The 105,053-nt window shown below is 38.0% G+C and overlaps 2 protein-coding genes and 1 pseudogene across 5 annotated transcripts; all 3 read right to left on the bottom strand.

Annotated features, from left to right (window-relative positions):
• Positions 1-11,240: 11,240 nt before the first annotated feature.
• On the bottom strand, positions 11,241-74,231 carry LOC148862454 (calmodulin-binding transcription activator 4-like). 2 transcript variants are annotated; one of them, XM_088976127.1, is made up of 12 exons: positions 73,890-74,231; positions 72,920-73,045; positions 59,282-59,397; positions 58,208-58,296; positions 38,711-38,756; positions 25,793-26,306; positions 22,116-22,246; positions 21,391-21,810; positions 14,876-15,555; positions 12,663-13,236; positions 11,961-12,251; positions 11,241-11,597 (listed from the first exon to the last, which is right to left on the bottom strand). In XM_088976127.1, exons 1-12 carry the CDS (start codon positions 73,897-73,899, stop codon positions 11,490-11,492), a joined length of 3,105 nt encoding a protein of 1,034 aa, XP_088832253.1. In that variant the 5' UTR covers positions 73,900-74,231; the 3' UTR covers positions 11,241-11,489. The 2 variants fall into 2 exon arrangements, with proteins under 2 accessions (XP_088832253.1, XP_088832254.1); XM_088976128.1 differs by lacking the exons at positions 58,208-58,296; positions 59,282-59,397; positions 72,920-73,045; positions 73,890-74,231 and adding an exon at positions 45,997-46,258.
• Positions 74,232-80,908: 6,677 nt separating this feature from the next.
• Positions 80,909-95,118, bottom strand: LOC148862453 (CBS domain-containing protein CBSCBSPB5-like). Of its 3 annotated transcripts, XM_088977915.1 has the most exons (15): positions 94,911-95,118; positions 94,137-94,346; positions 93,071-93,239; positions 92,806-92,938; positions 92,531-92,701; positions 92,308-92,386; positions 92,092-92,205; positions 91,884-91,950; positions 91,586-91,691; positions 91,440-91,498; positions 88,198-88,307; positions 87,990-88,120; positions 82,530-82,615; positions 82,354-82,443; positions 80,909-81,392 (listed from the first exon to the last, which is right to left on the bottom strand). In XM_088977915.1, the coding sequence occupies exons 2-15, from the start codon at positions 94,271-94,273 to the stop codon at positions 81,222-81,224; spliced, it is 1,623 nt and encodes a 540-aa protein (XP_088834041.1). In that variant the 5' UTR covers positions 94,274-94,346; positions 94,911-95,118; the 3' UTR covers positions 80,909-81,221. The 3 variants fall into 3 exon arrangements, 2 of the variants coding, with proteins under 2 accessions (XP_088834041.1, XP_088834042.1); XM_088977916.1 differs by having other exon boundaries at positions 82,362-82,443; positions 94,137-95,118; XR_016109862.1 differs by lacking the exons at positions 80,909-81,392; positions 82,354-82,443 and adding an exon at positions 82,700-82,848 and having other exon boundaries at positions 94,137-95,118.
• A 3,764-nt stretch (positions 95,119-98,882) lies between these two features.
• On the bottom strand, positions 98,883-100,265 carry LOC148862452 (cytidine deaminase 1 pseudogene; annotated as a pseudogene).
• Positions 100,266-105,053: the final 4,788 nt, after the last annotated feature.

Here is a 105,053-nt window from a genome sequence, read left to right as displayed (position 1 = left end):
GGCTACCCGGCCCATGAACAGGTCTAATCAGGTCCAATTCAGCCCGATGAATACTTTGGACCAATTTGAACTGGTTTGATTCACTGTTTGGACCGCCCTCAAATTGGTTTTAATTTAAATAGAGTCCAACCCAAACCTGGTCCATTGACACCCATGCTCTTTATCTTCTTTTAATGGACCTGATCCATTTGTCCAATCGAATTAATACTTTGAACCATTTAACTCTGGACTGGTTCAATTCAATGTCCTATTGATCCATCCAACCTATTCAAATTGGTTTTGATTCAGAAGGATACAACCCAAACCCGATCCATTGATGCCCCTACTCTAAATAGTGATTGATAGATTACTCCGTGCCTGATACACACAATTACGAACGACATTCAAAATTTTGCTTTAAAGCTTACAGAAAGACTGGTTAGGTAATGGGGCGATTCATAGAAAGGGTGTTTGATTTATAGTAATAATTTTTATTTTACTTATTTTTACTTTTATTCATTTTAGAATTTCATCTGAAAAATAATGAAAATTGAATCAAATATGACCTAAATTAACCAGGATTCTTGGGACTAAGTTTCTAATTAATTGAATTTCTTCAAGTAACAAACTTACTTTTGGCTGAAAAATGAAACGTGTACAGGATTAAGAATTTGAAGGTTTTTGTTTGGTTTTACTGTGAAAAATCTATCTCTGCTTCAACTTTTAGGTCTTATTCTTAGGCTTCCCATATTCCAAAAGATAATCGATTGATGTTCAAGAGCCAGACTGGTTCAACAGTTGGGCAGACGGGCAGACGCACCTGGTAGATGGCCCACCAATTTCGATCCCAAATTCCCAATGAGAACTAGTTTTGGAGTTGAAAAAATGACGAAATACATAGCATCTTTATCTTATCTGTTCTAACTCCTACGCGATAATCAGCTTGATTTTAATTGTCGACTGCCTTTATATAATGAACCATTCACCTTTATCTGCGAACGGCAGAGAGAGTTACTTCCATATTTCAGCTATAAATCGGAAGCGCAAGAATGGTATATATTGGCTCAAGGACTCTCATGGTGAGTGGTGCCCTGACCCAGAGGTAATTGAAGCCTTATTAATTTATTTTAAATCCATCTTTACTTCTGTTAATCCGGCTTCTGATGATCTCAACAAACATGTTTTATTTTGGACCTAAATTGGTTCATTACTTAGACTTGAGAAGAGGGAGAATGGAGGACGAGGGAAGGTTCAGACTAGTAGGAAGGTGGAGGTCTGAGGTGTTGGTCGAAGCCAAGACTTTCAAGTTCGAAGAGGAAAGGATCAAAGGTGAGGACGTATTGAAAATCAGAGAGAATAACAAGGCGACTGTGTTGGTGTCAAAGGAGGTCATGGTCTGGTTGAAAGGTTTCATATATGGGGCTATCAACTCTGGCAAGGTGACTAGATGGACAAATTCAATGGCTGTCCCAGGTAAGAAATATGTAACAGAGTTGAAAAGAAGCAGAAAGGGATGGTTTATCTCTGTGGTGGAGTTTTTTGGAACAAATGGAAAGCAATTGCTGTGTGTGCCAGAAGGGAGGCTACGGAAAGGGTGGATGGACTTTGTGAAGGTGCTAAAGTCTTTTCTTGTAGCCTTGGAAGTGAAGAGAGAAGAGGGGGTGAAGAGAAATAGTCAAAAATCCAAAGACCAGGGTAAAAAAGCTCAGGAGGGGACAGTTTCGATTAGTTACTCTGGGAGCGTAGAAGTGCAGGGCATTTCGACTGAAGTGGTGGTTGCTTGCACTTCGAGTCTTCGAAGATTATCGGTAGGAGCAGGGAAGGATGAGTGGAAGAAAAGAAGAGTGTTAGTGGCCGATAGAAGAGTGACAGACTGGTGAAGGGTTCTGTGTACAGTGGCAGGGGAGTTAGGATCTGGGAGTGAAGCTATGCTGTTCCCTTTTGCAGAGACGAAAGCCGTGCTTGATGTAGGCGACCAGGAGCTAAGTTTTAAAGCAGTAGTGGTGGATGAAGCTCTGATACAGGTTCAGAAATGGAGTCCATTATGCAATGAAGTCGAAGTCCAAGATGGTTGTGTCCGACTGAAGCTTGTAGGCCTTCCATTTCACCTCTGGCGGAACTCTGTTCTTGAACACATCGTGCATTGTCTGGGAGGCATCTTGATGAAAGCTGATAAAGTTACAGGTTGCAGGTGTTAGGCACGAGAACCTGCCGAGGGTCATTGAAATATGCTCGGATGAAGCCTGGTACAAGGTGTGGGTGGCCTCTGAAGTTGAATGGTCGTGGTGGGGAGGTGTTCCTAAGGTAGAAGATGATGAGCTGGCGGGGTGGTGGACACGTGGAGGGCTTAGGTTGGGAGTTGAAAAGGTGAAACAGATGAAATGTTTTTTTGGGGTTACTGAGCCAGTTGGGGAAAACCAAACGACAATAAATCTTTTTAATGAAAACATTTCAAACAGGTTTGAATTAAACAACTTAATGGCGGGATTCTCTTCCTTTGCTGACGTGGCAAAAAGGCAGAATGGGTTGGGGAGCCGAAAGGTCTGGTCTGAGCCGTTGAAGATGGCGGGTGGGTCTGGTGGGGTGAAGGTTGAGCTGGGACAGTTTTGGAAGGGCCCACATGACAACTTAAAAGGTCACGCGGGCGGGTCAAGTGGGCATAACTCCGAAAGGGGGATCCATTTGAAGGACCCACGTGATAACTTAAACTGTCACGTGGGTTGGGGCAAAGGGCTTTCCCTTGGGGCGCTGATAAACAATGGTAATGGTCTATCATCGTCCCAAGTCAATTAGAAAGGGGGAGGCTTATGCGCAACAGCGGAAGTTGGAGAAGAAACCGGTGTTGCAGTGGGTTTCCCGGCGAAGTTTGAAGGAGCATAGCCAACTGTGATGCTCCTCAGAAAGGCTGAATCCTAGATTGGCTAGGGAACGAATTGAAGAGAGGGAAGAGAAGGACGAAGGTTGGGCGTAGTGCAGTGAAGGAGATGAAGAAGCGGGGGTCCGTTCTACTGATGGTACTAGCGTGGGCAGTGTAAACGACGAAGGGAGTTGTGTTGGTGGTGACTTGGATGGGTGGAATATTGCAAGCTTATTTCGAAGGGAGTTGTGTTGGTGGTGACTTGGATGGGTGGAATATTGCAAGCTTATTTCAGGGTGTAGATTGCATTCGAGTCAACTCATTTCCAAGATTACAGAGTGTGCAAGGATTATCAGAAGGGGTAAACCGGGAGAACAAGAAGCTGAGTAGGAACACGCCATCTAGGGGTGAACCAGGGGTAGAGGGAAAAGATCACCAGGTTGACCATAGGACAGAAGTACTTCTCAACCAACTAAGAGAGACAGATGTTTACCAACCTCTGGAACAAGAGAGGGAGGCCGGGAGCAGTCATTTTCTAGTTTGTCCATCAATCCCAAGTAACCAAGTGAATTCGGTTTGTGCTACTAATATGTCTCCTGTGTCTTTGGTTCTAGATTTCGTTTCTGTTCCATGTCCTGTAACCCATGAATATGCATCTGTGCTAGAAGGCAGATCTCCGAAGATGGGTGAGAGGGGGATGAAGGAAAGTGGGAAGGTGAGGGAAGGAAGTTTTAGGAGTGAAAAAAGTGTGGAAAATCATTGAAAAAGTGTTTAAGGAAGTGGAAGGAAAGTTGATTTGGAGGAGGGAAGGGGAGGAAGGAAGAGGGGAGGGGTTAGTGGAGAGGAGGGAAAGGATTGAGGGTAGAGATGGAAGGAAAGGAATAGGGAAGGAGGGAGGTAATAGGAGAGGGAGGTTGGATGGAGAGGAAAGAATAGAGGTGGGACCATGGGAGAGGAAGAACGGGCAGATGGGCAGAGTTGGAGGGGTTTCTGTAGGAAGGGTGGGATGGAGGACTCGGTGAGAGAAGACATGTTAGCAGAATTTGTAGAGAAGTTGGGTTGTAGGTTGGAAGATTTGAATGTGTTGAAAGAAAGATTACAGAAGAGGAAGAAGGAGATTGGAATAAAGAAGAGGAGATTGAGTGAAGTAGAGAGATTGAAGAGAGATGTAGGAGACAAGATTCTCGGGGTAAAAGGAGATAGGAGGAAAGGGGGAAAGTAGTGGAAGTTGGCAAGGGGTTTAAATAAGAAGTAGAATGAAGATTCTTAGTTGGAATGTGAGGGGAATTGGGAGTGCAAGGAAGAGAGCGACAATAAAAGAGGTAATAAAATGGTTTGACCCAAACATTGTGCTGTTGCAAGAGTGTTTGGAAAGCCAGGGGGATTAGTTGGGTGGCTGCCCCCTCTTGGGGTGCATCCGGGGGGATTGTGACAATGTGGAAGAGGGATGTGGTTCAAGGCCTGGAGGAGTTGATCGGAAAGTACTTGGTTTCTGTGAAGTTTAAGCAGCATGAGGGTGATTTTACGTGGACTCTCACAAATGTTTACGACCGAATGACTACAGAAAGAGAAAGGAGTTGTGGGAGGAATTGGCGGATGTTATAGGGTTGTGGGATGGGCCTTGGTGCATGGGTGGGGACTTCAATGTGATTAGATTCTCAGAGGAATCCAATAAGATTAACCAGAGGGTGACAAAAAGCATGAGGAAGTTTAATAGCTTTGTGGATGACTTTGAGCTTAAAGAGATCCCCCTAGCCCATAAGACATTTACTTGGTCAAATCTCCAATCTAGATTCATTTTCTCTAAACTGGATAGATTTCCGTTCTTTCTGGATTGGGAAGAGCATTGGGGAACCTTGGCTTTTAGAGCTCTTCCAAGGGTGACCTCCGAACATTGGCCCATAGTGTTATGTAAGGAGGAAAGAAGGCGTAGAGGTCCTACCCCCTTTAGATTTGAAAATATGTGGTTGTTCCACCCAGGATTTACTAACAAAGTGAGGGAGTGGTGGTATGAGTGTAACCCATTAGTGGAATGGGAGGGGATGAAATTCCATAAGAAACTTCAATTTTTGAAAGCAAAAATCAAGGAGTGGAATTTGATGAAGTTTGAGAGGATAGAAAAAAAAAGGGAGATCTGTTGGATAAGATTGAAAGCCTTGACTCTAAAGAAGAAAGGGGAGAACTTGGAGAGGAAGACAATGAGCTCAGGAGAGGTTTAAGAAGACAGTTAGAGGACTGCCTGCACAAGGAGGAAATTAGTTGGAGGCAAAAATCTCAGTGTAAATGGGTGCAAAAGGGGGACAGAAACACTAGGTTTTTCCACTCTCTAGCAGATGGCAGGAGAAGGAAGAACCTGATCTCCAAACTGGTAGTAGATGGAGTTGAGCTAGTACATCAAGAGGAGATTGCTGGGACTTGTGTGGAGCACTTCAAATCTATTCTAAGAAGGCTTGTGTATAGAAGGGTGTGGGTAGAAGGATTGGATTGGCCAGATGTAGGGGTGGAGAACAGGAGAATGTTGGAGAGAAGCTTTAGTTTAGAAGAGATCAATGATGTTGTATTCTCTATGGGTAGAACAAAAGCCCTAGGGCTAGATGGGTTCACAATGGCCTTTTATCAGGACTGTTGGGATATTTTGAAAGATGATCTTTTGCAGGTGTTTGAGGAGTTTTTTAGGAGAGAAATTGTTAATCCGGGTGTGAACTCTACATTTATAGCCTTAATTCCAAAAAAGAAAGATGCTTCCCACCCAAAGGATTTTAGGCTAATTAGCTTGGTTAATAGCTTGTATAAGATCATTGCAAAAGTGTTGTCTTTGAGGCTGAAGAAGGTTTTGCTAGATATCATTGCACACTACCAAGGAGCTTTTGTGAATGAAAGACAAATTACTGATCAGATTTTAATTGCTAATGAGAGTGTGGAGAACTTTAAGAGGGACAAGAAGGGAGTGGTCTGTAAGTTGGACTTGGAAAAGGCTTATGACTTGGTGAACTGAGAATTTTTGAGGAAAGTGTTGACTAAATTTGGGTTTGGGGATAGGTGGTGTAAGTGGATTATGGGTTGTGTCCAGAATTGTCATTACTCAGTGCTAGTGAATGAGATAATGATAGATTTCTTTCCAGCCAATAGGGGTATAAGACAAGGAGACCCCCTTTCTCCTTTCTTGTTCATTCTAATTGCGGAGGTTTTAGGGAAATTGATTCACAGAGCAGATTCTAGGGGGCTTATTAGAGGTTGGAGAGTTGGGAGGGTGGAAACCCCCCTAAATCACTTGCAGTTTGCTGACAACACAATTCTGTTTTGTGAAGGCGGTAATGTGAGCTTTATCAGGAATTTGAAGTCGGTGATACAACTGTTTGAGCAAATATCAAACTTGAAGGTTAACCTTGGGAAGAGCTGTGTTGTGGGGGTGAACTTGGAGGAGGGAGAGATCAGAGAGAGTGCTGAAGTGCTGGGGTGTAAAGTCTTAGGGTGGCCTTTAAATTACTTAGGGTTGCCTTTAGGTGATAATCCTATGAGAGAGAGCTTTTGGAACCCGGTGGTAGAAAGGTTTGAAAAAAGACTAGTGTCATGGAAAAAGAACTACCTCTCTCTTGGTGGGAGAATTACTCTTATTAAGGCCATGCTTACTAATTTACCCATCTTTTTCCTGTCGGTGTTTAAAATCCCAGTGAATGTTGTTAATAGATTGGAGAAGTTAATGAGAGATTTCCTGTGGGAACAGAGAGAGGAAAAGATGGATCATAGAGTTAGCTAGGAAATAGTTTGTAGGAGTAAGACATGTGGTGGTTTGGGGCTTGGGAATATTAGGAGAAGGAATATGACTCTATTGGGAAAGTGGTTGTGGAGATTCCCCTTGGAGAAGGATAAGCTATGGGCTAGAATAGTGGCAAGTATTCATGGGTTGGAGCATAATGGATGGGACAGTGGAATCAGAGTTAGGACCACAATCAATTCTCCTTGGAAAGCCATTCATGACCTGCTACCAGTTTTCTCTCATAATATCATGTATGATTTGAATTCCGGTAACTCCATAAAATTCTAGGAACAAACCTAGGTGGGGAGTGCCCCTCTAAAGGATCAGTTTCCGTATTTGTTTGCTCTTTCTGATCTAAAAAATGAGCCAATCTCATCTTTTATCACCCCGTCCTCTTCCACTTCTGGGATTGGGTGGAACTTGGGCCTAAGAAGGGACTTGAGGGACTCAGACTTTGACAATATTTTGAGCCTTATTGCAATTCTTGATAACGTTATCTTAGACCCCACTAGGGCGGATTCTAGAATTTGGACACCTTCTCCCAACGACATTTTTTCTTGTGCTTCTTTCTTCAAAGTCTTAAGTCAGTCCACCAGTCCTACCTTCCCTCATTTTCCTATTGATGAGGTTTGGTGCAGAGCAATACCTCCTAGGGTTGGTAGTTTTTGTTGGAAAGTCTATCTGAAAAGAATCAACACTGGTGATCTACTCCAAAAGAAGAGACCCAATACTTGTTTGTCACCTCAGTGGTGTGTTCTTTGTAAAGCGGATGGGGAGATTGGTTTTCACTTACTGGTGTCTTGCCATTTTGCGAGGTCAATTTGGGAATGGGCTTTGTCCCTATTTAGATGTAGTTGGAATACCCCATCAGACTTGCAAGGCCTTTTTTCCCCTTCTCTTTTCAGGTGGCGGATAAAAAGGGGAAGGACAATGTGGAGAGGATTAAGGGTTGCAGTATGTTGGACACTTTGGGAAGAAAGAAACTCTAGGATATTCTTAGAAGCTCAGAGAGGAGCAACAGATCTGAGGGCTATCATTCATATTAGGGCGGTACAGTGGCTGAAATCTTTGGAGCTCTTCACAGATTACACCGTGGATGACATGTTGAGGATGTGGGGTGAAATTGCAAATTGCACACAGACTAAGTCAGTAATGAGTGTGGTTTAGACCCCTCCACCTAGTGGATTCGTGAAACTAAACTTTGATGGGTGTAGCAGGGGAAATCCAAGACAATCGGGGATTGGGGGTGTTTTTAGGGATGAAAATGGGGTCATTTCTACTATGTTCTCTGGCCCAATTGGAGTGGGTGATTCCCTTAGAGCTGAGACCTTTGTAGTTATGGAAGGAGTACAGAAAGCTAAGGAGTTGAACATCAAGAAACTCTTAATTGAAGGGGATTCAGAGGTGGTGATAGAGTGACTGATTAAAGATCACAATGGCTTATGTAAGTACAATAATGAGAGGAGGAAATTTAAGTGGCTGGTGCAAGAGATGGAAGTTAAGATACTTTGGGTTAAAAGATCGGCTAATTTTCTAGCTGACGGTTTAGCTAAACAAGGGGCAGAAAAGGATTCACTTTTTTGGGCTAAGTTGTAACTATATTGTGTTTTCTTTCTTTTTTTTTCTTTTCTTGAGGTTCTTTGTTGCTCTTGGAAGATAAGCGTGTTTGCCTTCCTATTGTAAATCTTCTTTTGATGAGTTAATGAAAGTGTTATTGATAAAAAAAAAATGATCTCAACAAACATTTGATAATGCCTTGCATCACTGATCATGAGAACTCGGTGTTGTGCACTCCACCTCTTAACCTGGAAATCCAGAAAACCCTCTTCAGTATGAACCCATTAAAGGCTCCTGGCCCTGATGGCCTACATGCTCTTTTCTTTCAGAATGGTTGGAATGTTGTGGGGGAGGACTTTTGTCATTTCATTCGCACCCTATTTGTTGAACCTTCCCGCATTGGAATAAGCCTCTTGCGAAGTTATGGAAAACTTGATTGCAAACTGCCTTAAGCCTCTTTTGTAGAAAATTATCTCTCCATTTCAAAATGCTTTCTTACCTGGGAGACAGATAATTGATAATGTTTTGGTGGCTCGTGAACTTATTCACTCGATGAATAGAAGCAATTGTCGAGAATGATTCTTTCTATTGAAGGTGGATTTGTCAAAGGCCTACGATCGGGTGGAGTGGCCGTTCCTCATTCAGTGTTTGAATCTATTGGGTTTTTTGGAATCTATTTGCAAATTAATTAAGGCTTGCATTGCCTCTAACTCTATGAAAATCTTGATTAATGGAAAGCCAAGCTATGGTTTCTCTCCTGAAAGGGGCTTAAGACAGGGTTGTCCACTTTCACCCTATCTTTCCATCATACATTTGGAAGCTTTTTCTCGGATGTTATTTAATGCCTTGGACACTGGCATGTTAAAAGGCTTCAGATCCGGCAGGTCAAATGTGAAAATCAACCACTTGCTGATGATTTATTATTAGTGGGAAGGGCTGAAATTGAAGAAGTTCAACACTTGAATGTCATTTTAAAAAAATTATGTGATTAGACAAGTCAAGTGATTAACCTTGAGAAATCATCTATTTTTTTTTTTCAGCAAAAATACCCCTTTATGTACACAAAACTCAATTAAGAATTTGTTGGGTGTTGCTGATATGAAAAAGGAAGATACCTACTAGGTCCACTCATCGGAATTAGTAGAAAATTTTCTTATTGACAGTTTTTGTTGGACAAAGTTAAAGCTAAACTCAAAGGCTGGAAGATGGGGTTTCTCTCTCATGTAGGAAGATCTATTCTCATTAAATCTATCCTTACCTCAATGCCTATTTACCACATGCTATCTTACTCTCTGCCCTCAACCATTTGTAAGGGTTTAACTGCCATTTGCAGAGACTTTTGGTGGGGTGTCTCATGGTTAAAAACCTCTTTACCTCAAGGCTTGGAATTCTTTTTTACTTCCCAGTGAGAAAGGTGGTCTAGACTTCAGACATTTTGGCTTGGTCAACAAAGCACTCATAATGAAGATTGCTTGGCGTTTCTTAAAGGAAAATAATTCTGTGGGCCCAAGTTCTCCATGCAAAATATCTTCTAAATGGTTCTTTCCGGCGTTAGAAGAAAAAATGAGGTGATTCACCTCTTTGGACTGCTATTCTTGATTGCAGAAATGACTTAATTAAAGGGTGTAAGTGGATTATCTATAACGGGTGGAATGTTAACATTTTTTATGATCCTTGGTTGCTAAATGGTCTTATTGACATACTTGCAACTTGGAACCAACCCATAAACATGGTGGCTACTCTTATAGATCAGCACTCTCATAATTGGAGTAATGTTGTGCGCACACAAGGTTTCAATGAGGAGACTGTTAATATGATTTTGAGAACTGATATCCCTTCTACTTCTCATTCCCATGGGATACCCTGGTTTGGACTTTTAACTCCCCATAGTAACTACACCTGTAATTCGGGATACAAACTTATTTCCAATTCTCCAGAATCTTCACACTCTATGTGGGTTTGTCCAATACAGCTGAAAATCTTTTTGGAAGATAAAATTCATCCTACTCAGAATAAAAACCTTTGTTTGGCGCTGTTGCAAAGGAGTCCTTCCTATGTCTGCTGACCTTGCCAAGGGATCGAATCACATTGATCCCACCTGCAGACCTTGCAATGAAGATCCAGAAACTTTGGACCACTTATTTTTCCACTGCCCAACGGTTCAACCAATTTGGTTTACCTCATCCATGGGTTTGCAAGCCAACATTTGCAACGATCAAGGTTTTCTTTTTCTGGTTAGAGGAATGGAGGAAAATGGATAACATTATTAAAGAGGAGTCTGATCTCTCCCTATTTACTAGAGGCACTATTCTTATATGGTATATTTGGAAGGCTAGATGTCAAACTCATTTTAATGGGAAGCCGTTCACTCGTTCAACCATTCTCATTCCCTATAATGCCCACCTTGGAGACTTGGTGAAAATGCATGAAAGACCTTTGTTGACCCAGCTAGAAAACTTAGGATTTGATTCTCTTTCTTCTCTTCAAAGAACCTCATCAGTTTGGATCAAACCTCATCATTTGCACATTAAAATCAATACTGATGGAGCATGGTCTCCATCAAAAGCTGTAGTCGGTGTCATTGCTCGAGATGGATTTGGATCTCTCCTGGTTGCCAAAGCCTTGTTGGTGAAGAGTTCTTCTCCCATTGGATCCGAATTTAAAGCAATTCTAGAGGGTCTTCGACTAACAAAACCTTTAATCTTGGATCCGATTATCATAGAAAGTGATGCTAAAATTACTTTTCGAGTTCTCTCTTCGGATCTGGAACCCCCTTGGAGTTTGCTGCTAGTTGCCTTGGATTGTAAAACCATCTCAAAATCTTTTTCATCCTGTGCTTGGTATCACACCCCTCGGTCCTGTAATAGAGCAGCCCATGGGCTTGCCCAATTTGCTCTAAGACAAAACCGATCGTTTACTTGGTCCTCTATTCCAGATTGTATCCAATTTATTATTTTGGATGAAATGTAACCTCCAAGTTGAAAGTTAAATAAAGCTCTTGCCCTATGGCTTCAAAAAAAGAAAAAAAGAAAAGAACGGCTGAGAGAAAAGGAAAAAGGTAGAAGACACTAATCTCGAACTCGAACCCAGTAATGTGAATTAGCCTTATATTATTCCAAACCTTTAAAATAAATGAAAAGCAACACTTGCAGCAACTACGAAACAACATTTACATCATAGTTTGAACCTTGAGAGGCACATATGACATACATGACCAATCACAATCATTTGCATCTATTCCTAAACCAAAACAAAATATGTACAACTGCTGAATACGATTACCATATACAAGGCAAAGCTAAAATACAGATTATCAAAGAATCCATAAGTTATTTTGATTCACAGATGCTCAAATGGGAACTGAGACATCATGCCATCATTTTCCATATGGTCAATATTTCCTTGTGAAGTGGATGCAATATTGTTTGCCATGGCGCCCAATTCTGCCTGCAGACAATATTAACAATAATCGATTTAATCAACAAGAGAGCCTAAAGCGACACTAATAAATTACTATAAAGATAGATCCGAGTAAGAAACTATAAGACAGCCAGAAATAAATCATGACTATAATAAGAAGTTAAAAAGTTTGGAAGATGATTCAGAAAATGGACCCTGGGCCATCCTTGTTATGCAAGTATATATGTTCAAGTTAAATACCATAAGAGAGAAAATTTATCATCCCATTATCCTCGTGCAAATATAATATAAACCCTTATTAGAATTTAGATATATTTGTGTCTTAAATATGGTTCATATAGGTTACTTGAAATCATGTCCTTTTCGATTCAAAATCTTTGGCATACTAACCTTGGCTTGACGGTAGCTTTCAAGCATGCGACGATATTGCTGACGGGCATCTGGAGACTCAACCATAGACAGCACAGTCGACACAGCTTCTTCAATAGCCACGTCCACTTTCTGTTTTCGAAACACCTTGAGGATGTCTTCATCTTCACCTTCACCAATGGACTCAGATTCATTCCGAAATCCTCGTAAACCAACTCCTCTCCGGCGCCATCGTAACACAACCTTGTCTAAAACACCAACAGCCCATAGCACTTTATACTTCTTCCTTACCTGATGACCTCTCACATGAGCCTGCCAAAAAAGATAGCCAGCAATCAATACCTTGCACACTTTTAGTGAAAGCTTCAAGTGCTACTCATAATTTGTATCCTTTTTTGCTTTTGATAAAGTATTTCCAGTTCATTCTAGTGAAAGCTAATGAACTTGATATGGGTTATGTTTTCCCTCATCCGTAGCTGCATCTTGTGAGTTGATTCATATTTAAGTATTAACGAATATCCATGTCCTTAAATATGAGTCAAACAAGAGTTTTCATGATATTTAAATCTTTCCTATATCTGAACGTAATAATGAAATTAGTGTAAAGGTAAAGTTGATAAAGAATATGTATAAAAATTTTAAAATAGTATTTGCTTATTAAATTATAAGCATATTAAGAAGTTTATGAAATTATTGGAAACATTCTGCAAGATCATAAGGTACCTGAATCTTGACAACTTTCTGCCGCAGTGCTAAAAAGTCCTTGCGCCCTTTCCATCCACGATATTTCTTCTGAATAGACAAAGCTGCTTTGTCCAACCTGTGATCATGGAGATTGCGGAAGGCCAACTTTGAAAGCCCATGAATGTCATCTGGAGCAAAGCCATACTCATCGACACTATCAGCAGCTGCAACTTTCTGTTGCCTCTTCCTAAAAGAATGTGCACGAAAAGCAGATTGGATACGTGCAGCAGCCTGAGCTGCATTTCGGACTGCAGCCAATGAATCTTTAAGAGAAAGTTGATCATCAATGGCACCAAGGCTTCTCTTTGAGATGGTCTCAACCGTTATTTCTGCCTCCACAGCAGCAGAACCTCTAGAAAGTTCACTTTCTTCCAATGTGAGGGATGAAAGATGGCTTGTTAGTGCCATCTCTGAAAGATACCCTGCAAGTCCCTTGTGGCCACTGGCAGCAGCAATGGAAGCTGGACTTTTACCAGTTGGATCTTTTGAAGTGGGATCTGTCACCGCCCCAGCTGATGCACCAGATGCTAGAAGTGCAGCAACCATCTTTTCCCTGTGAACAAGGAAAATATTCCATTATCAGACCTTTCATGGCTTTCGTTTTCCAAATACTAATGACTTTGATTAAAGTACACATTTTGTAGCCAACTTGAAGAAGTTCAACAGTAATGAGCCCAGACATTGAGCCAAGCACTTTAAAATTTTAACAAATGCTTAACCTGGCATGCCCATTTTGCTAAGAGTGCAGCACCTATATCTTTGAGTTTCATTATGGCATATTCTTCATATTTTTTAGAACATAGTGCTGGGGAATCAAGAAAACATGTTCCAAAAATGCTTGTAGCCGAAATGAGGACACTGAGATGGATGAATGTAACTACAAAGGACAAAGTTAGAAATTAAGTACACAAGGACCTAAAAGTTGGCCTAATTGATAACATGACAAGGGAAACTCAACAGATATGGATTGATCATTTGCATAAGCAACCAGTGCCTGCACCAGTGATGAGTGACTTGGCTCAAGTACAAGGCTCTAAAAGATCAACAAGAAGAGCAAAGAAAATGTGGGCTAAAACAGAAACAAATTATCCAAGGGCATACAGTTTGACCCTAAAAAAGAAGCTCCTGATAGAGAAGAATGGTGGGACCCAATTCCTGAATCTGACTCCAAATATTTGGGGATAAGGCTGAGTTGAGTCAAGTTTATGATATTTATATCTGACCTTTTTAGTCCACATTACTGGTTAGGACAATCTAAAAATAACTTGGCAACAGAAACCAGTCTGATTTGATGGAAACGGTACATACCCCGTAAATTTTTCCTAGAGTTTTGGCATTTTATATATATATATATATATATATATATATATATATATATATATATATATATATATGTTACAAAAGAACGCAATACAGGAGACAATTAAACCACTCATTCGGGGCCAAATCTTTTGGGTTATAAATATCCAGTTTTCCAATCATGTAGGTACAAGCACACATGTAAACAGCATGCACACCTGATGCTGGACCAGCCCAAAATCCCAAAACCATTTTTACTGGGCAGACCTTACCATCTCTTTTGGGCCCGGTCCAATAATTTAAGGTGAATGAACATTTCCCATGAGGTAATAAATAATAAGTTGTCCAAATGCTTCCTGCCTGGATTAGAATATGCCAAGAATAGGATATTCCATAAGATACTTGGAAGATATTTTGCTTTTATATTTTATTTGTTTTTTCTTTGTCTAACAAGGTTTCTTGAGAAGCAATATAGTTATTCTCCAAAACTCCCCCCCCCCCCATCCCTCTCTCTCTCTCTCTCACACACACACACGCATACACAAAATTTTTTCTTCATTTCTCCCTTTCCCTCTGCATTTCCTTTTCTCTCTTTTTCCAATTTCCTACCCGATTTCAGCAAAACTCCTTCAAAGGTGGCACAATCCCCTTCCTCAATTGTGTTGCACTCAACCAAGGCAATATAAAAAAAATTATTGGTTGACTACTCAGTCTTCTTGGCTCATGCATTAGGCTTCCTCTTTTGAGACTTGGTCCAAAAATGCAAACTGTCAGAACCAAACATTTTAGTACTGACCATAATATGAGAAAGAAAACCATGGATATGGGTGAATTTTCATAAAAAGGAAATGTACTAGGCAGGCCAGGAAGAACATACTAGAGCTTCAATGTACCTTCCATAAAGCGCAGCCCAATGCAAGGCAGTCCATCCATTAACATCACGGAAATCTATACTGACACCAGAATTAAGAATTGGGTTTAAAGCCCACTCAAAGCCCAATCCAGAAATCACATGTATTATCCCTTGCTCTTTCTTGGACAAGTGACATCCAGGTGTATCTCCTTCATTCTGATATTTGGACAAAAGCCACCACTGCAACTTGTCTTTTAAAAGTTCTTGCAGAAGCCAATTCATGGTGGTGGATGGGGTCTCACTGCCAAGTAAGAGTGTCTCTATAATACGTCCCCATGGATCTTCATCAACTTTCAGTGTCCTCAATTGGTTGACTCCTGATTCAATGATATCTTCCTTTTCAGTATATGTAACAGATAGAAGCATCTGTGCAAATCTGACAAGCAACAGCAGTTCTGTACTCATATTAGCTTCTGCCTGGGGTAAATTACAGTGCTCACAGTTCATTGGCTTTATGCGGTACTCAAATTCTTTGATTTCACTGCAGGCTTCCCTATTTCCTGATGTGATGCATAGAGTGACTTTTCCAGGAACGTGTGAAGGAGCCTGGCAACGAAGAACACCGTCTTGGATGATTTCTACAGGAACTTCAATATCACCAAACATACACATCCAGGCACATTTGGATGGACTACAAAGAAAGGATCCAGTGATAATTACCTGCAATGAGTACATACTCTTTAAATTTTCAGAATAATGACCCGCAATTGTAAATTTCAAACATAAAATTTAAATAACTTAAAGACACAATGAAGATGCCAAGACTGAGATAACGTATATTATAGTACTTTGGTAATTGGTATAGATAAAAAGCAGTTACCTATTGCTATTCATTAGGTAGTCCCCATTGCCAAAAATAACTGCATTGGCACATGAAACTAGGTGTTCACATGGCATTCAAACTACAGCCTAGGTTGACCTTTCTGTTGGGTGGTTGCCTAGTTTGTTATTATTTTAAAACTGATACCCTTTTTATCATATGCTTACAATATATAACTTCACATTCAGATTATCAACACAACGTATTTGGTGTTTGAAACAAGTGTTCTTTTGGGTATATAATCAAGCCTTATCATCATTGTCATCCTCCAAGCCTTGTCCCAATTACTGGGTATATAAATAAAAAACTGTTTCAAGATCAAAAGTATTACTGGTAAAGAAATCAGAACAAGAATCATCCCTGAATATTTTACATACCAGTCATGATATACAATTGCTTTTTCTCAGCACTACTTCAGGGAGAACAGATTCTATTATAAAAAAAAAATGCAGGCACTTCTTTCTTGCCACACAACTCATATTACTTATGATCCCCCCCCCCATCCCCACAAAGTCCTTTGAGCTTATTTTATATATCATGAGCTTATTTGGCATCGTGGCATGGGCATCATTTATATATCTTGAGCTTATATTATCATTTAGGACATATCTTAATTATAGACAAGCAGCCTTAAGCACAAATATATGTGAATTTAAAATCAAATCAATAACAAAATCTAGTTAGTTTGAATTAATACATCAGAATGTGTCATATTAAAGTACGAGGAGGTGAGGGACGTTGAGTGGAAGGGAGCAAGGTTTCATAAGAAAATACAGCAAATTAAAGGAATGGAATAGAGAACATTTTGGAAGAATTGAGGAAAGAAAGCTGAGAGTCACTTCTAAAATAGAACAATTGGACATGAAGGAAAGTCAGAGGTTGATGACAGATGAGGATAGAAGAGTAAGGTGGACATCAAGAAAGGAACTAGAGGATATTTTGCTAAGAGAAGAGATTCGCTGGAGGCAAAAGTCGAGACATAAGTGGATCAAGGAGGGGTATGGTAATACAAAATTATTCCATGCAATAGCCAATGGTAGGAAAAGGAAAAATTTTATAGATAAATTGGAAGTAAATGGTGAAATCTCAAGGGACCAAGAGGAAATTGCAACATGTTTTGTTGATCACTTTAAGGAAGTCTATAAAAAGGTGGGTGAGGGAGGAGTCATGGTGGAAGGGTTGGATTGGCCTAGGCTGGATCCAAGAGTGGCAAATCAATTGGAAAGAGACTTTGACCTGGAAGAAATTAGGAGGGCCATTTTCTTGATGGATAGATCGAAAGCACCAGGGTCGGACAGGTTGACAATGGATTTTTATCAGGACTGTTGGGAGATAATCAAATATGGTTTGTTGGCAGTGTTTGAGGAGTTTGCAGAGGAACATTTTATTAGCCCCGGAATTAATTCAACTTTTTTGGCTATGATACCCAAGAAGCTAGATGCCCCAAGGCCGAAAGACTTCAGACCCATAAGCTTGGTGACTAGCATGTATAAAATCCTGGCTAAAGTCCTCTCACTAAGATTAAAAGTGGCCCTCCCAAATATGATCTCTCAATTTCAAGGAGATTTCATTCAAGGGAGACAAATTACAGACCAAATACTGATAGCAAATGAACGTGTGGAGGATTTTAAGAGAAGGGGGAAAGGAGGCTTTGTGAGTAAGTTAGATTTGGAGAAGGCTTATGATATGGTGGATTGGGTATTCCTTTTGGAAGTCTTGAAGCGTTATGGTTTTGGGGAAAGATGGTGTAGTTGGATTGTAGGGTGCCTGAAAACTTGCCATTATCCGGTGCTAGTGAATGATGTGGTAAGAAAGTTTTTTCCAACTACAAGGGGACCCCCTTTCCCCTTTTCCTTTTACTCTCATAGTGGATGTCTTTAGAAGAATTTTCCAAAGGGCAGACAGGTTGGGTTTTTTTATAGGTTGGAGAGTGGGTAGGAGTAAATTTGAAGGAGGTGATTAAGTTGTTTGAACATATCTCCAAGCTAAAGATCAATTTTGAGAAGAGTTGTGTTGTAGGGGTAAGAAGTGAATGCAGTAGTAGAGTCCCAAGGTTGTGCTATTGAAAGCTGGCCTTTGAAGTATCTTGGCTTGCCTTTAGGGGATAATCCAAGAGAATCTAGGTTTTGGAACCTAGTTGTGGAGAGGTGTACCAAGAGACTGGCAGCTTGGAAGAGAAATTATATTTCGTTGGGAGGCAGAATTACTTTGATAAAGTCCACCTGAGCGAATTTGCTAGTCTACTACTTGATAGTCTTTAGGATATGCCTAGAAGGGAAGTGCAAAAATTAGAAAAGTTGATCAGGGATTTCCTTTAGGAGCCTAGGGAAGGTAGAAAGGATCACTTGGTCAGGTGGGAGGTAGTCAAGGTTTAAAATGTCGATGTTGATGGAAATGTCGCTTACCAAAATATAGGACATATGTCAGAAATGTCGGAAATGTCGAGGGGAAATATTGTAAAAATTAGAGACATTGTGGAAATATTATGAAATATGTGGAAATATGAAAGATATTTTGTAAAATGATAAAAGAAGCATTAATACATATTTCTAGACTATTATCTTATTCCCAATCATTATATAAAGCTAAGAAACTAAGATCAATAACAAATTAGTAAATGATGATTTACTGATTTATTATGCATTTTGATGTTTTTACAAGATTATCTGATATTTTCTTTTCTTATTTTTAGTTCTGATTTATTATAAATTCTAATATATTTATTTCACACTAGTAAATAGAAATACATTTATTCTGATTTTTTAAATATTAAAGTTATAATACATTATGTTTCATTATAAATTTAATAACTGATTCTCCTTTTTGTAGTATTAAGATTATGATAAATTCTGATTTCTTATAAAACTTAATGAATTTATTATGATTTTTAATACTAAGTTTATAATAAATTATGATTTAGTATAAAATTTACTAAATTTATTCTGATTTTTTATATTAAATAGAATATGGTTTATTATAAAATTTAATAAACATTTTCTGATTTTAATAAATATTTTAAAAAATACTAACTAGTTAATATTTTATTACTTGAAAAATATTTTATGTTTTATATTATAAAGTAATTAATTTATTCTTTTGTTTTTATATTTTGTTAATTCTTTTTATAAATATTTTATTTGAAATATTAATGGAATAATCTATATTAATATACTGTATTATGTTAATATAATATACTAATATATTATATTTCTAATGTACATTAGTCGACATCCTATCGACATCTTGTCGATATAATAGGAAAAACTGTATTTTTTTTGGTTATTTGGACCGAGTTGGTCTACCGACACAATGTAATTTTTATATTACCATCCATTTTCATGTCGGTGAGCCTCGACATCGACATATGTCGGGCGACATTAGCGACATTTGGCGACATTTGAAACCATGGAGGTAGTGTGTCAGAGTAAAGAACGGGGAGGTCTAGGGTTATGAAATCTAGGTAAGAAAAATACTTCCTTGCTAGGTAAGTGGTTGTGGAGATGGCCATTGGAGAGGGGACAGTTGTGGCAAGAAGTGATAGGCAGTATTCACGGCAGCGCAGGCAATGGTTGGGATGCTAGGGACCTGGGGTTTCTTCGAGGGCTACTTTGGCTTCTCTATAATCCACTTGCGGAGTCCTCCCTCAGTTCCTTAGCCTTATCAAGTATGATGTTTGCTCTGGAGATAGGGTTTTATTTTGGGAGGATCTTCGGATTGGCGACTCAACCCTTAAAGACCTCTATCCTTCTCTTTATTCTCTTTTGTTGCTTTAAAAAAGACCTATACATCGTTTTGTGCCCTATTCTCAGTTGTCTGGGGTAAGTAGGGACCTGGGACCTGGGACTAAGAAGAAACTTGAGAGACGGTGAGCTTGAACTGGCAACTTTGCTCTTGCAAGTCATTGATTCTGTTTTTCTGGATCTTTCTAAACCTGATGGTCATATTTGGACTCCACACCCTAGGGGTTTGTTTTCTTGTGCTTCTTTCTTCTCTTGCTTGTGTTCAGCCCCGATTCACTCCCCTTGTCCATTTAAAGAGTTCTGGTCCAAACCTCTCCCTCCCAAGGTTGGGACTTTCTGTTGGGAAGTCTTTCTTGGAAAAATAAACACATTAGACACCTTGCAAAAAAGAAGACCTACCTTGTGCCTTTTCCTAAACTGGTGTATCCATTGCAAAGCTTGTGGTAAAAGTTGTTACCACATCCTAATTTCTTGCCCTTTTGTTGTAGGCCTCTGGGAAAAGGTTTTTGATCTTTTTGGTCATAGGTGGGTTGTGCCTCTGCAGATTGGAAATCTCTTTGACTTCACGACCTTCAGTTGGCCAGAAGAGAGGTAAAGTCATGTGGAGATGCCTTAGGGCTGCTGTGATATGGATGGTGTGGGAGGAGAGAAATGGTAGAGTCTTCAGTGACAGAGAAAGGAGTATGGAGGCAGTTTGGGAGTGTATTTTTAATAGAGCTATACATTGGGTTAAAGCCTCAAACTTGTTCTCAGATTTCTCTGTTGATGACTTATGGAGAAACTGGGGAGCTGTAGCTAGAAGTTCTACCACAAGGAACAGACTAGTGGTAGCTTGGGAACCTCCTGATGAAGGCTTTATTAAGTTGAACTTTGATGGCAGCAGCCTAGGGAACCCAGGTCCAGCTGGTGTAGGAGGGTCTTTAGGAATAATGAAGGACTCATTGTTGCTGTATTCTCAGGCCAGGTTGGAATAAGGGGCTCAGTTTTTGCAGAGTTCCAAGCAGTCTTGCAAGGAGTACAGATTGTGAGAGCTAAATTTTGATAGGCTGCTCATTGAAGGTGACTCTAAATTGATAATAGGGTGGCTAAAGAAACCAGAAACAGTGAGTTGAAAGTACAACGAATCTATGAAAAAAGTTCAAATGGCTAGTTAGAGACATGACAGTTCTTGTGAAATGGGAAAGGCGGTCTGCAAATGGAATGACTGATTATTTTGCAAAGATGGGGGTGTTTAAGTCTGAACTGTTTTTAGCTCAGTTGTAATTTGGGTCATTGTAGAATGGTGTCGCACCTCATGTCCCTATTGGGATAGTTTGTCTTCTAAATCTTGATGTAATCCCTCTTTACTAATAAAATGCTATCATTTATCAAAAAAAATGTATCATATCAAAGTAGTGCACCCATGAATAATAAGATCAATTAAACATTGGATTCTATATGTAGCAGTAGCACAGGTAGATTTTTGTTGAGGATAATTGATGCAGTGGCAAAGAAGACTTGATGGTGCACACTAGCAGTCCCTTGTGGACCCACTGTGCATGTTAGCAAAGGTTTTCATCGCCCTGTTTTAGTTCTTATTTTGTTATGTCTCTGGTCTTTATCAGTAACAGATAATCAAAAGACAGTTCCAAAGCAAGATGGCCCGCAAATAGGGGTGAAAGAACCAACTCCTAATTTGAGATTGATATATGGTGTTTTTGAACTGTAAACACATCTTAACAAAGTTCGTAGTCAGTTATTACTATCTCCTCTTGCTTTTTCTTCATAAGTTAGTGTCTTTATTGCTGCCCTGAGCCAGTATTGGACCTTTGGCTTATTTTACAGTTTCTTTGTAGGTATACAATCAAAGATGCAACAACAATTAACAATTAATAAAGCTGAACTATTATTAGCATAGGAGCATGGAGTGAAAATGTAGAATCTCATTGAATATACCTTTGTAGTTTCACTGGAGTAACCCCAGTCTCGGGAGATTTCAGAAATGGTGAACCTCTGTTTTTGTGCAATAGTCAAACTTGAATCTGCTCCAAGAGGAACTCCAAGCCAAATTCCTTGGTCAAACCACATCTTATAATAGTTGGCATTGGCTTCATACATGTTTATTCCAGAAGAACATACAGAAACTTTGGAATTTTCAGCTTCTTGAAGTAGTGGTGTTGAAGATGGTGATTCAACAAAACTATCAGAGCCTAATAGAAATTGCCGGGCTGCTGATAGTTGCATTTCTTCATTTGTGTTGTAAGTATTCCTATGTTCTCTATTACATCCATCAGAATCTAGCCACTGAGAAGGCCAATTTTCCTGATGTTCATAAAGGTTTGAAGAGATTTCTCCCATTCCTGGAGACGAATTTTCCTGTACACATCCATATCAAATGTGAACATGAATGCCTATGAAAGGAAAAATTGGATTTAAGATTCAGCCATGGCAGTCATCTTGCTGAGAAGGAAGATAACAATTTGTTATAAATACAAACAAAAAGTTGGAGGTTTTACATGCATAATGCTGATTCATTCAACAAAAAGGTAATAGCAAATGTTCACTTGTGCCAGAAAGTGTAACAAACTAACAATTAACTATATTCTAGGGTGGATGTATAGATAGGAGGATAATCAAAAAGTGAGTAATGAATATACTAGAATATATTGTAGAAGTCTCACATTTCCATTTGGTGTGTAAAATTTCTCTTGGGAATCGATCACAGTTAGCACCTCTTTCCAAGATGGAGATTCTTTTGTTTCAATTGTATATTCTGGAACAGATGGTCGAAGAAGGTGCTCCCTGTTTTCACCTACATAAAATATCACTCAATTATCATTTGTAATTTTGATATTTTTATTTATTCAGGAATCAGAAGTGACAAGGGAAAAGAAACATCCAGAAATGCAGTTGCCACTTAAAGCACATGTTTGTACTTTCTTGTTTCATTTCTGGATGCTTCTTTTTAAGTTCCATTAAAAGAAAAATGTACCCAACAGACAAAGATTATTGATTCATGCGCCATCAGATTTAAAATTTTTATGTAATTGAAAGGTTCTGCTTATAGAAAATAATGAAGAGGACTTCTTGATGCATCATCACCCTCCAAAATGAAAAATAAATCAAACTAAAAGACCAAGAAGGGAAATAAGGACAAATAACAATTAAGTGCCAGAATAGTCAATTAGACAATTCTAAGGGAGAAAACTGGTCCCTCCACCCCCTCCCCCCAAAGGCCATAAACGGAACAAGAAACATCCAGAAATGCAGCAATTTGACAAAAAAAAAGTTGAAGAATGATCAGAAAAAACAGAAATTAAAAAAGAGAAAAATGAACAGCATTAAAATTAATGAAGGGGCAATAGACAGACACTTTCAATTATTATTATTATTATTATTTTACGGCCAGAGACTTTCAATTATGAACTTATGCAACTTTGGATTGAAACCTTGATGCCCTTAGTCACCGGAATTGGATGAGATACTCTCTCCACCTTTTCCACATTGACCCAGGTATTAATTCCTAATAATTACAATAACAACAATGAAGGAAAACAATATTAACCTGCAAGAAACTACTGTAAACTTCAAATTAATGGAAAATGGAGGTGAGGGAGGTTTGATACCTCTAATAATTAAATAAAGGTTCAAAATATTAGAAGCACAAAGTGTATTAGAAAGTTAATTTTAAGAGGCATACCTGGATATGCATGGATACACTATGAGAACTCAAATAAATAATAAAAATACGTCAAAAACAATAAATATAAGTATTAAATGAGGTATATATACATAAGAATCACATAATTTGATGGTCTCTATGAAGAAACATACTATAGATTCATAATCAACATACAAGAATATATAAATATTATCTAATATTATTATAAAATGCTACAAGTCTCAAAATTGATAAATCTTAGAAATAAATCATATGAGAATTCAAAAGACTTCAAAATTGATTCACATAAATTATATGCTTAACCACTAATATTAATAGAGGTGAGTTACTAAGTTACATGTCTGGCAACTAATTGCATAATACAAAGTTTAAGTGATATACCTTATAAATTTATCACTTAATTTACATCCAGTTTAACCACTAATCAATATTTAAGTGGTACATGTTTCATCCATATGAAATAATGATGATCAATTAAACCATCCTAGACACAAGTTACATGCAAGTACAAAAGTAGTAATTTTTCTTCTTGAAATAATTGTTTTAAATTTATTTTTACTTCTTAAGTTACAAAAAATTTAAAAAAGAATTTGATATAAAATTTTAATGGATCTATGGATATGATAGATCATCCATAGATTCGCATTTTTCTTTTTATGAATATCATCCATAGATTCATATTATAGTCATTTTCTATCTTCACATATTGTGAAGCATATTGATTTTTCTCTTTTTTTTTGTAATTGTTTTGACTGTTACAATTTCTTCAAAAAAATCCATATACCTGTTTATAAGAGGTTAAGAGCAAAAGTCATAAATCTAGTTATCAAACCACCCAAGGGTATATCAATGTAGACCTAAGCATTTCTAACATTCAAACACACACAAGATAAGATGAAAAAATTGCAAACATTTTATCGTTTTTCATTTGTTATGCCAAAAATGAATTTAGCTTCAAAACCTCAATTCTTTATGGTTTTCTCTCCATCTTTTTTTGTAGATCTAGGGATTTTTAGTTGCCTAGAACACTCATGTAAAGTTTGAGCGTGAAAGAAGGCTTCTAGAGAGGGTTAGAAGCCTTCTTTCAATCATATATGAAATTCACATTCTACTGTAATGTATTTGCCGATATGTTACCAATACACACTGACATGCCACCGATATATGAAAAGAGATGCCACTTCTATGTGCTCCACGAATCGACAAGTCACTGGAACAATATATCATACAATATGCACTGATACGTTGTGAAGTTTTGGACCTTGCCTCTAATATGAGCTTGAATAGGAATTTAGAATGAGGATTGGAGAGTTTCAGTTGGGACTTCATGACTGGATAAAGTAAAACATAAATGGAGCTTGAGATTCCTTGATTCTCCTTTTCTTCCTCTCTTCTCCTTTCTTCTTGATTTTAACCAGTAAAACAAGGTAGTTTTTACTCTTCTCTCTACTACTTTGTTTTCTTGGGCAGGGATTGATGGGGATGGTTTAGTGGAAGTTAGGGATGAAAGGGGAAACCCTACCAAAAAAAGAGGGATGAGAAGGGATGTATTTTATATGAAAAATGGTAGCATTTTATGGATAAATGGGAATTTGAAGATAGGAGATCAATTGCCCTTGAAAGGAATGAAAGAAGTTGTTTATATAGAGTAGTAGTAGTAGTAATTAAAGTATTGGAAAAGATAGAGGGTTGAATTTTAAACAGGAGCGAATATTCCAATCTCATGGCTGTATGGAATTACTTGCTCAAGTGGATAAAAGGGTACTTACAAGTTTGTCACTGTTCTAGATTTTCCCAAGGGAGACATCTCTAAGAAATCATATTTACTCATCAGGCAAAATCTAAGATTTATGGTTGGATAGTTGAGCACACATTTGAGAGGTTGAGGTCCACTTATTTCCACCACCCTATATTTAATGGTGGGGTCCAACACCCACATTTCAAGTTATTAGCAAGTTAAACTTTGACATATTATCATCGATGATCTACCCACCTTTCTTTGGTTTGGTTTTGGTCTAGGGTTTCTTTGGTCGAATCATTTTTTATGCTTTTAGCTCTATTTGGTTCTGAAGTCAGAGATGTGGTGACATTCCAGGGTGGTTTAAGAATGGTATTATCTTACCATGTACCAAGAAGGATTGAATAACGCTGACATGTACATGACCGTCTATTTTTGGAGCATTTAGGAGTATATTTGACTCAGTCAAGATCAGAGTATAAACATTTGTTAAAATTCTTAGTTCTTAGATGAATTTCTCTAATTATGTTATTTCGATCAATTTCAGTATTAAAATACACTGGTTATTATAAGGTTTTCAGATCCACTATTCATTATAAAGCTAAGATTTAAAGCTGCAAGCAAGTGATGAGAATTGACGCTGATCAAGAAATGAAATAATCATGCAATTGGATTATGTTCAGTGCAAAATGATAGAAAATAAGTTCTGCACATGCTATAACATTTAAAAACTTATTATAAGATAATAGATTTAAACCAGTTAACTGCTACAGTTATTATCAGCAGCAAAGAGGGAAAAGGAGTCCATCAAATGAAACTAACTACAACAGAAATTGATTAAAGGGAATTTGCTGCATGAATTTATAAGATAGAACACTATACATGAAAGAACCAATCAAAGAATTCTGATTAGTGATGATTATGAAAACAAGGTAAACCTGCATTCTTTAGCAACCGGCTGTTGATTGAATCATCTCCCTTTATAACATTACCACTATAATGTTGACCATGTCCACTGCATTCTGATCTATGTAGTAGAACCACATCTTCATCCTCGTTGAAGCTCTCCTTTCCATAATCTAGAATTACTGAACCTTTGGACTTCTCATTTTGAAAGTAGTATGAAGAAAGCTCTTCTGCCAAGTCCTCATCATTTAAACTCAACTGCTCCTCAAGCCTACGTAGTGCTTGATTAATCTCAGGATCTGATGAACTTCTAAATTCTACCACTTTATCTATTCCCTCCAAATGATCCACCTCATTATTCCTAATCACTGAGTCAGAACTAACTTCCACAGATCCTGGACTAACTGAACTATGATATGATTCATAAAATTCATTCATTTCAGAAGAAGAGCTTAGATTTTGGTCAGCATAAAAGCTGGGACTCTGACTTTGGGTAGAAGAGAAGCCTGGAGACAGGTTAGATATTGATCCAGAATTGTGCCTTCCCTACAACATATTAAGCATATTGTTAGTGTCAAATTTTAGCCACACCATAATTCAAAATTTATTGTGTACGGTGAAACTAGCAGAATGAACATGAGGACAAGTGATAACCTTTTTTTTTTTTTTTTTGAGATGGTGACAAGTGAGAGCAAGTGGAACTAGCAGAATCAACATTTCGGGAAGGTACAAAAAGAGAGCCCCATATCCAAAGAAGAGGTGCATCCAGAAATGTTGATGAAGACCACTCAGCATTTTTATGGAATAGACTATATTAATAAATTCATGGAAGAGGGTGACAGGAAAAGTAGAAAATCATCATCTAAGCCTTCTCCCAACTATATAGTGTTGGCAGGAAAAGCAGAAAATAATTTAGTTTATTTGCCAATTACAGAAGATTCCGGAAATTAATTTAGAGTTCAAAAGTCATGTTTCTATGTTTTGCCGTCATCATCTAAAAGCTGCTTAGAACAAACCAAGCAAAATACAATGTTCCATTATTTGCCAATACTGGCATTTGCCATGAAAATGTCTCTAAGAAGTCCAAACCTGACTCTTAATAGGTGCACCAAAATCTGGTTACAAATCCCTAATACTGATAAAAAACCAACAATGCTATCGAAGAATATTGCATTAACTCCTTATATAAGCTTCAGGTCATGAGAGGTTCATTTCATTAATTGTTAGAGGTTTCCTTCTAATTCAAACAGTAACTATTTCAGAGGTCTCAGAACATACAAGACTTCAGCTATATCCAACCCAGGAAAGCCTATCATCTTTGTAATGGAATTTGAGCCTTTCTATATTCTTGGTTTATATTAGAGCAGTTTTTTATTTGCTCAGTTGCAGTATAGTTACTAGAGAATTATTTTAAGCAGTGTTCTAAAAGGCACGCCTGAACACATTTTTTAAGGCATGTGACTCGCTTGAACCTAAGCACAGCCCCTTTCAAAAGGCACACACCTGGTGCATTTCTTTTTAAATATGCCACCTCTGTAATGGGTTACTAGTAATTGTCTATTAACTTTCAAACTAACCAAAAACAAGACCTGTAAAGTACCTGAAACCTCAGTTCTTGCAAATAGGATCTCAAGTACCAAAATTTCCACTAAAGAAGCAATATTGGTGCAACTACCATTAGGTCCCAAATCCTAAAATAGAATGAACTATGAGTAAATCACAAAACCATAGTAGGGTTTTTTCCCTTTCATAGTAAATACATTTTTCAAAAAGAAGGATGAACACTTGATAACATTTAAAAGTGGATCAAATGTAAGTTACATAGATTTTTTCCTCACTAGGAGAACAGAACGAATAATGTACAAAGATTACAAAGTTATTCTAGGGAAAATCTTAACCACACAACATAGATTAGTGGTGGAACTAGAAAATGCGTGCATTAGGAAATGGAAGAGAAATAGATGTCCAAGAATTAGGTGGAAAAGCCTATAAGTTATTCCAAGGAAAAGCTTAACCCCAACATAGATTAGTGGTGGTAAATGTGCACATTAGGAAATGGAAAAGAAATAGATGTCTAAGAATTAGGTGGAAAAGCCTAAAAGGAGAAAAGCTAGCATATTTTTGAACAAATTGAGAGCAGAAGGAAAATAGAATTTAGATGAGAAGATTAATGGTATGTGGCTTAAAATGGATAATTTCATAAAAAAGTAGCAAAGGATGTTCTAGGAAAATGTAAAGGGGAATGACAAAGTTCTAAAGAAACGTGGTGATGGAATGAAGATGTTCCAAATATAATCAAATTAAAAAGAACATGTTATGAAGATCAGCAAAATTCTAAAAATAGGGAAAATTTAATATAATATATATATAAAACCACAAGAAAGGAAATTAAAAAGAAACTTAAGTTAAATTTAAGACATATGATGAGATCTATCATAAATTAGGCACTAAAGATGGAGAAAATGTAATTCCTAACCTAACAAAGATGAAAGAAAGGAAAGGTAGAAAAATTTAAACCATGTTAGGTGCATTAAAGAGGAATATTGAAGTCTTGGTAAAAAAAATAAGGAAATCAAGGAAAGATGGAAAAATTATTTTGAAAAAATATTAAATGAACATGTAAATGGTTTTAATGGGGGAGAGGTTAGTAACTCTAAAAGTGTTAAAAATAGTGTACCTTTGTATAATTAGAATTAATAAAGTGAAGAAGGCATTAAATAAAATGTAGAAGGGAAAGGTCTTAGGACCTAATGACAATGGGATTCTTTAAGTGTGAAAGAGGTAGGCTTATTGTGGATGAAATTGAAAAAAAAAATGCTTGATGAATGAAGAAACAACACTATGGTGCTTATATCTAAAAGCAAAGGTGATATACAAAGTAGTTATAATTATCGTAGGAAGACACTCATGAGCCATGCTATGGAATTTTGGTACAGAATAATTGAGCAAAGGTTACAACATGAAACCAAGGTTCAAAGTATCGATATGTATTGGGCTGTATCGGCCGATACGTATCATATCGGGGGCTTCCCGATACACCCCTACAGGGGATGTTTTGGGGTCTAGGCCGACCCCTTTGAACCAGTTTTGAAAAAAAAAATAAAACTAAAAAAAATAAAGAAACAGCTAATGATACACTTTCGTACGCCTCTACCAGCACATCGGGTGTACCGATACTTTGAACCTTGCATAAAACAAGCATATTAGAAAACCAACTAGGGTTTATGCCAAGGAGATGAACCATGAAGATTATCTTTCTTTTGAGACAATAGATAGGAAAGTTAAGAGAGAAGAAGAGAGATCTTAATATGGTGTTCATTAATCTAGAGAAAGCATATGATAGAGTCCCTAAAGAGATAATATGGCAGGTCCCGAAAAAGAAAAGAGTGCCAAATAGGTATATGGACCTAATTGAGGATATGTACAAGGGTGTAACAACCAATATCAAAACACCTATGGGAGGGGCATCAAATTTTACAATTACAATGGGTCTTCACCAAGGTCAGCACTTAGCCCTTCTTTATTTGCACTAATCATAAATGAATTAACTAAACATAATTAGGAGGAGGCCCGTGGCGCTTGTTTGCTGATGACACTATTTTAATTGATGGAACTAATGAAGGATATCTTAAAAAAAATTGGTTTTTTTGCAAAATCTAATGACAAGATATTTTAAAACAAGGAGTAAAATAGAATATATGCAATGTAAATTTAATAATAATAATAATAATAACAGGCAAGGTTTAAAATTTCGTAGCATACCAATCTGTATCAATCAGTACGTATTGTTTCTGTGGGAATCTGATATGGAATTGTTTCTTTTCGTCTCTATCATAGTTTTTAAGGCGCCAAGGTGATGGATTTAAGTAAAACCATATATCCTAGGGTAGTTCTCTAGGTTCCATAACCATCTTTCCTTAATAATTATCCATAATTTTCATAAGAGAAGTATAAATTTCATGTTTTAAGTTTAGAAAATCAACATTTTATGAGAAGAAAAGGAACAAAGGAAAGAAAATTCAAAAAATATAGGGGCTGAACCCCTACTTTTGTTATAGGAAAAGAAGAAAAGAAAAGGTGGAAGAAGAAGATTTGTAAGAAGAAAATGTGTTGATTACACAAAATTTTAAATTCTTCCCTTGCCTATTGGTTCAGGTTTTGAAATCTGAGGATTCAATAAAGGATCAAAACTTCAATACAATATGCCCCGTATCGGGTGTATTATATTGTATCTTTGGCGCCCCAATACACATGTTTACAAGTGTTTTTGGGAACCCATTTAAAATATATATATATTTAAAAATGAAATTGAAAACCAAAGAAATAAAAAAATAGGGGGAGTATCGTTATAAGTACTGATACACCACTGCCAATACACAGAGGTGTATCGATACTTTGAGCCATGAGTTCAATACAGCAGTTAGCAATGTTTGTGTTGAAATTAAAAGTATAAAAGTATTTTATAACATAGTGCACAAAACTACTTGGTGACTAGATGAGGCGAGCCTCCAAGGGCACCTTGTCGCCTAGGCGTCGCCTTGACAACTATGGTCTCTATTGATCCAAAACAATCCCGTATCAGGTTGTTTTGGATCCGTATCAGCGATACAAACCCAAAACATGTTGATACATTCCGATTTATTATTATGACAAGACTATTCCCTTTCTCTCTCAAATAACTCCTATAGTTACTCCCTATAACCCCTATAATTACTCCCTCTCTCATAATAACTCATTTATTTAATGCTAAATTAAGCAATATTCAAATTGAAATTTGAATTTATCATATGCATTAAATACGCCTTGAACTAGCTATAAAAACTATAAGTGGGAGGATTTGAACCCTTGTCATTAGTTTACAATGATTATAAGTCTACCATTATGCCATATTATAGTTGCTTGTCATAAACGTATGCACTTTAATTCTTAAGTAAATTTTCTTTTCTTAAGGAATGTTTGGTAATAAATGCTAAAATTCATTATTAAAGGTTATATACTAATAAAAAACAATACAAATTTTAATTTTTCCTTCATTTTCAACCGTAATCAATTCTATTCCAATGTATCACAATGTATATAAAATTATAAGCCATTAAACGTATGGCTTTTTATGTTTAAATAACTCATTTATAGTCATATAAAACTTCTATCTATTGTTATTAATATATTTTATGATTTATTTGAATTTCCTAGTGTATATATGCGTATCTTGATTTTTCGTCTGTATCCATGCATATCGAAACAGTATCCTGATACGTCTCTTAAAATTGCCTTACCATTACATCTTGCATTTCCGATACTTTGAGCCTTGATAATAGGAGTGCAAATCAAAGTATACCTTTTTTATCAATAGAAAATATGTTTATTTCAACTTGAAAGAAGAAGAATTGTTTACTATAATACAGGTTTGATGAGAAGGAGAGAGAGAGAGAGAAAGAGTGAAGAGAGGAGAAAAGAAAGAAGGGGTTCGGTGGTGAATGATCTACCGTCCCATACACTCCTTTATTTATAGCTTTTTGGATCCTTACAAGAATAGGAAATAAACGAAAAATTAGAAACAGTAAGGTCAGCCAGCCCAACTTAACAGAAATTAGAAGCTTCTAATAACATAAATTAGAAACTAAAGAAATTAGAAATTACTAATAGAAGAAATTAGAAACAACTAGGTGTGGGTATGAAACCACACACACTAGAGCCTGAGTGTGGGTATGGAACCCCACACTCATGGCTAACCAACTATTTCTTCACTCCCCCTCAAGTTGGGAGAAGATATTTGTCATGCCCAACTTGCGTAGATCTGTCTCCAATTTGCCTTTTGTGACTGTTTTAGTGAAGAGATCAGCTAACTGCATGTCTGAGGCAATGTAAGGAAGGCACACTTCTTGAGATGTGACACACTCTCGGATAAAATGTCTGTCAACTTCAACATGCTTAGTCTTGTCATGTTGTATTGGGTTGTAGGCAATATTAATTACAGCTTGATTACCACAATACAACATCAGAGGCTTCTCATTATCAACCTCCAACTCATTAAGCAAGGATCTCAGCCATAACACTTCTGCAACACCATTGGCCATGAATCTGTATTCCGCTTCTGCACTGGAGCGAGCAACAACATTTTGTTTCTTGCTTCCAAGAAACAAGATTTACCCCCACAAATGCACAATATCTAGAGGTGGACCTCCTATCATCGACATATCCAACCCAATCCGCATCTGTATACACTTCTATTTTCATATGACCATTATTCTTGAAGAGTATACCTCTCCCTGACATCTCTTTATGTAGGCAATAATCCTTTCTACTGCAAGGAGATGGGTGGTCCTAGGAGAATTCATGTATTGACTGACAACACTGACGGCATAAGAAATATCTGGTCGGGTTAGACAGAGATAAAGAAATTTCCCAACCAGCCTTTGGTACATAGCCTTGCACTCAAGGAGTTCTCCACTTTCTGCACTTATCTTATTGTTAGGCTCAATGGGAGTATTAGTAGGTTTCACTCCTATCTTGCCAGTTTCTTCCATTAAGTCCAGAACATACTTCCTTTGGGAGATGAAAATGCCAGTTTCTTCCAATAAGTCCAGAACATACTTCCTTGTGAAGGTGTTGTTTAAGGGTTTCAATTTCACTAGTGTCACATCTTGTTATCACAATGTCATCTACATAGACTACAGGTAGAGTTAGGGAATGACCTATCTTCTTAAAGAAGAGAATGTGATCTGACTGAGCCTATATGTATCTAAATTTGTCCAAAGCCAGTCTAAACCTATCAAACCAAGCTCTCGGGGATTGTTTCAGCCCGTACAAGGCCTTCTTCAAAAGGAAAACTTTCTTTCCTACTTCTGTACTATAAAAACTAGGGGGTAACTCCATGTATACTTCCTCTTGCAAGTCCCCGTTGAGGAAGGCATTCTTAACATCCAGCTGAAATAGTGGCCATGAGAAGTTTGCAGCAATGGATAGAACTCTGATAGTGTTCATTTTTGCAACAAGTGCAAAGGTTTCTGTATAGTCTATGCCATAAGTTTGTGTGAATTCCTTTGCAAACAATCTGGCCTTATACCTCTCTACAATACCATCAGCATTATATTTCACAATAAACATCCATCTGCATCCAACAGGTTTCTTCCCTTCGGGCCGGTTAACTAGTTCCCATGTGTTGTTCTTAATAAGAGCATACATCTCTACTTGCACTGCTTCCTTCCATTCAGGTATCAAAAGAGCTTCTTGCACTTTTCTGGGTATAGGAATAGCAGAAATAGATGCCAAGTAAGATCTGTAGGACTCTAAGAGAATTATAGGAAAGGAACTTGGAGATGCAATGGGCAGTGGATGAGGTGCAATTGCGCTTCCCTTTACGAATAGCAATTGGATGATCAAGGTCATCTATCGGTGAAGGCTGAACCTCTGTAACAGTGGGATCAATAGTAGGAGCAGTAGTAATGTTTGGATCTGGAGCTGTAGAAGATGATGGAACTGGCCTGGATTGCTGTTGAGTACAAGAAACAACCTACCTCCACCACTTTCTATGAAACACTCTCAACTCCCTACAATTTTGACAACCTTCTTCGCAACTCCCCCCCCCCCCCAAGTAACCGAGACAAGTAACGGAACTCTTGGAGCTGAAACTAAAATCCCTTTCTCATTATTCTCCCCTTGAGGAGAAGCCTTATGATAGTAGGGCATATCCTTAAAGAAGGTGGCATCCATGGACACAAAGAGCTTCCCTGAAACTAGCTCATAATAGCAATATCCCTTTTGATTTTGTGCATACCCAAGGAAAATACATTTAGTGGCTTTGGAATCAAATTTGGAGCGATGAGGTCCAAGGATTTGAACAAAACAAGTACACCCAAAAGTTTTTGGAGGAATAGTGAATAGGTCATTATCTGGATATAGAAGACTGAACGGGGTTTGCATGTTTAGGACCCGTGAAGGAACCCTGTTAATGAGGTATATGGCTATACAGGTTGCATTTCCCCAGAAGCATATGGGAACATTGGAGTTGAGCATGATGCTTCTGGCTACCTCTAAAATATGTTTGTTTTTTCTCTCAGTAACCCCATTTTGCTGAGGTGTGTGAGGACAAGTGCTCTGATGAATGATTCCATGATCATGGAGATAGGATGTCAAGGGTTTTGCAAAGTATTCCTTGGCATTATCAAATCTAAGAATCTTGATCTTGATTTCAATTTGAGTTAGGATCATCAGATGGAAAACTTGGGTCAGAGAGGAGACCTCATCTCGAGAGCGCATAAGATAGACCCATGAAAAACGGGTGTAGTCATCAACAAATAATAAGAAATATATGTATCCCCCCATGGTGGGAGTATGGTAGGGCCCCCCAAACATCGGTATGCACAATCTCAAAAGGAGGGTTGCTTCTTTTATTACTTAAAGGATAAGATGATCTACTATGCTTTGCAAGTTCACAACTTTCACATTGTAACCTAGACACTTCTACTGACTCAAAAAGTTTGGAATAAGACTCTTTAAAAACCCAAAAGATAAATGACCTAAGCGGTTGTGCCAAAGCATAATCTTACTACAAGAATGAGAAACAAACAATTTCCCTGCTTCACTCTACTCCCCTATGAATGTTCCAACAGGTAGACTCCATTCATCTCACGGCCAATCCCAATCACCTTCTTTGTTTCCAAATCCTAAAAATACACCGATCAGGGAAAAAAGTTACCGAACTGTTTAGATTTTTAGTAATACTATTAACTGAAAGTAAGTTAGCACTAAGCTTGGGAACATGCAAAGTTGAGGATAGGATGATGGTATCTGATAATCTAATGTCTCCCTTGCCAGAAATTGGTACAAGAGAGACATCAGCAGTAGAAACTTTGTCTCTTTCAGAGGATAAACAATAAGTGCTAAATAGAGTAGATATGTTGGTCATATGTTCTGAAGCACCTGAATCTATTACCCAGGAAGGGCTAGTATTACCTAGGATAGAAGCATGACAAGCAATAGCTCTTGTACCTGTATGAGCAAGGGTTAAAGTAGGTTGAGTTGATGTAGGCTGAGCTAAATTACTAAATTCATTTTCTAGCCGAGTCATAGCAACTCGCACTGCAGCTAGGGTATCTAGAGGAGTGCCTCTTGTGCCTGATGAAGTTGTACTATCAGTGTTGATAGCCATATTACCATTCCCTTTCTTATTTCTGAGCTTTGCTGGAACTAGATGAGGGTGCAACTTCCAACAAGTGTCCTTAGTATGTTTAGGTTTATTGCAGTGTTCACATACTAAGTCCTTCTTAGCTTCCTTCTTCTCCTTATCCCCCCCAGATTTAGGTCTAACTACTACTAAGGCTGATTCGAAGGGTTGTTCCTACAACGTAACCTTTCTCCTAATTTCTTCACTATGCACTAGGGAATAGGCTTGTGATAAAGTCACACTATCTCTTGTCAACAACTGTTGTCTCGCAATGTCATATTCAGAGTTCATACCAGCTTGGAACTCAAAAACTCTGTTAGTTTCAACCTGCTCTCTATATGTTTGTGCATCTTTCTGACTCTCCCACTCAATTGTTTCAAGATGGTCAATTTCATGCCATAGGGATTTTAAGGCTGAAAAGTAAATAGAGACATGCTTCTCTCCTTGCCTCAAATTTTTAACCTCACTATTTAGCTCATAAGCCCTAGCAACATTAAGAGGCTGAGAGTAGGTTTCCTTCATAACATCCCATATTTCCTTAGTTGTTTTGGCCCACGAGTAGTTTCGGCTGATGTGTGGCTGCATAGAGTTGCACAGCCATGTCATCACCAAAAAATTCTCTTGGACCCCCCTAGCATAAGTAGGGTCCTCCTTGGAGGGTTCCTTCACATCCCCTAGCAAGAAGTTCAATTTTCCTCTAACCCCAATAGCCATCATGGCTGATTGGGCCCATTCCAAGTAGTTTGATCCATCAAACTTAACAGTTGTAATCTGAAAGGTGTTTTCAATCATGTTACTTGGACCACCAGTCCCAAAAGCACTTTCCCCTTGGTTCTTGTACTCCATTCTAAGTTAAGAAGAGGCTTTAAACTATTGTGACAAGAAAAAGTTGTATTTCAAGGCTGATAACAGCCGACCTTTGGACAACGATTTTGCAGTTAGGTAACAGTCAACTACTGTCCTGGGATTGATACCAGTCCTGAGATTTTCTATCCGTACCTCTCTGAATGAATATCAAAGTCCTTTTGAGTATCAATCTCAAGAAAATGTACTTACTTTATGAAGAAAAAAGCCCAGAAAACTGATTGCTACCTTCAGTCTTCAAACTTGATCAATCAATTACTGTCAGCACCTTGAATCTTGATCAAAGAACCAAGAAAAACTGATCAGCACCTCCAATCTTGATCACTCAATTTCTGTCTGATTCTTCCTGATTACAAGAAGCTCTCTCCAATCTTAGGACAACTGCTAAAGTCTTCTTGCAACCTCCAAGAATCAACCGAAATAAGGATCTTTCTGAACTTTCAGTCCTAAACAATTATCATGTGGTCAGCTGAATTAAATCCACATGAGAAACCCTAGATCTAAGGCTCTGATACCAACTTGAAAGAAGAAGAACTGTTTACTGTATTACAGGTTTGAAGAGAAGAAAAGAGAGAGAGAGAGAGAGAGAGAGAGAGTGAGTGAAGAGAGGAGAAAAGAAAGAAGGGGTTCGGTGGTGAATGATCTGCCGCCCCATACACTCCTTTATTTATAGCTTTTTGGATCCATACAAGAATAGGAAATAAACAAAAAATTAGAAACAATAAGGCCAGCCAGCCCAAGTTAACAAAAATTAGAAACTTCTAATAACAGAAATTAGAAAATACTAATAAAAGAAATTAGAAACAATAAGGCCAGCCAGCCCAAGATAACATAAATTAGAAACTTCTAATAACAGAAATTAGAAAATACTAAAAAGAAATTAGAAACAACTAGGTGTGGGTATGAAACCACACACACTAGAGCCTGAGTGTGGGTATGGAACCCCACACTCGTGGCTAACCAACTATTTCTTCATTTCAATTAGAGGCTTAAATAGTGCAGCTTGATGCCAGGAAAGTCATCCCCAATTTTCAAACCCCCATTACATAAAAGCCCAAGACATTTGTTGCCTCATAACCCCTTGTTTGGCAAGAGAATCAGCTAACCCATTTGCACTTCTTCTAATCCATTTAAATTCTGCTTCTATGTCCCTAGCAATCTGTTCCACATCCCTTATTACATGTGTGAGAATCCAGGGAGTACGTCTTGTAGTTTGCTCATGAGATAACTACTTTTGAGTCCCCTTCCACCTCAACCCTTCTGAAACCCAGCTGCTTTGCTAACTGGAGATCTTATAGTAGTGCCAATAGTCCAGCCTTCAAGGAATTTCCTATACCGATTGGCCCTGAAAACAAGGCCAAAATCCTCCAACATTTCTGATTACCCCTCCTATTCCTGCCAACCCGGGGTTTCTGATTGAGCTCCCATCAAAATTCAATTTGATTCTATTGTTTTCCAGGGGTTTCAACTTTCAAGTTCATCCTTACCCTATCTCTTTCTCTCCAGAGGTTTCAACTTTCAAGTTCATCCTTACCCTATCTCTTTCTCTCCAGAGGTTTCAACTTTCAAGTTCATCCTTACCCTATCTCTTTCTCTCAATGGCCATGCTACTCTGGTCTTAAATCCTAAGTATAAAGTATACTTAAGATTTAAGACTAAGGTATAACTCAATGTGACATTTTTCTGATGCCTAGGTTGATAATTCATAAGAAGAGATTGAGGATGTTGCCCATAGAATTAACACAAGATGAGCAAAATAGGGGGTTGCATCTAGAATCTTAAGTAATAAGTAAATACCACATAGATCAAAAAGAAAATTCTATAAAACAGTTGTAAGGGCAGCACTGTTGTATGGAATAGAGTGTTGGCTGGTCAAGAAACAGCATGCCCAAAAAGTGAGTGTGACATAAATGTGTATGCTGAGATGGATGAGTGGAAAAACTAAAAAGGATAGAGCAAAAAAATGAAGTCATTCAAAGGAACCTAGGAGTAGCTCCATTAACTAACAAAATTACAGAAACTAGACTTAGATGGTTCAGTTACAAGTTGAAGACCACCTATAGCACACATAAGAAAAAGCGATCAATTACAAGTACAAGGGGATAGAAGGCCAAGAGGCAAATCAAAAAGGACATAAGTCAAAGTAGTAAGAAATGATTTAAGCACTCATAATTTAACAATGGATATGGCATTAAATAGAACAGAATGGCAAAACAGGATTCATGTATCTGACCCCATATAGTTGGGATAAGGCTTAGATGATGATGAACCCTTTAAAATGATGATTAACTATATTCCTGTGACACCAACAATGGATCTGCCACTAAATAGAATGGAATGGCAAAACAAGATTCATGTAGTCAACCCCATATACTTGGGATAAGGCTTAGATAATGATGAGGATGATGATAATGAACCCTTTAAAATGATTAACCACATTCCTGTGACACCAATAGATAATAGAATAACTCTAAAAACCTCAAGTTGTCTAAAAGTTTAACCACCCAAAAATTTAAAAAAAAAAAGCACTGGTGCAGGAATATGGTGGAGAATCTTGAATTCTTCCATGATTTCTTTCCTTGCTTCCATGTCTACATCTTTTTTTTTTCTCTTGTAAGAATCGGTGTTTATATAAATATAACCCCATATAGTTGGGATAAAGAACAATTTTTTTTTTAATTCCATTAAGCAATGTACGCAGTTTTTTTGTTCAATTTCCAATTATGTTTCACATAGCACTTTTATGATTTACATTCAAAAGACGCACAATAACATCTGAACAAATGAATATGTGCAAAATGACAGATTAAATGATGAGTTTACAATGATTATAATTGCAATACAAAATATAATTCCATAGTTTCAAGTAACATAACTATCATCAGACATGCATGTCTATTATCAGGTTTCAGTAACTCACTTCACTAATTTCTCTGTAGTGAACAAGGACAATGTGCTCATGTGCCCTGCAAAGCAAAAAAGAAAGAAAATGTAACTGAATATGATCATCTAGAACACATTAGAGTGAATTACCATATGATGGACAGTTTTCTTTTGATGAAAAAATGTGTGACAAAATATATTGAGTATAGAAATCAAGTTCCACTGGATTCCTCCACCAGTGGCAATTTAATTATTGGATTTGCCTCTTTTTAACCATTTGAATCTTTTAAGAGTTATTTTCTAGTTTTTAGGTGTTGTAAGAATATGTCCAGTTAGTTTAAAGTCTCAGTAGTATAAAGGGTGGTCATATTTGAGAGTTTTTGAAAGTTGCAGGTTCATAAATTTTGTTAGAGCCCAAGTTTGAGGAGTCAAAAATCAAAATTCATGCATTTGACATGATTATTGTGTGACTAGCCAATGAAAACAAGATCCTGCAAACACAATGTGTTAACTTAATGCTATTTTACCAAATAGGATGTCAGTGACATGAATTGGGTTTTTGTTTGTTAAGCAACAAGATAAAGCTAAGTCTATTATTCTGAAAAGGGATATCAAGATAAAATAGAAACAACATGCAGCTAACCCCCATTCTCTTGTAAATGGACCAATTACAATTAAGGATGATCATTTCGGCCCAGGTCCTAATAACCCCTCCCAGACCAGCCTTGAAATTGAGAGATTGTACAGTAGAGAGGTACAACAAAAAAGAAGCAAAACATAATATCAAACAAAAAGAGATCCAGCATCAAAAAAGAGCTGGACTGGATTCCCTGAAATGATTTATGAGTGCTTAGCCAAGATCATAATAGACCTTTCAAATTACTTCTTACTATATCCATGTCTGAGAACTTGTTTTCAAAAGGCACCTTCCCTCTACTAGACAAGCCCGAAATTCTCCATCCTTTAAATAGCTCCAGCACAGTTTCCAGAAGACAGCATTGCAACCCAAAGCATTGAAAGGCCAAGGACCACAAGTGATGAGAAAATTTACAATGAATAAAAAGTGATTCGAAAATTCTAAGCATTCATTGCATAAGGAATAGGTGTCACTGTCCATAATCATTCCTCTTCTTACCAGCTGGTCTTTTTGTTAAACACCTGCCAAGTGTAACCCTCCAGGCTAAGAAAGCCACCTTTAAAGGAACACCAGATTTCCAAATTTTAGCCCATGGAAAGTCATTAGGCTGCTGCGGGAGTAGACTGTTACAGAAAAACTGGATAAAAAAGTGAAAAGCCTTTCCCATTTCTACAGCCTTTCATCCTCTTCCAATGGGTTGGGTTTCATGTCTTGCAACTGATGAACAATTCGACCATTGGATTTATTTCCCAATCATTCAAATTCCTTCTGAATGTTGGATCCCAAAGCATCACCTCAAAGCAGTTCCTCACTTCAGCATTTCTGTTCTGGGAAATTTTTCTGCAAGGGTATAATCTCCACACCATTTATCATTCCAGAACTTGACTCTACTACCAAGCCTGATTTTATATCTGATTCCTTTTAGGAAGTCAGGTAGGGATTTCTTAATAACAACCCACATCCCAAAGGAGAAGGCCCTGCATCCCATCCATTATTACTGAAGCCGTATTTTCAAGTAATTTATCTCCTTCATAGGCTGCCACTCTCTTTATTGAATCGCCATAACCACTTACAAGGAGGGATTTGTTTACTACCATTATCTTTCTAACCCTCAGCCACCCAACTTTCTTGCCAAGAAGACCTTGTTCCAGTTCCCAAATGTAATTTATAACCATCTGTCCAACAAGCCCATAGAAAATATCCTATACTGAAATTTGCTAAGCAATTTGGATTCCACAATTTGGAGGTGGAAGGGGACTATCAGGTGGTAATTTCTTGGACAAGATGCAGTACCCAAATCCCATGGATCTAATAGGCACACAATTCGGGAAATTGGAAGTATAGCAAGGGAGTTGAATGTTGCCTTTAAATGAGTGAGAAGAACAGAAAATGGGATGGCGGATATTTTAACTAAACAAGGGGCTGTTATCAAATGTTTTGGGCAAAGCTATAAAGATGTCGTTTGGATTGGAGAAATTTCCCACCTTATTGTAATATTCAAGTTTGACTTTAATAAAATCTTCTCTTATTGATAAGAAAAAATGTGCATATGGTATAATATATAAATATATACACAATAGTTCTATATTTTTTTCATAGTTTTGATCATAAATATAAGGTAACATTTTACTTTTAAAAATATAATTTATTAAATTAAACAGACTCTGGTCCATCTCTAATTACAACTCCACCCTATACCTTGGTTTATTCCATAACCAAAAAAAAAAAAATGGTAATACCTATGGCTGTCTATAGAGTCCAAAAGTTCAATACCCAACCTGAAATCTGATCCCATTATTTTGGATTCAAATTATCTGTAATCAGATTGGACTTGGATTCTGAAACTTGTATCTGCTTAAAATTGGATGCAGATTTGACCTCATCTGATTATATATATATATCAAGGTTCAAAGTATCAGAAATGTCAAGTGTATCGGAAAGGCAATTTTAAGAGATGTATTGGGATACGCATGCGTATCGGAGAAAAACAAAGATACGCATAGATACACTTTGAAACACTATAAATACTTTAATAAATCATAAAAAATAAATCAATAACGCTAAATATAAGACCTCAATGAGGTGTATATACATTAAATTAACATATTTTAATGGTTTTATGAAGAAATATATTGTAATTAATTATAATTTCATTAAAAGTCCTATGCTTAATTATAATTCTTAAGTTTTAATGTTTTATGGGATGGAAAAAACCTAACTCTCCTATCCAACCATAAAACATGCATTGGCACAACTTCTAAGTAGAAATATAATCAATAAGTATTTATTATTTATTTTCAAAAATTATAAAAAATAAATAAACATTATATAATATATTCAATCATTGTGATCAAATGATAAAATATAATTAATTATTTATTTATTTTAAAATTCTAAAAATATAAAAATTAAAAAAATAATTATTAAAGTATAAATTTCAATTGGTCTATGGATATGATAGATCATCCATATAATTATAATATATTCAATCGTTGTGGTCAAATGATAAAATATAATTAATTATTATTTATTTTTATTTCTAAAAAAATACAAAAAAATAAAAAAAAATACTAAAGAAGAAATTTCAATTGATCTATGGATATGATAGATAAATCAATAGATCTAAAACATATTTAGTCTTTATAGGCAAAGAAAAATTACATTTTCAAATTTTTTATTAATTTATATTTCCCCAAATATCTTTATGAAATTTCCATAAATCTATTAATAACACAAAAAGAAATTGTGATTTCGAATGTAAGAAATGCAGATCAACATAAATTTAAACATTCAAAAGAAAAAAAAGAAATCACAAGATATTATAAAAATTTGAAAAAGCTTACCAAAATTTTCCATATTTTTTCAAAAATATTTGAAAACATTTCAAATAATTAATGATTCACACTTGTTTCTTGCAAATCTAGCACTCTAGGAATGAGGTTTGGAGTTTTAGAGTCATTTGGGGGTGAAAGAAAGCTTATTTCGGGGAAAAGAAGCTTGTTTTCCCCTTTATTTTTTTTTTTTAGTTTTTAGTTGTATCTTTTTCATTGATACGCTACCGATACACCCTGATACACCCCCGATACAGTCCCGATACGCATGAAAAAAAGATGAGGCATCTGATTTCCATGCGTATCCCATATCTGTTTTTCAAAGATACGATACAATACGCCCCCGTATCAGGCGTATCGTATCGAAAAATTTTAAACCTTGAGATATATATATATATATATATATATATATATATATATATATAACCATTTTTTTGATAATTGATATACCTCCATACATCCCCACTGTACTAAATTAAGTTTTTTTCTTAAATATCTATGAATCTTTTTTCCATTTGATCCACAACTGTTGCCAGAACCTTCAAAACGGACTAGTAATGAATAGGTGAAATTGCCAAAGACATTTCATTAGAGTAATTCTACCTTCCATTGAAAGATATCTCCCCTTCCAACCCACCAATATTTTCTCAAGCACATCAATAACCAATTGCTATGTAGACCTAGCTAATGTGTTTGCTTCAATTGGAATACCAAGGTAGGAAAAGGAAAGCTCCCCACATTCCCCACCCCTACATAAGACTTTTGTTCACATTTAGATAATAATTCAAATCCTTCTAACATTGCTCTTAAATTCAAAACTTGCTCAATCAAATACTTTAAAAATACAAGAACATTATCTACATACTTAAGATGTTTAATAACCAATCCTTCCCTGGACAGGTGTAAATCTATGCATTGGCAGAATAGTTCATGAGTCGTCTTTAGGAGAAGGGACAAGGACTGTGAGATAGCTCGGTGTGAACCGAATTGAGAGCAAGAAGAAAACAGAATTAAGGGTGTCAAGAATAGTCGACCCCCACCCCAAAGAGTCTCTTTTATATTAAAGAGATAAAAGATATGTACAATTACAAGAATGCCCTTACAGGGCTGAAAGATAAAAAGAACAAATAAAATAATAAGAATACTGTACAACAAGGACTACTCTAATAATGTACATCAAGGTATATCTTCACACTCCCCCTCAAACTGATGCGTAGACATCAGCATCAGTTTGCCCACAAGAATGAGGTGCCAACTTTTAGTCATAGCCTTGGTGAAGATGTCGGCAATCTACATGTGAGAGGCTACATGAGGAAGAGATATAAAGCCTGCAACAAGAAGGTCTCTAATAAAGCAACAATCCACCTCGATATGTTTAGTCCTCTCATGAAAGACAGGATTAGATGCGATCTTGATAGCATTGGTGTTATCAGCATACAGAGGGGTAGGAGTAGGAAGAAGAGTACCGAGATCCATGAAAAAAGACTTCAGCCAAACAATCTCACTACATGTAGAAGACATAGCTCTATACTCGGCTTCAATAGAAGACTTAGAGACACTTTGCTATTTCTTGCACTTGCAGGAGATGAGGGAGTCATCCATGAAGACGCACCACCCAGTAGTGGATCAGCGAGTGTCAGGACAACCAACCCAATCGGCATTAGTGTAAACCTTCAACTGTATGGATGATGAGGAAGAGAAAAACAGTCCCTAAGAGGTTGTGTCTCTAACATAACGAATGATGCGGCGAACAGCAACCATATGAGGTTGTTGTGGAGCAAAGACAAATTGACTGATGACCTAAACAGCATGGGAAATATCAGGCCCGGTCATAGTAAGATAGATCAAAGAGCCAACAAGCTAACGGTACAAGGTAGCATCAGGAAGGATGAGCCCTTCGGATTTAGATAGCTTGACATTCAGCTCCAGGGGGTATCAACATGTTTCTCATATGTAATTCCAACTAATTTGACAAGAGCAAAGGCATATTTTTGTTAACAAATGAAATACCCTCGACTACTACAATGAACCTCCAAACCCGAGAAGTAAGATGACCCAGGTCCTTCATGTGAAATAAGTTATGAAGTAAGGACTTCAGCTCACAAATGCCATCATGATCATCCCAGTTAGAAGCATGTCATCAACCTACAATAGGAGGACAGTGATACCCTGGGGTCTTCTCTTAACAAAGAGAGAGTAGTTAGAGGAACTCTAAATATACCCAGCCGCAACAACATCCCGGAAGCGCTCAAACCAAGCCCCGGGTGCTTGCTTCAGACCATATAGAGACTTTTTTAGGTGACAAACACGTGAAGGATCAATGCAATATCCAGGCGAAGGTTTCATGTAGACTGTCGCCTTCAGTTCACCATGAAGAAAAGCATTCTTGACATCTAATTGGTAAATAGTCCAGGAATGAACAACAGATATGGCCATAAGAGTCTGAATTGTGGTGATCTTAACAACCGGGGCAAATGTTTCTTCATAATCAATCCCATATTCCTGATTGTCTCCTTAGGCAATTAACCAGGCCTTATATCGATCAAGGGAACCATCTGACTTCAGTTTGATCGTATAGACCCAATGACTTCCAACAATAGAAGCATCTGGAGGAGTTGGCACAAGATCCCAAGTATCATTCTCATGAAGGGCTTGAATTTCGGCATCCATGGCTTCTTTCCACTAAGAACTTCTAATGGCTTACTAATAAGATCTAAGGATATCTGTGAAAGAAAGTACAGCAAAAAAGGAACTATGGTTTGAAGGAAAACCATAACGGTCAGGGGGTCGAGAAATACGGGTAGAACGACGAAGTGGAATAACCGAACTACTATCTCAAATAAGAGGATCTTGGGTCAAAGTATCACTTATAGGGGATATCGGAGATGGATGCTCTGGACCAAGTGGAAGGGGAGTTGTAGGCAGGGACTGGGACACATAGCCGCTTGCGGGTGAAGACGAGAAAATCTCTCTCAGTCGAGGAAATAGTAGTGTCATCTAAATCAAAGTCCTGCAAAACAGAGATGGAAGGAGTAGACAATCTAGCAACCCAGCAAAGAAGGAGATATATTCAAAAAACACAACATTCCGGAAAATCCGAATACGACAATAGCAGGATCATAGCACAAAAATCCTTTGTGGTCAGGACTATATTCCACAAAGGCACACATAGCAGACTGAGCAGTTAATTTAGATCGTTCACGAACAGGAAGATGTACAAAACAAAGACAACAAAAAACATGAAGACTAGAGAAATTTTGGGGGTGACCAAAATGTTTTTGGAAGGGAGGAATGTTGCCTAGAACAAAGGAAAGAAAATGGATCAAATACACGGCTATACTGGCAGCTTCTACCCAAAACGAAGTTGGAGTATGAGATTCCTGTGGTAATGTTTGCACAACATTGAGAACATGTCCATTCTTCCATCAGCCACACCATTTTGTTGTGGAGTGTCTAGGCAGCTGCGCTGAGACTGAATTCCATAACTCCTCAAGTAGGCCTGAAAGTCTCTGTCTCTATATTCTCCCCCTGAATCTGAGTGGATGGATAGTCACATTGCACTTGAATCAATTTTGCACCATAGTATGAAATAATTTAAGTGTGACAATTTGTGCCGTAGAAAATAAATCCAAGTATATCTGATACAATCATCTATAAACAATACAAAATATCAGTATCCCAATCGTGAAGTAATAGAAGCGGACCAAACATCACTATGTATTATCTCAAAAGGTTTAGTGGCATGTTCAGATGTATGAAGAAATGGTAAAACATGACTTTTACTCAAACAGCAAGCAGTGCAAGAAACATCAAAAGTATGAACAGGAGGAATTACCCAACAATGTTCAGTGTTACCTGGAGCTGAAGCATGGTAAGCTGAGGCCCGAGTACCTGAATGAGCAAAGGCTGATGTGGCAGGAGTTGATGACTAAGATGACTGAGCTGAATTCCCAACCTCCTTTTTCAACTGTAGTAGGGCAGCCCGAACAGCAGCTAAGGTGTCTAGGGGCGTGCCTTTTGTGCTCGATGAGGATGTAGAATCGGTATTAACAGCCATATGAGCATTACCCCTTTTGTTCCTCAATTTTGCTGGGACTAGATAAGGGTGCAGCTTCCAACATGTGTCTTTAGTATGCTTGGGCTTCTTGCAATGTTCACACATTAAATCCCGCTTATCTTCCTTCTTCATATCCCTTTCTGTATCACCCCCAGACTTAGGTTTAACTGCTACCAGGGCTAATGCTGCATCATAACCTTTATCCTAGCCTCTTCACTATGCACCAAGGAGTAGGCTTGAGATAAGGTCACACTGTCCCTTGTTAGTATCTGTTGTCTCACAATATCATAATCAGAATTCAGACCAGCTAGGAACTCAAACACCCTATTAGTCTCAACTTGCTTTCTATGAGTCTGTGCATCTTTCTGACTTTCCCATTCAAGTGTTTCTAGATGGTCAATTTCATGCCACAGAGATTTCAGAGTAGAGAAGTAAACGGAGACTGGTTTCTCTCCTTGCTTGAGGTTATTAACCTCACACTTCAATTCATAGGCTCTAGCAACATTAAGGGGTTAGGAGTAGGTCTCTTTCATGACATCCCGGATCTCCTTGTTTGTTTTTGCCCACAAATAGTTTCGGTTGATATGTGGCTACATAGAGTTGCACAGCCATGTCATAACCAAGTAGTTTTCCTGAACCCACTTGGTATACATTTGGTCCTCCTTAGATGGTTCTTTCACATCTCCCAATAGGTAGCTAAGTTTTCCTCTTCCCCCAATAGCCATCATGGCCGATTGGGCCCATTTTAAATAGTTGGATCCATCAAACCTCACAGTTGTAATCTGAAATGCAGTCTCAAACATATTACCAGAATCGCTAGTCCCAAAAACACCTTCCCCCTGATTCTTGAACTCCATTCTTGGTTAAGAATCAGTAATCAACAACTGTTAGAGCTACTGTAATAGAAAACAACACTTAAACAACTGATCACAGTCAGCCTAGGTCTTCCACAAACAAGGGAAACAGAATTCTGTATGAACTCAGTTCGGATCTGATCTGAAACCAATCGACAGTTCAGAATGTAAGCAGTCCAATTCTTGATAAAGGTTCTCACCCCCCAAAACAGGCTTTGCAGCCGAAACAAGTCTAGAACTCACTTAGAAAACAATCTGGAATGCTGAAACAGATTTAGGGTTTGATCATAGGGTTAAGGAAATCTTTGTGAGAACAGAAACAGTGCTCAGCCGCACCTTCCAAATAGGTTCACAGTCAAATCTGGTCGTAGGGTTAAGGACAAACCCTAAAAAAATCAGAGAACGCTGATCGCCTCTGAGGAAATAAAGGGGAGCTCAGCCGCTCCTCCTAGATAAGTCCAACCTATCTTCGACTAATGACGATCTCAAGGAAAGATAAAAACTTACCCAGAAAACTCTGATCGCCACCTTCAATCTTGGCCTGAACCCTAATATCGATCCTTTTAACTTTCTCTGATTCTTCCTGATTACCAAAATACTCTCCAAGCCTCTACAAGCCTTCGGACAGCTGCTAAACCCTTCTGGTAACCTCCAAGAATCAGCCATGAACAGTTCTTTCTAAGCTTCCAGCCCTAGGCAATTCTGATGTGGTCGGCTGGACTAGACACACGTGAGAAACCCTAGATTGGCTTTGATACCAAGTAGTCGATCAAGACTACAATCAGTTTTGAATCCAAAAGTAAAAAGGTTTTCAGATGAAGAAAAAGAAGAAGAAAGAAGGAAAAAAGAAACAGAAGTACACAAGGGTTTTAGAAAGGAGAGAGAGGGACAGAATAATGAATCTGCCGCCCTACTCTTAATATTTATATGTTTACTAATTGTAGAAAAAGGCAGAATTGCCCTTAATGCTTACATGGCAAATAAACTAATAATGAGCTGAAATAACAAGCTGTCTGAAATAACTACCAACTAACACTGACATAACTACCAAAGAGTACATGCGTGCTGTCATATGAACACAGTGGGGACCACAGCCGTGGGGCCCACATCAGTGTTCTCTACAGGAAGTATTGATGAAACTATCCAAGTTTGCTTGGAGGACAAAAAGGATATGCATATCAGTGCTCTGTTTGAGGGGGAGAAGGTTAGTGAGTCACAAGTTGAGGTGTGCTCTGATATTAAAGTAGATAAACAGCTTGGGTAGGGGGATAAAACTCGGTGAGTCTTCCTGCACTCAGGCCGACGATTCTTTAGTAGGGAAATTACAAAATGATGTGAGTCTGATGTATCTGATCCAAGATCAGTGGGGACCTTTCTGTAACCGAATAATAGTTAAAAGTGCTCCCTCAGTTGAGAAGCAAAACTTGGAGAGTCGGATGGTGATTGAGCAAGGGAACTATAAAACTTTAAAGGATACACCAGTAAAGGGCATTGAACCAAGGTTGGGATAGGATAATGCAACCAAGGAAAGCAACCAAACAGAGAAAATTGGCTTTGGTCCAATTGGCTTCTAGGATCCAATTCAAGGTAACCAGGAATCTGAGAAAGTCCAACCTTTCAAACAAGATCCTCCTTTGATCTCTAGTATTGCCTGTAACCTTAGTGATTTCAGTTTTGCTACTGACTTTTCCTCTAAAGCTATTGCAAACAGCCCAAATCCAGTCCTTGCTGTGCAAAGGTCCATGGATCCTTCTAATATTGCTATGAGTAAGTTTAGGGTAGGCTTAGAGGGAGGTCCAAAGACAGATTATGGAAAGGAGATAGAGGATTCAGGGGAAAGCATGAGAAGTGAAGAATATAGGAAGGAGGGAGAAAAATCAAAGGAAAAAACAGAAATAGAAAAAAAAAATGAGAATGCTGTGAGCAAAGAACAAGGAACTGAGATCAGATCTGAAGTAGGTATCTTGGGGGAGAGGATACAAGAGAAAGAAGACCCGATGAAGGACCTAGCTGGAAGAATGGGGCTTAATGTAGAGAAAACTAAGGAAGTGAGCCCTCAAATAAAAAAATAAAAAAGGAAAAGTGGGAGGAGGAAAAAGAAGGAGAAAACTGAATGAAGTAGAAAAGCTTATTAATGATGTTGAAGGGGACAAAGAGTTTAGTGCCAGAGGAGGAAGAAGAAAAGGAGGGTTATAGGAAGAGGTTCTCTAGGGTAATCTTAGCTAGATCAGAGAAGGTTATCAGTTGGAACGTGAGGGGCTTGGGAAGTGCTACAAAGAGAAAGCTGATTTGGGAGCTGTTGAAGAAAGAGAAACCAGACTTAGTGCTTATCCAGGAATCCAAAATTCAGGAGGTAGATAGGCAATGGATAAAAAGTGTTTGGGAGATAGAAATATTCAATGGAGTTAGGTTCTAGCTTGGGGTGCCTCTGGGGGAATAATAACAGCTTGGAAGGAGGAAATGTTCAAGTGTAGTGAAGAAATTAGTGGGAAGAATCTCAGTTTCAGTTAAGTTGAAAAATACTCAGGATGGATTTGAATGGTTCCTAACTAATGCTTATGGTCCAAACTCTTATAGAGAAAGAAATGTAATGTGGGAAGAGTTAGCAGATATTAGAGGCTTGTGGGGGGGGGGGGGGGACCATGGTGCCTAGGAGGAGACTTTAATGTAATCAGGTTTGTGGAGGAATCAAATGGAAGAAGACAAAGGGTTACCTCAAGCATGAGGAGATTTAACAGCTTTATTGAGGATCTTGAGTTAAGGGACATCCCTTTAGGTCATTCTTGTTTTACATTGTCTAATCTTCAAGCTAACCCTATCTGTTCTAGACTGGACAGATTTTTGGTGTCTCTTGACTGGGAAAAACACTGGCTGAATTTGATGGGAAAAACATTGCCTTGAGTTACTTAGATCACTGGCCAACTTGCTTGTTTCAAAGATCCAATGCTGGAGGTCCAATTCCCTTTAGATTTGAGGAACATGTGGCTTACCCATCCGGAATTCAAGGAAAAGGTTAAGGAGTGGTGGGTATGTGGGAAGGTCAGAATTTTCTAAAGAAATTGCAGATATTGAAGGGAGAAATTAAAAAATGGAACAGAATTAAGTTTGGGAGATTGGAAGAGAAAAAAACAGTATTATTTCACAAATAGAGGAGATTGATAGGAAGGAGATGCAATGTGGTCTCGACAATCATGATAGGGAGAGAAGATGGTCTCTAAAAAGGAGCCTGAGATTACCCTATTGAGAGAGGTGAATTAAGGAAGGGGATGGAAACACAAAATATTTCCATGCTTTAGCTAATGGTAGAAAAAGAAAGAGCTCAATATCGTCTGTATTGGTGGGTGGAGGGGTGGGGGGTTGAAGTAACAGATCAAGGTGAAATTGCCAAGGCCTTTACAAATCATTTCGGATCAATATATCGTAGGCCAATCAATGAGAGGTAGTCTTTGGATGGGCTTGAATGGGATTGTTTGGAAGAAAATCAAGAGGAGATTTTGGAGAAAAAGTTTGAGGAGGTTGAAATTAAGGAAGTAGTGTTCTCCATGGATAGATCTAAGGCTCCTGGGCTTGATGGATTCATAATGGCTTTTTATCAAGATTGTTGGGAAATAATTAAAGATGACCTCATTAAAATTTTTAGGGAGTTCCACAGTAGGGGAGTAATCAGCCCATGGATGAACTCAACCTTCTTAGCCTTGATTCAACGAAGAAAGATGCCACCCAACTAGGGGATTTCAGATCTATAAGCCTAGTTACTAGTATCTATAAGATAATTGCCAAGGTGCTTTCTCTAAGGCTTAAGAAGGTCCTCCCCCCACTCATTTCCCAATTCCAAGGGGTTTTTATCCAGGACATACAAATTGTTGATAAGATTCTAATTGCAAATGAATGTGTGGAGGCTCAAAAAAGGTTAAAGAAGAAAGGAATAACAATCAAATTGGATTTGGAGAAAGCTTAAGATTTAGTGGATTGGGATTTCTTGATCAACATTATGAGGAGATGTGGCTTTGGGGATTATGGTGTAAATGGATCAGAGGTTGCTTAGGAACAGGCCACTTTTCTGTTTTAGTCAATGGGTCAAAAGTTGATTTCATTGATGGGCTTAGAGGTCTTAGACAAGTGATCCACTTTCTCCCTTTCTGTTCACTCTGATAGCTGAGGTCTTAAGTAAGCTAATCTCTAAGGCTAACTCTATGGAGCTGGTTAAGGGTTGGGTAATAGGAAGAAATAGAGTTCTAGTATCCCACTTGCAATTTGCAGATGATATCTTGGTTTTTTGTGACAGGGAAGACAGAGAAGGGGTAGAAAATTTGAAGCTAGTAGTGAAGCTCTTTGAAAGGACCTCCAACTTGAAAATCAATTGGTCTAAAAGTGTTTTAGCTAGAATCAACTTGGGGGATGATGATCTAAGAGAAATGGCAGACTCGTTGGGTTGTGAGAAAGGGGATTGGCCTCTGTGTTACTTAGGATTACCCCTTGGTGGCAACCCTAGATCAGTTAGTTTTTGGACCCCAGTAGTGGAGAGATTTGAGAAAAGGCTAGCAAGCTAGAAAAGGAATTATATTTCATTGAGAGGGAGAATAATATTGATCAAATCCACTTTAGCAAATCTCCCAGTGTACTTCGTGTCAGTTTTTAGGATGCCCGAAAAGGATTGAAAAGATTATGAGAGATTTCCTTTGGGAGCCTAGGAGGGGAAGAAAGATCACTTGATTAGCTTGGATAAGGTGGTAAAGTTGAAGGAGGAAGAGGGATTGGGCATTGAAAATGTTAGGCTGAAATTTTGGCTTTATTGAGTAAATGGCTTTAGAGATTCCCTAAAGAAAATGAGAGGTTATGGAGTAAGGTTATCTCAAGTATCCATGGACTGTCAAACAATGGGTGAGATGTGGGCTGCTTTCATAGAGTTACTTTGGCTGCTCCTTAGAAGGCTATCCATGACATTCTTCTAGTGTTCCTCACTCATATAAGGTACGGTTTGGCTTTGGGTCAAAGAATAAGGTTCTGGGAGGATATCTGGGTAGGGGAATCCCCCTTGTCTGAGGTTTTCCTTCTCTTTTTGAGCATCTAGTTTTAAAGGAAAACCGGTGTGTCATTTTTTCAGTTCGTCCTCTTCCCAATCATGCTTGAATTGGAATCTGGGCTTTACTAGAAATCTTAGAGAGTCAGAAATTCCAAGCATTTCTGCTTTGCTTAACATGTTGAAATCAGTGGTGTTAGGGGATGGTGGTTCAGACAATTAATCACTCTAGTGTTTATTCTTGCAAATCCTTTTTAAATTATCTTGTTGCTACCTCCCCTTCTCATTCTTTCCCTGTTAAGTACGGTCTTAGCCTATTCCTCCAAAAGTCAATGCTCTTTGTTGGGAAGTGTACCATGGTTCCATTAATACCTATGATCTGCTCCAGAGAAAAAGAACAAAATGGTGTTTGTCCCCAAACTGGTGCTCCTTATGTAAGTTGCATGGTGAGACTGCTTTTCATCTTATTTCCTTTCCTTTTGCTATCTCTATTTGGGAGTTGATTCATCTCTTTTTGGCTGTAGGTGGTTCTCTCCTGATAACTTGGAAGGATTATTCAACTCTCATCTTTTTAGTTTTTATCTGCTCTAAAAGAAGAGGCAGGATTTTGGGGAGATGCACTAGAGCAACAGTGATATGGACAATTTGGGAAGAAAGAAACTTAAGAATCTTTGAAGACAAAGAAAGGAGTAAGGAAGTTGTGTTAGAGGTTATAACCTTAAGGGCTGGCACATTGGGTGAAAAGTTCAAAGCTTTTTGCAGTCTTTAAAGTTGAAGATTTTTTTAGCTCATGGGGATCAATAGCTCACTCATCCTCTATAAGACAAAAAATAATTGAGGTCTGGTCACCTCCATGTGCTGGATGAAAGAAATTAAATTTTAATGGCAGCTGCATGGGCAATCCTGGACCTTCAGGTATTGGTGGGGTAATCAGGGAGGAAAATGGAAATATTCTAGCCATGTTTTCAGGCCCTGTTCAGCATGGAGATGTGGTGAGATCAAACTGTTGGCAGCTATGTATGGGGTGGAGAAAGCTAAAGAATTGGGGATTGACAGATTGATTACTGAAGGTGATTCCAAAATTGTTGTGGACTGGCCGAAAAAGGGGGAATGAGTAATTTGGCAGTTAAAGAATGAATTCAGGCGCTTCAAGCAGGTTTCTAAAGATATGACAATCCAAATGAAGTGGATTAGGAGGTCTGCAAACAGAAAGGTAGATGGGTTAGCTAAACAAGGAATTCAGAGACATTCCATGTTTTGGGCTGTTTTGTAAATATTGAAAGTGATTTTGAGCTTGCTCTTTGCCCACAATTCCTTATTGTACTCCTTTTTATAATTAATAAATCTTCTTTGTGTTGCTGATCCCAAAAATAAAACAGTCCTTCCCTACCAGCTTTAAAACCTTCAACCAGACCCTCTTCCTCACCTTTTGCAATAAGCCTGCTTAAAACCTCTACCACCAATACAAATACACGGGGTGATATCACCCTGTCATAATCTCCTTGATATAATTTAAAATTAAATAATTTATTTGGACTCCCATTCAGTGATTTAAAAGGTGCGCCTCAGGCGAGGCGCATTTCAGGGTATGTGCCTCGCCTAGGTCCTAGGCGCAGCTCTTTCAAAAGGCGCACGCCTGGTGCGCCGGATGTGCCTTTGGCCTCAGCCCCTATTTGCTAATGTTATTCATTCATTATAGGCAATTGCTTTGGTATTATAAAATGTCGTTCATTCATTCATGATTCATCCTAATAAAATGTATTCTTAAAAAGCAATTAAAATTATAAAATCATTATTTTTTGTGTGAAAACTAAGAATTTAAGACCGAACATGTACTTGTTTGGGCTTGCCTCAAGGGGTGTGGCACAAAGGCGGCTCATAGAATTAGGAATGTAATATGCTTTACATTACATTAGCTACTTGAAGTAATGCAATCGAATGAAAAAAGACAATAGAGGTTTTACATGATTGAAAATGTTTTATTTGTTTGAGTTTATTTTTAAATTCTCAATTGAATATGCTTTACATCTTATGTTTATGTATTTTAATTTTAGATAATAGGTTTTTTAATAACATTATTTTAAAATTTAAGTTTATATTTTTTATTAATATTATGTTTAATATTTTTTTTTTGAATTTTTTGGCTTTTTTTTTATTTTATGGCATTTATTTATTTATTTTGATGAATAATAATAAATTTATTGATTCAGAAAAAAATTTAGAGTGAGTTCATACATCATCCCAACGAGAGGCGCAAGCTGCAGCCCCTCCTTGAAACGTACAAGTAAACTAGGAAAGAAAAACAAAAATCACAACTGAGCCCAAAATAATTCTTCCTTATTTACCCCTTGCTTAGCTAACATATCTAACAAAGTATTTGTTGATCTCCCCACCCACTGTACAGTAACCAACATATTCCTTGTCAACCAACTAAATTTCTTCATTTCATTCTTGTATCGCCACATAGCCTCTTCAGAATTTTTCAACCAACCCACCACCACTTTCGAGTCCCCCTCAATTATTAATTGTTGTACCCCCAGCTGGTTTGCAAATTGCACCCCTTGTACAATAGCTAAGAGTTCTGTCCTGATGGAGTTCCCAAATCCCAAGGGACCTGAGTAAAGCAACAAAATCTCTCCCTTCGCATTTCTCAAAGCACCCCCCATTCCAGATAAACCTGAATTACCCATGCTACTTCCATCAAAGTTCAACTTTAGTGAGCCTTTGGATGGAGGAGACCAGCTTGTAATTGATTTGCCCTTTAGAGATGAACACCTCGCTACTGCTAACCAATTTCTCCAGAGGTCATTAAAGGAGAATTGATGAAAGATTTCCAAGGTCTTCAGCCAATGTATTGCCCTATTTAACACACAGTCTTTCAAATCTTGGCTGCTCCTTTCCTTTTCTTGAAAGATTCTAAGATTTCTTTCTTCCTAAAGAGTCCAAATCAAAACAGCACGAGCACATCTCCACATAATTCTCCCTATTTTTGTAGGCCAATAAAAGGTAGAATGGTTGAAGAGCATGTGAACTTCTGCTGGTAGACTCCAACTACCCCCAAACAATGAAAGTAGCCAAGCCCAAAGGTCTGCAGAAAAGGGACAAGATATTAATAAATGGTAACAATCCTCACCGTGAGCTCTACAAAGGATACGCCAATTAGGAGAAATACAGAGGAAAGGTCTTCTCTTTTGTAGGTTATCTAAAGTGTTAACTTTCCCATGGAATACTTTCCAACAAAATGCCATAATTTTTGGGGGAACTGGCCTACACCAAATTTCTTTTGACGGAAAGGGTTGGTGAGTAGAAAGTTGAGAGATGGACTTGAAGAAAGATGAAGGTTCATTGGGTCTAGGAGGCATTTTTTTATTTTTTTAGCATTCTTTTCTGTATTTTTGTGCCTTGCGCCTCAAGCGCAAATTGACCCTTGCGCCTTTTTTGCGCCTTGCGCTTTTAAAACACTGCTCCCATTGAGATACATGAAAATAACCAATTCCTTCACACACATTGCCTCCAGAACCTCCTCCAATAACCCCCATTCAACATGATCAGTTTTGTACACCAGGCCTGAACTTCCTTCTATTATTCTTGAATCAATTCATTCACTTGACACTAAAACCCCATCTAAAACAGGTCAACCTTCCACAAAAACCATATGAGTATATTCTATAATATCCTCTTTAACCTTTTTGACAAAACTTTAGCCATGATCTTATATGGACTAGATATAAGACCAATTGGCCAAGACTATTTCATCAACACAGCCCTCTCTTGTTTGATTAGTGTTATAAAAGTGGAATTATATCTAACCTCCATGCTTATATATATATATATATATATATATATATATAAAACCTCCTGAAATACTTTCCATCGTGTCCTCTTTAATTGAGCTCCAGAAGGACTTAAAACATCATATTAAAAACATCTGGCCCAAAGATTTCTCCATTCATATTATTCACTGCCTTCCAAACTTCCTCTACTTCAACTTTTCCTTCCAACCATTCCATTTTTATGTTTCTAGTCCTTTTAAGAGATAAATAAACCAAGCAAGGTTCTAAATATCGATATAGGCTGATACGCTGGATGGAGCGTATCAGTTTGTATCATTGGGTGCTTTTATTTATTTATTTATTTTTAGTTTTTTTTTCAAACCTGTTCAAGTCGGTGTAAGGCCTGTCTACCCCCTGAAACAGGTCAACCCCTGAAACCAAGCTTAAAGTGGTGTATCGGTGGGTCACCGATACGATATGTATTGGCTGATACAGGCCGGTATGTCACAAAATTTCGATCCTTGCACCCAAGAAGCATATTCTTCTCAGTAAGAAGAATACAAACAAAAGCCTCAGAAGATTTGCAGAGTATTTGGTTGTTGTAGTCTTTTCTGATTTTAGGTGGTCAGGCTTTTGACTAAAATTAGAGTTTTATCATGGGTGCTTGAACCATAAAGCTCAAATACTTCTTGTATACTTTCCTTTCAGCTATTTTTCTTTTTCAGTGAATTTGTTTTCTTATTTACTATTCAAAAAAAAAATTGCAAACCTCCAAGATTGTCCGTGTTGGTTAAGAAACATGGATAAGCCATGGTGCCACATATAATGGCTCAAAGGTTCACAGCACTGTCTCCAGGCTTACTTGAATTTATATGAGGGAAGAACCAAACTGCCCTATATTCTTTCATGAAATTTTGGGATTAAACTTGAAAGGGATGATCTTTCATTTGATACACTCAAAGGAATTCCTAACCTATTTCTAGACTTTAGTAACTATGTATACTTCTAAAAACCTTTCAGTGAAATCTAATAAGGATTTTCTGATTGGTGCTTATTTCTATGAGCCAGTTCTCTCCCCAACATAGATTTTCCAAAGTACTAAGTTCAAACAAGGTAGTAAATGGATTCAAGTAAAGAGGTGGACTAGTAGTAATTAAGTAATATATGAAAATAAGAGGTCATGGGTTCAAGTCTTGTAAAACGAGTTTTATTATCAAAAAATAAAAGAGGTAGTAAATGGATGGATTATGCAGGAACAAGTTATACATGCCCGAGTAGGCGTATATGAATGAATATACAAATACAACCACAAAATTTTAGCATATAAATATAAATCTAATGAAACTAATATACTTAATTTACAATTAAGACTTCAATATAAAAATTATAAACATATAGTTGGTATGTCCATAGTCATTTTAGTACCTTCCATAAAGGAGGGTTAAACATTGGGTCTAAATATTATTTCTTTACTTCTTTAATGTCTTTCAAACATTAACATCATTCAGATTTCAGTATGGATCCCAATAATAAACATGATAAACTCCCTTCAAAAAATACAAAAAAAGTGGGACCAAGGCAACCTTTTTCGTTATTATAACATACAAAATGTGTTCTTCAATTCTTTTTGTGTTTCAAGTAGACAAGTGTCACAGTGTCAAATGTAGCATGATCTTATCAAAATCACAGTTTCAGTTCATTTGGCATAAGTCCCAGTTCCACTTTGAGACCAACTGGGAAAAAAAGGGCCTTACAAGCTGTTTGATAATGGCTAAAGTTGCTGAACTAATGACTTACAATTTTGTCTTTTAGTAGATAAAATAATTAAATAATAAAACATTCAATGGTACCAGCTTTGCCATTAAGGAGATCACGACCTCCTTAATAACTTATTCACTGAAAGGCAACCATAAGTCATTCAGTTCATCCACTTCAGCTGTTATCAAAAGACTCCTATACACTGTAGAAATCAGTTTATAAGCTTCTTCAATTCAATAACACCTATGAAAAGAAGCGTATCAATCATGAGTCCAGGAATCACAATTCTGTGTGATAATAATAAGAGCAAATATTGGCCACAATAATCCAACAACAGAAGTTGCCTAAACCATGAAAAAAAATTGGAAAGAATAAGAAAAATTTAAGTGTATAGGATGCCTATAATCTAATTTGAATTATCTAAAGTTTCATGATTTCAAGAAGCAAAATATACATGCAAGCTATATGCTATACCTTCTAAGGTTATAACCAGAAAGGTTACAAAATAACGGATATGTGTGTGTATAGATAGATAGATAGACAGATACATGCACACACACACACACACACACTACACAACCAAATAGAGGCAAGAGACATTTACGGATCAAGCATCCAATAGCTTCGTCTCTGAAAATTTGGATTCTGCTCTCCATGTGCATAATAACAATTTAAAGCTTCAACATTTCCAACCTAGCCACATAGAAACATGTGAGAAAAAAGAGCCATACACAATACAAAAGATGCCAAATAAAAAGAGATCTTCTGGACCTAGACAAAACCTTAAGTGCATTTGCTAAACCAGTTTTAGAAAAATACAATACAATATTTCTTTGAGAAAAGGTAAGGTATTATATTTCATTCCACTACCATCCAGCATTTACAAGTATCCTCATGTACAGATATTTTTCAACAACACAATTAAATACACTTAAATGTGCATGAAAATTGCTGGGAAAAAAAACAGATACATTCACAGACAGATATCTGTAAATTATATTCTTTTATTGTTTTCTTGCTTTTAGTAGTACTAGTTGCATTATACATGCATTTGCACATGAAAGAGAGAGAGAATGGTCATCTTGGCATGAGGCCAAGGCAAGTATCAGCATTGTATAGTAAAGACTGTTATCATTATTTTGGGGATAAGTTATTGGCCATTTTTTGTATTAAAACTATATATTGAGAATTCCATATACAAGGGAAAGTTACTGCACAGCTAATACGAATATGGTTATGCATCAAAATACATGTATCATACTGGATAAGCATGAGAAAATAGGATTTAGGGACTCGTTGGATATATATAAAGGGATAATTATTGAAAAATAAAACAAACTAAATGTGCAGGCATAAATGAATGCAAACAAAAACTAAACAACAAAGATAATTTAATAATAACATTATCAAGTCTTATGTTTTCATAATTGATGTCCAAGATTATCTTAAAAGCTTGTATTTCTTTAGTCAAAAACAATTGATGATTATCAAGTCATATTAAGAATTCATTTATGAGCAGTAATTTTTCAAGATTAAGAGCAATCTCCAACACCAAATAATTGCTGACTATCAAATCAGGCTATTGAGGTTTTTCTTACTACAACATGAAGAAAAAGGCTTTTCAAAGTAACAATGCAAATAAATATAACTATGTATTATGTAAATTTCTTTAACAAACCTTAAGCCTTTCATGTGCTTCTCCAACAGTTCTGCCATCCTTCTTTTTTCGCCAAACATGACCATCTCTACGAAAAAACCGAAGGACCCTCCTGTTGAAAAGGAACAAAGACCCACCTATTTGGAAAATCAGTTAGTTAGGATGTTGTAGCATTTTTGTATAGTAAAGATAAAATTTATTGAAAGAAAAAAAAACAAACCACAGTGAAAGCAAACATAAGCACCCCTCTATTGGCACTCCAAACAGATCACCCCAAAACCAGAATAAACTTCATACAACACGAGCAAGAAGTTTACTCCTAAACTTACTCGACCAACACAATCCCCCCTCCATCCCTGCTAAAATAATCCCAAACCAGCAGCACCACATCATTTGGAATTTATTCCTCTTCCAATGGCATCATCTCACTCCAGATATGGCCTATCATCAGCAACTTGGTCAACCTCTTGGAAGCACCCATTGAAGATTCTAAAATAATTACAACAGACACACTATCAAAGCTTTCAAGCAGGAAAATACTTTGGTTACATAAATTAGAAGTTAATCTTTTGATCTGTTTGATCTTTTTGGTAAAACAAGACTTGTCTCTTCTCCTAGGCTCTTTGATTTCAAAATGATTGTTATATATTTGCTTTTGTTCTTCAAAACTTTCACCTTGAAATCCTCTGCTGTCACACCCCTGAAGAGGTCATACAGTATTTGATATTATTAATATCTTCATCTGGTATTTAGACATTTTTCGAACTTTAGTACTTTACCCCTAATTCTTTTATCTTTTAATGTCCTTTTCTGTTCAAATGTTTTATCCTGCTTTGTCTTTTTCTTATAAAAGTGAGCCCCACATAATATGTCATCAATCAGCGCATGAGAATGCCTTGCCACTTCAGATTTTTCTTTTTCATTCAAATACCCTTCTTTTTTGATGAATATTCAAATACCCTTCTTTTGCTTACCTTTAATATTCAAGTAACTACCTTCTACCACATGTCCCACATTATTCTCGTCAGCCCAACTCCCACCTTTCCGTAAAATTACATTTCTACCCCTCTTTGAAGCCAACTCATCATCTTCCTCTTTGCACCGACTGTTCATGTTCCCTTTAGAGCCTGTAACTCCCTCTGATGCTACACAATCTAGGCACTCCTAGCTGGCTGAGAGTTGGCTCCTAGCTGTGATGGACAGCACCTGAGAATAAGAAGAAGGTGAAGGGTTCCCGGGGAGATCTCCCGGAGGGAACACTCTGATGGCTAAGTTAGAACTCTGAGGAAAACTCAAAGAAGATGCAGAGAGTTAAGAGTGTTGAAAGTGCTAACTTCAATCCCTTTGCTTCGTGAGGGTTGGGGTTCTTTTATATCGGAGCTCGGCCATATCTGGCATAACGGCCACTACCCTAGCCGTTACTGCCAGGGCAGGTGTGGCAGGTGCAGGTTGCTGCCACAAACTGCTATTGCAAAGTATGGAATCGACAGGCACGCCATGCTTTTTAGAGACGGCAAACAGAACGCCGCCCGGCAAGCAGAACGCCGCCTGGCAAGGGATCCGAGCCCTGCCACCGGATCCGATAGGCAAGGATGCCAAGCAGATCTCCCTGTAGCCTGCCGAGCTATTGTACACCGAACCACCAGGGGCAGGTTTACCTTGCACCGAGGTACGCCGAGGTGCCCGCACTGGAGGGGGGCCTTAAGCAAGTTCGAACAGGAGTCTCGACGGTGCTGCCCCGAGGTGTTTCTTCCTCGGGACACTTAGCCAAAAACTGGGGTGCTCCCTAAGAGAGAGCTCGGGGCCCCTTAAGAGGAGCTCGGGTCTCAAGAGGAGTTCGGGATCTCCCATACTTGGCGGGAGTCAAGGCTAGTCGGGCACTAGTCCCCGACGAGTCGCTTAACTCGTTGAGTGGCCAACGTTGGACCTGTTCGTCGAGCCAGGTCACGCACACGTGTTCCTGTGCTACGAAGTCGGGCCAAATCACCCTCCATCAATTGCCCCCCACTCCCCGTGCTGACTGGGGGTGCTGACCCAGCGCGAGGAGTTCACGGTGCGCTGGGTGTATTTGGCTCATCACTCATGCCACCCTGTCAGCCAACTCGTTGGCCAGACCGGTCTGGCACTCGGTTCACTCGGAAGAAAAAAACCCGGGCCACGTACAACTCATGTGCGGACGTCACGCAATCTAGACTTCGTGGACGCTAAAAAATGCGCTAAATTGATTTCACCTCGAGAGTCTCGCAGCCGGTTTTCTTGAGAACCGTCAGATTGCTTAGATCTTGACCGTTGGTGCCCGAGCCTAGCGGCTATAAATAGTGGGGGACCCTAGTTATTTTCTTTCGCCACTAAGTATCCTTCGTCTATCTTGAGCTCGCGTCTGGAGTCTTCAGCTCTAGTCTTCTAACTCGTCCAGTTCTAGTTCGGTTGCATTTTTCCTTGGTGAGTCCCCGAGCCTCCCTTTCTCCTTTTTCAGTTTATTTCATTCAATGTCTAGCGGGGATAGTCTCTTAGACGAGCCCGAGGTGGGTACCTCGGGTCAGGGTGACCCTGCTGTTGCCCAGCCTTCCCATGATGCACGGGTGACCTCGGGTAGGTTGACGTCCACCTCCCGCCGAGGTCGGGTGCCAGATCAGTTCGGTCCATCCACTATGACGCTGGAGAGGCTTCAACACCTCATCCAGCATTTCAACCTACCTCAGGAATACTCATATAGTCTTCCTACCGGCAACTTCCTTGGGAGCACGGTCCGGATGAGATCGTGATCTTTAGGGAGCAACTCGTCGACAGGCTTCGTTTCCCTCTTCACCCCTTATCCCCGAGGTGTTGGGACGTTTTAACATCACCCTGGACCAGCTCCACCCAAATGCTATTCGAAACGTGGTTGGGCCATCTCCCTTTGTTTCGAGTACAACCTTCCCTTAGATATAGATATCCTTTGTTCTATTTTGTTAATAAAGAAGAGCGCTTCAGGCATTCTCCCCGAGCACAGGCGGACTTACTATCTGTCCCCTCGCCCGGGCTTCAAATTTTTACATAAACTCCCAAGCAAGGTCCCGGCCTGGAAGCGGGACTACTTTGTAGTTCGGAACAGCACGGGGTGGCCCTTCCTTACTAGCTAGAGGGTGGCTACTCAAGACCCCGGCATTATTCTCGACCGGAAGACGAGGGAAACACTCCACTCATGGGCTCAGGTTGGGTTCGATCACAAAGATTACAATGCCGAAGAGAAGCTCATTCGGGCGGGTTTGACCCCGGGTATGTCTATTTTTACCTTAGCGTCTCGCTTAATTAGCTAAATGTTTTCAAGCTTACTGACGCCGAGCTCTAATTGCAGGTCCCATGGAGGAAGAGAGGATTACCGGTCAGAGGCTCCTTCGCCAAATGAAGAAGAGGAAGAAGCGAACCGCCAAGAAGGCGCACGTAGAGCCCCCAAGTACCCCCACCCCTGACCCCGACCTTCCACAGGTTCCTTCTTCGGGGCCCAAGCTCCCACAGGCTCCCATCTCGGAACCCGAGCTCCCTGATGCCCCTCCAGTGATAGATTTGGAGGGGGACTTACCATCTCAGGAGCCTAAGGTGGCGGTAGAGCCGGTCGCCGAGCCCACTGGGGCTGTTGCCGAAGTTCCTAATCCCGCCGAGGCTGCTACTGAGGCTTCTGAAGAATCGGCTTATCATGCTGCTGAGACAACGATGTCCAGCTCGGGGAGCCAGGAGGAGGAGGAAAGCATCATGATCCCCCAGTGTAGCATTGAAAAAAGTAAAGGGGCTGTCTACCCCGCAAAGGTTACAAACTGGGCCAACCTCACCCCTGGTCAGCTCGGGGCTCGTGCTGCAACCCACGCTATGGTGGTGAGTTCACACTCTAAGAATCATCATTTTCCCATTCTTTCATTCGTCTCTTTGGTACTGACCGACCTCCTTTTGTCAGGTGAACACCGCCGTGCACTCGTTGACCCTTCAGTCTGACGGACATCTGAGGCGGGCTTTGGTTGCTGAGGAGTCATCTCGCGCAGCTCATACTGATCTGAGGGCAGCTCGGTGTAAGATCCATCAATTGGAAGGTGACGCTGCAGCTCAGAAGAGCTTCACTGAAGTTCCGTTGTTAGAGAAAGAGGAGCTAGCCCGCGAGAGGGACAGGCTGAAGGCTGAGGTGAACGGGCTCATAGTAGGCCAGGAGGCCTTAAAGCTCAAGGTGGAGAGCCTCAAGGTGGGTCAGGAGGCTTCGCGGCTCGAGGTGCAGGAACTTAAGGAAGCCAAGGGGGCCCTGGAGCACGAGGTGGATTATCTCAAGGCTGATATCAAGGAGAAGACCGAGATCTTCGATCAAGCTCTCGTGGAGACGAAGGTCCAGGCCGTCATTGACTACGTCAAATCATCTAGGTTTGACGATGTGATGTCGCAGGTCTAACGTAGGGGGTTTAAGCTCAGCAGGTGGTTGATAAGGCATACATACCCCGACCTCGACACAAGTGCCATCACCACCTGGAGGATCACAGACGACATGGCCCGCCGGGCCATGGATGATCCAAACTTCGAGGAGGAAGGCGGCGATGAGGAGGCTGGTGCTACCAACCTAGCTGACATCCCCGAAGAGGCTCCGAGTGAAGTCAACAAGCCTTCAAAGTAGTTGTGTGCTCCTTGTACTTTGGGCCTGCGAGCTCAGTTTTACTTTCTCTTTTTCTTAATCCTTTGTACTGAGGTTCTTGTAATGGAAGCACATATTATGTAATGAAAGTACATATTTTGTTAAGTATTTGTGTAATTCTCTTTTGCCGAAGTGTCTGTCTTATCCCGAGCTATCGATCTAGCAAATTTAGTTCTTGAGGTGGGCATCCCTTTACCGCTGTCACCCCGAACTTTTTCCCTATACTTAGTAGGGGTGACCATAAGATTTTACAACATACGCCGAGGGGGACATAGTAAGGCGTGTGCCCGACCTGTCTACTTGGCTACTTAGGTTGGCGTTTACCCCTACCAGCGTATACTAAGGTAGGCTAAGCGTTAGGGAGTTCGTACCCGAGACGCCTTTTGTCCTTGGCATACTAAGCCTATGCTGGCGAGACGGTTGTCATGCATAGCGCCGAGGTCTTCGGTTAGCTCGGCACGTTAGCCCTTAGGCTAGAGGGAGCAACTCGTGGTCTACTCAATTCGGTGATTTATGGATAATATTGTCATAGTAAGGCACAGTAAGGCATAGTAAGGCATATGCCCGAACTGTCTTCTGGTTGTATGCCGAGGTGAGCTAAGCGTCGCGGAATCTACTGGTCTGCTTGCGCCCTCGATACGTCATGTACTATGGTGGCCCCTTAAAATTTGTTCACGTCATAGAGGTGGCTAGGTTATTATGCCGGAGTCTGTTAGTTCGGCATTTTGACCCTTGAGTCCTGAGAGACTTGTGGTCTACTCTCGGAGTTTTATTGCGTCGAGGTCTTTGTTAGCTCGGTATTTTGGCCCTTAAGCCCTGAGAGTGACTTGTGGTCTACTCAGTTATTTATAGGTAATATTGCCTTAGGTTGACAATATTCCATGCCCGAGGTACTTGTTCCCCTTCCAAGGTTTCGAGCTCGTACATTCCTTCCCTGAGTACTCGCTTTACTCAATAGGGTCCTTCCCAGTTCGGACCGAGCTTGCCAACACCGGGCTCAGGCACCATAACCTTACGAAGAACCAGGTCACCAACGCGGAGAGTCCGCTTTTTGACCCTAGCGTTATAGTATCGAGCTACCCTTTGCTAGTAGATCGCGGTCCTGATGTATACGAGGTCCTGTACTTCTTCAAGCAAGTCGAGGTTAGTGCATAACTCGTCTTTATCCGCCCTGTCATCATGCGCTTCTACTCTCAGCGAGGGAACTTCGATCTTGGCTGGAATGACTGCTTCGGTGATGTAGGTGAGGTTAAAGAGGGTTTCTCCTGTGGCGGTCTTTTCTGTGGTACGATAGGCCCATAATACACCGGGCAGCTCGTCTGCCCATAGTCCCTTAGCTCGGTCTAGTCGCGCCTTTAGTCCGTGGAGAATAGCTTTGTTCGTGATATCCGTTTGACCATTTGCCTGAGGGTGCGCCACTAAGGTGAAGTTCTGCTGAATTCCCATGTCTCGGCACCAGTTTTGGAATTTGATGTCTTCGAACTGCTTACCATTGTCTGAGATCAGTACCCGAGGTAATCCGAAACGACACACTATGTTCTTCCAAAAGAAGTTCTGCGCATTCCGAGTTGTGATTGTTGTGAGAGGTTCAGCTTCGACCCACTTTGTGAAATAGTCAACTGCCACCACCAAGAGCCTCCTTTGTCCTATAGCCGGTAGGAATGGTCCGAGTAAGTCAATCCCCTATTGTGCAAATGGCCAAGGGCTACTGAGGTACTTTAGGTCGACGGCAGGTTGGTGCTGGATATTGGCGTGCTTCTGACACTTGTCGCATTTTTTAACGAGCTCGGTCACATCTGCCTTCATCGTTGGCCAATAATACCCTTGTCGTAGTGCTTTCTAAGCGAGGGCTCTACCCCTCAGGTGCCCACCGCACTGGCCCTCATGAGTATCGCGAAGGACGAGCTCGACTTCAAAGGGTCGCGGACAGCGCAGGTAGGGGAGCGTGTAGGATCTTCGGTACAGCCGTCCGTCTATCATGACATATTTGGCTGCCTGGCGCTCTACCCTCCCGGTAGCATTACAATCTGCAGGGAGGGCCCCGTGTAGTAGAAAGCTCGTGAGCAGAACAATCCAGCTCAACTCTGCTTGAACGACGGGTGCGACCTCCTCTGCCCCCCTGAGAATGCTAGGCCAAGGCAAGTTTTCTATATACACAGTCCTCATGGTGTTATCTCCCGTGCTGGCTAACCGTGATAGGGCATCGGCCTCAGCATTTTCTGATCTCGGGATTTGTTGGATGAAGTGTGACCGGAAGTTGAGCAAAGCCCCTCTTACTTTGGCTAAGTATGCTACCATGGTTGGCTCGCGAGCTTCGTACTCACCCAGAACCTGATTGACCACGAGTTGGGAGTCACTGCAGACGACGATGTGCTTGGCTTTCATTTCCTTTGCCAGATCCAGCCTAGCTAGCAACGCCTAGTACTATGCTTCTTTGTTGGATGCCGCGAACTCAAAGCGTAGTGCGTACTCCAGTTTCACACCACTTGGCCCATATAGAATGATCCTAGCTCTGCTGCCCTACCGATTTATCGAGCCATCTACGTGAAGGATCCAGGGTTCTTCATCCCAGTTCGGGCTTGCCCTAACGAGTTCAACCAACCCGGGAACTCCGAGCTCTCCCGTACTAGGGGCCTCGTGTTCCATCGACCTGGGGGCTTCGGAGCTAAAGGTGCATTCTGCGACGAAATCTGCCAAGGCTTGGGCCTTGATAGCAGTTCGCAGTTTATACTGGAGTTCGTACTCACTGAGCTCGATGGCCCACTTTGTCAACCTTCCCGAGACCTCAGGCTTGAGCAAAACTTGCCTCAAAGGTTTGTTGGTAAGGACAACGATGGTGTGAGCTTGGAAGTATGGGAGGAGCTTTCGGGCTGCTATCACCAGTTCATAGGCTAACTTTTCTATCTTTGGGTACCTTGTCTCTGCTCCCTATAACACTTTACTAAAATAATAAACAGGTTGTTGGACCCGGTCTACTTCTCTTATTAGTACCAAGCTGACCACCTCGTCAATTGCCGAGAGATATAGATCTAAAACATCACCCACTTTGGGTCGGGTTAAAACCGGAATGCTGGCGAGGTGTCTTTTGAGCTCGTCAAACGCGAGCTGGCACTCTTTGGTCTATTCAAAGCCTTTGCCTTTTATGGCCTTAAAGAAAGGCAAGAAGCAATCTGTTGACTTGGACAAAAAGCGACTCAAGGCGGCTAACCGGCCATTCGGCTTCTAAACCTCCTTTAGCTTCCGAGGTGGTTTCATTTCTAGGATGGCCTTGATTTTGTCCGGGATGGCCTCAATGCCTCGCTGGTTAACGAGGTTCCTAGGAATTTACCCGAGGTGACACCGAAGACACACTTGTTTGGATTTAACTTCATATTAAATTTACGTAGAATTTCAAAAACTGAATGTAAATCTTGAACTAATTCATGTGAGAATTGGGTCTTTACGACCATGTCGTCTACGTAACACTCTACTTTTTTGCTAACTAGTGGCTCAAACAGCTTATTTACAAGTCTTTGAAAAGTGGCCCCAGCGTTTTTCAACCCGAAGGGCATGACCTTGTAACAGTACAAGCCGAACTCGATTATGAAGGTAGTTTTCTCTTCATCAGCTGGGTCCATCCTGATCTGATTGTAGCCCGAATAGGCGTCTAGGAAGCTCAGAAACTCATGCCCCGAGGTTGCATCCACTAGACGGTCGATCCTGGGAAGTGGGAAGCAGTCCTTTGGGCAAGCTCGGTTCAGGTCGGTGTAGTCGATGCACATGCGCCATTTACCGTTGGCCTTTTTCACCAGAACGGAGTTGGCCACCCAGCTCGGGTAATGAACCTCCCTGATAAAATCGGCTGCAAGGGGTTTCCCGACCTCCTCGTCGACTGTCCTCCACCGCTCTGGGGCTAAGTTGTGTTTCTTCTATCTAACGGGCCTAACTACAGGATCGGTGTTGAGCCTATGAGTTATAATGTTGGGGTCTATGCCGGACATTTCTACCGCTAACCATGCAAAAATATCTAAATTTTCGAGTAAGAAACTTACCAGTTGAGACCGTAGGGGCTCCTCAATAGAAGCGTCAATCTGAAGTACCCGAGTTGAATCATTTGCCGAAGCCAGGACGGGAATGGTTTCTTCGGTAGGTGTGGCTCGCTCCGCGGACTGCTCCACAGGTCGTTCTAGCTCGAGGTCGTCTGCTACCTTGGCCTTTCCATGGAGGGTGGCTATGTAGCACTTGCAGGACTCGAGTTGATCACCTCGCGTCACTCCGACTCCGAAGTTTGTAGGGAACTTCATCGCCAGATGGTAGGTGGAGACTACTGCTCGTAGGGCGTGGGTGATGGGCCGACCTACTATTGCGTTGTACGGGGAGGGGGTCGCGACCACTAGGAACTCGTGGTTGAGCCTTACCATGCTGGGCCAGGTGCCGACCTCCATAGGTACAGTGACTCTCCCTAAAGGCCTGACCTCCTCACCGTTGAATCCCATGAGTGGAGTGTTTGCAGGCTTCAAGTCGCTTTCTTGGAGCTGAAGCTGATCGAAGGCTGCCTTGAAGAGGATATCTACCGAGCTGCCCGAGTCGACTAGGACGCGCCTGACCTCGAAGTCGTTGATTTTGATCTTTATGACGAGCACGTCATCATGGGAATAATGGACCCCTCGCGCATCGTCCTCAATGAAGAAGATCGGTTCCTCCATCATTGGCCGCTTTGGGGGGTTAAGCTCTTCCCTGGCGGCCTCACAGGCTGATGACCGGACTGTTGCCGAAGTGCAGCCCGCGACAATTGATCCCCCAACAATGACATGGATGGTCCCCTGAACTAGTCTCTCGTCGGGAGGTTGCCTCTGCGGCTGTTCTGCTTGTCTACTGGACTCGGGAGCTTCTTTACCCTGCTCCCCGTGCCTACCTGCTTTATTATTATTATTATTATTATTATTATTATTATTATTATTATTATTATTATTATTATTATTATTATTATTATTATTATTATTATTATTCTTATTTCTTAGATACCTATGACGGATAAGTTCTTCTATCTCGTCGGGAAGGTTCTTACAGTTTTCGGTACTATGACCGTGATCTCTATGGAAACTACAATACAAGTTTTTGTTCCTAACATTGGGATCGGCCTTAAGCCGAGGTGGCCACTTCACATTGGGGCATCCTTGATTGTCATGAGGATCTTGGCTCGCTTAGTGTTGAGGGGCGCATAATCCCTTTCTGCTGCCGAAGTTCGGAAAGGCTGGATTGGCTTTGCCCCCCGAGCTAAGTCCTTCTTCTTGCTGTCACTTGGAGTTGGGGGCTCTGGTTCCCTTTTTCTTTTTTCAAGGGCATGTTCGCCCTTCTGGTTGATCTCCTCTTCTGTCCCTATGAACCGATCTACCAATTCGAGGAACTCGGTCATGGTCTTGGGTTGGTTGACCACCACGTGCCATCTGAACTCCTTGTGGGTAATGCCCCGCTTGGCCGCAATGAGCCGAACTGCAGGGTCTAGGTCGGGTATTTGCAGGCAAGCGTCATTAAACCGCTTGATGTAGTTCCAAACGGACTCTCCTTCCCTCTGGACTATGTTGAGGAGGCTTTCTTGGGTCCTCGGGCACCTCTTACTAGTGACAAAGTGGGAGGTGAAGACCTGCACGAACTACGCCCAGCTCCTTACTGAGCCCGGCGCGAGGTTTCGGTACCAGGTGCGGGTTACTCCCTTGAAAGTAGTGGAGAAGGCCACACACATGCAAGACTCGCTCGCCCTGGCCAGATGCATTTGGGACTAGAAGGCGTCGACGTGGTCGTTGGGGTCAAAGGACCCATCGTACTTGTCCAGCGAGGGGAGCTTGAAGTCCCTTGGCATGGGGACAGCGAGGAGGGGATTGAAAGAAGTGGTGTAGCTTTTACCTCTTCCGAACTTATTTCTACTTTGCTTTTGACCTCAGGCAGGCTGTGGGTGGTGACAGTTTGGCGAGCTCGGCGGCGCCTCCGCTGCTTCTTGGCCGGCTTGGCGTTGGTGCTACTGGCCTCGGTGTTACTGAGCTCAATGGGCCCAGGGAGAGGCAGGGACGGCTGTCGGTAGCTGCAAACAAAGGGACCTTGTTCCAGGTCGTCGGCTAGCACTTCGAACCGGTTCTCCGCAAGTAGAGGTTCGAACTGCGAATGCTGAGGTGACGCCAGCCTAACCGACTTGGAGGCCCCCAACCTGACTGCAGGCCGCGAGGCGGGGGTAGGGAGTCTTTCCTTCCTTCCATGAGACGATGCCGAGGTCTCTCCTCAGTGGGAAGGGAGTTCACTGCGGCGGTGAGGCTTAGTTGGCTGCGAAGCCGGGTGTCGGGGAGGGAGTGAAGGAAATTGTTGCTGATACTGATACTGGGACACTTAGTGCAACACTTGCTGCTGGTGGAACTGAAGTTGCTGGAACTGTTGCATTTGGGCCTGCATGGCTCGCATGCACTGCATCAAGTCTTCGAACTGACCTTGGCTGGCACCGGAGGGAGGATGGTGGGTTCAGCAAAGGTTGTTCCAATGGTAGAGGGTAATGGAACGGTCACGGGTGCCATCGCCAGGGGCACATTCAGACTAGGTACCCCGTCCATGGAGAGGGGGACGGTGAACTGCCCGATGCAGTGGGTAGCTGGAGTTGTTCCTCTAGGGTGTTCCGGCGTCCGGAGTTGCTAGAGGAAGCCATGGTGATGATGAGTTCTTTGAGGGAAGTTTCACAGAAGTTAGAGGAAGGCCTTTTGAAGCGTCTCCCATAGACGGCGCCAAATGATGTTGCACAATCTGGGCACTCCTAGCTGGCTGAGAGTTGGCTCCTAGCTGTGATGGACGGCACCTAAGAGGAAGAAGAAGGTGAAGGGTTCCCGGGGAGATCTCCTGGAGGGAACACTCCGATGGCTAAGTTAGAACTCTGAGGAAAACTCAAAGAAGATGCAGAGAGTTAAGAGTGTTGGAAGTGCTAGCTTCAATCCCTTTGCTTCGTGAGGGTTGGGGTTCTTTTATATCGGAGCTCGGCCATATCTGGCATAACCGCCACTGCCCTAGCCGTTACTGCCAGGGCAAGTGTGGCAGGTGCAGGTTGCTGCCGTAGACTGCTATTGCAAGGTACGGACTCGACAAGCGTGCCATGCTTTTTAGAGACGGTAAACAGAACGCCGCCCGGCAAGCAGAACGCCACCTGGCAAGGGATCCGAACCCTGCCACTGGATCCAATAGGTACGGAGGTCAGGCAGGCACGGATGTCAAGCAGATCTCCCTACAGCCTGCCGAGCTATTGTATGCCAAACCACTGGGGGCAGGTTTACCTTGCACCGAGGTGCCGAGGTACGCCGAGGTGCCCGCACTGGAGGCGGGCCTTAAGCAAGTTCGAACAGGAGTCTCGACGGTGCTGCCCCGAGGTGTTTCTTCCTCGGGACACTTAGCCAAAAACTGGGGTGCTCCCTAAGGGAGAGCTCGGGGCCCCTTAGGAGGAGCTCGGATCTAAAGAGGAGTTTGGGATCTCCCATACTTGGCAGGAGTCAAGGCTGGCCGAGCGCTAGTCCCCGGCGAGTCGCTTAACTCGCCAAGTGGCCAACGTTGGACTCGGCGGGTCCTTCCCGCCGAGTTACGGTTGAGTTGTTCGTCGAGCCAGGTCACGCACACGTGTCCTTGTGCTACGAGGTCGGGCCAAATCACCTTCCATCACTCCCCTTTCTTCATCTTCCACCCCTTTCACTTTCAGTTCAACTTTTCTTCCCAGCCCCATCTTCAATGTATACAACACTCTAAGGAACATCTGGTCCTCCCCCTCAACCACAACTCCCAGATCATATATCTCACCACAACAAAAAAGAAAAAAATAATAAAAAAATAAAAAAATAAAAAACATTTGATCATCATGGTTCTTTTGTTCAAATCATTCACATCGACCAGTTCAACTTTTCTTCCCAGCTTCATCTTCAATGAACATCTGGTCCTCCCCCTCAACCACAACTCCCAGATCACATATCTCACCACCAAAAAAAAAAAAGATTTTAGCATCATGGTTATTCTGTTCAAATCATTCACCTTGACCAAAATTTTTGCCAAATCTATCCTATCTCATATTCTGTTCCTGTCATCATACATCAAAAACTTCCCACTGCCTTGAAAATATGCAAGCACCAAGCATGTAAGGGGATCCCTGAAACTCCGGTCCAGACAAACTCCTTCCATGCAACCCGTTAACAGCCCCTTCTGCTGGAAATCCATCTACTTAGTTGCATTTCTGGATTTTGGTCCTGTTCACTTTTGAACTGTAACACAGTCAGCTGCATCTCTACTGTAAAAAATGAACAAAAACAGACCACCATTAAACTTTTGAACCCCTAAAACTTTTTCTCCTCCCCCCCCCCCCCATTGTTCTTCTGCTCACTCCTCCACCATACCAACTTCTGGATCAGCCCCTACTAACTTTCCAACTAGACACACTCCCAATACCTTCAATCTTCCAATCAAATGTTCAACTACGTTTGCCGCCACTCAAGCTACTTCCTTTCTTCCATAAATCAAGGGATCATGGTGAGGCTTGCCAACAAAAGAACCTTACTTGTGGCAATGTGTAGCAAATTCATATTTAGAATAGGAGGATGTACCACTTCACAACCCCATTGGAGTGGTGCCTAACAAGTGACAATCACACCAAGTTAAACTTTAATGGGTGTAGCATGGGTAACCCTGGCAACTTAGAATGGGAGGAATGTTCAAAAATAGCTATAGACTATTGTACCCATCTTCTCTTGACCAATTGGTATTGGGGACTCAAAACAAAGCTGAGCTACCTGCCATCCTATGGGGTCTGAGATTGAGTAGATCTCTGAAAACGTAATATTGCTTCAAACTATTTGGGGTCTTGGGAGGGGTGGACTAGATACATACCCAACCATTGGCATTTTTTTGCACAAGTGACCATAAGGGTTGTTATAGTATGACTTCTTACAAGTAATAGAAAAAAGTGAACAAGAAATAACAAACAAAAACATTTTGCATTAAATCATGGAAACTAGAAAGGTTACTTGATGGCCTTTGAGGGGGCTTTTCAGTGAGCTTCTGATTTTCATGATTCTGTAAAATGAAAAGCACTTCTGCAGGCTTCAGCCAACGATTTTGGGCTTCTTGAAACAGCTTGTGGATGTCATATCCTGAGATAAAAGAACAAAGAAACTCAAAATAACTCATCTAATAAAGATTTCACAACAGTTGGAATTAGTTAAAGTTTGGGAGGGTTATGATCAGAATCACAAGCTCAACTTTTACAATAATAATAATAATAATAATAATAATAATAATAATAATAATAATAATAATAATAATAATAGTAGTAGTAGTAGTAGTAGTAGTAGCTACTACTACTACTACTACTACTAATAATAATAATAACAGTAAGCATGGTCCAAGCTGTTTCACCTTTCTTTTTTTTCTTGGGGGTGGCTAGAATTCTAGAAACAGCAAAGCATACTTTTTTGAAAAGATAGTAATGAGAGATATCATTAATAAAAATAATATGCATTAGTTGGGGTTTTCTATATCAGCAGTGTATGAGAAATCATTTGTCTCTTGTGACATGCATTAGTTGATAATAAAATGAAATCCAATGAGATTGTTAGAAGAGAAAAAAACAAGAATATTCAAAAAGAATCGTTTTCAACCGATTCACACCCTTTGTCTGCTGAAAGTAACATTTAACAATTCAACCGACTACAAGTTCCAGAAAATCAGTACCTAATCCTTTGCATTCTCATGGAACTAAAAAAATCAAGACGAATTATCTTAACCATAGCAAAGATATGAAGATCTTCAGCCTTACAACAGCCCAAAGATGATGACATTTCCTAACTGCTCCTAGAAGACATAATAAAATAGAATGGACAAAAAGTATCAACTTGAACAAATTTGGACCTAAGAGAAGCACACAAACGCAGAACAAGCTTAAACTAAAACAGAAAAAGCAAAATGCAAATAGAAAGAAAGAAACTGGAAAGTTACCCGACTGCATCGTGTTCAATAGATAGAAATCACGGCTCAACGATTTGCATAGTAACTCCTTTCTTCACTCACCAGCGATAGACCACCAACACCTGAAATCAGGTGTTCCAGGTTCGGAAAACAGCACCACTAAGAGCTGAAAAGTTTGTTTGCGGAAGATGGAAGCGGAGGAGGAGACTGATCGAATTTGCAGAGATGGACGAAATGAGTTGAACACGAACACCGGAACGAAGGAATTGAAGGATCAGTGAAATTTGTCGGAAAACATGAAAAGATGCAGAAAAATATAGAAATCGAAGAGAAGAAAAGGTTGTTTAGCTGGAAAGAAACGACGTACGGTGCGAGATCGATTTGACTTTTAGTTATAGTTATAGAGTTGAGGAGTGTTGGAAGAAAACTGCGCCGCCCTTGAAATTCTCATTCTGCCCTTTATTTTAAATATCTATATTTATATATAAATTGAAATTTATTTTCAAGATTTCTTAAAAAATGACGTCAATTTTAGGTGATAGGTCAAAATATGCTTGTATTTTGTTGGTATTTTCTAATAAATACATTGCACTTCTACGGGTAGAGAACTCTTCATAATTTGTTTTTTATCGTTTCAAAACAAATTAAGATTGAACCAAAAGTAACTATTAATTTGTTTTTTATCGTTTCACTAGTTTCATTGAGACAGAACTCTTTATAATAAGATTTAGAGAAAAATCCTGATTAGTACTTTTACTTTTGGTCTAATGTTATTTTTATGTGTCATTCTTGTTATTAACCAGTCATTAAGTGGCATTTGAAAATATATAAATACTTTTTAAGTGTTATTTAATTATTTTTATCAATCATTCAAATATTGATAAAAAATGACCAGTTCCAAATCCTTATCTATCCTATTCAAGAAAGTTAAGGTCACTTTTAGTAGGTAATTTAGTCTAATGACCCCAACTTTCTTGAATAAAAGAGACAATGATTTGATACTATTTATTCTTTATCAACATTTAGATGATTGATAAAAAAATTAGAGGACACTCGAAGAATATTTGTATCTTTTCAAATGTCACTTAATGGCTAGTTAATAGGTTGGTTAGCGACAAGTATTAGATTGACATGTTTTAAAAGTTTGTATACTAAATTGTTGTTTTTAAAGTTGGGATTATAGTAGATAAGGCCATTAAGTGCAATTTTTGGGCCCTAATATCAATAAAAGTAATGTTTAAAAAAAATTCAAAAATAGGTTATCTTTTTTAAAAATAATATCAATTAAGGGTAAAAATACTATTCATCTTCTTCCTCTTGCAATCCATTTATCAACGCAGCCTGCCACCACCTTCAGCAACGCCTCTGCCTCCGGTAATGTTGTCGGAGGTGGGCGGAGGCGGCACTGGTGGTCATTCTTCTGCCCAATGCCGCCACCTCCGCCTTCACCTCTAGCAACGTTGTCGAAGGTGGGCAGAGGCAAAGGTGGCAACGACACTAGTGGGCGGAGATGGTGGCATTGGGCAGAGGAATGACCACTAGCACCGTCGTTGTCGCCTTTTCCTCCACCCACCTCCAACAACATTACCGGAGGTGGACGGATACATTACCAAAGGCGATTATGGAGAGGTTCCCAATGTACGGCTACAATTGTTATAAAGACAAAATGAGAATGCCAAACTTGTTTTATAATTAAATAAGTTTTGACCTATATAGAGTGATATTAAAGGATATCTTTTAATTTCTCGTATGGCAATAGATATTTAATAAAAAAGTCAAGAAAAGGACTTCTTGCAAAAAACAACAAAGTTTATTCAATTGACAAAAAGGTACTGTTTAAAAAAATAATAACCAGATCCGTGATAAAAAACAAATCAGACAAAATTATCCATTTATATCTAGCCATTTATTAATTTTTAACAATTATGTATTATTTTTTTCTTTCTCTCACTAGTTTCATCTCACAATCAAGTAATGTCATCGTTATTCCTACATCTTTCTTGCTTGTTTCAGAACTTCCCTAATGGTGTTTTTGGTTGCAGTGCAATTTTATTTGTACTAGTATAAATATATGAGAGCATAAATAAAAAATGCAAATTTTGGTTTATTTTATTTTGAATTTTATTTTATTCTGTTTTAAGCCTTATTTTATTTTATTTTTAACGCAATCAAACAAAATAAGATAAAATTTGAAACAAAAATAAATCAAAATTTGCAACTAAATCTTTTGAACTATCATAGTTTTGCATCAGTGCAAATGAATTTGCACTACAACCAAACACAGTAAATACTCTATAGATACAAAGCAATTCAATGATGACATACAGTAATTACATACTGGGAGGGTCATAGCTACTCTCAGAATGCATACAGATTCATATTTACAAGAAAGCAATATATTATTGATCACAAAGAAATAGTAGCTATATCTCTAATCATCAAAAACAAATAAATAAATAAATGAAAAGAAGAAAAAGAAATAGTGCATGAGGCCTCGCTTTGTGTAGCATTGAATTTTAAAAGGATTATAAATATTGATTTTTATTATTTGCCAAAATTTATGAAAATTTTATCATCTATTTGATTAATGTCAACACTAGTGGAGGGCCCTGCTTCGCAGGGACCGGAATGGAACCATCAACCTGTTGACTCGTTGATTCGGTCTTTGGGCAAAAACTGTTGAATCAATCAATGACCCAATGACCCGAGCGATCGAACCATCGACCCATTGACATGAGAGAGATGTCCATTCTTTGTTTTCGGTTAAGTATGGTTTTTTTTTTTTAATTTAATCAGGGCCAATCAAGTAGACTCAATTGTCTCAATTACCCATTGGTTTAGTATCAGTTTTGAAATAATAGAACCGATCAAGTCTAGTTCGATTTTGGCACTATCGATTTTAACAATTGGTTCACCAAACCTAGACCATTGACAGCCCTAACCATAACTACCAAGTATTTGGTGGGTGGGTTATAAGCTGATCCATAAAATCCCCACATTTATTGTAGGGGTTCTAATTCGTCAAAGAGAGAAGAAAATAAATGGACTAGATTTCTTTTTATAGATATGTAAACATGAAGCAAGGGCATTGGCACTATATAGTAAAAGATAATATATATATATATATATATATGAAATTTTTATTTTTTATTGTATCTCATTTTTTAAACAATCGATTAGATTTCCTTTCCCATAAAATATTACCTAAAATCTCTCTCTCTCTCTCTCTCTCTCTCTCTATCACACACACACACACACACACGTTCCCAATAACCTAAATGATATCCTCTCCTAAAATTTCTCATAAGCTACCTCCCCCACTATCACCCACTTTCTCCTAAATTATATCTAATTCCTATTTCTCTCCTAAATTATCTCTAATTTCTATTTATCCTCTCCTTCACTTTTTATCTATATCTATATAAAGAAAGTTGAATTAAAAATTTAAAAATTATTTAATGTTATAATGAAATTATATAATAACATTAAAATATTTATTAAAAACACACAAAATAATTACAATAGATTTAATAATATTCATATTATTAATAATTTCATATTTTTACAAAATTCATCATAAAATTATGTACTAACAATTTAAATTATGATTTTCTAGATTATTCAATTTAAATGTTATTCAAATAATAAAAAAATAATAATATTTAAACATTTCAATAACTAAATATCTTCAATCAAAATATTAAAAATATCTAAATAATTATTCAAAAAAATTTAATATTATGTAATAACTTTAAAAATTTTAATATTATGTAATATCTAAAAATTTAATATTATATAATAAATTTAAAAATTTTCTTAAAAATAGAAAATATTTATAAGATAATATTCAAATTAATAATAACTTAATATTTTACAAAACTAATAACGAAATTATGTAATAATAGTATAAATTATAATTTTAGGAATTCTTAAATTCAATAAATAATTAATATTTTAAATTTTAAATAACTAATTTCACTTATTTCAATTAATAACTATAGAAAATAACTTCAAAAACTTAATTTTTATTAATAATAATTTTAAAATCTTAATCTATACTCATTACATATTTATATACGCTAAAATAATATTTATTGTATTTTCAATAAGTATTTACTTTTTTGCGATAAATATATTTTCAATAATTATGTATAAATCTTCTTTTTTGTTATTTAATAGAAAACTTTCAAAAATTATTGGAGATTAAACTATTGTTATTTAACTTTTTAAATTTAATCTATTGTACTTATTGTATTTTTGTTATAATTTATTGATTAATGTTTCTTAGAGATTAAACTATTATTTGAGATTATACTAGCTATTGATTAATTTAATATATTTTTAGTATTTATTGTATTTTTATTAATTATTTATTGTATTTTCATTATCAATGTATTTTCAATAGTTGTACATTTTCACTATAAGTTTTCAATAATCATTAGAGATTCAATTATTGTTATTTATTAGAGATTAAACTATTAATTTAGCTAAAATTAAGAATGTTCACAAGTTGGTTCGGTTTGGTTGTAGGATGTTTGGCCAACCAAATCAACCTGGTCGGGTTGGGAAGTTGGTCATTTGAAATCAACTAGCCATTAGTGAAAACCGGCTAACTCAGGTTGTATCGTTTTGGGTTGATTTTTGGTTTGGTAGGTTGGTTCAAAAGATTTAAATTAAAAAAAATTAAATTAAAAATTTCAAAATTATAGTGACATTATTAAAAAACAAATTTAAAATTTAAATTTATGATATAAAATATTTTAGACTAAGAAATATGAGAAATTTCCCACTTTCCTGTATTAAAAAAAATATTAAATATATATATATATGATTGGGCCATTCAATTTTAGTCAATTTACAATTGGCCAAAGCGAAGTTAATCCAACTTGGTTAGATGAAGAATTGTTGAACTAAAGCCAACTAGAAATATTAGAAAATCAACCAATTTGGGTTGAGTTGGTCAGTTTCATCAGTTTGATGAATAACCCTAGTTAGAATTAATTATTGTTATTTTTGTATTATAAAAAAAATTATTAAAAGTAATATATAAAATATGACCGATCAAAATCCACTCATGAATTTTGATAAATAACACTTGATTGGCTACCTCGTTTATGATACCAATTGTTTGGTAAGAAAATTTTCAGATATCATATCTTTTGCATATCATAGTCGAACCTAAAATATAAATAATTATTAATTATTTAAAAAGTTAAAAAATATAAAATAATTATATACTCTTATGTGTTTTTATTATTTAGCTTTCGCTTAACAAATTTCATACATCCCGCTAGTTTGTCTACTAAAAATTAAATTGACAAATATAAGGATGTAGAGCTGTAAATGCATCGTATTCGATATAAGGAGGTTCAAATTTGATTATATACATCCAGATATTCAAGGTGTCATTAATTAAAAATGATCAAAATTTTATATATTATTAAAAATATGAACTAAAAATGATTGTGATATTATATACCACTGATAGAATCGTGAATCACCCCGACTAAATCACCACATGAATAATAATATGGATTAAAATTGAATGACACTTTATGATGAGCCTCGAGCCTAATTGATGTTGAGGTCGATGACGTAGTGGATCCACATTCGTCGTGGGAATGGATGTCGTTGCACGCCACGAATCTCAGACAACTAGGGACACGTGGTGAATACCAAGCAGACTACACCCCTCATCTTGCCTTTCACACAAGGATTGAGGAATACACTCCTAGAACTTGGGTCGAGGACGATCTTGGGACACGCCATGTGTCCCTCAAGTGAAAAGCACAAAGGTACACCCCAATAGGTATTTAAAGGCATGCCAAATTGCCAATCAAGGTATTCTTCACACTCTGGCATTCTCGCTCTCTTATTCTCTAGTTCACTTGCTTTCCGAATTCCTCTGCTTAGTTATGACAAGCTCGTCCTAATAGTTTGGCCTCATCAACCTCCATATATGCTTATTGACTTGGGCGCCATAGTGCTTTTTCGTAAGAAGCCACCTTGGAGCTAGGATTGTCAATCGGTTTGGTCTAATTAAACCAATCATGAATCAATTATTAATCAGGACAAAATCACAAACCCAGAACCGTCCTGGTTAATACTGGGGACATGAGACCCAATTATGCTAAAAATTATATTTGTTTATTTAAATAATAACTTTAATTTTGATAATATAACATTAATAAAAAATTTATTTAAATTTACATGTTATGTTAACTGATATTATCTTATCTATTATCTATCAAATTTATCATTTCAAACATAAAATATGATGAATAAAAAAATTAAGAACAAAAAAAATCATGAAACTAGAATTCTTATAAATGGTTAGGTCGGTTTGGGTCTGCCTGGTAGACCTGATCCATTAACAACCCCATTTGGGACCCTTGACCATTTGCGTGCATAGATCATTGGATCCAGCACAGCTTGTCCAACTCATCAGACACTTCATCTACTGTTCGTCACCATCAATCACAAATGAGAATATATATTGAAAATAAATTTCATGAAACTTGAACCAATGATTCTTTGGTAAAAGTACAACTATTGAACCAAACTTTATCAATAAAGAGTATAAATTCCAAGTATATATAAGCATATACATTTAGATCAAATAAAGCAAAAAATAGATCACATCAGATTGAATTATAAATGGATCGAGTCACCCTTAACCGAATTGAATCAGAAACCAACCTAGTATCGCAAAAACGCTGATACTAATACCTTGGATATAACACATTAACACAGAGAGAATGAGCACCATATGAATGTAATCAAAACAAAAACACAGCTGCTAAGGCCATTGACTAGTAACTTAGAAGCTGCCAAGGAGTTCGGATCTGCTCTTCACAGAGCGCTCCTCACACTGACGACTGACCTTATAGCACAGATCAGCCGTGTATTGGGAACACCTCCCCGTAATAACAACATACGGGTATGGGAGTTGTTGGCTTGTTGCTGTGACGTGAACTGGCCGCTAAGGCCATGGGATTGACCAGGCCAAGCTGCAATTCTCGGAGATGCATCATCACCAATCATCGATATATAAATGGATTGATTTGATCCAATTTATTGATTAAACTAGAATCGTCCATTGTTTCTTTTATTAAGAATAAAAAACATGAATTACTTGAATGGTAATAGCAAGTTGGAAAGTTTTTCCCCTTAAATGCAAGTTCAACCTTCTGAATATCATTATTCATTCCCGCAAATCAATACACATTTAGCGTTGCAGAAACGCATTTGCCTCGTGTCTTGTAGTATTGTAATCTCCCCATTCCTCCCCCCCCCCTAGGGAGTCGAAGAGATTGGTAATCTGTGGGTCCAAAAGATGTTTCTTCCTCTGTATGACACTAATCAGGATCTCTTCAAGTATGCCATTACACCGAGTCCTGCTACAAGTGCAGCACCTGCTGCAACTGTACTGTATGCAGCAGCCCATGCATCCTTGTGTGCATAACTCAAACTTCCAGACCCAGCCCTCCCATGATCATCCGTGCCTGAATAATCTAAATACAGCCTTAGACCCTGTTACAGATTTCAACCAATGTTAGAGATTGTTCAATTCAACAAGGATTTTATTTTTTATAAAAAAGGGAGTCTTGACTCTTGAACAATTATCACTATGATAAGTTCACTACTTTCATCTGTGCTTATAACTCCACAATTTTATTCTGCACCAGATTTCATCTGTGGAAGGTCTGGGATGCCAGGGTATGTCGATAAATTCTAGAAAGGATGTTTCAGAGCTTCTTAGATTACAGTGTGAAAAGAGAAGAAAAAGATCCTGCCACCAAGGTTCAAAATTTTGTTATATATCGGATGATAGTGGCATAATATCATATAAGTGGGTCACCAATATGCTTATAGGAATTTTTGAAGGACGTTTACTTTATATGTTAAATAGCCTTATTTCCCAACCAACCCCCCCCTCCCCGAAATTTTGAAACGAAAAAAAAACATAACGAGTGAGGTTCAGAATCCCAATATACCCCTCAAAATTTTTGAACCTTGTTGCCACTTTGATATCCTTCATATTACAGAGCACCACTTGGTAAATTTGAAGGAGTCAAACCCCAGATCCCAGAATGAGACCTGTCTTCATCATTCTAGTTACTGGTTACTTACCCCTGAGGCTCTGAACCAGTGCCTAGTAAAAATAACTAGTGAAAATATGGAAAAATCTATGATCCAGGAAAGACATGGTACCAGAAGAGCTTTGACCAATCAAAGCACTGCCGTGAACTCTGATGAATATCCCCCAATTGGTCATCTTTTTTATGATAATGGTTGGTTGGCTGTAAGTTTTTCCGGTATCATAGTTGAACCCATAAAAATATACAGTTCTATATAAAACAAATATCACGTTCCAAGCAAACTGAACCTTTGTGCATGTTTTCATCTCAGTTGGTATGCTATTAGTAGTCAACGTACAAGATGAATTCTTTAATATCCTGCCTTGAAATAAGAGAATAATGAAGAATCATACCTTCATACCAGTTTGCCTTGCATGATCCACAGCTGCTCCAAGATCACTATCTGATGCAAGCATGACTTTGTCGTGGTCTTCATCTTCATACTACAAAACACAGCCAAGATAATATAATGCAAGCCTCTTTCCCCAAAGTAAATAAACAAATAGGTTACTAAGAAGTTTCAACATACCAGAATTTGAGGGACGTGGTTCCGGTCGATGTCATCTCCCACCCTCTGAAGGATGCAAGCTATAACATCTGTCAAACTCTGTGTTTCTGAAGTCAGCAGCAATAGCAAAAGTTATTTCCACAATTATAGAATACAATCAAAAGTCTGTAGAATTTAGATAATGAGGAAACCTGAGCTTTTAGTAAGTGGGTTCATCTGAGAGATCTCTCAGGCCCAAAACCAAGCACCACAACTATCCAACGTTTTCAATCTACTAACTTCTTGGAACAAGCTGTTTGCTATTGCTACTCTGATTCAAACTGGGCCAACAGGTTTAAGCCTGGATGCATTTTTCAATATTAAAAATTGACTAGATCTCCTTTGACTTGGTACTGTCAGAAAGGTTATTTAAGTATGTATTAATGCAGTCAAAAGTCAAATTGTTTTGATGTTGTTTGTCAGTTATGGCCTGGTATAGACAATATATCGTCTATTAAACCATATACAGGTTTCCCTACCTTTTCTTTCAAACCAAACACAGCCTATTGGAAATTAAATCTTTGAATTGAACCATAGGTTGCAGTGTTTGGAGGGAAACAAATAAGGTTTACCCTTGTTTTATCAAAGGTATAAAATACCAAATAGGGAATGGCAGTTGAATTAAGTTTTGGAATGATCCTTGGTGCAATGATAGGGTGTTGAAGGATTTGTTCCCAAACCTGTTTAAGAGTGGCTAGCAGTAGTGATATTTTAGTAGCAGACTCTTACCTGGAATCCCTCTTTTAGAAGAAATTTCAATGACTGAGAGATGCAAGAAGTAAGATAGCTCCTTGCATTGATTTAAAATCAGCAAGTAAACCCACAATCTCAAGATCCTAGAAAGTGGAGATGGACAAAATCTGGTCTCTTCATACTGAGGTCTTTATATAAGGGATATTGATGATTTGGAGAATTCTTTTCCTTACAAGGTGATATGGAGTATAGTATCTCCTTCAAAAGTCAAGTTCTTCTTTGGTTGGTGGCCTGGGATAGATGTTTAACGAATGATACATTAGCCAGCAAGGGGATGAATCTACCTGATCTCTCTGCCCTCTGTCAACAACGAGAATGAAGCAATTGCTCATCTTTTCCTCTACTGTACCTTCCCAACCAGAATATGGCACATCTTTTTGCTGCTTTTTTGGTTCTGCCACGCCTCAGATAAGGCATAATTGGTTGGCATGTTCCAGGAAACGACAGAAAAAGGGAATTGCTGCTGGGCACCTGTTCCAGAAGCAGTTTTGTGGGCTATTGATTTGAAAGAAACTTAAGAGTGTTTGAACCGGGAGCAAGTCTGGAGGAGGTAGTAGTCAATTCTGCTATAGAAATGATTAGAAGCTGGATGTCTACTGTTTTTGAACGAGAATTCACTTCATCTTCTTTTTTGGAAGTGGATGCTTTTGGGGGTCCTTAAGATTTGTTCATTTGTACAGAAACTCTTTGTACAAAGGACCTTTTTGTACACATCTTTTGATACTTAATACAATTATACCTAACCTTTTTCAAAAGAAAGGGTAATGTGGAGAAATAGTCTAGTAGATTGGTGAAGTCCCTGCCATATTAGTTGTCTTTTTTATTTACTTATTATTAGTATTTTGGGCCTTTGTTATTAGTCTTTCTGAGCCTTACTGGGCCTACTATAGTTGCTGTTACTATTCTTGTTATTTTGGGTGGTGGGGGCATAGATGTCATTGTAGATCTTGTTATAATAGAAACATATAAACGTGAAATCTGGGCGACAGAAGCTGATTAAGATCTGCTCCCTTTCTCTTCTATTCTCCTCTCCTCCTCTCTTATTTCTGCTGGTTTTTCTTTTATTTTTCTTTTGGTTTTCTTGCTGAAACCACATCAGAATACTGGCCGACTGTGAACAGCACCAGCCATCTTGGTATCAAAGCCAGGTTTAGGGCTTGCTAGGGTTTCTATGTAGGGTTCTTCTAGCTGGCTACATGAGGATGTATTAGGGCTGGATATTTCAGTCTGTCTTGCCTGATTCTTGGAGGTTTATTGGAGAAATTCTTGCTGCCCAAGATCTGCAATCTTGGAGATTAGTACTGACACTCATTGGTACTGGCACTCATTGGTTTCTGAGTAGAAAATAATTCCTTTATGAGATTGACAACTTGTAGGAAGTGATTGGGAATTAAACCAGCAGACATACCAATTGAGCCAAACCATAAGATAAATGCGGAAGGGGGTGAACCACTTGAAGATAAAGCTATATCAACGGCTGGTTGGAAGCTTTTCTACCTCTGTCTAACATGCCTAGATATTTCTTATGTTGTTAGTGTTGTCAACCATTATATGTAGTCTCCCAGAACATCTCATCTTCCTGCAGTTGAAAGGATATTGCCTATTTAAAAAGGTGTTCAGGTAGAGATATATTCTTCAAGAATAATGGTCATATGAAGATAGAAGCGTACACTGATGCAGACTGGGCTGGATGTGGGGTGGCAACCTTGTTTCTTGGAAGAGTAAGAAACAAACTGTTGTCGTCCACTCCAATGCTGAAGCAGAGTACAAATCTATGGATAATGGGGTGGCTGAAGTGTTATGATTAAGATCATTACTTGAGGAGTTGGAGGTTGAATATGAAAAGCCCCTAATGTTGTATTATGATAATCAAGCTGCTATTAATATTGCTCATAATCCAATACAACATGATAGAAACAAACATATTGAGGTGGATCAACACTTTATCAGAGAAAGAGTTGCCTCCCAATAAGTGTCCCTTCCTTATGTTGCCTCCCATATACAGCTTGCTGATCTCTTCACCAAAGCAGTTACAAGGGTCGGTTAGAGACAGATTTATGCAAGTTGGGAATGACTAATATCTATTCCCAACTTGAGGGGGAGTGTGGAGAAAGTCTAATAGATTTGTGAAGTCCTTGACATATTAGTTGTCTTTTTTATTTACTTGTTATTAGTATTTTGGGCCTTTGTTATTAGTCTTTCTAGACCTTACTGGGCCTACTATAGTTGTTGTTACTATTGTTGTTATTGTTTATTAAGTAGTGCTTTGGGTGGTAGGGGCATAGATGTCATTATAGATCTTGTTATAATAGAAACATATAAATACTAAATCTGGGCGGCAGAAACCGATTAAGATCTGCTCCTTTTCTCTTCTTTTCTCTTCTTTTCTCTTCTCTCCTCTCTTCTTTCTTCTGGTTTTTCTTTTATTGTTCTTTTGGTTTTCTTGCTGAAACCACATCAGAATACTGGCCGACTGTGAATAGCACCAGCCATCTAGTAACAAAAAGATAATCACCAGTCGAAATAACTAAAAGGTCGTCTAAAGACCACGCTAAATTCTTGTTTATTGTATTAGACAGTTTTGTATGCCCTTAGCTTCAATCAAAATGATGTATTTTATGAGTTTATTGTAAATGAATAAAAGTGCATATTTGATTCATGTTCCCTTGGTATGTTTCTGTGTAATACTCTTAAATTGGACACTTAATGAGACTCGTGTTAGTTTAGAATGTTCACAGCCAGTGGGTCGGTCTAGGGAGACCTATCCTGACAAGGCTGACACTGTTGTGCCACCAAGTCGGTTGGGGTGGCTTGTCTCAGCTACCGGGGTGAGACCCTAGGCACACAGTGTAGGATTAATTGAATCATTAAACTGGATCAGATTTCCAGTATTGCCCTGGACCTTGGAGATTGATGGGCAAAACTAGAAAGTTACACCCGACCCCTAGACTCGATTATGATAATGCACTAGGTGTCGGATTGGGTTATCTTTGATGTACCATTCAGTGAGATCCTTAGTGGGGGTCAAAACCTGGGTATGTTGGGATAGTCTGAGAATTCATCTGAGTGGGTGATCATAGTGACAGGATTAGCCCCTTTGTCGGACAAAGGTAATGATCGGGGATGCACTCTCACTAATGGAAACCAAGACTGCCGGCATCCGATTTCATTCGTTGAGGTTTGTTTTTGCAAAATATATTTTATATGAGATATAAAAGTATATATATTATGGTTTCGAAATGATTTGCAAAAGGTTTTAATTCCCGGGATCCATATAAACAGAGAGTGCAACACTGTTCCTTGCAGCCGAGGGAGAGGTCTTCTCTTGTCAGGCAGTGTATGATCATTATGGGCTGAGAGGTTAAGTGTAAGACCATTGAGGATAATACCTGATGGGCTAATCTTGCATCTGCCCACAGTCCCTGGGTGTTACAAGGTGGCTTGGCCCAAGGACCACTTAGGGTAAGTGTTGGGCCCATAGAGCTCATGAGATGGGTTTTAGGGGATGCACTGTCCATAACAGTTTATTCGGCCATGCCTTGTAACAAAGGTTGGGCTGAACCCATGTGGCTGATGTGTAGATCAATGTTTGGGTCCCACACCATACAAGGAAGCCCAACTGGGCAGCAGTTTGGAAGGCTAAATGAATACATAACCTTAAATGGGCCTTAAGCCCATTTCGAACTGGGCTAATTTGATTAGTCACTTAAGGGGTGAATTTTGAGATGGATCAGCTGATAGGATTGGGCCCAAACCCTATCCACTTAGAGAGTCCAAGATCTAAATGAGATTTAGATTTGAAAACCTCCTAATTAAATTAGGAGATGGCTGATCCAATCTACAGATAAGATAAGGGTTATCCCTTATCACTTAAAGGGACTACTAATCCAAATATTTGGGTTAGCAACTCCTAATGGGATTAGGAGCTGATCCCTTTAAGTCTACAAAAGGAAGAGGGGGCGGCAGCCTTTAGACATGCAAGCTACACACTCTTGTCTTTAGAGCTGAGATTTCTAGAAGAGAGAATTCTGCACCCTGCAAATACTCTCTTGCCGCCTCCTTCCTGCAGCCGCCGCCTATAGCAGTTCGATCTCCAGTTCTTGGGAGAAATCAAGATTGGATCTTGATTCCAATCTTTTGGAGAAAAGATTGGTGGGAGTTGTATTCACAGGCCATCCAGGTGATTCTTGAGAAGGGTCAAGTTCTTTTGGAAGAATACTGCTGATTTTGCTCCACCTTGCATTGCGCCATCTTCAGTGGGAGCAGATTTTGGATCCTTCCTTGGGCGTGAACACCTCCATTGGGAGATACTGCTTCTTTGTATCAGGTATTATCCCTCCCTATTCCTTTTGGTTCAGATCTGGTTCAGTTTGTGGTTCAAGAATGATCCTTGAAAATATGATTTTCTAAACAGGGTTGAAGGTGGTAGCAGGGGCTGGGGGTGACTCTGTGGTTTTCTTTTTGCCTTGGTAATATCTTATCAACTGAGATTGTATCTTATATTTTCCATTTTTTATTTTTGATAAGCAATACTTTCTACTTTTTATTGATCTATCTTTTCTCTTTTCTTTAATGATTTTTTTCTTTGCTATAAAGAACAAAGTTTATTGACCCCTTGTCAAATTGGTACATTAGATTTCCTCATTAGACAAATAACTTAAAGCTGCTAGATGAGAAGAGACATCATACCGCAGTTGAACCTGTGCATCCGACCCTTTTTATCTTCAATCTTGAATGAGAACGTGTTAGGGGGGGCATATGAAAGATAAGTAGACTTCCCTAAGTCTGTTCCCTCAGAAGGCAGTTTTATGGATCCCTCACTGAAAAATCACCATGTGTTAAAAACAATTTGAGTCCTAAACAGAAATGCTTCACTGCAATGACATAAGAGTCTAACCTTCGTGTCTCTTCTTCATCTTCCACTGATCCCAATGCCATTGCAGAATCCCAAAACTTTTGCATCATGGTGCTCGTAGCCTCATTTCCAATTCCACCATTACTTCCCACCTTAGTTTATGCAAGAAAAAAAATATTTCCCATGAAAGAATATTACAGAAGAAGAAAAAAAACATCTAATAAATATAACTTTTCAGCATAGACCTGCTACTCCAAAATTTAGTGAAAAAAACACTAAATCATTTGCTACTACACAATGCAAATGTATTTTTCCAGTTAAAAGTTTTTCAGATGATTCTAATGCAAAAATGTTTTGGAGCATGAATCCTTTTGCAGTATGTTGGAGATTTTGGAGCATGAATCCTTTTCCTATGCATCTATCTGCGAACTTCATCCCTCATCCATGATTTGGCTTTGACCTTCCAGATTCTGAAGGTGTGAATAGAAGATCTGTTCAGAGGGATTTGTGTAATGTCTTGGATTTTATAAGTAATATATATGCAAGCTAATTTTCTTTATATAGACACTTGCCAGAGATGTGTTTGGGTGGGTTGGCCTTTTCTTTAATACTTATCTGCCTTTTAGGGTATTCTCTCAATAAAGCATTCTCTTCTTCTATCTTATCTTTTATTTTATTTTATTGGCTTCATGGGGCTACACAATAGGGTAGCCCATCCTCCAAACCCATAGCCCCCCAACCTTGGTGGCAGCGGGATTTGATCCCAGGTCTCCACTACAAATAGCCAGAGAACCTATCAACTGGGCCACCATCAGTTGGTTTGAAGTTGGGTCTTTAGGTTGAAAGATAATAAATCCACTAATGCGCCATGCTTTGATTACTTATCTTTGTTACATTGGTTTTGATAAAAACACTGAAATCATTTGAAATTGCCATGTGCAACACCCATGCATATTTACTAGTAAAATAATAGAAAAGCAAAAATCTGGAAAGAAAAATGCTAATTTCTGGACTTCTGTCTTCCCGAAATCTGTAAAATCTACCAAACACCTGAGGAGTTAAAATTAACAACATGTCAACCACCAGAAAATGTCCATATTCTATATTTCTTTGGAAAAGGAAATGGAACATATAAATGGAATAGTCATGCAGAGATACTCTACCCTTGCATAACACAATTAGTTTATTTGAAGGGGAAGCAAAATAAAGAAACTGAAACACCATACTCAACTATATTCCAATGATGTAGAAATACAGGGTATGTATTGAACCAAAGAAAACAATTTCTGCAAGATCCAGTATTAGATCTATTCATTCAATCAATGCTAAGGGTGTCTACATTGGTTTTGTTGTCATAGTGCCATTAGTGAACTGTTAGAAAGCTGTCCCATGTTAGTTTTATGTTATTTCTCATTAGAATGTCAAACAGGGGTATAGATGTAATTTAATCTTTTTTATTTTGTTTCTCTATTATAAATAAAGAAGTGGGTGCCACCAGCCCAACCTTTTGGCTCCTGATCTTTCTTCTTCCCCTTCTCTTCTCTCTACTCTCTCTTCTCCTCTCTATCTCTTCCTTTTATTTCTGTTAATAGGTTTTATATAATTTTAAGAAGGTAAGGTGTAATGTACTTCATTGAAAAAGAGTATGAGTAATTACAATATGCCCATGTACACCAAAGACACGAGCATATTGGTTTATATGGAGGATTTAAAATATATCTTCTGAGATCTACATTACAATATATTTATTATCTAAACAATGAAACTAAAAAGAAGAAATATTTGTTAGAAAATGAATATTCTAAATCTTCATATATTCAACAAATCTTTAAAAGAATTGACTATGAGATTTGAGAAGATGATTGGAAGTGAATCTTTTACATATCACATGATTATCTAAACAATGAAACTAAAAAGAAGAAATATTTGTTAGAAAATGAATATTCTAAATCTTCATATATTCAACAAATCTTTAAAAGAATTGACTATGAGATTTGAGAAGATGATTGGAAGTGAATCTTTTACATATCACATGGGGTCTGCACAAATTGGCAACTGGTACCCCAGGCTTGCTGATGGAAAGCCTGAAAGTGAAAGCAGACTTGAGTGCTTCTTTTACTTGGACACACTGGATGGCTAATGGGATGGCTGACACTAAGCAAGCGATATTTAGGCAGCAGCTATTTTGGGCCCTATTGTAACTTGTTATTGGACATTGCTGTATTCTGTATTCTTGGGTGAACAGATACCCAAACTGCTGTGACTTTTTTCACCTATTAATATAATTAATCTTTTTGCTGATAAAAAAAAGATGTCCTGGGCTTGCTGAGATAGGCTCAATGTTGTGGGAACTTGAACCAATTCAGCAATTTATTGGGCTTGGACTTGTTGAACATTTTAAGGCTCAGGAATAAAGTCAGGTTCACATTATCATATGTGAGCATCTAATCATGAGAGCCCCTGGAAAACCTGTATAGATCTTAGATGAAGGGACAGGTTTGACTTCCCTTGGGCTTGTTGAACATTTTAAGGCTCAGGAATAAAGTCAGGTTCACATTGTATTTGTAAGCATATAATCATGAGAACCCATAGAAAGCCTGTATAGATCCAGATGAAGGGACAGATTTGACATCCCTTTCCTCAACTTTTAGCTTTGCATCACTCAAAAAGTTAATGATTTTTCAAGTCCAACAAGTAGTTCTAAATACATGAAATCCATATACTTCATTGTGTTGCAATTAGAATTTAACATCTGTGACAATTGAAGCAAAGATGTTATGAGGATATCCATCTACCAGAAGATTTCCAAAACATCAATCTAGTTTGTCTTTGTTATGCACCTTTCACTATGTAACTAAGATAATTGTGGCAATACCAGACTCATAAATAAGAAACACCAAAAAGGCCTGACATGAAAATATATTTGCAGTTACAGAATGACACTGGAAGTAGCTAATTAGGACACTGGTAAACAGAAACTATAACATCTACAGAATCTTTAAATACTAGAAAAGTTCAACACTTCAACATAAATATCTCTAGCACTAAATCACATATAATATTACCAGAACATATTATATTTTTGTGCCTCTTAACAAAACTGGCAAGTTACAAGTTCCTAATATATAGGGCTTGTGACTTGTTACACAACCTTTAACATGAGATGCATGCAACTTCTATATCATTATACGTGCAAATACTAAATCAATTATTAAAAAAGAAAGATAAAATGGACGGAAGACATAATTGGAGTACAATGAATTCTGAACATTGGTTCAACTTACTGTAGCTATGGCAGCATTTGTAATATGAAGTACGTCAATAACAGCAACAATGCTTCCATCTGTTGCAAAATCCAAACTTATCAAATTAGAACAAGAGTAACAGGATACCAGTTACTAAATTCTCTTTTGGCAGAATATATAAATACCTCGATCCGTAACAGGAAGGTGTAAAAACTTCCCATCATGCATTGTGTGCAGAGCATCAACAATTGGTGTATCCACTGTTGCACATTCAGGATTTGGGGTCATGACCTGAATATCAGATTCCAGTAAACTATGTTTAAGAATCAGGTGTAAAATTTGTTTTACCCAAAGGAACATAAAATGCTCCTTAGTTGACAGTGTAAGGTTTGAGAAAAGAAATGTTGAAATGAATGCAAAAAGAGACTAAGAAAAAAAAATATTCATTTGAGCTGGACAAAACCATTTATGTATGATACATACCTTCTCTACAGGAGTTGATTCTGGAGAAAGATTTTGTGCTATGACCCGCATCAATATATCCTTTGAACTGACAAAGGAATTTGGCAACAGACATTAACATTGAGAGTTTGTCTTAAGGATAACAAAGTTACATCAAGTTCTTAACCATTTTTGACAATTTAACCCAAAAAAATCCAGAATGTGATGCATTGACTGAGAAGATGCTTACGTTAGAATTCCCTGTGGTTTGTTTCCAACACTTACAATTGCAGAGTTTAACCGGTACTCTAGCATCTTCTTTGCTGCTGTTAAGACTGTCTCACCAGGTGAGACAGTTACTACCCTGAAATGAGCACTCTCAGTCAATTAAACTAAGTGTTTGTTCAGGAAACAAAATCCCAGGGAAGTTTAAAAGAATCTAATTGAAAATGAGGATATTACCTACTTTGTATTCTCAGAAATGATTGTAGATAAAGAGGGTCTAAACATCCTTTCTCGAAGAGTTTCAATGAAAGTATTGGGACCTGTAATGCAAATAACCACATATAAAATGGCATGAAACCTAAATGTCTTAAGAAGTCTAACAAAATTTATACGGAAGAAGAAGTTTTGCATGCAAGACAATTGATGCAGGGAAAACTTCATTTTTAGTAGCACTCTCTACTGACCAGATATTGAAGTTCCCCATTGTTTTTCCACTCCTTCTACAGCAGCCGCAATGGCCTTTCCTTTCTCAGCAGCCCTTTCCATTCGTGCAATAGCATCATACAGACACTTTGCAATATCCAGTAAAGCAATTACCTCTCCACTCTCCACAACAGGCAAATGTCGAAATTTTCCTGTAGGTAAAGCATTGAAAACATGATTATATAGTCCAAGAAATGATTGTAAGTTGTCCAAGAAAGATAATGAATGATATATGTACTTCCCAGCCGGTACAAACCTTGCACCATCTTCTGCAGAGCCTCCACAGCTAGTGTGTCTGAAAGAACAAAAACTGGGTTCCTTGTCATGACTTTGGAGACAGGTGTATCCTCAATATTTACCTCACGAGCAACGACTCTTGTTGCTATGTCCTTAAATCACCAAGAAGGAAACCCAAAAAAGAAAGAAAAAAAGAAAGGAGAAAAGTAACACATTCATGAGCTTGAATAGAAAAAGGATTCATACTGCAGCAAACAAAGTAAAGGATGCAAATCAAGTTGAACCTTGTCTGTTAAAATCCCACAAAGTAAAGCATTTGAATCAGTTAGCAACAAAGCATCAACTCTGCGAGCAGCCATCCGGCGGCAAGCCTCATGGACACTTGTACTTTCAGGTACTGTAAGGGCCCTTGACAATCGCAACCGCTTGACTGTACGCTCACCAGTTAGCATTCTGTTCCCAAATACAAGGAATAATGTCACTGAAATTCCTCTATTTTAAGCTTGCATGGTATTGTAATATGTGGATATGCACATTAATAAATAATAAATAAGAATTTTGACAAATATGTTGGATAATATTCTGTTTACATAAACAAATAGCACATTATTCTCTTTATATTGTCATCTGTAACAGAACATAAATCCAAACTGCACCAGCAGCAAGAATTTAAGACTAACTTATCTTAGCATTCATTGACAGAGAAAATAATGGAGTGAATAACCTCTTCATGATAGAGTATTCAGTATTACCAATAATGTTTAGTGGAAATTTAAGAACATCAGAAATATCAACTCAATTACATTTTGGAGTTTATGTTTGGTTTAGACAAAAGAAGCCAAATTGGGATTGTTGAATCAATCCTCGTACTCATGGTGCCTATGTTAAAATATCTATCTTCTTGGAATGCCTAGGAATTCAGATTTCAGACTTACATTTCTTCTGTGACAACCAAATCCTCAACCCCCAAACCTATACTTCTTTTCCTCGTAAATTACTTTAAGTGAGTGTGATAAACAACGGACAGAAATGAAAACAAAATGCAAATTCCATAAATGAACTGCAGCAATTTTCATATAGCAACGTGAACAAGAAACCAAACAAAGAAATCAAATTTGATTCTCAACCCAGTAGTTCTTTTAGGAGCATCTGCCCCTTAGGAGACAGAAAATTTAATAAGCCCAGACCTAAGACTGAAAAATTAGAGAATAATCCATAGAGTTTAACATTAATCATAACAAAGAAATGAGGGTTTCGCAACTAGAACCGAATCTATAATTAAAATGCATCCAGATACAAAATACAAAAGCGAAACTTTTCAAGGTGTGATAGAGAGAAAGGACAGCATACATGGAACTGGAACGAGATGAAGCAGAAGATTTCCGTCTGGGGTCGGGGCCTCCAATCTCCAAAGCTTTCTTCTTTCCTTGCGATGATGAGGTACTGAGAGCCGAGCTTTTTCTGGAAGAACCTCCATGACTAGTCATCCTCGCTCACAAGGAAACACAACCTCTGATCCTTGTGTTCCTTCAAAAACCCTGTATAACAAATTATCCTCCTCTGCAATAATAACAGCAAGGACGATCGAGTCAAAAGTCTCCAATAAAACTGCAGCTAACTGAATGGAAAGATGACCAACTGCAGCTGAATTTGTAACCAAAATCCCCTCAGTCCACCTCCAGTAACAAAATAATAATTTATCGAGCCTGACGCCGAGGCGAGACACCGCAGGTTTGATGAAAATTTTACAGAGTAAATCTATTCGTGGCAATTAAAACTCCAAATTGTCTAAGAACCCCGATGATTCAGCTATAACCAATGATTCCTGTTCGAAACAAAATCACAGGAATGCATCCCGAGTATAAACTTAGAACTCCGTGACGGAGGAATCGGTTATTTGATCAATCAACCGTCCTGTCTGAATTTCTCTAGCATGCAAACCTTAAAGAACCGATTGAACGTGGGCCAATATACAGGTGAGCTTAGAGAAAGGCCCAACGATCGCGGTCGGAGTTTCTGACAGAAATTACAATTCCGGCGAAGGAAATCCGACCGTCGAGTCGTATCAGGGCGAAAATGGAAGGAAAAAGATAAAGAAAAGTAAACCCTAATGTAACGAAAGACCTATATTTGATACGGTGATACGCTGAAACGCCCGCGGCCCAATACAGAAGCTTCCTTCGCGTCAACGAATTATAACCGAAATGCTCCAATTTCACAGGGTGAGACAGGATGATGGTCTGTTTGCCTTTGCTGGTCCAACATTTGTCTTTCCGTAGATGTAACCTACAAGCCTAAAATCAAGCCAACTCTGAAATTTTTGAGATCGTTCATCGATCCTCGCATGGGAAGCTGCGTAATGTAGTACGTTACATCGTATCATCATGCGCCGCCTTACACGTGTTTCTTCTGTTAATTTGTTTAACGGAGGCCATGTGTAATGAAGCGTTAGATGTGAATTGGGATCTGCTCCGCATAAAGCGTGCTTCACACCGATTTCACAGCCACATAAAGGGAATATCTCTCCATAAATAATAAATGTTTCCTGCGACCATAAGATTCTGTGAGATCGGTTAAATAATAAATATAAATACGAAAGATGTTTGCTGCGACCATAGGATTCTGTGAGATCGGTGTGAGATGCGCTGTATGCGGAGCAGATCCGGCCACGCCTTTTTAATCTATTTACCTGCTGTCGACTGTACCGATAGATAGTCTTTTATTATTATTTTTTCTCCGTGGGGTTACACAACGGGGCGCGGGATTCTATCTAAGCCTCCTTACAGCCAGCACGAGGCATTACCAACCAACCAGTCGCTATCTTACGGTAATGTATTGCATGCGAAATTTTTTTTCATATTAATTAATTGATTTTATATGTATCATAATTAAGATAAAATTGAAAATTAACAAAGTAAGAATAAAATTAAACATAAATTTAAATCCTTGTAGTAAATGTGTACATGCATTGCATGTGAAAATTTTAAATTACAATAACAATTATTATTATTATTATTATTATTATTAAATTATTAATTTTATTCCATTTTTGTCATAAATAAAAAAATATATATTTTAACAATTATTAATTATTATGATGAATATATAACATTATAATTGCTCCCAAATGTGATAGAATTTTGTACTTTTTCATTGTTTTTTAAATATTTATTATTCAATTATGACTTGATGAATTTCTTTGAAAAGTTAGATCATTGATCCACCATCTAGATAAGAAAATAATTTTACTTTTGGATTTATTAAATTATATGTCATCTACATTATATAAATAATTTTTACTTATCATACTTAATTTTTGTTTGACATAATTAATATATAATTTTTATATACTTTTAATTACTTGTACTTTTATTTTTTAAAATTTTATTATTTAACTATGATATCATCGATTAATCCATTTGACTCAAACCACTAACGCAAAACCCAAAACCCAAAACCCAAAACCCAAAAAGGAAAATAATTTGATTTCTAGGTTGATACTAAATTTTATATTACATTTCCATCATTGATAATGAATGTATAATACTGGAGATGTACCCAGCATTTATTTTTATGAATATATAACATTAGATATGTGCCCAAATTTTTTCTATTTTTATTTTTGTTATTATTTATTTATATTTTTAAAATTTTATTATTTGACTATGACATCATTTCATTTATGAGTTGATTTTAACTTTGGCATTCCATTTTCATCATTAATAAAATTACTTTTACATTTCATACATATTTTTTTTAGTATAATGAATATGCAATATTAGAGATATATCCAATTCTTTTTATTTTTTGTATTATATATTTTATATATTTTAATTTTTTGTTATTTAATTGTGACATTATTTATTAACTCATTTGGCACAAAATGGTTGAATTGCTTACCCACCATTGGGAGGGAAGAAAATAGTTTTGCTTTCAAATTATTTTTCAAATAATTTATTTTTATAATATTAAAAATAATTTTGTGGATTTAATAAGAGAATATACCTTAATATGAGATTTAATGAGAGATAATAGGAAAATGGTTTTATTTCTAATTGGTTTTAAATTTTACATTCCATTTCCATCGTTAATAAAATCATTTTATATTTATCATACTTATTATTGTTTAATATGTTGAATATATGATGTTAAAAATGTTTCCAATTTTTTTTAATTTAAATATTTTTTTCATTTTATCTATTTTTTCATTTTATTATTTAATTGTGACAACATTAATTGGCGTATTTAATCCAAAATGGTTTAATTTCTTACCACTGTCTAGATGAAAACACAATTTTTATTTAGGTAGATTTTAAAAGTATGGGTTTATGTTCTTGAAATTATTAATCTATTGTGTATGGATTTAATTAATATAATTTAATGATGAGCCGAAATAAAAATGCCTTAAATATATGATTCAATGAAGGTTAATGCAAATTAATACCTTAATTGTTGGATTTAATGAAAAGAAATTTGAATACATTGAATATCTTACAATTGTATATTTTTAACTCATTTAATATTAATAATTGATTACCCTTTTGCCCTCATTTTTTATCAATAAATTTAAATATGGAAGGATAAATTTTGTCCTAAAAAAATCCAAAAATATTAGCAAAGCTATTAGTGTTCTTTAAGGTAGTATAAATCTGTTAAAAATATATGAGGAATAATTAACTGGATATAAACACCAATGGAACGAGTTTAATTTAATGATGCCAATGGATTCTGAAATTCCGGTATCAAATTCGACCCCAAATTCGATTACACCGGACATGATATTAGAACTTGCATTCAGATATAGATTTAGTATAGTTATATATGTATTTAAATATTAATTACATAAAATTCATAACAAATAAAATTAATAATTTATATTTATATATATTTATTATACATATATAAGTTAACAATAATTAATTTTTTAAAATGCTTTTAATTTTTTGATCATTTTAAACATAATAAAATGGTTGCAGATTAAATCCAGATTCAATTCAAAATCTGACATGATAATTGAATGTGGATGCATATCTAGAGGTTTTATAATCGGATGTGGATGCAACTGGACCCGATCTAAATACGATCTATTTACAACCCTATTTGGATCTCCTCCATCACAAGTTTTCTCAAATCCCTACATACCACGGGCATGCATTGAGATTATTTCCTGCCATTAGGTTGGTCTAGGCCCAAGCCCAAGCTCAGCTTTGCCATTAAGGCCTAAATCTTGAGCCAAGATTGACTATTGAGTTGGAGCCCAATCTTATTTGAGAAATATCAAACTTGGCTTGAAAAATATTTGAGTTTGGTGCTTAGAGCCCAAACCCAAGGTCAACTTGATCATTAGGCCTAAATCTTGAGCCCAGCCTAACTATTGGGTTGGAGCTTGAGTTTATTTGAGAAATATAGTACTTGGCTTGAAAAGTATTTGAGGTTGGTGCTTAGAGCCCAAGCCCAAACCTATAGGCCTAAAATTATGTCCAAGCGTGATATAGAATAGGTGGGCCAGACCTGTCCATCGGGCTACTTGGCTCATGAGCAAGTCTCGACTTTAAACAAAATGGAAGGACAAAACAATATTCATGTAGTCAACCCCATATAGTTGGGATAAGGCTTGGGTAATGATTATGTGTATTGTTATATTACACATATGTAATCAGACTTTAAGTTTTATTGGATTGGATAAAAGTGAATTCTGTATCCCATCCAATTACCAAACAAATTCAACATCTAATACTCAAATTGGATGTCTAATTTGGAAGTCCATTGATTTCCCTAAGCAACCATAATCCACCAGATTTAGGTGCCATTTGGCAAGTCTTTTTAAGAAGATCTTTCAAAAACGTAGATGGCCAAAAGATGTAATGAGCCTATGAGGTCTTGTCTTTAATGATCTAGACTGTTTGGTAAGTATCCTAGTCTACTATGATCTAGCTGTTAAATGAAAGATTTTAGGTGCAAAATGACATAAAGCTTCATTTGAACTTTCTAGATTTTTGGTCATTTTGGACTTGCATGAACCTTTTGGAGCATAGGTCTTTCTAGCTTTCTACCTTTTATTGCATAGAGAAATTCCAAATTTTAGTCTTCCAAACTTTAAAAAACCTGAAACACCACACAAAAAGACTTATCAAATGCCTCTTAGGTAGCCATGTCAGCAATATCAACAAGGGAGAGGTAATGGAGATGAGCAAGAGTGTGAGCAACATTATTACATCATTAACACAAATGAGGAGGTGCCTTGTTGGTGCGAGACCACGTTTTGTGCACCCTCGAATGAGAGGCAAACACGCCATCTCATCCGTCTTAACTTCGAATTAACGGAAACTTTCTCCATTACCAGTCGCTCGGTTGGTTGAACCGGCCATTTTTTACTCTCCTCCATCGAACCCAAGCGTCCATCAGTGACTCACTACCCACCGGCATCGTGAACGCTGCCATCAGCAATAGGAAAAAAATCCACCCCCTCTTTGCTCTCCCTTCCCTCCATTATCCCATCCGATACTCGTCCATTCTTCTAAAAGACTCCGTCAGGTTTTTGCCAGGAGCTGTTCCAATTCAGCACATTCTCTGTATTTATCGGAAATAACGCAGAAGGAGAAGTTGGAGAGAGAGAGAGAGATAAAGTTCGGAAAGAGCCTAAGCAATCAGATCGAGGAGAGTTGCTTGAGTGGAGAGATAAGTTTCTTTGGCACAACAAATTGAAGAAGTGCTTGAAGATAATTGATCTAAAATGATTTCACCCCTCCAAATCAATAACGCTAACGACATCTTCAGATCGATCAATAACAGATTAACAAGGCTTTTTATATTTTGAGGGAGGGAGCTGAATTGCAGTGGAATACTACAAAATCACATCATGAAGATACTGATTGCAGCAACAGTCGTGCCGTGCCTTTCTGTCCCACCATTGCTCCTTTCTTCTCCACCAATGCCCCTACTACAATTTTCTTGTACCCGCCACCAGCGCCAGCTGCCACATACGCCACCAGTGCCGCCTGAACTGGCCCCATGCTTGGATTATACGTCGTCAATTCCACATACGACCCTTTGTAGACCTTCCATTCGGTGTCCATTAGAGCCACCCTAGATGGGCATCTAGTGTACGACACACGGGATTTGTTCGCCGCTTCAAGTGCTGCATACTTCAGTTTCTTGTTATAATCCAATATAACTCTGTCGTTGCTATAGCATTGATTGGCCTCGCCGTTAATCTTAATGACACTATTGTCATGGTTGTCGCCGTCGTTGTGATGGGGCTCCAGAAGTGATGGCACATCCTTGTCCAGTAGATTGTCGGGACCGAATCTCTAGGGTAGGAAATGGGACCGAATCTCTGGGGCAACGTCTCCTATCGGATGGGATAATGGAGGGGAGGAAGAGCGGGGGGATGGTGGATTTTTTTTCGCTGCCGGTGGCTTATGCATTCATGACGCCAATGTGCAGTGAGCCGCTGATGGATGCTTGGGTTTGGTGGAGGAGAGTAAAAAATGGCCGGTTCAACCAGCCGAATGACTGGTAGCGGAGAAAGTTTCCATTAATTTGCAATTAAGAAATTAAGACGGATGAGATGACGTGTTCGCCTCTCATTCGATGGTCACTCGTCTAGTGGACCCATAGATGCATAGAACACAGACTCTGTTGGTACAATGGTACTTGAGTGCCAAAGACTTGTAGTCATCAATCATGGACAGAATGTAGTAGGGAATGGAAATGCATTCCTTCGGTAGCCAAAAAACAATGAAATGTGCATCACCTTCCAAACAGGCATTAGCACAACCATATCCATGGTATAGGCCCAAGCCTCATTAATAGGTGTCCAACATGGCTATATATATAACATTATGCATCCACATTGATCTTAAATGCAGAAACAGTCAATTTCACCCACTTCATGGAGTTTTAAAGAGGTGTTCCCGGTGGCAGAGCCATGAATTTCTCTTGGGGGGGGCTAAGTTAAACAAGAAAATGAGGTGAGAGTAGATGAGGTAGGCTGTGTAGGGAAATGGGGTAAGAAGGTTTGGGTCTATTATAGATTTTTTTAAAGGAAAAATAAACAAAGTATTTAATTTTGACAGTTGAAGGAGCATTAGAGAATGATCCTTTAAAATTTTAGTTCAAGTTTTGGATGGGCCAAGGACCCATTTTTTAACATTTTTTACGTTAACTCTACTTAGTAACTATATATAAATATTATCTAACAAAAATTTGGGCAGGCCAAGAAACTCCCCCGCCCCCCACTATTATACTTGGCTCTGCCCTAGTTATTCCACAACATGCTTGGTTTTGTTTTTGAAAACAAAAATAACTAGAACATTAACAAAAACAATACAATTTTTCTAACATAACAGTTGTTTTTTGTTTCCAAAAGCAAAACTAACCATGTTATGATTGTTGAACACCCCCTAAATGTGTTTGTTACTCCTCAATATCCAAAGTAGACAGCTTGGATGAAATTCAGCTAATTGTACATGGGTTGAGCCAATAACAACAATGCGCTTAGGGTTATACCTTTAATATGACTCATGCATGCATGGTAACAAATACATAGAGGGGATCCATCGATTTCTCAACTTAGGATGGTTTCATTCATCAAAGCCAATTTACTAATTGCAACATGTTGTGTAGGAGTGTGGAAGTGGGAAAGCCCACTACGCAACACAATATAGGAATGACAAGGTGCTAGCCGATTGGATGGGAAGGTTTATTGCTGGTGGTAGCGGAGATCTGGAATTGAATTCCACCTACACTTGGTTTGGGGGGATTATGGGTTTGGGGGATAGGCTACCCCCAACCTCTGATGGGTTGTGTAGTCCCTTGGAGCAAAAAGGAAAAAAGAAAAAGAAAAAGAAAAAGATGGGAATGAAAACCGTCAAATGGTACCATGTCAGACAAGGCACGCGGGGAATGGAAAGCATATCACAAATGGTTTAGTAAGGGTGCAAATGGATTAGATCATGATCTGATCTGATCCTATTTGGTCGAATTCGGACCACTCCCTATATGATCCGATGTAATTAGGCACATGCGCTGCACACTAGTAATTAAGCACATGCGTTGCACGTGAGAATTTTTTCTTCATATTAATTACTTAAATTTTAGATACATCATAGTTAAGATAGAAATTGAAAATTAACAAAAGGAACAATATGATTAAAACTAAACTTAAATACTTGTTGTAAATGTGCACATGAAAATTTTAAATTATAATAACACATTATTATTATTATTATTATTATTAACCTTTTGTATTCCCTTTCTATCATAAATAAAAATAAATTTTATTTTAAAAATTATGTTTATTTAATATGAATAATATAGAATATTAGAAATGCTTCCAAATGTTTTCGACAAAACTCTGCACTTTTTCATTTTTTTTGTGTTCTATTTTTTTTTCAATTTTTATTATTCAATTATGACATCATGAGTTTCTTTGAAAAGATGGACCATTGACCTACCATCTAAATAAGAAAATAGCTTTTCTTTCGGATTAGTTTTACGGTATATATTTCATCTACATTATATACATAATGTTTACTTATCAAAATTAATTTTTGTTTGACATAATTAATATATAATTTTTTATATATTATATTGATTATTTGAACTTTTTTTTAAAGACTTACTATTTAGCTATACCTATCATCGATTAATTAATTTGACCTAAAGCACTAACCCACTGCCTAAAAAGAAAAATTGTTTGATTTCTATGTTGACATTAAATTTTGTATTACATTTCCATCATTGATACGATTATTTCTTGTGTATAATACTTATTTTTGTTCAATATAATGAATGTATAATATTAGTTATGTATCCAATATTTTATTTCTTATAAATATATAACATTAGATATGTGCCCAAATGCTTCTCTATTTTTTTTATTTTTGTGATTATTTTTGTTTTTATTTTTAAAAATTTTATTATTTGGCTATGGCATCACTTCATTTCTAAGTTGATTTTAAATTTATCATTCCATTTTCAACATTAATAAGAATACTTCTTACATTTTATACTTATTTTTGTTTAGTATAATGAATATACAATATTAGAGATATGCCCAATTCTTTTTTTTATTTGCATTATATGTTTAATTTATTTTATTATTTAATTATGAAATTATTTATTAACCCATTTGACCCCATATGTTAGAATTGCTTACCCACCACCGGGAGGGAAGAAAATAGTTTTGTTTTTAAATTCTTTTTTTAAAATATTTATTTTTATACTATTAAAGTTAATGTTATGGATTTAATTAATAGAATCTAATGATGTGAAAAGTATATCTTAAATATAGGAATTAATGAGAGAATATACCTTAGATATGAGATTTAATGAGTGAAAATAAGAAATTAGTTTTATTTCCAATTTGTTTTAAATTTTACATTCTATTTTCATCATTAATAAAATCATTTCTTATTTATCATACTTATTCTTGTTTAATATGCTAGATATATGATGTTAAAAATGTTTTCATTTTTTTTTTAATTTCTATATTTTTTATGTTTTATCTATTTTTGAATTTTATTATTTAATTGTGAAATCATGGATTATCCCATTTGACCCAAAATGATTTAATTTCTTACCACCACCTAGATGAAAACACTTTTTTCAAGATATATTTTAAAAGTATAAACTTTTGTATTATTGAAATTATTAATTTATTATATATGGATTAAATTAATAGAATTTAACGATGAGTAGAAATAAAAATGCCCTAACTATATGACTCAATGAAGGTGAATGCAAGTTAATACCTTAAATGTTGGATTTAATGAGAGAGAATTGAATATATTGAATATCTTAAAACTACCTCTTTTAAAGCCATTTAGTATCAATAACCAATTACCCTATTTGCCCTCTTTTTTATCAATAAATTTAAATATGGAGGGATAAATTTTGTCCTAAAAAAATTATAGAAATGTTATTGAGGCTATTCATACTTTTTAAAGTAGTATATATATATATATATATAATACATATTGTAGGTACATGCATGAACTTGTGATAAGATCAAAGCCGCCATAAATTTGCGGTGAACTCAAAGCTACGATGAACTCAAAGCCACAACATACCTATAACAAATTCGGGGTCACCACGAACCTGCAATGAGCTTAAAGCCATTGCGAGCCTGCGATGAGCTCAAAACCATTGCAAATTAGGGGTGAATGAAACTACAATGACCAGCTAGTATTGCTCGTAACGGAACACTCAATAGGATTAAGTAGGACACGTAGAGCTTGCGATGAGCTCAAAACCATCACAAATTGTGAATGAACGAAATTACAATGACTAGCCAGTATCACTCATAACGAGAAACCTAGTAGGATTAAGTAGGACATGTTAAACTATCACTGACATCGTCTACGCCACGTCAGTATAGGAGGCCTTCAAAAGGAAGTAGCACACGTGTATTATGAGAATCCTCAGGTGAAAAGAAGTTCCGTCTTGAAGAGATCTCATAAGACACGTGGCAAACCCTTAGTAGTGTCCCCTTGACAACTGACACCGAATCAAAGATCCCATTTCCCAATGAGAATCAAATTCTTTTGGCTCATTCATTTCAGGACCTTGGGATATCTCCCTATAAAAGAAGTCATGGATCATAACAAACACACGACTCTATCAATAAAAGCTCGTAGCCTACCCTTGCTTCTAGCCTTCCTTCTTCCTTTAAGGAGACCACCACACTTAGCCTTACCACACACACACACACACACACATATATATATATATATATATGCTATTTATTTATTTATAAATATATTATTTATATTGTATTTTTTATAAATTTGTTATATTATTTATTTATTTAATAAAAAGCATATATATGATGAAAATAGTTAAAAAATACTTGTATTTTTTGTTCTTTCTTTATTTAAATTGATATATTTTATTTTTTATTTTAATAATTTATTATTTTTTAAAGAAAACAAGTTGGATCAAATCGGATATGAAGATCCGATAGGATTCGAATTCAGATCGAGTCCTATCATATTCAATCAGATCTTCAGATCGGATCGGATCAGATCTAACATGAATAATGTCGGATCAAATTCAAATATACCCTGATTCAAATCCAATCCAATCTATTTGCATCTTATAGTTTAAGGGCATAATAGATAGAAAACCATATTAAGGGAGGAGGAGCGAGTGCTATATATCCTCGTCCGGATTCATCCCCTCAATGCCATCTACCCACCCACACACTTTGTTTGAATTCTAATTTGGGAGAGTTTTTACACAGCGGTTTTTGGTGTTATATGA

Source organism: Nelumbo lutea, chromosome 3 (genome assembly GCF_056320005.1).
Source record: "Nelumbo lutea isolate HS-2025 chromosome 3, American lotus-T2T, whole genome shotgun sequence".
In the NCBI taxonomy this organism is placed as follows: Eukaryota; Viridiplantae; Streptophyta; class Magnoliopsida; order Proteales; family Nelumbonaceae; genus Nelumbo; species Nelumbo lutea.
Note: the sequence above shows the minus strand (reverse complement) of the source record. Positions and strands in the feature narration are given on the sequence as shown.

Coding starts and splice junctions, on each gene's coding strand:
- LOC148862454 (XM_088976127.1), bottom strand. Junction 26,307..38,710: donor ACTACAGAGAAATTAGTGAA/GTGAGTTACTGA, acceptor AATATGTTGTAG/GGAAGGCACAATTCTGGATC. Junction 11,598..11,960: donor AAAGCTACCGTCAAGCCAAG/GTTAGTATGCCA, acceptor TATTGTCTGCAG/GCAGAATTGGGCGCCATGGC.
- LOC148862453 (XM_088977915.1), bottom strand. CDS start 94,273: ATGACTAGTCATGGAGGTTCTTCCAGAAAAAGCTCGGCTCTCAGTACC. Junction 91,951..92,091: donor AAACCACAGGGAATTCTAAC/GTAAGCATCTTC, acceptor TTCCTTTGTCAG/TTCAAAGGATATATTGATGC. Junction 81,393..82,353: donor CAAGGCAAACTGGTATGAAG/GTATGATTCTTC, acceptor AATCTGTAACAG/GGTCTAAGGCTGTATTTAGA.